The 144,179-nt window shown below is 37.3% G+C and overlaps 1 protein-coding gene across 2 annotated transcripts; it reads right to left on the bottom strand.

The window, feature by feature from the left end:
* Positions 1-66,045: 66,045 nt before the first annotated feature.
* On the bottom strand, positions 66,046-123,708 carry PPP4R2 (protein phosphatase 4 regulatory subunit 2). 2 transcript variants are annotated; one of them, XM_019719690.2, is made up of 9 exons: positions 123,438-123,708; positions 122,365-122,446; positions 84,861-85,031; positions 72,564-72,657; positions 70,909-70,946; positions 70,007-70,081; positions 69,602-69,745; positions 68,615-68,904; positions 66,046-68,365 (listed from the first exon to the last, which is right to left on the bottom strand). In XM_019719690.2, the coding sequence occupies exons 1-9, from the start codon at positions 123,469-123,471 to the stop codon at positions 68,046-68,048; spliced, it is 1,248 nt and encodes a 415-aa protein (XP_019575249.2). In that variant the 5' UTR covers positions 123,472-123,708; the 3' UTR covers positions 66,046-68,045. The 2 variants fall into 2 exon arrangements, with proteins under 2 accessions (XP_019575249.2, XP_074169398.1); XM_074313297.1 differs by lacking the exons at positions 122,365-122,446; positions 123,438-123,708 and adding an exon at positions 112,034-112,113.
* Between the last annotated feature and the right edge of the window lie 20,471 nt (positions 123,709-144,179).

The raw sequence follows: 144,179 nt of genomic DNA, 5'->3' as shown, positions 1-144,179 counted from the left end.
CTTGACCCATCTGCTCTGAGCGGCGACAAGCACAGAACATCGTGACTCACGTGAATTTATTTCAAAACTTGACTAACAAGTCTTCAGCAAGGCATTTAGCAAAATCTTTTCTGATATCCTTTCTTCTCTCTCATGCTCTCTCTCTCTCTCTCTCTCTCTCTCTCTCTCTCTCACACACACACACACACACACACACACACACACGGCAAGAACATAAGTTGGATGAAGGTTCAATCAAGAGGACAAATATATAGTTAATTGTTCACACCCAAAGGGTACAGAATAATGTGTTCTGCATCTGTCTTGAGTTCTGTAGTCAATGCCACACGGCTCTGTCTTCAGCCTTTTCCCGTTCAGCATTTTAATCCCTAATGTGAAAAAAGGTACACATTTTATCACTTTTGCTCACACAGACAAGTCATTGTAAATGCATTGGATAATGGAATCGAAATTCCACAAAAATCTCAGAAGGTTAAAAGAGTATACTATGTACTTCAAGATTAAACTTAAGTAGAAAAATGCAAAGTCCTCCTTACATATAAATAATTAAAATATTTCAAGGTGGAGAGAATGGTTTAATGACAAATGTCATGCAAAAGAGTGAATATTTACATTAAATATACTTCTCTATGTATTTTTGTTTGGTAGATTCACTGTTTTATTTGCCTAGAAGAGATTCCAGTACATAGTAGACATTCAATGAATGCTGTTTGAATGATTGAGTCAGGTGTACGTTACAATTACTAGAAAAAGCCAATAAAAGCTTAGGTTATGTTAATAGAAATGGACAGACAATAGAACAAGAAAGAACACAGGCTTGTTTGTTCTTTCTGTAGCTCCAGCACAGCTGTAGTAGTACTATGTTCAGTTCTGAGCAACATACTTGAGAGAGTGTGTGTAAAGCGGAACTATTCAGAGGAAAGTTGCCAGAATGATAATACTCAAAAGCCAGCAGGAATCTCAGAAAATAAAGGTGAGTCATCAGGGTTACTGTCTTTAAACGTACAAAACACCGTTTGTGTGGGGGAGGGGTTGCCTTAATTCTGGACATTGTCCACGGGAGAACCAAAACAAGTGACAACAAGATTTTTGTCAATATAAAGGAAGACTTTCTATAAAGGAAGGAAGAAAGACCTATCCAAAGATACCAGAAATGTCTTAAGAACTGAGTTCCTGCATTTTGAGGGGTGCAAGATAAGGTGATGGAAGGAGAACTGACTGTGGGTGGTGAGTGCACAACGCAATATACGGATGATGTATTCCTGCTCTCATCATGGATATTCAATTTCTGATATTTTCAACTATAAGTAAAATACCTTTCACTGGTCACTATAAGTCATTTCCTGACCCAAATGAGGTATTGATGTAAGTAATGCCATGGGGTTCCTGCATATTACTTTTAGAAATATGTGGGGTATAAGTCAGTCAGTAGGATGTGGGAGACAAATATTAGTATCCACATTCACAGATAAGAAATGTAAAATTCAGAGACTGAATGACTCAGTGAAGGTCACACAGCCAATAAGGAACAGAAATGAGTCTAGAATTATCTGAATCTTGTGTGTTGCACCAGTCACTGCACCATCTACCTTTCTGTATGTTTTCTATGATGTTTATCTATAGCATAATTTATAACACATAAAATTATTCATACACTAACATAGAATTAGAGTAGGAAATAGTTTAAACATAGAACTCTATAGTTTGTTTTTACCCTCCTGTATACATATTTTAAGTGTCTGAACAAAAGGTCAAGAGCTTGTCCAGTTCTTCCAAGCAACGAAGTTTTTCTTACAATATTGAAAAAAGGAAACTACATTTAATTCAAACTAGCAGGTCATTTTTCTTTTGGGTATAGAATGATAAAAATAGCAGTTTATGCTAAGACTCTTGAGATTGTAAACAGAATAAGAATTATGTGCTTGAATCAAAAATTATGAACTTTGGATGCAAAATGTATTAGCATAGACCTAAAAGCCATTTAAAAGATTGAAAATGAAAAGTTTTCAGTAGCTGTTCAGTTCCTTTCCAGCAGGGAATTGATGAGTCCATTAGAGCCATAATTTATGTCTGCAGAGAGAGTTCAGGCATGATCCAGTCCAACAAAATGTGGCTGATGCCTGGGAAGCAAGAGGCAGGTCCTTGAACTAGAGAACCAGAAAAACTTGATACGTGTAATTTATATACCACCGAATGATCCTGGAAAATCAATTTTTTGTAAGCTCTGAGTCATCTGAGGTGCATTGTAAGTGCACCTACAATGACATATTTTTTTTAATTGCTGTGGTATATTGTGGGATGTCACAAAGTTAATTTGACAGAGACCCACCATCCCCTCGAATTCACTGACATTTCTGTACCAGGTTCCCGTGCAGCTTTAGGGAAAAAGAGGTGAAAAATCTCTCTTTTCCGCCTACTAATTATCTTTCAAATTTAGGGGCACTCTACTCAGTAATGTCAGGGTGACCATCATAGTTTAGCCAAAGATGCTTATTTTGTAACACGCTCAGCTACAATAATGACTCAACCTCTCACCTTCCCAGGCAGAGAAACTCTCCATGTCATCTTCAGTTCTCGCATTTACTTTGCTATAATTTAACACATTCTCCTGCTTCCTGTTCTCAGGAGCTGCATTTTTCTCTCTTTTGCCTTGATTCATACTCCACAACCTGGAAACTTTTCTCCTATAAAATATTCATTAAGTTGTGGCAGAATATCGTCTCTTATGGTTTTATTATCTCAAAAACAACTGAGAGAATCTTCTTCACCTTGGAGGACTAAATCACCTTTCCTCTAGAGATACATAGCTTGGGAATTTCTGGTCAAAATGGCAGAGCAAGTAAACACTGTGCTCACCTTCTCTCAGAATCACATTGTCGTGCGGGAGACCTTGCTCGCTGCGCCATTTGTCGTGCGGGAGACCCTGCTCTCTGCGCCATTTGTCGTGTGGGGCGGCCTGCGGGGTCTCTGGTCCCGCTCCCCACATAAGAACGCAGGATACAGTGAGGCCAACAAGGAACACCCACGGAGCCATAGGTAGGGGAGTCATACCACTATGGTCTCACTGGAGGCTGGGCCCACCGGACGCCGACCTGCCGTCCGCTTTTCCGCCAACCCAAGGACCGACAACTCTTCTCCACTCTCTCCTCTGTTCCTCTCTCTCGGCTCTCCTCTTCCGCTCTCTTCGGCTCTGCTCGGCTCCTCAGCAATCCTCCGTAGTTGCAGCAGTTATACCAGCGGCCCATTAGCTAACCGGCCACAGCCGACGGCCAATCAGCCACAGCCGACGGCCATTCACCGCCCGAGCCAGTACCCCTTCATGTGAGGCCGAGAGCCTATAAACTACTCTCTGGGGCTCTGTCCCCACAACATCAATTACAACTAATCCAAGAACAATATTATTGAGAATCATCTGAAGTCTAGCTGTACCGAAGCCCTGCCACTACAAACATACACAAGAAGCCACCTTGAGACTTCTAGGAGGGGTAGAGACCAGAAACACAGAATGGGCTGTCCCCACACCTGCATATGACCATTAAAAATTGGGAGGTATATCTCAGCAGCAGAGGTTCCCTCCCCAGAGGAGTGAGGTGTCCCAACCTGTCCCCATCCCAGGGCTCCAGTGCTGGAGAGAAGTCCCCATAACTTCTGGCTGTGAAAATGAGGGGAGATGATTACTGAGTGTGACAGAGGGCAGCTGCAGTGCCAGGCGCTCCTTAAGGGGGAACACATACGGACTTACCCACCAATGGAATCTCTGGCTCTGAGCTCCAGCGCTGGGATAGCAGCTCAGAAGGTATAAGGCACATATGGGGAGGAACTGAGTTGTCTGACTACCGAATGAAGGCTGAAGGGGCTGCTTTCTCCTGGACCAAGGAGCAGGTGAAAGCCATTATTTGTTTGTTGTTCCCTCCCGCTCCCTGCATGCAGACACACACAGACGTCCCATCTGAGTCTCATCAAACTGGCTAATGCCATTCATTTGCCTGGTGATTGTGAAACCCCGCCCTACCCAAATTTCAGGCACACCCAAGCCGCTTCCAATTGCTTTTCCATTTAAATGACCTACTTTGACTCATGCTATGGACATTCCTAAAATCTCTCAAAGGTTCACAAAACCCAAACAAGCAACATCTGGCGTCAGCATGACCCTTATCAGTGGCTGAGCGGCCCTAAGCCCGGCATTGGTGGCAGCTGGCCTCAGTTCGGAGCTTGGCCTCTCAAGGCAACTCCAAGTACAGTGCAGGTGGCAGCCATCTGCGGATTAATGGGAGGCTCATGCCCGGTGCCGTCAGGCAGGGCACAGACTGCAGCTGAACTTGGTCTGCAGTGAGGCCTTCCTCAGAAGGCCCTGGGGCTGGCAGGCCCAGTTACCAGCTTTAAAATGAGCCAGAGCTTTACGCAGCCACCTCCAAGGATGACGAATCTAAAGGGCTGATCTGACAGGCAGCTGAACCGCACTAAACTATACTGTGCTCTGTAGGGTCAGCCCCTATGCAACAGCTCCCCCACTGTAGTCACAGCCAGTCCTCACAGCCAGTCAGTCTCTCTCATTGACATGTAAGCAGTGATCAAGTCTCACCTACAAGAGGAGGGTACACACTGCACACAGGGGCACACCTGAAATACCCAGCTCTGGTGACAAGGGAGTCTGCACCACTGGGTCCCACATATATGTATACACACACATTACAAGTCTTATCTACCTTCTGCACATCATGGCACATATAGAGAATAATTGTATTCCTACAGCTCACTGGGGTAACTAGGAAAGGTTACAAATGATCCACTGACAGCTCAGTAGTATGCAATGAATCACCTGATGGATGGGAAGCTCTGATAAGGTCATTCTATTCAAAGTATTGGGAAACAAATTGTATTTTTTGTGTAGGCATTTTGAGGAGGTTTATTTAAAATTTTCAAAAAACTAGTAAAAGAAAATTCCTTCCTCCTCTAAATTCAGTGTTCTGTTATTTAATAGCATCATCTGAATATCTATTAATAACATACCATATATGAATGGCTTGATATCATTTTTTACCATTGTTTTCTCTTATAGCTTGCTGTATTCCATCACAGTCAGGAGCAAGAAAAGAGACCATTTGGGACAATATCAAACTGAAAAGTATTTTCACGGCAAAGTTAATCATCAATAAAACAAAAAGGCATTCTACTGAGTGGGAGAAGATATTTGCCAATGCTACATCTGATAAGGGGTTAACATCCAAAATTTATTTAAAAACTCAACTCAATGCCAAAAAAACAAAATATCCTATCAAAAATGGGCAGAGGACATGAATAAATATTTCTCTAAAGTGGACATGCATGTGGTGAACAGACAGATATAAGAAAACAAGCTCAATGTCACTAATCATTAGAGAAATGCAAATAAAAATCACAATGAGAAACCACCTCAAACCTATCAGAATGGCTATCATCAATAAATCAACAAACAACAAGTGTTGGCAAGGATGTGGAGTAAAGAGAACCCTGTGCATTGTTGATGGGATTGCAGATTGGTGCAGCCACTATGGAAAACAGTATGGAAGAACCTCAAAATTTGAAAATGGAACTCCTTTAGGACCCATCGATTACACTCGAGGGTATCTACACAAAGAAATCCAAAACACTATTTTGAAAAAAATATATGCACTCCTATGTTTCTTGCAGCACTGTTTACATTAGCCAAGATACGGAAACAACCGAATTACCCATCAATGGACAAATGGATAAAGAAACTGTTGTACATTTATGCAATGGAGTATTACTTGGCTATAAAATAGAATGAAATTATTACCATTTGCAATAACATGAATTGACCTTGAAAATATTATGCTAAGTTAAATAAATCAGACTGAGAAAGACAAATACCATATGATCTCAATTAAATGTGGAATCTAAAGAACAGAATAAATGAGCAAACAAAACAGAAATAGACCAAGAGATACAGGGGAAAAAATGTTGGTTGCTCGATGGAGGGGAGGAGGGAATGGGAAGGAGGTGGAGGGATTAGAAACAGCAAATTAGTAGACACAATATAGTCATGAGGATATGAAATACAGTATGAGGAATATAATCAATAATGTTGTAAAGATTATGTAAGGTGCCAGATGGGCACTGGACTTATCAGGGGGATCACTTCATAGACTGTGTATATGACTTACCAATATGCTATACACCTGAAGCTGAAGTAGAATAATATTAGGTGTCAACTATAATTAAATACACACACACAGATGTTGTCACAGAGGGGTAGAGTATAGCGTAAGGAAGATAGTGAATGGTATTGTAACAGCTATATAAGATATCAGAGTGGTACTCGCTTGGGGAAGGGAGGTTATCACTTTGTCAGGGGTGTAACAGTCTAATTGTTACATTGCTTTGTACACCTGAAACTAAAAAATAATAATTTTTGTAAAATAAAAAAGACCACAACATATAAGATCTTCATTTTTCTCCATATTTGATGGAGGATGAAGTAGCAAATCCTTTGCAGTATTAAAATCTTGCATAATAGTAACATACGCTGCAAATCAATCTTGCATCAAAGTTGTAAATCCTGACGATGTAGCCAAAATAAGGATGAACCCAAAACAGTTATAAAATGTTCATTCCAAGAACTTGTGGTAAAAGCTAAGGGAATTAATTTAGTCTGCTCTTATTGCAAGCAAAGTTCCTATCATCTTTACAATTGCTTTAGGAAGTTGGAGAAATTAACCTTCCTTCAAACAAGTTTTCATCCCCACAGAAGTCAATCAACTGACTAATGTACTTATTTCATCTAACACTGTTGACTGATACTTACTTTGTCTTCGTGGCCCCATTTTAAGGAGCTAGCCATTGAGAAAATGTAGAAGGAGGAACTCAGTTATATGAGAGATTGAATGTAAGAATAAAATGAAAATTAAACAGGAAATTCTTGATATTCTAAAATATTCATAACTATTTATATGTACCTATTCCTAAGAAAAATATATTCATAGCAATCTACTCATAAAGGTAAATTCTATTTCATTCTTCATTTCTTCTATTAAGTTCTTAATTTGCAGAAATTCTATTTGGTTCTTTTTTAAAATTTCAATCTCTTTGGTAAAATGTTCATGTTGTTCTTTGTGTTTCTGAGTTCATTAAACTGCCTTTCTGTGTGTTCTTGTATCTCATTGAAGTTTTTCAGAACTGCAATCTTGAATTCCCTGTCATTTAAGTCACATATTTCCATATCTTTAAGTTCCTTTTCTGGAGACTTTTCATTTTCTTTCTGACCTGTCTTGTTGCCTTGGTTGTTCATGGCAATTAATGATTTATTATTTCTCTTCCTAGACATCTACAGGAGTGGGTTCTGCAACAGGTTGATAAGGAGAGGTCTTTCTTTTGCTTACAAGTACGTGTTAGTAGAGTGTTTTATTTTGTCTCCGACTGCAGCCTTTTTTTCTCTCTCACACGGTAGTGCTATGTTTTCTCTGCACTAGTCCAGCTTCTCACACAATGGGGGGATTCCCTTAAAGGCAGGTTTCTCCTCTGTTAACAGTTCACCTGGGTCATAGGGTGCCACGTTCGTGTGGGGATACGGAGAGCTTTTGAAGTACCAAAGCTCTTCCTGCACCAGATTCAGAGCCCGTGTGTTTCAGCAGTTCTGTTTATTCCTGCAGGGATCCACCCAGATAGGTGGGGACAGGGGCGGGGTGAGTTGTGAGAGGTGGCCGAGGGCAATGGTGGCGACCGCTACCACAGCCGGGGCTGCTTCCACACTTCCCTCCCCTTTGCCAGAATTAGTTGAGCTGCGAATCTGTGTCTGCGGACCACAGTTCCCAGAACTGCAAATATTCTGTTCTTTTGATCTGACACTGCTACTGTTCCGCTTCCAGCACCGGACAGGTGGGGGCGGGCAAGCTCTGGGAGGGTGGGGAGGGGGCGGCTAGTCTCAGTGCCTAAGGCTTCCGTTCTCTGTGACAGTGAGGGCTTAAACCACTGTTTCAGCCTTCTTCCCTCAGTCTTTTCTCCGAGGTCTCAGCCGTGAGCTTTGGGTTCAGCTGTGCTATATGCTGTCCACTCAGCCCTGTGGGCCATAGGCAGAGCTCTAGCAGTCCGAGTTCTTCCCTCTCCCGCAGCTTCAGTAGTTCCAGGATGTAGTAAGCTCGGAGCACTGAGCTAGGTCTGTGTCCTGCGCCCGCTCGGCTCCATCTCTGCACTTCTCCCTTCCCTCCTCCCCTGCTCATGCAATTTGCCCACCTTTAGGTGAATTCAGTAGTGAGCCTCTTCATCTTGCCTGTCTGCTGTGCAGGGAGTCCTTTGTGGAGTTATAGTTTTTTGCTTAGTTATAAATTCCAGGGGAGATTTCCAAAGGTTCACCTCATGCTGCCATTCTGATCTATTTCAACTATCATCTACAGAGACAATTTGTGGCAAACAAAACATAAAAAGGGGGAGAGTAAAGGCCTGAACTGGAACATGGGAATAGAGAAAGTAAGCATGCTGAAGAAAATGGAATACTCTAAATATCAAACTTTCTTTTACATAAACTTAATGGTAAACGCTCAAAAGCAAAACAAAACAAAACAAAAAACCAGAACTGAAATATACAGTGTAATTAAAGAAGAAACAGAGGGAAAAATCATAGAATACCACCACACAGAAATAATAGACAGTAACAAAAAGGCAAAGAAACAATGGAGACACAGTCTTACAAGAAAACTAAAGACAGAATGACAGGAAATCCTCACACATCAATAATCACCCTAAATGTAAATGGACTGAACTCACCAATAAAAAGGCACAGAGTAGCAGATTGGATCAAAAACTAAATCCTACCATATGCTGTCTCCAAGAGACATATCTCAGCTACAAGGACAAGCATAGACTCAAAGTGAAAGGGTGGAAATTGACACTCCAAGCAAATGGTATCCAGAGAAAATCAGGTGTAGCCATAATGATATCAGATGAAACAGATTTCAGGGTGAAAAAGGTAACAAGAGACAAAGATGGACATTTCATAATGGTGAAGGGGACTGTACAACAAGAAGACATAACAGTCATCAATATTTATGCCCCCAATCAGGGAGCACCGAAATATACCAAGCAACTACTAACAGAACTAAAGGGAGAAATTGACCAAAACACAATTATACTAGGGGACCTAAATACATCATTGACAGCTATGGATAGATCATCCAAACAGAAAATAAATAATGAAATAGCAGCCGTAAATGACACATTAGATGAAATGGGCATAATTGACATTTATAGAGCACTTCATCCTTAAACATCAGACTATACATTTTTCTTATCGTGTACATGGAACATTCTCAAGGATAGACCATATATTGGGACATAAAACTAGCCTGAGCAAATTCAAGAAGATTGAAATCATACCAAGCATATTCTCTGACCACAAGGCTTTGAAATTGGATATTACCTACAAAAAGAAAGCAGAAAAAAACACAAATAATTGGAGATTAAACAAGATACTCTTAAAGAACAACCGGGTCAAAGAAGAAATTAGAGGAGAGATCAAAAGATACATAGAAACAAATGACAATGAAAATACATCCTACCAAAATTTTTGGGATGCAGCTAAGGCAGTTTTAAGAAGGAAATTTATATCATTAGAAGCCTATCTCAAGAAACAAGAAAACTCCCAAATAAATAACCTCACGTTACACCTTAAAAAACTAGAAAAAAAAGAACAAATGAAACCCAAGGTCAGCAGAAGAAAGGAAATAATAAAAATCAGAGCAGAACTAAATGAAACAGAACAAAAAGACAATAGAAAAAATTAATGTGACAAAGATCTGGTTCTTTGGAAAGATTAACAAAATTGACAAACCCTTGGCTAGACTCACTAAGATAAAAAGAGAGAAGACACTAATTGACAAAATCAGAAATGAGAAAGGGGAAGTTATTTATCATGGACAGCACAGAAATACATAGGATCATCCAAGAATACTATGAAGGACTATATACCACCAAATTCAATAACCTAGAAGAAATGGACAAGTTCTTCGATATAGCCTTCCAAGGCTGAACCATGAAGAACTGGAAAATCTAAACAGACTGATCACCAGTAACGAAATTGTATCAGTCATCCAAAACCTTCCCAAAAGCAAAAGTCCAGGACCAGATGGCTTCACTAGTGAATTCTACCAAACCTTCAAAGAGGATCTAATACCAATCCTGCTCAAACTCTTCCAAAAAATTGAAGAAGAGACAGTACTCCCTAACTCATTTTATGAGGCCAACATCACCCTGATACCAAAACCTGGTAAGGACAACACAAAAAAAGAAAACTACATACCAATATCTGATGAATACAGATGCAAAAATCCTAAACAAAATTCTAGCAAATCGAATACAACAATGCATTAAAAAGATTATTCATCACGATTAAGTGGGGTTCATCCCCGGGGCACAAGGATGGTTCAACATCCGCAAATCCATCAATGTGATACATCACATAAACAAAATAAAGGACAAAAATCATATGATTATATCAATTGATGCAGAAAAAGCATTTGACAAGATACAACATCCATTTATGATTAAAACACTTAATAAAATAGGTATAGAAGGAAAATACCTTAACATAATAAAGGCCATATATGACAAACCCTCAGCTAATCTCATAATTAATGGTGAAAAACTGAAGCCCTTTACTCTACGTTCAGGAACATGACAGGGCTGTCCCCTATCACCTCTGCTTTTCAACATCGTGTTGGACGTCCTCGCCAGAGCAGTCAGGCAAGAGAAAGAAATAAAAGGCATCCAAATTGGGAATGAAGAAGTTAAATTGTCACTCTTAGCAGATAACATGATGCTATGTATCGAAAACCCTAAGGACTCCACCAGAAAGCTATTAGAAACAATCAAAAATTGCAGTAAAGTTGCCGGCTACAAAATCAACGTACAAAAGTCCATAGCATTCCTATATACTAACAATGAAATCTCAGAAAAAGAAATAAAAACCCAATTCCTTTTGCAATTGCAGCAAAAAGAATAAAATACCTAGCAAAAAACTTAAGCAAGGATATGAAAGACCTATATGATGAAAACTATACGACATTTTTAAAAGAAATTGAAGAAGACACAAAGAAATGGAAAGACATTCCACGCTCATGGATTGAAAGAGTCAACATAGTTAAAATGGCTATATTACCCAAAGCAATATACAGATTTAATACAATCCCCATCAAAATCCCAATAACATTTTTTAAAGAAATGGAACAAAAAATCATCAGATTTGTTTGGAAACACAAAAGACCCCGAATAGCCAAAGCAATCTTATGAAAAAAGAACAATAATGGAGGTATCACACTTCCTGACTTTGGCTTGTACTACAGGGCTACAGTAATCAAAACAGCATGGTATTGGCAGAAAAACACACACATAGACCAATGGGATAGAATTGAGAACCCAGATAAAACCACATAAATATGGACAGATAATTTTTGACAAAGAAGCTAAAAACATACAATGGAGGAAAGACAGCCTCTTCAATAAATGGTGCTGGGAGAATTAGATAGTCACATGCAAAAGAATGAAACTGGACTGCTATTTGTCACCATGTACCAAAGTTAATTCAAAATGGATCAAAGACTTAAGCATAAGACCTGACACAATAAACTGCATAGAAGTAGTAAACATAGGTACTAAACTTATGGACCTTGGGTTCAAAGAGCATTTTGTGAATTTGACTCCAAAGGCAATGGAAGTAAAAGCTAAAATAAACGAAAGGGACTATATGAAACTTAAAAGCTTCTGCACAGCAAAAGAAACCATCGACAAAATAAAGAGGCCACCAACTGAATGGGAGATTTTTGCAAATAGTGCCTCCGATAAGGGGCTAGTATCCAGAATATACAAGGAACTCATGCAACTCAACAACAACAAAACAAACAACCCAATTGAAAAATGGGCAGAGGACTTGAAGAGACATTTCTCCAAAGAGGACATACAAATGGCAAGTAGACATATGAAAAAATGCTCAACATCACTAATCATCAGAGAAATGCAAATCAAAACCACAATGAGATATCACCTCACCCCAGTCAGAATGGCTATCATCAACAAGACAAATAGTAACAAGTGTTTGAGAGGCTGTGGAGAAAAAGGAACCCTCATACACTGTTGGTGGGAATGCAGACTGGTGTAGCCATTATGGAAGGCAGTGTGGAGGTTCCTCAAAAAATTACAACTAGAATTGCCAAATGACCCAGCAATCCCTTTCCTGGGTATCTACCCAAAACATCTGAAAACATTTATAGATAAAGACACGTGTGCTCCAATGTTCATTGCAGCTTTGTTTACGGTGGCCAAGACATGAAACAACCAAAATGTCCTTCGATAGATGAATGGATAAAGAAGTTGTGGTATATATACACAATGGAATACTATTCGGCGGTAAGAAAAGATGATATAGGAACATTTGTGACAACATGGATGGATCTTGACAGTGTAATGCTGAGCAAAATAAGTCAGACAGGAAAAGCAGAGAACCATGTGATATCACTGATATGTGGTATATAAACCAAAAACAACAAAAGAACAAGACAAACAAATGAGAAACAGAAACTCATAGACACAGACAATAGTTTAGTGGTTACCAGAGGGCAAGGGGGGTGGGGGGTGGGAGATGAAGGTAAGGGGGATCAAATATATGGTGACGGAAGGAGAACTGACTCTGGGTGGTGAACACACAATGTGATTTATAGATGATATAATACAGAATTGTACATCTTAAATCTATGTAATTTTACTAACAATTGTCACCCCAATAAATTTAAAAAATAAATTTAAAAAAAAAGAAAAGAAATTGTGGTACATTTATACAATGGAGTATTACTCTGCCATAAAAAAAGAATGAAATGCTACCATTTGCAACCATATGGATGAACCTAGAGGACATTATGCTAAGTGAAATAAGTCAGACTGAGAAAAACAAATACCATGTGATCTCACTTATATGTGGAATATAAAGAACAGAATAAATGAGCAAACAAAACAGAAATAGATTTATAGATACAGAGAAAAAACTGATGGTTGCTAGATGGGAGGGGTTTTGTGGTGGGGGAGAAGGTGAAGGGATTAGGAAGTACAAATTTGTAGTCACAAAATGAGGATGTGAAATACTGCATGGGGAATATAATCAATAATGTTGTAAAGACCCTGTAGGGTATCAGATGGGTACTGGACTTATTGGGGAGGTCACTTCATAAATTATATAAATGCCTAACCACTGCACTGTACACCTGAAACTAATATATAGTGATATTGAATGTCAACTACAGCTATATAAATATACAGGGGGAGCCAAAAAAAAGTGTATACACATTTTAAGAAATGAAAAACTGTATTAAAATTGTAATACTCAATATATACCAATAACAAAAGATGAATACAAGTTATGTGTATACTTTTTATTTGCACCCCTGGTATTTAAAATGTGTATACATTTTTTTACTCTCTCTGTATATATTCTTGGGATATAAAGTACAGCATAGGGAATATAGTCAATGGTATTGTAATAGCTATGTACAATGTCAGAGGAGTAGTAGACTTGGGAGGTTATCACTTTGTGAGGGGTGTAAATGTCTAAATATTATGTTGTTTTGTACACCTGATACTAATAAAAAGAAAGAAAATGAAATACAACAAAAAATTATATGCCAACAAATTGGACAATCTGGAAAAAAATGGATAAATTCCTAAAACCATACAATCTTCCAAGACTGAATCAGTAAAAAACATAAAATCTAGTTGGACTGATTATTATTAATGAAATTGAATCAGTAATCAATAAACTCCTAATAAACAAAAGTCTTAGACTGGATGACTTCCGAGGTGAATTTTACCAAACATTCGAAGAAAAAATAACACCTATTCTTCTCAAAGTATTTCAAAAATTCAAAAGGAGGGAAATCACCCAAGTTCATTTTATGAGTCCAACATTACTCTGATTTTAAAAACTGACATAGATATAGCAGAAAAAGAAAATTATAGGCTGATAGCCCAGATGAACATGGATATTAAATTCTTAAACAAAATATTAGCAAACCTAATTCAGCAATACATTAACAAAATCATATGCCATAGTCAAGTGGGCTTTATTCCTGGGTAGCAAGTTTGGTTCAATATCTGCAAATCAATAAATGAGATACACCACATAAACAAAATGAAGGATAAAAATCATATGGTCGTATCAATAGATGCAGAAAAATCATTTGACAAAGTCAGCATCCATTTATGATTAAAAACTCTCAGTGAAGTGTGAATAGGAGAAACATACCTCAACATAATAAAAGCCACATATGAAAAACAGACAGCTAACGTCATACTCAATGGTGAAAAGCTAGAAGCATTTTCCTTAAGATCAGGTACAAGAAAAGTATGTCCACTTTCAGCACTTCCATTCAACATAGTATTGGAAGTTCTCACCACAGTAATCAGACAAGACAAATAAAAATAAAAAAAGCATCCAAATTAGAAAGAAAAAAGTAAAACTGTCATGATTTGCTGATGACATGTTGCTGTATAGACGGAACCCTAGAGTCCACCAAAAAGCTGTTAGAACTGATAAATGAATTTAGTGAAGTAGCATGATACAAAATTAATATTCAGAAATAGGTTGCATTTTATACACCAATAATGAACTACCAGAATAAGAAATTAAGTAAATAATTCCATTTACAATTGCATAAAAAAATAAAATACCCTGGAATAAATATAACTGGGTAGGAAGGAGGTATAAGAACTGTACTCAGAAAATTATAAGACAGTAAAGAAAGAAATTGAAGATACAATTAAATGGAAACATATACCTTATCATGGATAGGAAGAATTAACACAAAAATATGTCTATACTATCCAAAAACAATGTACAGATTCACTGAAATCTCTATCAAAATAGCAATGGCATTTTTCAAAGAACAAGAACAAAGAATCCTAAAATTCATATGGGCCCACAAAAGACTCTGAATAAGCAAAGTAATCTTGAGAAAGAAGAACACAAAGATATCACACTTCTTAATCTCAAACTATACTACAAGGCTATAGTAATAAAAATGGCAGGGTACTGGCATAAAAACAGACACATAGATCAATGGAACAGAATAGAGAGCCCAGAAATAAAGCCATGCCTATATGGTCAATTAATCTATGACAAATTAGGCAAGAATACACAATGGAGTAAAGAGTCTATTCAACAAATGGAAAACTAGACAAATACATGCAAAAAATGAAACTAGACATCTTCTTACACCATATACAATAAATTCAAAATGGATTCAAGACTTAAATATTAGACCCCAAATCATAAAACTCCTAGAAGAAAAGATAGGCAGTAAAGTCTCTGAGATTACTTTTAGTACTATTGCATTTTATTTATGTCCTTGGCTAGGGGAAGCAAAAAGAAAAAACAATAAATGGGACTACATGCAACAAAAATGTTTTTGCACCGCAAAGGAAACCATTAACAAAATTAAAAGGCAACCTACTGATTGGGAGAAGTAATTCACCAATGATGCATCTGATAAGAGGTTAAACCCAAAATTTATAAAATCAAGCTACCTAATTGAGAAAATGGGCAGAGGGCCTCAGTAGAAATTTCTCCCAAGAGGATATACAAATAGCCAACAGACATATGGAAACATGCTCAACATCACTAATCATTGGAGAAATGCAAATTAAAACCGCAAGGGATGAAATATTGGGGAGATGGATGAAAAACATGAAGGGATTAAGAAGTACAAACTGCCAATCATAAAAATAGTCTCAGGGATGTAAAGTACAGCATAGGAAAATAGCCCATAATATTTTAATAACTATGTATGGTGTCAGATGGGTACTAGACTTATCTTGGTGACCACTTTGTAAGTTATATTAATTAATGTCTAAAGACTATGCTGTAAACCTGAAACAAATACAATATTGTATATTGACTATAATTAAAAAAAACACAACACACTGCCCAGGGTTGGGGGCATAGTAAGACCACACTGAGTGGTACTTCTCCTCACCACCATCCCTATGCTATGGTTGATACTAGAACAATGAGGACCCAAATGGCTTTGTGCACATGAGGTTACTGCAAGTATCTGTTGGTTTCCTCAGTACCACAAGGGTTAGAGCTTTCTCATTCATTCAAAACAAAATTTGGTGAGGACCTACTATGTACCAGCAACGAGAAAAACACCTTTTTTGCTCTCTAGAATGATCCAGTCTAGTAAAAGTGAAATACAGTGCAATAAATGCTAAAGGACAATTTATATATTTACTTATTTATACCCATCTTGGTGAAAAGAAAGGATGTAAAAAAGAATATATTTCACTGATTTTCAACAAGGGGTAGGGGGTGAGGGAAAACAAAGATCAGAAACTAAAGTGAGCTACAGTGAGCCCTAGATACACACTGTGAATAGAAATGCCAGTAATGGCAGATGCCACTGTCACTCACAGCACTGTATTCTGAGGAGTCTGGACACAACCTCTCAGAATCCTTCTTAACACGTTTTCTAGTGTTCAGTCCCAGCTATTTACAACTCCTACTTAATTCAGTTACTGAATTTCACGGATATAAGTCTATTTTTCTAGCAGCCCACCTGTAAAAGGGGTGGTGGTAGCAGGCAGCCAGGAAAAAACTTGTGGACAACAGGGAGGAAGCGGGGGTACTGGACTGGGTCTTGAAAAGAGAGGAGAAGGTGGCCAAGTGGGGAGGATGTTCCAGGCAGCAAGTATATTAGCTAAGAGAATGTGATTTTACTTGGAAAGGGAAAATGATTGCACTGGGTCTTTGTTAGTAGAAATACCGAAATTCCTCAGAAGCTGAAAAAAAAGGATTTCTAAGAGACTCACTATATAATACAATGACAGGTGTGGCAGTAATCAACACACTCACTTATCTAACATCCATTAAAAAGACCACTCTAATATAGATTCAGGTGGCTCATTTGCCCACTGAATCATGGATTCAGATGGTCTTTAAATATCTAAAATGTAAGCCAATGGTATGGTTTCTTTCATCCTGTCTTGATGTTATAAAATATGAGACAAAAAAGTAATACATGCCACACTGATAATTCATCAAAGACATAATCAACAAATGAATTAATTGGAATATTTTCAGAAGGATAAACATAAATTTCCTTGACCAAAAAGTAAAATAGAAAAGGCAAAAATAAATTGTTTCAACCAAATTAAATATTTCCTGAATGCAGGAATTTTTATATAACTGTAAGACTGTGTCGTGCGGGAGACCCTGCTCGCTGCGCCATTTTTCAGGTGGGGCGGCCTGCGGGGTCTCTGCTCCCGCTCCCCACACAAGAACGCAGGATATGGTGAGGCCAAAAAGGAACACCCATGGAGCCATAGGTAGGGGAGTCATACCACTATGGTCTCACTGGAGGCTGGGCCCACCGGATGCGCGACCTGCCGTCCGCCTTTCCGCCAACCGACCGACGACTCTCCTCCACTCTCCTCGACTCTGTTCCTCTCCCCTCTTCTGCTCTCTTCGGCTCTGCTCTTCCGCTCTCCTCACCTCTGCTCTTCCACTCTCCTCGGCTCTCCTCGGCTCCTCGGCAATCCTCGGCAGTCCTCGGCTCTCCTCCGTAGCTGCAGCAGTTATACCAGCGGCCAATTGGGTAACCGGCCACAGCCGACGGCCAATCAGCCACAGCCGACAGCCATCCACTACCCGAACCAGCACCTTTCCACGTGAGGTCGAGAGCCTGTAAACTACTTTCTGGGGCTCTGTCCCCACACTCCACCCCTACAGGGTCTCGCCTCACAATCTACGCAACAAGCGTCTTCCGCGAGGGTCCCTGTGCCGTATTAGCCTACTGACACCTACGGACGAAAAGAAATGGTAGTCTTAGGAACCAATAATGGCAAATCCCTTCCATCTGGGAGGATGCATGCTAGCTTTTTGTCCTGGGAAAGGAGGGGCACTGCCACTGGCACCTTTCCCGGTTTGTGGTACCAGACCTTTATGGCAGTACTTGGGGTCCCTTGCATAGTTTCAACATGTAACAGAACAGGGGACCCCATAATAGGCCATAGTGAGAGCACATAGTTTCCTCGCAAAATCATCCTGGTATCGGGACCTCTGTACACCACAGTCACCCGCGGTGGCCACTCAGCCACCACCCCTGGTGTCACCTGCAAATCATGAGCCAAACCGGCCTCCCATGGGGCTATCAGACCCAACCACCGACAGTGGGGGCTTTTGACCTGCCAGGGCCAGGTCCACTACATAGTGATATGTCCCCAGGCGGACAGTCAGACGATCCATTAAATCATGAATTGAAGGCACTGCAGCGTGCAAGGGTGGCGTCACCTTATTTAACTCACTATAGTCCACAGTCATTCGCCAGGTCCCATCTGGCTTCTTGACAGGCCATACTGGGGAGTTAAAGGGACTGTGCGTTGGCCTCACAATATGTGCCTTCTCCAATTCCAATATTGTATGACCAATCTCCTCCTGCCCTACTGGCAGGCGGTACTGTCACACTGTAACCATGTGCCAGGGCTGTGGCAACACTTGAGGAGGGTGGTGAGCATGCCCGCGTGTCACCGCTTTCACCATCTGGATCCAGAGACGGAACTCCCCTACCGACGTCTGTAAGCTGAGGCCATGTAGCACGTCCACCCCTAGAATATACTCCGGAACTGGGGAGACATAGACCTTGTAGGTACGAGGAGGAAGCCTTCCTATACCCAGTGGTAAGGAAACGGCTTTCACAGTCACAGTTTTCCCCCCGTAGCCATCAATACAGATTGCTGGTCCAGGGAACAGTTCTGGGTTCCCATAAACGAGACTACAGTCGGCGCCAGTGTCAACTAGAGCCAAAACCCTCTGTACATTCGAAGGGGACCAATGTATGGACAGTTCCACGTGGGGCCTCCGGTCCCTGCTCGTCCCCTCTGACCGGGTACCTTGGCCCTACCCCTAATCAAGCTGAAAGGAGTCGGCCTCAAGCGGCTGCATGAAGTCTTGGAGGGACAAAGGTCGCGCTTTGCCAGACTCCTCCTTTATGCTTCTCCGGAATTGTTGCTCCGGACGCAACTGTTTCCAAAGTTCAAGCACAAGTACATTCGGTTGTGGGTCTATTTTCTTCTTATCGATCCCTGCTGCCACGAGATCACGCCACATCTGTGCGCGTGTTACTCTCTGAGGCCCGCTACCTCGCCCCTTTACCTTTGGTTTGGGCTTCCAGGTCTCAACTGCGCGGACCTCCTGTCTTAACTTCCTTCGTCTCCGGCTTTCAACATCCCCTAGGGTGGCCATGGCAGTTGTAACTTCATGGATCCGTCGCCCTACATATGGTGTAAGAATAGCAACCAAGGATCCAAAAGCACTCGCAGGTGCAGTGTCCAAAACCAGATCTCTCATGCTGGCAGTAAAAAGCTCGTCATCTGGGCCCTGCATGTTGAGGTTAAAAATAGCATGTCTCATACCCATTTCATGGATTATTTGCGTAAGTTCTGTATATGACTGCCATTGACTCACAGTGTCTGGCAGCTCGCCAGCCTGTCCCCATACTGTGCGTACCGCAGCCGTGAGCCACTGCATTAGAGAATGGTTGCCCTGGTTGTTGGCCAACCTATGGCAGTTTTGTAACCTTTGTCGCAGGGACGGATGCACTGACATGAAGGCTAGCTTTTCCATCTCGCCTGGGGAGCAGAGAATGCTGTCTGCTCCCTTATCCCATAAACGTAATAGCCAAGCCTAGACTGGTTCTCCAGGGTGCTGTCTGTACTGCCTCCCCAGCTCCTGCAACTCAGTGGGAGTGTATGGGGTATAGGTCGTGAACTCAGTCACAGCTGGGTTGCAGGCAGCAATGCCCCAGGGGCCCAAAGGTTGCTCACATTGGTCGGGCTTCAAGATTGGCCGGGCTTGGGGGTTGGGAGCTACATTGTCTCCACTTGCTTCCTCTGCCTCTGCCTCAGAGTCTCCACCTTGGGGCCGCTGTTCTAACAGGCGGACCAGGCCTTCCAGTGCTTCCAACCGGGACACCTCGTTCAGCACTCGGGCCATTTCATTAAGCCCATTTTCCGTGTTGAGACTCAAGGCCGTGAGGAATATCCAGCCCACGCAGCCATCCGTAGCCTTCTCCTCCTCCGGCAACCGCTCAGCCAGAGCCTGCAGGGCCCTCTCCACACTGGCCAGAGAGCCGTCCATGTCCTCCCACCCCTCCTTGGGGGCCCAACTCCTGAGAACAGTGGCCACCGGGCACCACACACTGTGTGGGGGCCACACGTCCTCCTGCCCAGAGTCAGACTCCATTCCTACCTGGTCGGAAAATTGCTCGCTGTGCCAGGTGTCTGAGTGAGTGGAGGCCTCCTTGTAAGATGTCCACCACTCTCGGAGCCTAAGGCCGCAGCAGATCACCAAAATGAAGGCAACGCCTTCCATGGCCAAGAGGGTGATGTGCCAGCTAGAGGCTTGAGTCTCCCAGGCAGACCGTGCCTCCTGTTCCCGGTGTCGCTCCTCATGGGCCTCCCGAAGCTAGGCTCTCACACGCACAAACCGCTCCACCATGCTTTGGTAGGTTTTGGTGGCACCGTACCCTGTTTACGAAACTGAGCTTTTATATGTATAAACTGCTCCAGTACATTCCGGAGAGTTTCGGCCAACACCACACCCTGCTCGCTGCGCCATTTGTCACACAGGGCGGCCTGTGGGCTCTCTGGTCCCGCTCCCCACATAAGAACACAGGATGTGGCTAGGCCAAAAAGGAACACCCACGGAGCCATAGGTAGGGGAGTCATACCACTATAGTCTCACTGGAGGCTGGATTCACATGACGTGCAACCTGCTGTCAGCTTTTCTGCCAACCGACCGACTCCCACTCCCCAGCGCAGCTATGGCAGTTATATCAGTGGCCAATTGGCTAACCGGCTACAGCTGACTGCCATCTACTACCTGAGACAGCACCCCTCCATGTGAGGCCGAGAGCCTGGAAACTGCTCTCTGGGGCTTTGTCCCCACACCCCACATGCCACCCCGCATGACACTCCTATATGCTATTTTTGTTTTATGATGAAATCTATGATGTGTCAAATTCACTCTGAGATAGTTCCCCCGAAATAACTTATTCATGTTTTACCTGTTTTCTAGAGAAAGAGTGGGTGAATAATACTCCTGATATAAACCTTTCAAAAAATAACTTTCAGAATCCGTCAGAGACTTCATGTTATAATGTGGCATCCTGGCCTTTCTTCTCCAAAAGCAGATGAAAGTCAGCCACAATTTCAATCATAATTTGACAATCTAAATCTTAAATATTCTCTATATTCCTTATGCCTCCTCTCACCAAATGCTCCAACACGGGATCTCAGCTCCTACTTCAGGAAGGAGGGAAAGAAGGTAAGAAGGAAGGGGGAAAGGAGGGAGAGACAGGAGAGAGGGAAAAGGGAGAGGGAGGGGAGGACAGAGAGGGTGAGAGGAGTAGGAAAAGAAAGAAATAATTTAGATTATTCAAAAGCAAATAGCACACACTCTTCGAACGAGGATTCCTACTTTTAGGAATTTATCTTACAGATATACTTGTCCACTTGTGAAATAATACTTATACAAGATTATTAATTGAAGGATTCTTTGTAATAACGAAAAAAAGCAAGCAAGAACCTAAAAATGCATTTTAATCAAAATAAATGAATTAAATATATTATGAATTAAATGTATTTATTATGGGTTGAACCCATATGTCGTGCGGGAGACCCTGCTCGCTGCGCCATTTTTCAGGCAGGGCGGCCTGCGGGGTCTCGGCTCCCGCTCCCCACAGAAGAACGCAGGATATGGTGAGGCCAAAAAGGAACACCCACGGAGCCATAGGTATGGGAGTCATACCACTATGGTCTCACTGGAGGCTGGGTTCACCGGACGCGCGACCTGCCGTCCGCCTTTCCGCCAACCGACCGACCAACGACTCTCCTCCACTCTCTCGACTCTGTTCCTCTCCCCTCTTCCGCTCTCCTCGGCTCTGTTCTTCCGCTCTCCTCGGCTCTGCTCGGCTCCTCAGCAGTCCTCGGCTCTCCTCCGTAGCTGCAGCAGTTATACCAGCGGCCAATTGGCTAACTGGCCACAGCCGACGGCCAATCAGCCACAGCCGAGCCAGCCACCTTTCCACATGAGGCCGAGAGCCTGTAAACTACTTTCTGGGGCTCTGTCCCCACACCATACAATACAATACTCTGAGATTGTAAAAAGAATAAAGAAGCTCTTTATAAACTGTTGTGGAATAATCTTCAAAATACACTATTAGGTATTAAACAGCAACAACAAAAAAATCACAGCCCAGAACAATTCTATCAGATGCTGGATGCTTCCATTTTTATAAACAAGAAGGAAATAAAAAGATAGGAGATACATCGTCATGCAGGGTGTCATGCGAGGTCTCAGCTCCCGCTCCCCACCTAAGAATGCAGGACATGGTGAGGCCAGAAAGGAACACCCACAGAGCCATAGATAGGGGAGTCATACCACTATATTCTTGCTGGAAGCTGGGTTGGAGACACAGGAAGCAGGAGCCACACTATCTGCAACCGGCTGTCCATTTCTCTGCCAACCAACCTCACTTGGTAACTTCAATCTGACTCTCTGCAATCCGCAATCCACACTCTGCCACTTGCTAACTCAGCTGCCATCTTCTTGCTAGCCCCCATTTGCTGCTAGCGTAGGCACAGCAGTTATATTAGTGGCCAATGGCTCACTGGTTACAGCTGATGGCCAATTAGCCACAGCTGATGGCCATGCAATCACAGTTGATGGCCATTTACTACCTGAGCCAGCACTTTCCCACATGAGGCCGAGAGCCTGGAAACTGCACTCCTGGCTTTGTCCCCACAGTCATATTTGGGTGTGTGACGTGTTCAGTGTCCCCCATTCCTGCCCCCACCACTTCAGGGTACCCGCTAGCCTTCACAGGCAGCACATGATTTTCTTTACTTGAGACTTTTTCCAGCTGCACCACCAACTCTGCTGCACAGGCAGGTCAGAAGCTCAGGGAGGTAATGTCTCTTTGAAGTAGTTTTTTACCCATGTTGGTGAATAAAAACCCCAGATGCTTTATAACTGTTATATGTGGTCTACACTGTCTCCCAGAGCTCTCAGGGCCACAACTATGGTGAAACAAAAGAGGCACTCCCTCTCAGGGCTCTGCAAAATTTTAAAGTTTAAGAATAACACAGGTTCACAATGAAGTGTTTAAAACTTAACTTTTTTCCCTTACATTTTGAATGGAAATCATACTCTGAGCCTGAGACCCCTATCACACCTGAGAGAAAACAACCTCATCACATTCTAATTTTCTCTATGTGTCATGCAGGGCGGCCTGCAGGGCCTCTGGTCCCGCTCCCCCCATAAGAACGCAGGACATGGTGAGGCCAAAAAGGAACCGCCATGGAGCCATAGGTAGGGGAGTCATACCACTATATTCTCACTGGCGGCCGGGCGAGACACACGCAGTAGTAGCCACACGATCCACAGTCCGCCATTCACTTCTCTGCAACCAACCAACCAATCAACGCAGCCCAGCAGTTATATCAGTAGTGAATTGGCTAACCGGTTACAGCTGATGGCCAACCAATCACAGTCGATGGTCATTCACCACCCGAGTCAGCACCTCCCCATGCGAGGCTGAGAGCCTGGAAACTGCTCTCTGGGACTCTGTCCCCACACCATGATTTCTGGGGTTTTCTCCATCTCTGTCGGTTTAAAATCCAGTCATTCAGATTGTTTCACTGGGGAGCCCTTCTTCCACCTGGGGACTTACCAGCTATCCACCAGAATGCCTCTGTTCAGGGCCCCTAACCCGGTTGGCAGGCCCACTTCCTTTCAATCTCTTCTCTTGAAACTCTAACCTTGTCTTGTGCTCACAGCTTTAAAATTGTACTTTTTGTTCTTCCTCTTTACGATGGCCCCCAACAAGGGGTGCACAATTGTAGCTAGTCAACAGATAAGCCAGAGTGGGGAAAGTACCTCAATTAATCACTATCTATTCTATTATTGCTCAACATCTCACCTAGTTGTCCAGTGGGCACTACGTACTTAACATCTTCAAGACCTAACTCTTAATCTCCTCATCTCAATATATGGCAATTGCTTGGGTCAAAAATCTTGGCATCACCTTGGTTCATTTTTCTCCAACAGTCTGTATCTAACTGGTCAACAAATCTTGTCAGGTTCAAAATATATTCAGAATTTCACCACTTCTTTCATTAAAACCTTTTCTCACCCTCTCTTCCATTTCTTTTCATTGCTCTCAGTTTCTATCTCCTCATCATGCTGTTTTATTGCCTCCACAGTAGTTTTCACTTTCTGAAATGATTTTGTTTCCTTGGTTGTTTGTTTTCTGTCTCTCCACTCTAACTGTAAACTCCATGAAGACAGAGACAGTCTTGTTCATGCCTGGATAGATGAATAAATGAAGGAACCACAGACCTTGTGTTCTTAAAAAACGGTGAGCAAAGTCAGCTTCCAGCACCAGAAAATTGAAAATTGAAGTTCTGATCTGCTTTTTCCTTAATGCTATGCCTCTATTTCTCAGGTGGTTTTTCTTTAGGTTCCTGTCCTAATGTTCATACACATACCCCACTTTTCTTTCAGATCTTATTGTTTGTCCTTAAAAATATTTTTGGCACATTTTACTGCAAAGCTCTGTTGACAAGGCTCCAAATGTGTCTACGTATCTTCTGTTGTGTTTGCTTTGAAGTTTGTTGAATTGTTTTGTTTTGACAGGACTGTCACATCTCAGAACTTGTTGCTGACTAAAACATATACAGGACTTATTTTTTCTTCTCTTTTTCATTTTTATTTTTAAAGAAAAACTCCACCACCATCTTGCAACTAACCACAAGATGGCACCAAGAGCCTATGCTTCTGTTCTGTGTAAAGTGGATGGGAAAACCTAGCGGAGGTGATGCAAAATGCTGGAACCCTTATTCTTTTTTTTCTTTTCTTTTTTTTTTTTAAATTTATTGGGGTGACAATTGTTAGTAAAATTACATAGATTTCAGGTGTACAATTCTGTATTACATCATCTATAAATCCCATTGTGTGTTCACCACCCAGAGTCAGTTCTCCTTCCTAACCCTTATTCTTAATGTCTTTCTTCATTCCAAGATCTGCCTCTCGTGGTGGTAAAACACCCTTTGGGAGCAGGCTTGAAAACTAAATACTATACAATATTAGGAACACTAAGGAGCTGCAGAACTTCTCTCAGTTCATAGGAACTTAACAAAAGTATCACATTTACACAAATAAGCTTCTTTCTAAGTTCTTTTATCATGGTTGAGTGAAAGTACATATGAACAGCAGTAGCATAAATCAAAGAAATCTGAAACTTCTATAAATTACAGCCTTCAGGAAAATTTCCTCTTAGTAGAATCTCTAGACAAGTCTTGATAGAGTAATTGAATGAGGTGAAGAGGATTTAGGTACTCTTATCATAAACCAGGCCATTCATATCCCATCAACATCTTGATGACAACCTCAACTGGAAATATGGGCCTTCAATAATATTATAAATGGGATGGTTTGATGGATTTGGAAGAATCAGGGAGACGGGGAAATAGGAAAAGGTTTTAAACATGCAGTAGTCATAAGTTGCTCTTACATAGTGGTTGAGGCAAAAAGAAAGACTGAGGCTTTGCTATCAGAGAACCTCTTTCAAGATTTAAACAGCTGTCTTTCATTAGAGATATGAATTTACTTCTTTAAGCCACCATTAAAAAAACAATCCCTGCAATAGAGATAATAACAATACCTACGTGTGAGGATTAAGAAAAGTAAATATAAATTACCTGATAAATAACAGATGCCAAAATTGCTACCCTAATGATCATTTGTTTCACATGCCCAGACTGGACGTGTGGCATGAATTGAGAAATGCCACTTCTGGGTGTCATTTTAAAAAGAAATATCACTATTGATTAATAATTGTGTCCTTTTTGAAATTCTTCAAGAAATGCCAGGAAATATTTCAATAGTTTTTAATTTAAATAAATTCATGACAATTATAACCCCTTGATAATTGCCATTTGCTTCAGACATTCCTGCCACAGTGGATCAAGGTGTATTTAAAGACCTACTTTTGGACTTTGTTAACATAAACATCAAGTCAATGGCTGAAAAAAAAGCATCTTCAAAATACTTTTGAAAGCATTTGAATGACACAAATTTCACATAACACACAAAGCTTGCTTAGTGCAATGTGTGGGATCATTATAGGGTAGAAGATGAGAGGACTCAAAAAGCCCACCCCCTGCTTTAGAGTAGTCTCTCTACATAAAAGTAGACAGGAGTTTAAACAACAATGACAACAAACAGATACCTCAAGAATTCACTGGAAGACCACATTAGCAAAATTTAATTTCAGATTTCTAGCAGCCATAAGAGTTTGTGGCCAAGGCTTGTAAGACATTACTGGGCAATTTCATCACTTGATACACCAACGTATGGTTCCCAAACTTTAGGATTTTTATTAACTAGAACATTTTTTATTTCTGCTTGGCCGAGCCCCATGTGTTGGTTTTCACCATCATGCTGGTCTCATCACAGGAGGAAGGTGGCTATTTCTTTTAAGACTTAGTTCTAAGTTACCCAAGAAAAATAATGTAGGAAGAGAAGATCAGGGGAGGAAAGAAAAAGGGTAAGGGCAAAATGTACAGAAGCAAATAACAGGGCACTTTTTTCCTAGGAAGGAAATGTTACCTGTGGACTTCTGCCTTATGTCTTTGGCCAGAGCTGTATGACATGGCTGCTGCTAGAAGACTGGGAGGCAGTGGCCACATTTCCAGCCTTCAAAGTAAAGACAAGCAAGGGGAACATGAATGATAATGGCTCTGGGGCATTAATCAATAATCTGCCAAGGGGCCCAACCAGAGTTTTCATTGTTTTATTTAACAACTAGACACAAAAATGCCACCAACTCTCACCTCCTATCGCCATCATTTCATAAAATGAAGGCGATCTTAACACTGCAAAAATAGGTAAAACAATCTCAGAAAAATGATATGTTCTACATGTTGCATCTATTTAGTTATATGAAAAGTTCTCCAAATTGTCCTTAGTTTCAGCAATTCTTCAAAATTCAGTGGAAACCTCAGCATAGGTCAGCACCAGTCCTGGGACTGGTGTGAGGAATGGCTGCCCTACACGTCTGCAGTGAGACATAGAAATCACTACACTATGGAGCCTATGGCTTTTGGAGATTCATCACAGAAAAATAATGTTTTTCAGATTTTTTTCATACACATGACCATGGAAACTAGGAAAAAAATCCTAGTCTGTTACAAACTTTTACATATTGTCATAAATGAAGATGTGCATTATTAAGCCAAACTAACACATCTATTTCTTCTCTAGATCATGATTAATATTCTTTTAATAGAAACCAGGTTGAGACCTGAGATTCCAACTCCTACATAGAAAGTAGGATCTGATATGGGAGGAGGTAGATGTCTTCAGGAAAGACACCGGAATATCTTGCTATCAATTAAGGCCTTCACAAAGAGAAGAGCAGATTGGGTGAGATTTTCACAGAAAGCAAAGACACAGAGTCAATCCTCCCAGTACGTGAACCCCTGACTGGAAGCATCAGGCTAATGCAAGGATGGATTCATCCACCTCCACTGGGCCAACAACTGACAATGGAAATTGTTGTGGATGGATGCTCCAAGGGGATGTGTTGTCATTTCTCTTTTGTGAGGAGGTCATGGGCTAGGTAGTTTGAATTTTACCCTCCTTTTCCCAAAGAAGATTCTGTAACTGTCACAAGAAATAATCCCATTTAAAGGAAGACAGCAATTTAAATTTTTTGTCAATGGTATTATAGGTTATTTGTGCACTGAATAAATTCTAGGTGTCTGTTACTGGTAGCAGCCCTTCAAAGCTTCTTTTTCTGCTAATTTCTCCTCAACCTTGGTTAGGTTTTGAATTGTCAAATGTAGGACCAGGCTAGTCATGAGTGGTTACAAACTTGTAGGTTGTAAGTATGCATTAGAAATAAAACCACTTAGAATAGAGGTTGACAGACTTTTTCTGTGAAGGGTCAAACAATAAAATAAATATTTTTGTCTTTGTGGACAATATGGTTTTTGTTAAAACTATTTAACTCTGTCCTGGTATCAAGACAGGAGTTATACATAGACACAGACAATACTTTAGTGGTTATCAGAGGGTAAAGGGGGAGGGGGTGGTAGATGAGGGTAAAGGGGATCAAATATATGGTGATGGAAAGAGAACTGACTCTGGGTGGTGAACACACAATGTCATGTAATACAGAATTATACACCTGAAATCTATGTAACTTTACTAACAATTGTCAGTAAATAAATTTACTAACAATTGTCACCCCAATAAACTTTAATTTAAAAAAAAGAAAGCAGCTATAGACAATACATAAAGGAATAGGCAGGCTGTGTTCCAATAAAACTTTATTACAGACACTGAAACTTTAATTTTAAATAATCTTGCATGTGTCGCAAAATATTACTTCTCTTTTGATTTTCTTAACCATTAAAAATGTAAAAGCTACCTTGCGAGCCATATAAAAACAGGCAGTGTACCTGTAGTTTGCCCAACTTTGACTTAGAAAAATAAATTATATAATGCACTAAGGAGCAAACTTAACAATAAAAGCATGCAAAACTACATGAGGAAATTTAAAATTATCTTGAAGTCACAAAATAATTTAGAACAGAGAAATATGCCATGTTTTAGTTATAAAGTTTCAACATCATAAAGATGCCAATTCTTACATAGTTATTTAAAAATGTATTATGATCAAATTAAAGATTAACAAATCACTTTTTCTGGACTCACACAAGCTGATCCTAAAGTTCATATGATATAGCTAATAATACTGTATTATATACTCGAAAGTTGCCAAGATACTAGATGTTTTCATCATAAAAAAGAAGTGGTAATTATGTGACTGGATAAATTGTTAGCTAATGCTATGGTGATAATCATTTTGCAATATATAAATGTATCAAATTAACACTACGTATACCTTAAATTAACACAATGTTATATCTTAATAAAGCTAAGAAAATAAAGTTCATATGAAAAACAAACAAGCAAGATTAGTTCTGAATATCCAGAAGAAGAAGAGCAATAAGGAGGAACTAGCTGCTTTAGAAAGTAAAATACACTGCTAACATGGGCAAGGAAGCCAATGTGCTATCAGCCCATGTATGAACAGACAGAACAACAGAACAAAGTAGAAAGTCAATAAATACACCCAAATGCACACAAGAATTTATTATGTGATAAATGTAGCAAATCAGTGTGGTAAGCTTTTAAATAAATGATGTTTGGCACACTTAAAGACACACTTAAATTCAAACCTCACACTACACCAACTGGATAAACTCTGGGTGGAATGAATATTCCATGTAAGAAAGGAACTCATGTAAGTTGACATGGGGAAAGCCTTTCTAAAAATAATTTAAATCCATAACAATCAAAAGAAAAAACTCATAAATTCAACTACATAAAAATCACTTTTGCTTATGATTTTCTTTTTCATGCAATGACAAAAGGAAAAAAACTAATTGGAAAAAATGAGTATAACTCATATCATAGAGTAAAGCTTAAATTCCATAAAATGCAAAAGATTCCTGGAAATTCTAAGGAAAACAAAGGACATGAATTGAGAGCTCACAGGAAAATACCAATGGCCCTTAATCACTGAGAGGCCCACAACATTAGCATGAGAAACAGGCACCCACCTACACATCTGGTGGGAGGGCAAAATGTCATCAACCCCACGAAAGTGAATTTGCTGGAACTACCCAAATTACTGACACAATGACAATTTGACTAAGCATTCTACTTTTGGGAATCTACACTACAGACCTGGCTGTGCATGAATCAGGTGACATATTTACAAGGATATTCATTGAAGCATTTAGTGTAGAAGCACAAGATTGAAAACAGCTGTATATCACCCTCTGAGATACAATAAAGAAAGATGGATAATCTATATGTTGGGTATGGGGTGAGCTCCAGGATCTATTAAGTGAAAAAAGCAAGGCACACAACAGTGTATTTAGTGTGTTACCTTTGGGTAGGATGGGAAGATAAGAATATATATATATATATATATATATATATATATATATATATATATTAATTTGCTTGTATTTGCATCAGGAAACAATGGAAGAAAAAGCAGAAACTAATAAAAATGGTTACCTATGGAGAATTGGGGAAAATGGGGATGGGGACAAAGGTAGAAGTGAGAGTTTTATGTCATCTTGACATTTTAACTATTAAAAAAAATAATTAAAAAAATGATTTCACAGAGTTCTGGTCATGATGCAGAGTAGGTAACAACTGTGCTTGCCTCCTCCCATGATCACATCAAAATTACAACTAAATTAAAGAACAATCAATCTAGAGAACCATCTGAAGACTAGCTGAATAAAAGTCCTGTAACTAAGGATGTAAAGAAGAGACTGGTAAAAGAGCAGACACATGAAATGGGCTGGTTCCACACCCATGTGTGGCAGTTGAAAATCAGGAGGGATACATCAGCTGCAGAGGTCTCCCCTGAGGATTGAGGGATCCCAGCCCCACACTGGGATCCCTAGCCCAGAGGACCAGTGATGTAAAGGAGCCCCCACAATATCTGGCTGTGAAACTCAGTGGAGATTCAGTCTGCCTGGGTGAGAGAGAAGCCTGATGGAAATCTAGGTGTCCTCTTAAAGGTCCCATGCAAAGACTCTCTCACTCCCAGGCAGTCACCCTGCGCTCCAAGGGAGGGACGGCAAATCAGGAGGTGTCAGAGACATACAGGGAATGAATGTGACTTCAGGATGAGGGCTGTCTCCAGCCACCTTTGTCCCTGTGTTGAGCCCTTTCCCCAAGCAGCCAGCAGGCAGATGCTAGCTTTCCTGTGTTGAGCCCTCCCCTCACACGGCCAAATCTGAATCTGCATTGGCCTGGTGAAATTTTCTTGCTTCACTCTGGTGATGCTCTGAGACCCTGTCCCACCCAATTTGCATACTGCTAGAGGCTAGTTTGGGGATGGGAGGGCAGACACCACACCCTTTCTTAGACAAGGGTTGACCCACACTACCCCCTTTCTTAGACAACTCTCAGGGCTCTGCAGGCCCCAGTCTGGTGGTGGCTGGCCTCAGTGTTCTCTGTGCCTTTTGTAGAGTGGCCCCAGGTTCAGCACTGCTGCCAAATCTGAATCTGCATTAACCTGGTGAAAACCACTTGCCCCACCTGGGTGACTATCTGAACACTACCTCTCCCAGCTTGTGTACATCCCAAGACTCTTTCAGTGGCAGAGACTTATGGGCAGCCTGTAGATGGTGGCAAACCTAGGGGTGCCCTGAACATTTGCTGAGCTTTCCCAGACCAAGTACTTGTGGCAGCAGGCCTCAGTTTGCAGCGTGGCCTTTCCCATGAGTCTCTGGGTCCGGGAGAGACAGCAATCAATGGAGATTTACTTTGTAGCTCCTAATAGATAGCCCAGGCAGTGGCTGACCTTGACCAGCAGAGAAGCACCTCAAAAGAAACCCCAGAACCAACAGACCTGGTGACTGGCTTCAGATCACAACACAGCACCACCCAATTAGCCCCACAAGCAGCACACTGAAAGGGTGGTTGTGGCAGGCACCAGAGCCCACTGGGGTGAATGCTGCTTTGTGGGGTGAGACCCTGCACAGCAGATTATACACTGCGGTCATGGCCAATACAAACAGCCAGTCAACCTGAGAGACAATCCCACCCACCGACATGTCAACAGCAATCAAGGCCCAGGTATAATGGGAGGGTACATACAGCCCACATAAAAGAACACACCTGGAACACTTGGCTCAGGTGACCAGGGAGACTGTGCCACTGGTCCCCGAAGCGCACCTAGTACATAAGTTCACTCTACTAAAACTAGGAGACATACTAACATGACCTAATACATAAAAAAACAAACACAAGGAGGCAGCCAAAATGGGGAGATAAAGAAACACAAATAAATTTTTTTTTAAAAAAGAAAAAAGTCCCAGAAAAAGAACTAAAAAAAGTAGAAACAATCTACCAGATGCAGAGTTCAAATCACTTGTTATAAAGATACTCAGTGATCTCAGGGAGAACTTCAACAAAGAGAAAGAAAACATAAAAATGGAGGTAGAAAATGTAAAAAAAAACTGGTCAGAAATTAAGAATATAATAACTGATATAAAGAATACATTAAAGGTGTTACAATTCCATTGACTATTCCCTATGTTGTATTTCACATCCTGTGGTTATTTAGATGTATTAAATTATAGTTGACAGTCAGTATCATTCAGCTTCAGCTTCAGGTGTACACTGCAGTGGTCAGTCATCTACACCATCCATGAAGTGGTCTCCCTAATAAGACAAGTGCCCATCTGACACCCTACTCTTTGGAACATTATTGATTATATTCCCCAAACTGTCTTTCATATCCCTGTGACAATATTGTGGTTACAAATTTGTGCTTTCTAATCCCCTCACCTTCTCCCTCATCCCCACCCCCCTCCCATCTAGAAATCCTCAGTTTTTTCTCTATGTCTCTGAGACTGTTTCTGATTAGTTTTCTCATTTATTCTGTTCTTTAGGTTCCACATATAAGTGAGATTATATGGTATGTGTCGTTTTCCGTCTGACTTATTTCACTCAGCATAATATTCTCTAGGTCCATCCATATCATTGCAAACGGTAAGATTTCAATGAAATAAAACTCATTTGAAAAAATAATGACTGAAAACTTCCCTAACCAAGCAAAGTAAATAGACATACAAGCTTAGGGAGTGCAGAGAGTCCCAAATAAGATGAAACCAAAGAGGCCCACATCAAGACACATCATAATTAAAATGCAAAGGTTGAAGACAAAGAGAGACTCTTAAAAACAGCAAGAGAAGAATAGCTAGTAAGAGCTCCCATAAGACTATCAGCTGATTTCTCAACAGAAAGTTTACAGGACAGAAGAGATTGGCACAAAATACTCAAAGCAATGAAAAGCAGGGACTTACAACCAAGATCACTCTACTCAGCAAAGCTATCATTTAGAATTGAAGGAGAGATAAAGAGCTTCCCAGGCAATAAATCTAAAAAAGTTCATCACCAAACCAGTATTGCAAAACATGTTAAAGGGACTTCTTTCAGAAGAAGATGGGGGAAAAATAAGAACATAATCATAATAAAATGGCAATAACTACATACTTATAAATAATCATTTTAAATGTAAATGGATTAAAAGCGCCAATCAAAATACATAAGGTAGGGCCAACATGGTGGCTCAGGCGGTTAGCGCTCCATGCTCATAACTCCGAAGGGTGCCGGTTTGATTCCCACATGGGCCAGTGGGCTCTCAACCACAACGTTATCATTTCAATTCTTCAAGTCCCGCAAGGGATGGTGGGCAGCGCTCCCTGCAACTAAGATTGAACACGGCACCTTGAGCTGAGCTGCCTCCCAGATGGCTCAGTTGGTTGGAGTGCGGGCTCTCAACCACAGGTTGCCAGTTCAATTCCTCAAGTCCCGCAAGGGATGGTGGGCTGCGCCCCCTGCAACTAGCAATGGCAACTGGACCTGGAGCTGAGCTGCACCCCCCACAACTAAGACTGAAAGGACAGCAAGTTGACTTAGAAAAAGTCCTGGAAGTACACACTGTTCCCCAATAAAGTCGTGTTCCCCTTCCCCAATAAAATCTTAAAAAAAAAAAAAAAATACATAGGGTAACTGAATGGGGGAAAAAAGACCCATACAAAAGTTGTTTACAAGAGACCCACTACGGATCGAAAGACACACACAGACTGAAAGTAAATGGTCAGGAAAGATATTTTATGCAAATAAAATTGAACAAAAGCTGGGGTAGCGATAGTTAGATCAGACAAAATAGATTTTAAAACAAAGACTATAATAAGAGATGAAGGACATTTCATAACGATAAAAGGATCAATCCAACAAGAGGATGTAACCCTTGTAAATCTTTATGCACTCAACAGGAAAGCACCTACATATATAAAACAAACATAAACTGGCATAAAGGGAGAGATCAACAGTAATACAGTCATACAAAACCCCATTGACATCAATCGATAAATCTTCCAAAGAGAAAATCAACAAGGAAACTTCAGCCTTAAATGATACATTAGACCAGATAGATTTAATGGGTATTTTTAGAGAATTTCAGCCCAAAGGAATAGAATGTACATTCTTTTCAAGTGCACACGGAATATTTTTCAGTGTAGACTACATGTTAAGTCACAAAACAAGTCTCAATAAGTTTAAGAAGCTTAAAACCATACCAAGTGCTTTCTCTCAACACGGTGGTATGAAAAATGAAATCAATTACAAGAAGAAAAACTGGAAGACACACAAACACATGGAGGCTAAATAACATGCTACTAACAATAAATGGACTAACAATGAAGTCAAGGAAGAATACAAATGATACCTTGAGACAAGTAAAATAAAAACACAATGATTCAAAAGCTATCGGAAACAGTGAAATCAGTCCCAAGAAAGAAATTCATAGCAATAAAAGCCTACTTGAAAAAAGAAGAAAAATCTCAAATAAAGAATATAATATTACTCCTAAAGGTACTAGAAAAAAAGCAAAACAGCAAACAAAGCCCTAAGTGAGTAGAAGGAAGGAACGAATAAAGGTAAGAGTGGAATTTTTAAAAAGAATAGATTCTAGAAAAACAAAAACAAATGATCAATAAAACCAAGAACTAGTTCTTTGAAAATTAAGCAAATTGAGAAACCTTTAACCAGACTCATCAAGAAGAAAAGAGAGGAGACCCTAACAAATACATCAATTTCTCCTTCTGATTGTTTGTTATTGGTGTATACAAATACAACTCATTTCTGAATATTAATTTTGTATCCTGCTACTTTACTAAATTCATTTATGAGTTCTAATAGTTTTTTGGTAGGGTCTTTGGGATTTTCTATATATAGTATCACATCATCTGCATATAACGACTATTTTACTTCCTCCTTTCCAATTTGGATGCCTTTTATTTCTTTTTCTTGTGGGATTGCTGTGGCTAGAACTCCCTGAACTATGTTGAATAAAAGTGGTGAAAGTGGGCAACCTTGCCTTGTTCCTGATCTTTTTTTAAAGGGAGTGGCTTTTAGCTTTTCCCAATTGAGTATAATATTAGCTGTGGGTTTATCATGTATGACCTTTATTATGTTGAGATATGATCCCTCTATACCCACTTTACACAGAGTTTTTATAATAAATGGATGCTGGATTTTGTTAAATGCTTTTTCTGCATCTACTGATATGACCATATGATTTTTATTTTTCATTGTGTTAATGTGGTGTATCATGTTCATTGATTTGCGGATAGTGAATCAACCTTTCATACCAGGAATGAATTCTACTTGGTCGGTGGTGTATTATCTTTTTAATGTATTGCTGAATTTGGTTTGCTAAAATTTTGTGGAGGATTTTTGTGTCTATGTTCATTAAGGATATTGGCCTAAAATAAAAGAGAAGACGTGACAACTGACATAAAAAAATTAGCAAACCAAATTCAGCAATATATTAAAAAGATCACACATCATGATCAAGTGGGATTTATTCCAAGGATGCAAGATTTGTTCAATACCCACAAATCAATTAACATGATACACACATAAACAAAATGAAGGATAAATATCATATGGTCATACTTATAGATGCAGAAAAATCATTTGACAAGTTAGCATCCATTTATGATAAAAACTCTTAGTGAAGTGGGAATGGAGGGAACATACCTCAAAATAAAAAAGGCCTTATATGAAAAACCCATGGTTAACATCATACTCATAGGTAAAAAGTGAAAAACATTTTCCTTAAGGTCAAGAAGAAGACAAGGTTGTCCACTTTCACCACTTTTATTCAACACAGTATTGGAAGTCTAACCACAGCAATCAGACAAAAAAATTAAACGCATAAAAATTAGAAAGAAAGACATAAAATTGTCATAATTTGCACATGACATGATACCATATACGGAACCCTAAAGAATACATAAAAAAACCCTATTAGAACTGATAAACGAATTTAGTAAAGTAGCACAATGAAAAATCAATATTCAGAAATAGGTTGCATTTTTATATACCAATAAAAAACTATCAGAATGAGAAATTAAGAAAACAATCTTATTTATAATTGCATCAAAAAAAAAAAAAAAAAAAAAAAACAACACCTAGGAATAAATTTAACCAAGGAGGTAAAAGACACGTACTCAGAAAATTATAAGACATTAAAAAAAGAAATTGAATAAGAAACAAATAAATGGAAGCATATACCATGCTCATGGATAGGAAGATTTAACACCATTAAAATGGCCATACTACCCCAAACAATCTGTAAATTATTGCAGTCTTTATCAAAATATCAGTGGCGGTTTTCAAAGAATGAGAACATGTAATCCTAAAATTTATATGGAACCAAAAAATACTCAGAATAGGCAAAGTAATCTTGAGAAAGAAGAACAAAATTGGAGATATCACACTCCCTAATCTCAAACTGTATTGCAATTCTATAGTAATCAAAACGACATGTAACTGACATAAAAACAGAGACATAGATCAATGGTACAGAACAGAGAGTCCAGTAACAAACCCACACCTATATTCAGTTAATCTATGACAAAGGAGGCAAGAATATGCAGTTGGGTAAAGAAAGATAGGCTATTCAGTAAATGCTGTTGGGAAAACTGGACAGATCCACAAAAAAAAAAAAAAAAAAGAAACAAAAAGAAAGAAAAGAAAAGAAACTAGAATACCTTCCTACACCACAAAAATAATAAACTCCAAATGGATTAAAGACTTAAATGTAATGCCCAAAACTATGTAACTCCTAGAAGCAAACATAGGAGGTAAACTCTCTGACATTAGTCTTAGTAATATTCTTTTTCTAATATATCTCTTTGGGCAAAAGAAATAAAAGAAATAAATGGGACTACATCACACTGAAAAGTTTTGCACAGCAAAGGAAACCATCAGTAAAACAAACAAAAACCCACAGAATGGGAGAAGATATTTGCCAATTATACATTCGATGTTTGCCAATGATATATCCAAAATTTATAAAGAACTCATACAGCTCAACACGAGAAAACCCCAAACAATCCAATTAACAAATGGGCAGCGGACCTGAATAGACATTTCTCCAGAGGACATACATACAGCCAATAGACATATGAAACGATGCTCAATGCCACAAATCATCAGAGAAATGCAAATTAAAACCAAAATGAGATAACACCTCACACCTCATCAATAAATCAATAAACAAGTGTTGGAGAAGATGTGGAAAAAAGGTAATTCTCCTGCACTGCTGGGGGGATTGTGAATTCGTGTAGCCATTATGGAAAACAGTATGGAGGTTCCTCAAAAAATTAGAAATAGAAAAACCTATGACCCAGCAATTCAACTTCTGGGTATTTATCCAAAGATATCCAAAACATTAATTCGAAAGGATATATGCACCCCTATGTTCACTGCAGTGTTATTTACAATAGCCAGATATAGAAGCAACCTATATACCCAACAATAGACGACTGGATAAAGAAGAGGTGATACATACACACAATGGAATATTACATTAATCGATAAGTATGGGACATCGTTCAATAAAGATCTTTTTTTAAATGACCAAATGAAATCATTTTTCTTGCATTCAATATTACTTTATATTAGTTTCAGGTGTACAGCATAATGGTTATACATTTATATAATTTATGCATTGATCCATTCAGTTAGTCTAGTACACACCTGACACTATACATGTTGCTACAACATTCTTCACTATATTCTCTGCTGTACTTTACATCCCCATGACTATTTTGTAACTATTAATTTGTATTTCTAAATCCCTTCACCTTTTTCACCCAGTTCCCCAAACCTCCTCACCTCTGGCAACCATCAGTTTGTTACTTCTTATCTACAAGTCTGTTTCTGTTTTGTTTGTTCATTTATTCTGTTCTTTACATTCTACATATAAGTGAGATCATATCATATTTGTCTTTCTCAGTCTGACTTGTTTCACTTAGCATAATATACTCTAGTTTCACCCATGTTGTTGCAAATGGTCATTCTTTTTAATGGCCGATTAATATTCCATTATATGTATGTACCACAATTTCTTTATTCAATCATCTATTGATGGGCACTTGTGTTCTTGTGTTGTTTCTATATCTTGGCCATTACACAAAAGGAGCTGCAGCGAACATAGGGGTGCATATATCTTCTCAAATTAGCATTTCGAATTTCTTTGGATAAATACCCAACAGTGGAATTCCTGGGTTGCAAGGTAGTGCTAATTTTAATTTTGGAGGGACCACAGAACCATATTCTATGATGACTGCATCAGTTTGCAATCCCACCAGCAGTGCGTGAGAGTTCCCTTTTCTCCACATCCTCACCAGCACATGTTGGTTGATTTATGGATAAGAGCCATTCTGACAGAAATGAGATGGTATATCATTGTGGTTTTTATTTGCATTTCTGATGATTAGTAACGTTGAGCATGTTTTCATATGTCTATTGGCCATCTGTATGTACTCTTTGGAGAAATGTCTATTCATGTTCTCTGCCTATTTTATAACTAGATTGTCTTTCAGTGTTGAGTTGTATGAATTTTTAACCAAATTTTGGATGTTAACTCCCTAGCAAATATTTCTCCCATTCAGTAGTATGTCATTTTTTTTGTTGATGGTGAAAAAACTTTTTAGTTTGATGTAGTCCAATTTGTTTATGTTTTCTTTTGTTTCTCTTGTTCAAAGAGATATATCAGTAAAAATACTACTTCCTATATGTTCTTCAAGGAGTTTAATGGTTTCTGGTTTTACACTTAAGTCTTTAATCTATTTTGAGTTTATTCTTGTTTGTGGCATAAGAAGGTGTTCAAGTTTCCTTTTTTTTTTTTTTTGTATGTATCTGTCCAGTTTTCCCATCACAATTTCTAAAACTTACCCCAGTGTAAATTCTTGCTTCCTTTCTTATAGATTAAATGACCATATAGGCATGGATTTATTTCTGGGATGTCTATTTGGTTCCATTGATCTATGTTTCTGTTTTTATGTCAATACTATGCTGTTTTGATTACTATAGCCTTGTAGTATAATTTGATATCAGGTAGCTTGACACCTCCAGCATTGTTCTTATTTCAAAACATTGCTGTGGCTATGCGGAGTTTTTTATGGTTCCATATACAATTTAGGATTATTTGTTCTGGTTCTGTGAAAACTTACATTCATATTTTCATAGAGATTGCATTGAACATATAGATTGATTTCTGTAGTACGGACATTTAAACTATATTAATTCTTTATACCCATGTGCATGGTATATGTTTCCATTTATCTTTTAAATTTTTTCTCTTAAATGTCTTATACTTTTCTGAAACAGGTCTTTTACTTCCTTGGTTAAATTTATTCCAGATTATGTCATAGAAATAGCGGTGTGAGGTGAGCCTCTTGAAAGCTCCCCTGGAATTTACAACAAATTGAACAGCTATAATTCCACAAAGGACTCCTTGAGCAGCAGATAGGCAAGAATAAGAGACATGCTATTGAAATCATTTAAAGGTGGACAAATTGGGCAAGAGAGGGAGGAGGGAATGGAGAAGTGTGGAAACGGGGGCCATGCAAGCCACAGGAAGCAGCCTGGAGCTCTGAACTCCCTGCATTCCAGAACTACATTAGTCATGGGAGAGGAAAGATTTCGGACTATTAGCGCTCCCCTTATGGCCCACAGTCCTACCTGAGGGATCAGCATAAAATATGACTGAACCCAACGCTCAAGCAGAGACCTTGGAGCAAACAATGAGGGAAGAATAGTGGAAACAATGGTTTAAGCCCTCACTGCCAAGCAGAGGATGGAAGCTCCCCTCCCTACCCTTCCAGAGCTCACCTCAGTCTAGTGCTAGAAGCAGAACAGTAGCAGTGTCAGATTAAAAAAAAAAAAACCAGAATATTTGCGGTTCTGAGAACTGTGGCCCACAGCCATGGACTCATGGCCCAACTAGTTCCAGCAAAGGGAAAGGAGCCTTGGGTGCAAGACTTGTTGTGCTGGGGATCATAGCCATTGATCAGAGCCACCTCTCACAACACACTCTACCTCCACCTCTACCTATTTGGGCAGGTCCCTGTAGGGGTAAACTGGGCTGGAACACACAGGCCCTGAAACTGGTGCATGAAGAGCTTGGGAACTTCAGAAGCTCTCCAATCCCTACACGGAGGCAGTGCCCTGACCCAGGTGACCTGCTCACAGAGAAGAAGGCCAACTTCCAGGGAACACCCGACCCCATTGTGTGAGAAGCTGGAACAGTGCAGAGAAAATATAACACTATAGTATGAGAAAGAATAAGAGTCTGCAACAGGAGAGAAAATAAAACATTCGACAAACACCTACTGGAAGGCAAAAGAAAGACATCTTCCATTCCACCTATTGCAGAACCCACTCCTATAGATGCCTAGAGAGACAAATAATAATTCATTAATTGCCATGAATAACCAAGGTAACAAGACAGCTCAGAAAAAAAATTGAAAAGTCTCCAGAAAATGAAATTAAAGACATGGAAATATCTTTGGGACATAATGTCAGAGAATTCAAGATTACAGTTCTGAAAAAATTTAATGAGATGCAAGAAAACAAAGGCAGGCAGATTAATGAACTTGGAAACACAATCAAAGAACAAAATGAACATTTTACCAAAAAGATTGAAATTTAAAAAACGAACCAAATAGAATTTCTGGAGATTAAGAACTCAATAAAAGAAATGAAGAATGAAAATAGCTAGCTGAGGCAATAAAGCTGACCAAATTGTCCATGAGGACTTCCCAAACTTGTGGAAAGAACTGGATCCTAGAATCCAAGAAGTAAATAGAACACATAATTACCTCAATCACAACAGGCCTTCTCCAATTGTATTGAAGCTGTCAAAAATTAATGACAAAGAAAGAATTCTCAAGGCAACCAGGGAAAAGAAGACGGTAACCTACAAAGGAAAGCCCATTAGATTATTATCAGATTCTTCAGCAAAAACTCTACAAGCCAGGAGGGAGTGGAATGAAATATTCAAACTGTTGAAACAGACAAAGTAAGAGCCAAGAATCATATATTCAGCAAAGATATTCTTTACAGGAAAAAAGACTTTTGCAGACATACAGAAGCTGAAGAAATTTTCTAACCTGCACTGCAAGAAATACTGAAGGAGGCTATCAGACATGAAACAAAAAAGCAAAAGAATATAAACAATGAGTAGTATTATGAGCAGACAGACTGAGCAGAAAATGGCAACACTTACACCAAATAGAGCACTATTCACTTAAACATAACATACAGGGTAAAAAGAAAAAAATGAGAGAGAGGAAAAAGACAACTTGCTACTGCAGCACAGAAATCAACTCACAGCATAAAAAGGGATAATTTGTGACAACAAAAACATAAGAGAGAGAGTAAAGGTCTGAACTGGCAAAGGGGAATGGAGAAAAGAAGCATTCTGAAGAAAATGGAATACTCTAAATATGAAACTTTATTTTACATATACTTAATGATAACTACTTTGAAAATATCCAGAACTGAAACATATAACATAAAAAAGAAGAAATAGAAGGAAAAATCCACACAATTCCATCATACTGAAGTAATAGACAGCAACAAAAAGGCAAAAAACAATGAAAACACAGTCCTACCAGAAAAAAAGAGATAGAATGATAGGAAATTCTCATATATTAGGATATTAATAATCACCCTAAATATAAATGGACTGAACTCACCAATAAACAGGCACAGAATAGCAGACTGGATCAAAAAACTAATCCTTACCATATGCTGCCTCCAAGACACACATCTCAGCTACAAGGACAAATAAAGACTCAAAGTGAATGGGTAGAAATTGACACTCAAAGAAAATGGTATTCAGAGAAAAGCAGGTGTAGCTATGTTAATATCAGATGAACAGACTTCTGGATAAAAGAGGTAGCAAGAGACAAAGATAGATATTTCATAATGGTAAAGGGGACTATACCACAAGAAGACATAACAGTCATCAATATTTATGCCCCCGATAAAGAAGCACCGAAATATACCAAGCAGCTACTTACAGAACTAAAGGGAGACATTGACCAAAACACAATTATACTAGAGGACCTAAATACATCATTGACAGCTATGGATAGATCATCCAAACAGAAAATAAATAAAGAAATGACAACCCTAAATGACACATTAGATGAAATGGACATAATTGACATTTATAGCACACTTCATCCTAAAATATCAGACTATACATTTTTTTCTAGTGTACATGGAACATTCTCAAGGATAGACCATATATTGGGACATAAAACTAGCCTCAGCAAATTTAAGAAGGTTGAAATCATACCAAGCATATTCTCTGATGACAGGGCTTTGAAATTGGATATCAACTGCAAAAGGAAAGCAGGAAAAAACCCACAAATATGTGGAGATTAAACAACATACTTTTAAAGAATGACCGAGTCAAAGAAGAAATTAGAGGAGAAATCAAAAGATACATACAAACAAATGAGAATGCAAATACATCCTACCAAAATTTTTGGGATACGGCGAAAGCAGTTTTAAGAGGAAAATTTATATTTTTACAGGCCTAACTTAAGAAACAAGAAAAATCCCAAATAAATAACTTCACATTACACCTTAAAGAACTAGAAAAAGAAGAACAAATGAAACCCAAGGTCAGCAGAAGAAAGGAAATAATAAAAATCAGAGCGGAACTAAATGAAATAGAGAACAAAAAGACAATAGAAAAAATTAATGTGACAAAGAGCTGGTTCTTTGAAAAGATTAACAAAATTGACAAACCCTTGGCTAGACTCACTAAGATACAAAGAGAGAAGACACTAATAGACAAAATCAAAAATGAAAAAGGGGAAGTTATCACGATGCCACCGAAATACAAAACATCATCCAAGAATACTATGAAGGACTATATGACACCAAATTCAATAACCAAAAAAAATAAATGGACAAGTTCTCAGAAACATATAGACTTCCTAGGTTGAACCATGAAGAATTGGAAAATCTAAATAGACCGATCACCAGTAACGAAATTGAATCAGTTATCCAACACTGAATAGCCTTTCTACGCTGAATCACAAAGAACTGAAAAATCTAACTAGATCAATCCAAAGTAAAAAAATGGAATCATTCATCCGAAACCTTCCCAAAAGCAAAAGTCCAGAACCAGATGGCTTCACTACTGAATTCCACCAAACAAAGAGGATCTAATACCTGTCCTACTCAAACTCTTCCAAAAAATTGAAGAGGTGACAATACTCCTTAACTCATCTTATGAGGCTAATGTTACTCTGATACCAAAACCTAATAAGGATAACACAAAAAAAGAAAACTACAGACCAATATCTCTAATGAATACAGATGCAAAAATCCTAAACAAAATTCTAGCAAATCAAATGCAACAATGCATTTAAAAGAGTATTTCATCCCAGGGGCACAAGAATGGTTCAGCATATACAAATCCATCAATGTGATACACCACATAAACAAAATAAAGGACAAAAATCATATGATTGAATGAATAAATGCAAAAAAGGCATTTGACAAGATACAACATCCATTTATGATTAAAACAATTAATAAAATGGGTATAAAAAAGTACCCTGATACAAATTTGGTATAAAATCCAATTATGACAAACCCTCAACTAATATCATAATTAATGGTGAAAAACTGAAGCCCTTTGCTCTATGTTCAGGAACATGACACATTATCTCCTATCACCTCTGCTTTTCAACATAGTACTGGAAGTCCTCACCAGAGCCATCAGGCAAGAGAAAGAAATAAAAGGCATCCAAATTGGGAATGAAGAAGTTAAATTGTCACTAATTGCAGATGACATGATGCTATATATAGAAAACCCTAAAGACTCCACCAAAAAGCTATTAGAAACAATCAACAAATACAGTAAAGTTGCCAGCTGCAAAATCAACGTACAAAAGTCCATTGCATTCCTATATACTAACAATGAAATCTCAGAAAGAGAAATAAAAAATCCAATTCCTTTTGCAATTGCAACAAAAGAAATTAAGTACCTAGGAATAAACTTAACCAAGGATGTGAATGACCTATACACTGAAAACTATAAGACATTTTAAAAGAAATTGAAGAAGACACAAAGAAATAGAAAGACATCCCATGTTCATGGATTGGAAGAATCAAGATAGTTAAAACATATTACCCAAAGCAATATACAGATTTAATACAATCATCATCAAAATCCCCATGGCATTTTTAAAGAAATGGAGTTTTAAAATAACCAGATTTGTATGGAACCACAAAAGACCCCGAATAGCCAAAACAATCCTAAGAAAAAAGAACAATGCTGGAGGTATCACCCTCCGTGAGTTCAGCTTGTACTATAGAGCAACAATAATCAAAACAGGGTGGTATTGGCAGAAAAAAAGACCCACCGACCAATGGAATAGAATTGAAAACCCAGAAATAAACCCACATGAATATGAACAGATATTTTGGACAAAGGAGCTAACAACATATGATGTAGAAAAGACAGCCTCCTCAATAAATGGTGCTGGGAGAATTGGAAAGCCACGTGCAAAAGAATGAAACTAGACTGCTATCTGTTACCGGGTACCAAAATTAACTCAAAATGGATCAAAGATCTAAACATAAGACCAGAAACAATAAACTGCATAGAAGAAAACATAGGTACTAAACTTATGGATGTTGTGTTCAAAGAGGATTTCATAAATTTGACTTCAAAAGCAGAGGAAAGGGACTATATAAAAATCTTCTGCACAGCAAAAGAAATCATCAACAAAATAAAGAGGCAACCAACAAAATGGGAAAAGACTTTTGCAAACAATGCTTCCCATAAGGGGCTAATATCCAAAATATATAAGGAACTCATACAACTCAACAACAAAAAAACAAATAATCCAATTAAAAATGGTCAGAGGACCTGAATAGACATTTCTCCAAATAAGACATACAAAAGGCCAACAGACATATGAAAAAATATTCAACATCACTAATCATCAGAGAAATGCAAATAAAACACACAATGAGATATCACCTCACACCAGTTGGAATAGCAATCATCAACAAGACAAATAACAAGTGTTGGAGAGGCTGTGGAGAAAAAGGAACCCTCATACACTGTTGATGGGAATGCAGACTGGTGCAGCTGTTATGGAAGGCCATTGTTCAGAAAATTACACATAGACCATATGTGTACCATATGACCCAGCAATCCCTCTCCTGGGTATCTACCCAAAAAAATCTGAAAACATTTATCTGTAAAGATATATGTGCTCCAATGTTCATTACAGCTTTATTTACGGTGGCCAAGACATGGAAACAACCAAAGTGTCCTTCTATAGATGATTGGATAAAGAAGATGTGGTATATATACACAATGGAATACTATTATGCCATAAAGAAAAGATGAAATAGTACCATTTGCAACAACATGGACGGATCTTGACATTATTATGCTAAGCGAAATAAGTCAGACAGAAAAAGTAGAGAACCATATGATTTCACTGATATGTCGTATAAAACTGAAAACAACAAAAGAACAAGACAAAAAATAAAGAAAGAACATTTCATAGACACAGAGAATAGTTTAGTGTTTACCAAAGGGTAAGGGGAAAGGGGGCTATAGATGAGGGTAAAGAGAATCAAATATGTGGTGATGGAAGGAGAACTGACTCTGGGTTGTGAAAACACAGTGCGATATATAGATGATGTATTACACCTGATATCTATGCAACTTTACTAACAATTGTCACCCCAATAAAGTTTAATTTAAAAAAATTATTCCTAAGTATTTTACTTTGTTGATGCAACTGCAAATGGGATTGTTTTCTTAATTTGTTATTCTGATTCTTTGTTACTGGTTTATAAAAATACAACCAATCTCTGTATATAAATTTTGTATCCTGCTACTTTACTAAATTCATTTATCAGCTCTAAAAGTTTTTGGGTGGAATCTTTGAGGTCCTCTATATACACTATCAAGTTACCTGCAAATAATGACAATTTTACTTCTCCCTTTCCCTTTTGGATAAATTTTATTTCTTTTCTTGTCTGATTTCTGGTGCTAGAACTTCCAGTACTATGTTGAATAAAAGTGTTGCAAGTAGGCATCCTTGTTTTGTTCCTGATCTTAAGGAAAACAATTTGCTTTTTTCTGTTGAGTATGATGTTAGCTGTGGGTTTGTCATATATGGCCTTTATTATGTTGAGATATGTTCCCTCTATTCCCATGTTGCTGATGTTTTTATCATAAAACAGTGCCGGATTTTGTCAAATGCTTTTTCTACATCCATTGATATGACCACATAATTTTAATTTTTATTTTTTTTATGTGGTGCACCATATTTATTGATTTGCAGATATTGACTTGTATACCAGGAATGATTCCCCCTTGATTGTGGTGTATGATATTCTTAATGTATTGTTGACTTCAATTTGCTAATTTTTTGTTGACGATTTTTGCATCTATGTTCATTAAGGATATCAGCCTATAGTTTTCTTTTTTTCTTTTTTTGTAACGTGTTTTTCAGGTTTTGGAATTCAGGTGATGGTGGCCTTGCAAAATGAGCTTGTGAACCTTTCCTCCTCTTGGATTTTTTGGAATAGTTTGAGGAAAATGGGTGTGAAATTTTTTGAATGTATGGTCAAATTCACTTGGTCCAGGACTTTTGTTTGTTGAGAGTTTGTTGATTACTGATTCGATTTCATTGGTAATAATTCGTTGTTCAGATTTTCTGTTTCTTCTTGATTCAGCCTTGGAAGATTGTATGCTTCTAGGAATTTATACGTTTCTTCCTGATTTTCCAATTTGTTCATGTATAGTGCTCATAGTATTTTCTTAAATTTTTTTTTTTTTTTTGTATTTTTGTGGTGTCAGTTTTCACTTCTCCTCTTTCATTTCTGATTTTATTTATTTGGGTCCCCTCTCTTTTTTTCATAATGAGCTTGATTACAGGTTTGTCAATTTTGTTTCTCTTTTCAAAGAACCAGCTTTTGGTTTCATTCATCTTTTGTAATTTTTTTCTCTTCATTTATTTCTGCTCTGATCTTTACCGTTTCCTTTCTTTTACTCATTTTGGGCTATATTTCTAGTTCCATTAGTGTAAAGACAGACTGTTGATTTGAGATTGTTCTTGTTTCTTGAGGTTGGTCTGCATTGCTATAAATTTCCCTCTTAGGACTGCATTTGCTGTGTCACATAGATTTATTTTACATACTCATGACTATTTTTTAACTACCAACTTGTACTCTTAATCCCTTCCCCCTTTTCAGCTCCCCACTCCCTTTCTATCTGGCAATCATCCAAATGTTTTGTTGTGTTTATGAGTATGTTTCTGTTTTGTGTATTTCTTTATCTTGTTCTTTAGATTCCACATATAAGCAAAATCACATTGCATCTGTCTTTCTCTGTCTGACATACTCCACTCAGCGGAATACTCCCCAGGTCCATCCATGCCACCACATATGGCAAGAACCCATTCCCTTCCATGGTCAAGTTATCTTTCATTGTATATATGTACCACCTACTCTTTATCCATTCACACATCGAAGGACACCTATGCTGCCTCCATATCTTGACCATTGTAAACAATGCTGCATGAATATATGGATGCACATGGCCCCTCAATGTAGCATTTTGGGCATATTTGGATAAATACCCAGAAGTGGGTCCTTCTTTGTCTCCTGTTATAGCCTTTGTTTTAAAGTTCATTTTTTTTCTGGTGTAAGTATTGTGACTGCAGCATTTTTGTCTGTTTTTATAAACTATCTTTTCCCCATCCTTTTATGTTCAGTCTGTCAGTGTTTGATCTGTCTCTTGTACACAGCATTTATAAGGGTCTTGTTTTCTTTCTTTTTTATTTTTAATTAAAATTTATTGGGGTGACAATGGATAGTAAAATTACACAAGTTTCAAGTGTACAGTTCTGTAATACATCATCTATATAGCACATTGTGTGTTCACCACCCAGAGTCAGTTCTCCTTCCATCACCATATTTTTGATCCCATATATTCTTATCTATGACCTCCTCCCCCTTTACCCTCTGGTAACCACTAAACTGTTGCCTGTGTCTATGAGGTTTTGTTTCTTTATTTGTTTGTCTTGTTTCTTTGTTGCTTTCAGTTTTATATCTCACATATCAGTGAAATCATATGGTTCTTGACTTTTTGTGTGTGACTTATTTGTTTAGTATAATAATCCCATGATCCATCCATGTTGTCATAAATGGCACTTTTCCATCTTTTCTCATGGCACAGTCGTATTCCATTGTGTATATATACCACATCTTTATCCAATCATCTATCAAAGATAGACACCCAGAAGATGGACTGCTGGGTCATATGGTAATTATATTCTTAATTTTTTGAGGAACCTCCACACTGCCTTCCATAGTGGCTGCACCAGTCTGTATTCCCAGCAACAGTGAATGAGAGTTCCTTTTTCTCCACACCCTCTCCAACACTTGTTATTATTTGTCTTATTGATGACCGCCATTCTAACAGGTGTGAGGTGATATGTCATTGTAGTTTTTATTTGCATTTCTCTGATGATTAGTGATGTAGAGCATCTTTTCATATGTCTGCTTGCCATTTGTATGTCCTCTTTGGAGAAATGTCTATTCAGGTTCTCTGCCCATTTTTTAATTGGATTGTTTGTTTTTTTGTTCTTTACTTGTATGAACTCCTTACATATTTTGGATATTAGTTCCTTATCGAAGGTGTTGTTTACAAATATCTTCTCCATTCTTTATGTGGCCTCTTTATTTTGTTGATGGTTTCTTTTGCTGGACAGAAGCTTTTTAATTTGATATAGTCCCTTTCATTTATTTTAGCTTTTCCTTCCCTTGACTTTGAGATCAAATAACATGGAGTCAGAAAGTTCTCGTAAAGTTCTTTCATTTCTTTTAACTCTCAAGTCCCTCTCTTCTTCCATCTGTGTCATTTCCAGATTTTTATCTTCATCTGGCCAGCTCTATTACTTAAGCTGGCTATTTCATTCTTCATTTCTTTTATTGAATTCTTAATCTGCAGAAATTGTATTTGGTTCATTTTAAAAATTTTGATCTTTTTGGTTAAATGTTCATTTTGTTCTTTGATTGTGTTTCTGAATTCATTGAACTTCGTCTCTGTGTTTTGTTGTATCTCATTGAATTGTTTAAGAACTGCAATCTTGAATTCTCTGTCATTTAAGTCACATATTTCCATGTCTTTAAGTTCATTTTCTGGAGACTTTCATTTTCTTTCTGAGCTGCCTTGTTACATTGGTTATTCATGGCAATTAATGAATTACTATTTCCTTCCTAGGCATCCACTGGAGTGGGTTCTGCAACAAGTGGATAGGAACACATCTTTCTTTTGACTTCCAGTAGGTTTTGGTGGAATGTTTTATTTTCTCTCCTGCTGCAGCTTTTTATTCTCTCTCACACTCTAGCATTTTATTTTTTCTTGCACTGTTCTAGCTTCTCACTTGATACAGGGGTTCCCTGGAAGGTGGGAGTCTCCTCTGTGAGCAAGTAGCCTGGGTCTCAAGGCACTGCCTCAGTGGTGAAATGTGGAGAGCTTCTGAAGTCCTAAAGTTCTTCCTGCCACCCAATTCAGAGCCTGTGTGTCTCAGTGGCTCTGGTTACCCCTAAAGGGATTACCCAGATAGGTGGTGGTTGGGGTGGGGTGAGTTGTTAGAGATGGCTCTGAGCAATGACGAATACCAGCTCACAGTAGTCTTGCCCCTACACTTCCTTCCCTGTTGCTGGAATTAGTTGCACTGTGAGTGTGTTGCTGTGGGGTTGCAGTTCTCAGAGTTGTAAATATTCTGTTCTTTTGATCTGACACTGCTACCATTTCTTCTGGAGTCCACTTCTAGAACTGGGAGGGTGGAGGTGGGACAAGCTTGGAAGAGTAGGGAGAGGTCGGCCAGGTTCCATGTCTATGTCTTCCATCCTCTCCTTTGTAGGGAGGGCTTAAACTACCATTCTCACCCTTCTTCCCCTCAGTCTTTACTCTGAGGTCTCTGCTGTGACCGTTTGTTTCAGCCTTGTTATATCCTCAGGCAGGACCGTGGACCATAGGGGGTGCACTTCCTTCTTCCATGAATGTGGTAGCTGCAGATTACAGGGAGCTTGCATCCTGTGGCCCTAGTTTGCATCCTGTGGCCCACGGCCTGCATCTCTGCACTTCCTCCATCCTTCCTTCCCCACTCGCCCAATTTGCCCATCTTTAGATGATTCCATTTGCGGGTCTCTCAGGCATGCTTGTGTGTTGTACAGAGAGTCCTTTGTTGAATTATAGCTGTTCAATTTGGTGTTCAACTCCAGGGGAGATTTCAAGAAGCAGTCATCACACTGCCATTTCTGTGACATAATCCTTAGGGGTCTTGTTTTCTTATCCATTCAACCACCGTATCTTTTGATTGGAACGTTTAATCCATTTGCATTTAAAGTAAATGTTGATAGATACTATGTAGTTATTGCCATTTTATAAGTCATATTGGTGTTTGTGTGTGTGTGTGTGTGTGTGAGTGTGTGTGCATGTGTGTGTCTTAAAGAAGTCCCTCTATGATTCCCTGTAATTCTGGTTTGGTGGGGATGAACACCTTTAGCTTTCGCTTGTCTGGGAAGCTCTTTGTCCTTTGATTCTAAATGATAGCTTTGCTGGGTAGAGTAGTCTTGGTCATATTTCCTTGCTTTACATCACTTTGAATATTTCCTGCCAATTCCCTTTGGCCTGTAAATTTTCTGTTGAGAAATCAGCTGACAGTATTATGGCAGTTCCCTTTTAGATAACTAAGTGCTTTCTCTTCTGCTTTTATAATCCTTTCTTTGTTTTTAACCTTTAGCAGTTTAATTATAATGTATCTTGGCGTGAGCAACTTTGCTTTTCTTTTGTTTGGGGCTCTGTGCTTTCTTTTCTTTTATTTTCTTTGCCAGGTTAGGGAAATTTGCAGTCATTATCTCTTCAAATAGGTTTTCAATAACTTTCTCCCTCTCTTCTCCTTCTGTTACCCCTGGGAAGCAAGTGTTGGTATGCTTGATGTTGTCCCCCCTTAAACTATCCTAATGTTTTTTAATTCTTTTTTTCTTTTTGCTGTTCCATTTGGGGATTTTGTTCTACCTTATCTTCTAAATCACTTATTCGATCATCTGCTTCATCTAGTTGACTGATTCTTTATATTTGACTTGTTCTTTTTTATGTTTTCTATCTTCATTTTAATGTTTCCTATCTCTTTGTTGAAGTTCTCCATGAGATCACTGAGCTTCCTTGTAGCCCTTGAACTCTGTATCTAGTAGATTTTTTTTGTCTCCATTTTTTCTTAGTTTTTTTTTTTTTTTCCTGGAGGCGTGTTCTCTTTTTTTATTTGGGACATGTTTCTTTGTCTCCCCATTTTGGCTGCCTCCCTGTGTTTATTTGTATATATTAGGTAGAGTTTCTATGTCTCCTGGTCTTAGTAGAGTGGCCTTATGTAGTAGGTGTGCTGTGGGGCACAGTGGTGCAGTCTTCCTGATCAATTGAGGTGGGTATTCCAGGTGTGTCCCTTGTGTGGGTTGTGTGTGCCCTCCTGTCATAGTTGAGCCTTGATTGCTGGTGTCACATCAATGGCAGGGTTTACCCTCAGGCTGTTTGTGTGAGGACTGGCTGTGACTACAGTTGAGAGGCTGTTGTGCAGGGGCTGACCCTACAAAGCATGATTTACTTTAGCAGGGCTCTGGTGCCTACCCAGTTTGCCCTTTTGGTGTGGTCCCCAGATGCGGCTAAGTGAATGCTCCACTTGCATCTGAATCTGGCCTCCAGGCATACCAGTCCTGGGGCATCCTGGGAGGGGTCCCACCACAGACCAAGTTCAGCTGCAACTTGTGCCCTTTCCAGGGCCACTTGTCATGAGCCACAAAGAAATCCATAGATGGCACTGCCCACATTGGGCTTGGAGGTGCCTTGAGCAGCCAAGCTATGAACCTAGGCCAGCTCTCACTATTGCCAGGCTCAGGGATGCTCAGCAAGATGTACTGGACATACCAAAGCCAGATGCTCTTTGTTTGGTTTTGTAAACCTTTGAGAGATTTTAGGAAAGTTGACAGCATGAGCCAAGACGAATCATTTATACAGAAAAGCCACTGGAATTGGCTTGGTTGGCCCTGAGAGTTGAGTGGGGCGGCATCTCAGGGAATCACAAGGACAATCAAATGGTGTTAGACAGGTTGATGGAGACTCAGACATGGCTGCTGCCTGTGTCTGCTCACTGGGAAGGGGGAGGGCTCAACAAAGAAACAATGGCTTCTGCCAGCTCCTCTACCTGGGAGAAAGCTGCCCCTCTAGCCTTTGCTCTGAAGCCAGACAACTCAGTTCCTCCCCATATGTCCCCGTCACCTTTCGAGCTGCTGCCCTAGAACTAGAGTTCAGAATGAGTGAATCCATCAGCGAGTAACTCCATGCACTGGCCCCTTAAGAAAAGCGCCTGGGACTCCAGCTGCCCTTGTTTCACCCAGCCACAATCTCAGCTGTTTCTCGCAGCCAGAAGTTATCATGACTTCTCTTATAGGCACTGGAACTCTGGGCTGGGGAGCCTTGTGTGGGGCTGGGAGTCCTTGCTCCTCCGGGGGTGAACCTCCACAGCTGAATTTTCCCTCCTGATTTTTAATGGTAACATGCAGGCATGGGACCAGCCCCTTCTGCATCTCTGCCTCTCCTGCTAGTCTTGAGGTGGCTCCTTCTGCATGTCCTTAGTTGTAGGGCTTTGGTTCAACTAGACTTTAGGTGATTCTCAATGATAGTTGTTCTGTAGTTCAGTTGTAATTCTGATATGGTCCTGAGAGGAGATCTTGACATGAAGTCCTCCAAAAACTTTTTAGTTTGATGTATTCCCATTTATTTATTTTTCTTTGTTTCCCTTGCCTGAAGACATAGATCAGAAAAAAAAAAAAAATGTAACTAAGAGCATTGTCAGAAAGTTTACTGTTTATGTTTTCTTCTATGAATTTTATGGTTTCAGGTTTTACATTTAAGGTTTTAGTCCATCAAGTTTATTCTTGTATATGGTTTACGAAGGTGATCTAGTTTCATTTTATTGCATGTGTCTCTCCATTTTTTTCAACACCATTTATTGACTAGACTGTCTTTACCCGTGTATATTCTCACTTCTTTTGTAATAAATTAAATGACCACATAGGTGTGGATTTATTTCTGTGCTGTCTATTCTGTTCCATTGACCTATGTGTCTGTTTTTATGCCAGTACCATGCTGTTTTGATTACTATTGTCTTCTAGAATAGTTTGATATCAGGTAGCTTGATACCTCCAATTTTGTTCTTCTTTCCCAAGATTTCTGTGGCTATTTAGGGTGTTTTGTGATTCCATATAAATTTTAACGTTATTTATTCTAGTTCTGTGAAATATGCCCTTGGTATTTTGATAGAGATTGCCTTGAATCCATTGATTGCTTTGGGTGGTATGGATATTTTAATGATGTTAAGTCTTCCTATCCATGAGCACAGTATATGCTTCCATTTATTTGTATCTTTTCCAGTCTCTTTCTTCAGTGTCTTATAGTTTTCTGAGTACATGTCTTTTACCTCCTTGGTTAAATGTATTCCTCATTATTTCAGTTATTTTTAGTTATTTAAATGGGGTTATTTTCTGAATTTCTCTTTCTGACAGTTCATTATTGGTGTATAAAAATGCAAACAAATTCTGAATATTCAATTTTTATCCTGCTAGTTCACTGAATTCAATAATCAGTTCTAATAGTTTCTTGGTGGAATTTCTTGGTTTTCTATATATAGTATCATGTCATCTGCGCATAATGACATTTTTACATTTTCCTTTCCAATTTGGATACATAAAAAAATTTTTTTTTTCTGATCTTTGTGGCTAGGACTTCCAATACTATGTTGAATAAAAGTAGTGAAAGTGGGTATCTTTGTCTTGTTCCTGATCTTAAGGAAAATGCTTTTTTCTTTTCCCCACTGAGTATGATGTTAGCTGTGAGTTTGTTGTATATGGTCTTTATTATGTTGAGGTATGTTTCCTCTAGTCCCACTTTGCTTAGAGTTTTTATCCATAAATGGATGCTGGATTTTGTCAAACGCTTTTTCTGGATGTATTGATGTGATCATATGATTTTTATCTTTCATTTTTTAATGCAGTGTAACACTCTAATTGATTTGCACATAGTGAACCAATCTCGCATCTCAGGAATAAATCCCACTTGATCATGGTGTATGATATTTTTAACGTATTGTTGAATTCAGTTTGCTAATATTGTTTTTAAATGATTTTTGCATCTCTGTTCATCAGGGATATCAGCTTATAGTTGTTGTTTTTTTGTAACAACTTTGGTATGAGGGTAATGCTGGGTTTGTAAAATGAGCTTCGGTGCCTTCCCTCCTGTTGAATTTTTTGAAACAGTTTGAGAGGGATATGTATTAATTCTGCTTTGAAAGTTTGGTAAATTTCACCTGTGAAGCCATCTGGTCCTGGACTTTTGTTTGTTGGGAGTTTTTTGATTACTGATGTGATTTTATTCATAGTAATCCATCAGTTCAGATTTTGTTTCTTTTTTATTCAGTCTTGGAAGATTTTATACTTCTGTGTTTATCCATTTCTTTCAGATAGTCCAATTCATTGGCATATAATTGTTCATAGTATTTTTTTTTATATAACCCTTTTTATTTCAGTGGTGTCGGCTGTAACTTCTTCTCTTTCATTTCTGATTTATGTTCTCTCTTTTTTTCCCTTGAGTCTGGTTAAAGGTTTTTAAATTTTATTTTTTTTAAAGAAGCAGCTCTTGGTTTCATTGACCCTTTGTATTTTTTTTGCAGAATCTAGTTTGTTTATTTCTGCTCTGATCTTTGTTTTTTTTTTTTTTTGGCAGTTACATCTGATTTCATTTCTTTCTCTTCTTTCTTTCTTTCTTTCTTTCTTTCTTTCTTTCTTTCTTTCTTTCTTTCTTTCAGCCATTTTTTAAAAAAGTTTATTGGGGGTGACAATTGTTAGTAAAGGTACATAAATTTCAGGTGTACAATTCTGTATTACATCATCTATAAATCACATTGTGTGTTCACCACCGAGAGTCAGTTCTCCTTCCATCACCATATACTTGATCCCCTTTACCCTCATCGACCACCCCCCCCCCACTTTACCCTCTGGTAACCACTATTGTCTATGTCTCATTTGTTTGTCTTTTTGTTGTTTTGGGTTTATATAGCACATGTCAGTGAAATCATATGGTTCTCTGCTTTTTTTGTCTGACTTATTTTACTTAGCATATACTCTCAAGATCCATCCATGTTTTCACAAATGGTCCTATTTGGTCTTTTCTTACCACCGAATAATATTCCATTGTGTATATATACCACAACTTCTTTATCCATTCATCTATTGAAGGGCATTTTGGTTGTTTCCATGTCTTGGCCACTGTAAATTAAGCTGCAATGAACATTGGAGCGCACTTGTGTTTATGTATAAATGTTTTCAGATTTTTGGGGTAGATATCCAGGAGATGGTACCCAGGAGAGGGATTGCTGGTTGATATGGTAATTCTATTCATAATTTTTTGAGGAACCTCCACACTGCCTTCCATAGCGGCTGCACCAGTCTGCATTCCCACCAACAGTGTATGAAGGTTCCTTTTTCTCCACAGCCTCTCCAACACTTGTTACTATTTGTCTTGTTGATGATAGCCATTCTGACTGGGGTGAGGTGATATCTCATTGTGGTTTTTATTTGCATTTTTCTGATGATTAGTGATGTTGACATTTTTTTCATATGTCTATTTGCCATTTGTATGTCCTCTTTGAAGAAATGTCTCTTCAAGTTCTCTGCCCATTTTTCAATTGGGTTGTTTGTTTTTTTGTTGTTGAGTTGCATGAGTTCCTTGTATATTTTGGATATCAGACCCTTATCGGAGGCACTCTTTGCAAAAATCTTCTTCCATCCAGTTTGTTGCCTCTTTATTTTGTCGATGGTTTCTTTTGCTGTGCAGAAGCTTTTAAGTTTCATATAGTCCCATTCATTTATTTTAGCTTTTACTTCCCTTGTCTTTGGAGTCAAATTCATAAAATGCTCTTTGAACCCAAGGTCTGTAAGTTTAGTACCTATGTTTTCTTCTATGCAGTTTGCTGTTTCAGGTCTCATGCTTAAGTCTTTGATCATTTTGAATTAATTTTGGTACATGGTGACAGATAGCAGTCTAGTTTCATTCTTTTGCACATGGCTTTCCAATTCTCCCAGCACCATTTATTGAAGAGGCTGTCTTTTCTCCATTATATGTTTTTGCTTCTTTGTCAAAAATTATCTGTCCATATTTATATGGTTTCATTTCTGGGTTCTCAATTCTATTCCATTGGTCTATGTGTCTGTTTTTCTGCCAATACCATGCTGTTTTGATTATTGTTGGCCTGTAGTACAAGCTAAAGTTAGGGAGTGTGATACCTCCAGCATTTTTCTTTTTTCTTAAGATTGCTTTGGCTATTTGGCGTCTTTTGTGGTTCCAAACAAATCTGATGATTTTTGGTTCTATTTCTTTAAAAAATGCCACTGGGATTTTGATGGGGATAGCATTAAATCTGTATATTGCTTTCGGTAATATGGCCATTTTAACTATGCTGATTCTTCCAATGCATGAGCACAGAATATCTTTCCATTTCTTTGTGTCTTCTTCAATTTCTTTTAAAAATGTCTTATAGTTTTCAGCATATAGGTCTTTCCCATCCTTGGTTAAGTTTATTCCTAGGTATTTTATTCTTTTTGCTGCAATTGCAAAAGGAATTGGATTATTCTTTTAAATTTCTTTTTCTGAGATTTCATTGTTAGTATGTAGGAATGCAATGGACTTTTATACGTTGATTTTGTAGCTGGCAACTTTATTCTATTCGTTGATTGTTTCTAATAGCTTTTTGGTGGAGTCTTTAGGGTTCTCTATATATATGGCATCATGTCATCTGCAAAGAGTGACAATTTAACTTCTTCATTCCCAATTTGGATGCCTTTTATTTCTTTCTCTTGCCTGATTTCTCTGGCGAGGACCTCCAACACTATGTTGAAAAGCAGAGGTGATAGGGTACAGCCCTGTCTTGTTCCTGATTGTAGAGCAAAGGGCTTCAGTTTGTCACCATTAATTATGAGATTAGCTGAGGGTTTGTCAGCTTTATTTATGGTCTTTATTATGTTAAGGTATTTTCCTTCTATACCTATCTTATTGTTTTAAACATAAATGGATGTTGTATCTTGTCAAATACCTTTTCTGCATCAATTGATATAATCATATGATTTTTGTCCTTTATTTTATGTGATGTATCACATTGATGGATTTGTGTATGTTGAACCATCCTTGTGCTCTGGGATGAACCCCACTTGGTCGTGATGAATAATCTTTTTAATGCATTGTTGCATTCAATTTGCTAGAATTTTGTTTAGGATTTTTGCATCTGTATCCATCAGAGATATTGGTCTGTAGCTTTCTTTTTTTGTGTTGTCCTTACCAGGTTTTGGTATCAGGGTAATGCTGGTCTCATAAAATGAGTTAGGGAGTACTGTCTCTTCTTCAGTTTTTTTGGAAGAGTTTGAGCAGGATTGGTATTAGATCCTCTTTGAAGGTTTGGTAGAATTCACCAGTGAAATGGCCATCTAAGATTCTTTGTCTTTAACCTTTGACATTTTAATTATGATGCGTCTTGATGTGGGTCTCTTTGGGTTCATCTTTTTTGGTACTCTGTTCTTCCTGGATTGTATGCCTATTTTCTCTGCCAGGTTAAGTAAGTTTTCAGTCATTATTTCTTCAAATATAGTCTGAATTTTTTGCTTTCTCACTTCTATTTCTGTTACCCCTATGATGCAAAGATTGTTACACTTGATGTTCTCCCAGAGGTCTCTTAAACTATCCTCATTTTTTAAATTCTTCTTTCCTTTGTTGTTTCCATTAGGTGTTTTTTGCTACATTCTCTTCCAAATCGCTGATGTGATATCTGCTTAACGTAGCCTGTTGGTGATTTCTTCTAGTGCATTCTTCATCTTAATTATTGTCTTCATTTCTGAGTGGTTCTTTTTTATGTTTTCTATCTCTTTGCTGAAGTTCTCACTGAGTTCATCTATTCTTCCCTTAACTTCACTGAGCATTCTTATAACTACTGTTTCGAACTCTGCATCTGGTAGGTTGCTTGCCTCCACTTATTTTTTTTTCCCAGGGTTTTCTCCTGTTCTTTCATTGGGATGTAATTCCTTGTTTCCTCATTTTGGCTGCCTCTCTGTTGTTGTTTCTATGTATTAGGTAGATGTGCTACATCTCCTAGTCATGGCTGGGTGGACTTATCTAGTAGGTGCCCTCTGGGGCCCAGTGGCACAATCTCCCTGATCACCTTCAATAGGTGCTCCAGGATTGTCCCATATGTGGGCTGTGTGTGCCTTCCTGTTATAGTTGAGCCTTGATTGCTATTGGTATGTCAGTGGTTAGGATTTACCCTCACATTGACTGGCTGTGGGGTTTGGCCACGTCCACAGTTGAAGGGCTTTTGTGGGGGGAGCTTACCCCTCGGAGCAGAATTTGCCCTGGCAGACTCTGGTGCCTGTTGAGATTGCTCTTTAGGTGTGCCTCTAGAGGGGCTAATTGGGTGGTGCTCTGCTGTGATTTGAGGCTGATTTCCAAGTATTTTGGTTTGGGACCTCTTGGGAGTGACTCTGGTGCAGGCCCAGGTCACTCCCCTGCCTGTAACTAGCTGGGGACTATCTGGTAAGAGCTACAAAGTGATACGCACCTGGTCAGGGTCTGTGCTAATCCAGGTGTGTGGAAGAGGCCATGCTGTGAACCGAGGATGACTACCACCAGTACCAAGCCTGAAATAGCTCCACAAAATGCTCTGGACACCCTGAGGTTGCTGCTGCCCACCAGATCCCATTCAGCTCAGCCACTGATAAAGCCATGTGCTTACATGAGTTGGTGAGGTGGGGGTCTCAGGGAGTGACCAGGGTGGGACGAGAGGTTTCACCAGGTTAACATAGATTCTGGTTTGGTGCCAGTCCTGAGGCTGAAGCTACTTATCAAAAGTCTTAGATCACACCAAGGCCAGCCACCAGCTGCCTGGAGCCATCAGACCCTGGATAGCTGTCCCATGAAAAGTGCTATGTGAGTGGGACTGTCTGCTCACTGAGAAATTGCCTCTGGCATTGTGCAAGTTGGGTGAGGTGGGGTCACTGAGAGTCACCAGGATGGAGCCAGCGGAGCTCACTAGGCCAATTCAGATTCTGATTTGGCCATGTGGGGGAGGGTTCAACACAGAAATTATGGTGCCTACTTCCTAGCTGCATGGGAGGATTCTACACAAGAAAAAATGGTGACTGTCTCTCCAGTTCTTGCCCTGCAGCCACAAAACTCTCTCCCCATGTCTCTTACACTTCCTGAATCACTGTCCCTCTGTTGTAGTCCAGGCTGAGTGCCTGTGAACAAACGAGTCTATTTGCAGGTCCATTAAGAGGGCATCAGTGTTTCTTGTAGCCTTCTATCCCACCCAGACTGTTGGAATCCCCAGTTTTTCACAGCCAGCTGTTGTGGGAGCTCTTCTCCCCAGCACCAGTACTCCAAGCTGGGGACCCTCTTTCTCTGGGGGTGGTACCTCCACGGCAAAGATAATCCTCCCAATTCTCAAACACCACATGGATGTGTGGGGCCAGCCTGTCCCTCATTTCCACCCCCTCCTATCAGTCTTGACATGGCCACCTCTTTATATTCCCAGTTATAAAACTTCTGTTCAGCTAGACCTCAGATGGTTCTCCAGGTTGTTCTATAATTTGGTTGTAATTTTAATGTGGTCACTGGAGGGGGCAAACACAGCATTTACTCCTCCATCTTGGATCTTGCTGTTAAATTTTTTTTTTTTTAAGAATATTTTCAACCCAAGGTTGTCTGAATCCATGCATGCAGACCTGCAGATACAGAAGGCTGACAGTACCCATCAAGAGGTGGAACTGTTTTATTAGGTTGGTGCAAAAGTAATTGCAGTTTTTGCAATTTTTAACCTTTTAAACTTCAATTACTTTTGCACCAACATAATTGCAGAATCACAAGCCAAAGTTCAGACAGTGGAGAATTTGCAAAATTAGAAGAGATAAAAAATGTGAAGCCAGATTTTTGTGACTGGCCCTGTCACAGGAATATGACTAAGCTTCTGTCATATTTCAATAGGTCACTTATTTCTTTACTTTGCATACAATAATGGTATATCTTACAATTTTAGATGGCTTGAAATACAGTATGGGGTTTACCTGGTAGATAATTCCACATCCTCCCCTGGGGAAAGGGTGTCTATTTCATACATTACTTAATTCTATAAGGAATAAAGTTCAATGGCTTGTTTAGTTGTTTTTTTTTTCCCCCAGTGGGGAGGCTCATTTTAAGTGTCAGTGTCAAACTGCTGGAACTAGGCAAACAATAGCCACAAGTCAAAATATCACCTGTCTACTTAAAGGGAGCCGGTTAAATAAATTATGGTTCACCTATACACTGAAATACTATGCAGCTGTTAAAAAGACTAGGGCAGCTTTCTAGGTACTGATGCAGAAATACCACAAAAACATAATAGTGAAGGATAAAAAGGCAAGGTGGATTTCAATGCGTGTAATGTGGTTTCACTATCGAAAGGGAAGTCAAAGGACAGGGAGTGACGTGAAGAACACTTTGTGCTTGCAACGGAATAAGGCTATCTGGAGAGATACAGTAAATTTTTTAAAATGCAAATTTTTAACTCATATGCATGTAGTGCTTGCTATATGCCAGCACTTTTCTAATGGTTAATTTTTAAACCATTTTTCTAATGGTTAATTCTACTAACAGCTCTATGAAGTAAATATCTTAGACACAGAAATCATGCAGCCAACAAAGGGCAAAGCTGGGATTTAAATCCAGAAGTTTGGCCTCGGAATCCTTGCTCTCAAACACTATGCCCGCTGGTAAGAGTACTTGCCTGGTGGTTGAGGGAAAAGATGTTAACTGAGGGATCTGAAAGCAAGGGTAGTAGGACAGAAACAGTCTGGTATATACTATTTTGCTCTTCGATTTTTGGTCAAGTGTAGAATATCTACTTTTTAAAATAAATTTAAAAAGTAGGTAATGTACACAAACGTTTAGCTGGGAAAACATGGTTGATACAAAAAATAAGGTGTAGCTAGATGGTGAAGTACATGGAGAATGAAACCGAGAGCTTAGGTTTCTGATTGACGAAACTTTCTGATGTACCTGAATGAGTGCAAGTCTAAATGCTTGGAGAACGTTCAGATTCCTGGAATAGCTTCCTTTCTGCTGCCCTTGCCCTAATTCTACGTCATCCAAGACTAGACAGTACCTAAGCATAATGGATAAAAACCACTGGGCTTTTGATTCTCATTCTGAACTTCCACTTTCAGAGTGCCAAGGCGAGTTGTCTTTCTTCACCTCAAATATCTCATCTATAATCACATATTATAGATATTAATCACATAGGGTTGATGGGAAGGTTAAATGAGGTAATGCATGACAAGTGCTAAGAAAAATGTGGAGCATAAAGTAGGTACTCAATTAGTGCTTGCTATTACCATGCTGGTAATTGACTAGGATTGAAACAACTTCGACTTTGATTCCAGTAAAACTACTGCCTTCCCCAGGAACAATACACATTTTCCCCTGTTTTGTTAAAAGAAATGTCAGGTCCTGGACTAGAACTAGCTTTGTACCCATAACTATTTTGAATGCTCTCAACAATCCTACCAGGTAGATACTATTGTTTTCCCCATTTATAAATGAGGAAAACAAAGCTGAGATACTGTAACTTACCCAAGGTGTGTCAGCTGAGGATAGTGAAGCTATGACTCAACCCCTATTGTTGCAACTCCCATGTGTCTCTGCCCATTAAATCATGCTACCTCCCCGTCATGCTCATCTCTCAAGACCAAGCAGAATCCCACATCTGAGAAGCCTTTCCAGACTGTCAGAAGTGCACTGTTTCTCTTGTGCATCTCTTCAAGTCACAGGCCACCATTAAAAACCTGCATTGCATATTGTTCCCTAAGAGTGACTGAATTCTTCAAAGGTCATAAATCTACTCTTTTAGTAGATTTATGTCAGACCATAAATAAAGCCGACAAACCCTCAGCTAATCTCATAATTAACGGTGACAAACTGAAGCCCTTTGCTCTACAATCAGGAACAAGACAGGGCTGTACCCTATCACCTCTGCTGTACCCAATACATAGCTACTCAATACAAGTTACCACCTAATAAGAAACAAATATTTTTTTTTCATCTGTTGTGTTATGAGTACCTCTCCCTTCTCCATTTGTTGCAATAAGTGAAATTTGATAACCATAAATGCATTACATAGAATCCAAACTGAACCCTCAAACATCTGGAATTTTCTGTGCTCTATTCATTTTTAGAGGGAACTACAGAATTTTCTGTGCTCTATTCACTTTTAGAAGGAACTACAGAATATATTGGGAACTTATCTCCACCTCCTAAATACTTCTAATATTCAATACAAAAACATCATTAATGACAAGGCACTGAGAATTCTATTGCATTCTGAATCACCAAATATTAAGATATATTTAGTAGTTTGTGCTACATCAATAACCTGAGTCTAAAATAACTGACATATTTGGCAAGCTGCTAAATCCTTCCTGACACACCTCAGTCTATGGAGTTCTCACTTGCATGACCACACTGTGGAAGAGGCATTTTGACAAACCCACATTAGGAACTGCTCCACATTTTCCAATAGAAACATTATAAATGCTTAACTACTAAATCACTCATTAGGACAAAATAGGTTCGTGTATAATGGCCTGAAAGTTAGCTGCATTTCTAATAATTTATACAAGAAACTGTATACTGAATCCCAACCAACAAACTTAATTTTAGGTACAAAGTCAGGATGAAAGTGGGAGATTGCATGCATTTCTAAATGCACATAGGAATTGTTAGTCACCATCATCATTCTGTAACATTACAATCAATGAAAACAATCACCTGATATGAAGACAGCCTAATACCACATATTTATCCTTCAAATTCTCAGCAACTATAAACTGCATTAAAAGACTTGGAGGCCTACTCAACCACAAAGGTTTCTTGATGCAAACATTATTGACCAAATTATCAAGTAAGCAGATCTTGGCAACTTTCAAGACACAACTTCCCACCTATAGAAACATCTGTTCCCTATTAGGTGAGGGGGTGTTGTCCCTTTCTACTTTCTATAGGTCAGGGGTAACTGTTCTTATAGTCAGTTTTGTTATTGGGATGCACATTTTCTGGCGATTCTGCCTAACTGCACATGGAACTCCTGTCAAGGACATTCAATAGGGTGTGTACTGCTCCCAACTCCATAAACCTAGCAACAAAGAAAGGCTACAGGGATGAATTCAGCACCCTTGAAGTGGGCAGAAAGTAGCTGCACGATCGGTAAAACTAGGAATCCAAAGTGGACTGTATGGACAGTATCCACAAAGACCACTTGATTTCGACTGTTAACACTTGCCAAGCACAGGACTACTCGTGAGGCTATAAAAATGAATAAACCAGTGGTTTGCAGACTAGGACACCGGGAATTGCTGACGTGTGTTTGTACTTATTTTTAAGAAATTGCCTTTGGGAAGAAAAACCTTGAAAGTTTACAAATAAATCCAAAGACCAGAAACTCTAATGCTTAATTTTAAACTAGAAAGTCTGTTTTAAAACTGTCAGAACATAAGGGAACCATATACTCTTCATTCTACACAGGCAAGTAGCCAGACTGCACACCTCACGCCTAGTCTGTGAAAGAATCAATCTTCCTATCATTAACCCAAACCTCTGTACTAGCTATACTATTTAGTAAACTGGGGATGTTAGAGATTAAATATGATACATTGAAATTCAAAAATATTTTAATTCACAAACATGATTAGTACTATCTTCTGATTTAAGAGCCAAAGACGTTACACTATCTACTATCACCCACTCTCCAATTATGTATAAAGAAACGAGAATCCAGAATTGAAAACAGAATCCATCCTGTCAACTTTGGGCAATTCTACACTTCATAGCATGTAGTTGTCTGTAGATCTGTGCCAACAGACTAGTGCCAAATTACGCCAAGAGAAATTTTTACATGGTATGCATTTTGTCAGATATTAGGTCTGAGTTGCACAGCAAAGAACAATCATCCATTCAACTCAGATGTACCCTCTCTGCAAAAATACTGCTATCACTTAAGAAACAGAGCTGTAATAAAATAATGCATTAACCTTTCCTCCCTATAGATCAGAAAATGCTTGCAGATCCTGAACTACCTGAAGTGAGTGGGGTGGGTGGTGAAGTGGTGTGTGCGAACTATTATAGCAAATAAAATAATTCCACACATAAAGATATTCTTCTAATTTTTATTTTATTGCATTATGAAAATAATACATTTATTTTGCAAAGCAATCTAGGCTTCAAGTTGAAATAAAAGAATACTCTGAAAGAAGTGTACTGATTTTTTAATGTGAAATATTAGATGTATTCTAACCAATACATCCTAGTATTCTTATTAGGCTAATAATCCAGTAGCCCTAATTATAATAATGGCAAAAGAAATTACAAAGTGTTTTTTTGCATTCATTCATTTTATGATTAGCACAAATCTCAAAAGAGAACTGGGCTTCATTTAATCAAAACCAATGCATTTAAGAAACTCCTGTTCAGAAGACAATTTGAAACACTCCTCCAATTTTTTTCCTTTGGTTCTACAAGTTGCATTTTCATCCTTACCACGTTACATTTCTCATAATCAAACACTGTAGCAGCTTTAGATTCTGCTCAAGTATCTTTGTAAGTAAACTAGTATGTTACATTTACATTACTTGAAAAATTCCTGATTTTACAAATGTAAAAATACATAAATACATGCCTGTCTACACTGGCAAAACAAAATACTCAAACCTCCATGTTTTAACAGGTCACACCTTCTGGCCCAGGATTTCAGGAATGCCTTTCCAAGTCAAAGAGTTATAGCACTCTGACAGGAAATTCCACTGCTCTGTCCATATTTTAGACAGGTGTAGTTAGAATAAACCCTGACCGGATTAAATTTATCTAATAGCCAACATTTAAGACATGATATTTCCCAATACTTTCTGTTCTGCTACATTTCCAGAACTGAAAACACACAATGTGATATATAGGTGATGTATTACAGAACTGTACACCTGAAACCTATGTAACTTTACTAACAACTGTCACCCCAAAAATTTTAATTAAAAAGAAATTAAAAAACGTTATAGGATAATGGTTTTACTTTTTAAAAGGGAAAGTGCTAAAAAATGTATTACATATATATTGCCACCTTCCTGACCAGCATTTCAAACTCTTTTTTCGTGTGTTGGGTTCAGAGTCTAGAATCTAACAGGTAATCAATCTGCTCAAGGCCAAAAAAGAAAATATTTTTAATCGTTGAGAAAGTTTTACTATGACTTTCCTGATGTGTTTAGAAACTGTGCCTAAAATTAGCCTTTTAAAAATTCACATCTGAATCAATTACTATTAGAACTGACATTTTCATGAAGCAAAGTTGGTGTAATACGTGAGTATGCACTTGCGGAAATTTACTTCCAAATGGGCATCAGTATCTTAAACCAGCCGAACAAGGTTCCCGTTTAACTACAGAAGTATTCCACCTATCTTAAGATATTCCATGAGCTTTCTACAATTATCTGTATAAACAGCAACAAGTTTGATCTATAATTGACATATGAATATCTAATAAATATTATAACTATTAAACTATTGATTAAAATGCAGATCTCTCATAGAGTTAAGTGATAGCATTTTGGTACATTCACCATTATTGTACTTTATTTAATAAAGATATACATTTGCCCTTGCAAAAATAACAATTGCAAGTTTACAAATAAAACCACAGACCTCAAAGTCATGATGCTTTAAAACTTCAACTTATGAGCAACAAAAGTAAATCTACTTCTCTACAAAATGGTCCATGGCACAATTAAAATAAAAATATCAAAAGGTCAGAGGATCTTAAAAGAACAGGTTTATTGACAATAACTTCATAAATATTCTAAAGAAAATTTCAAGATTTCTTAACTTAAAATGTTTACAATCTGTTCTCACTGGCAAAATATCCCTCAACAAAATAAAGTAACAGGTCACTAAAAATGAATGTCACATTTAAAATTTGCTTCATTTTAACAATTTTGCAAAAATTTAAAAAAATTTTACAACGTGTGATTTTTCTCTCCTCTTGGGTAGAGTAAATCAATGTTTTTATTTCAACTAGTAGACATATTCATAAATATATCATCTAGCTGCTGTGGACCTGACGGTCAAGTCAGTCAGTAGTATATTACCCTGCAAACAAACAGAGCCAAATCATTTTGGTATTTTTAGCCATAGCAATTTAAGTAGTCAAAATGCAAAACTTGTGGTTGCCACCCAAATCACCCAAAAGCATATGATACAGTGTCAGAAACTGTTTGCATCAGTTTTATAAGTTCATCTGTGTACTTCAGGTATCTGAAACTAAAAAAGGGATTCTTTAATATTTTGATAAAAATGTACTCAAATATTTCATAACATTAGTATTTATTGCTTTATATGAATACTGTATTGAAAGCCCAAGCATTCAGTTTACACACAGAAATTACACAGTTATATATCGCGTCACAAAGGCAGTGAACACATTACATTCTACAAAATCTACTTTACAGAAATTTAAAAATTCTAAATATCAAAAGGTACAGCCGAAGAAACAGGTATAAATTTGGCAGCCAGTAATTATGACAGGGAAGTTGCAGCTTGCATGACTTTATATATGTGAATTTGAAAATATTGAATTTAGAGTAATCATTGTGCTTTGTGTTGATCTGAAAAATATAACACTGGCTGTCGAAGAAGCATGTTCAAAAATATTTAATTCACTTCAAAATGTCATACAAATTATGGTGGTTTCTATGCACCCCTAAAGTTTCAGTCATTTAGCTCCAGTACATTACTAAAGTAATATATTAATTCTTCCAGTACAGTGGTGTTTCATATCATTGACATTTGCATACTCTAGAATAATTTAGAAAGAAATGTGTAATATTCACAATGTTCAAAAAGCAAGCAAAAGGTTAAGGAACCTACCGGGTTCTTCTGAGATGGTCTCATGTCAGCTTTATAAGCATTCATTCTACAAAACAGCAAGCTAATGTTTGAACACAATTTCCAAGAAAAAGCACATTTGCTCATAAATAATGAAGTCTTTTTCTCAGGCACCTCAGGAGTATACAAAAGAATTTTAGTTGAAACAGATCTCTCGGAATGTATTTAACCTGGTATTTTAACAGACAAGATTTTCAGGGTTTCACAAGGGCCAGATTTTATTTGAATTACTCAAAAGAGAAAGAAACTGTTTGCTGAAAGAGGTGAACTTAATGAGGTGAACTTAATCATGACCAATAGAAAAAGTATCCACTGTATTCATCTCTTATAGAAACAGAAAAATATAACATTTCCCCTTAGAATAATGTGTGTGTGTGTGTGTGTGTGTGTATGACTTAAAGTTCCATTGTACATAGTCAAATAATAAAATCTGGAAATCAGCATGAAACCCTAAAATGCATGTTAAAATGTTGAAACTATGACCAAAATGTGAAAACTGCTAGAGCTGTCAGAAAGAGACAAGACAAAATGCTTTCTTGCATATACATAAACTAAATAATCTCCAAAAGGTTTTCAAAATTATAATTATTACTTTCCAGTTTAAAAACTTTAATTCTAAATTAAAAAAAAGAAAATCTATACACAAACCACTGATTTGACCAAACCAAAAAAAGTCAGCGGTAAGCAGGACCCAGTGGAGCTGATACTCGCAGTTCTAACATGTATAACTCTTTCAGGATTTATCCCACTAAGTACTTTATTTTACAACCTGCTTCTCTTGTAAAACTAAAGGTCCACTTTATTACATATAAGTTTTATACAGTGTAAAACCAGAACTGTATGTAAAATACCCATCTAAATGTTTCTAAATAGTTAGTCTTGTTCCATTGGTTCATCTGTGACTTCTGGGGCTTTGTGGTCATTTTCCATGGGGGATTCTGAGAGAATCTCTCCAGTTTTACTGGAATTGGATCCTACTATTTCTTCTGTCTCACGGCAATCAGAACCACTACTTACAGGGCCTAGATTTTCACTATCTTCAGAATGTAAATCTTTTTCTGCTTGAGTCAGATCAGATTCCTCCATTTGACTATTTTCCTCAGAAGTCTCTTCATTCACAGTCAAGGCATCATTAGATTCTTTTTCTTGATTTTTTCTTTCTGGGATAATTTCTCTTGATGTCACAAAAGACTCTAAAAATAAGAAATGTTGTTGTAGTTAAATTTTATTTTCAAAATACCTTCACAGTTAAAGTTTCATGAATTGTGATATTCTACAGTTCAAATTATCTCCCCTGAAACTCAGCAGCAATTACACAAACGTGGGAGAAAAGCCCAACATCAGTATTATAAGGAGCTCCATTACGTTAAATTCTTTCATGCAAAAATGAAAGAAAATTTGAGCATCTCCTCACTCCACCCTGTTAGATGGTCTCTAAATACCTTCTTCCTCCTCTTCCTCCTCTTCTTCCTCCTCTTCTGAACAGTGCTGCCTGGTACAACTACTTTCTTTGTCTTTATCCCGAGATGAAGACGATGCTTCTGTTTCTTCTACCATAACTGAAGAAATTTCACTGGAAGATGTCTGACTGGCTGTCTCCCTGACTTCACTTTCTTTGTCAAACCGAAGTCTTTTTACCTCACGCCCTTCAGTTTCCACAGCATCTTCACCTGGATGTTTATTTTTTATAGGGCTCACTGAGGAACCTTCCGATTCAGGTGTTGGGGAGTCACTGTAAATGTTTTTTTAAAGTGTCATTAATAAGATTGTTTTCTTCATCTTCTACATTCTCATTTTTAAGATCTAATAATTTTTTAATTGTATTTCAGTGTCAAAGTTAAATTATAACATTTGGGCAAAGAAAACACAACAGAAAAATTTCAAAGGAACCTAAACTGTTTAATGACTATTTCCCACTAAGAATTAGTCAACAAGTTATATGACCTTTGTATTCAATTCTCCAGTAAGTTAAATGTCCTCCTGGAATAAAACTACCAGTCTACCTTACACATGGACATAACTTTAAATCCTTTCACTCCTTTGGTCTTCTTTCCCTTAATGTGATGCAGAACATTTAAGATGGAATACAAATTTTTTTTTATGATCTACAGTAAGAAATTATTCACAAAATTTCAACTCATTTACAAATATCTTTTCTAGTAACTCTGAAAAACGAAATAAAATGCATCATGACCACTTTGCTTTCTTAAGACTCTAAAAGACGACCTCCCCAAATTAGCAGTTTTAAGCCTTTTCTGTAACCATACTCAACATGTGCTAATGCTGCAAACAGAAGCATAACCACATTAAACCTGTTCTATCCCTCAAAATAATAGTAAATTGTAAATAGTAAACGCTGAGTGCTGAAAACCATCAATGACTATTGTTTCATAAAATTTTTTATTTTTAAATATAAATCACATACAAACCTGTGATTTTTGTCCTCACTTTGCTGTGAGTTTGACTCTTTGCCATCTGTACTCTCAGGCAAGCCATTTGTTGTCATGGGGACTGACAAAGAAACCTTTGGTCGATTAAGTGGCCTAGGTGTTCCGGGCCCATTTATATTAGACCTATGGTAAGATACATGAGCATCACTTTCCCATTTTAAAAAAAGTTATCCCTCCCAAGGTTTGTGTAAAGGAACATATCACAGAAAAATCTGCTGTAATTTTGACTTTCAGATCCAAAGGTTACCAAATTAACTAATTCTGTTTAGTATACCCTTTTAGCCTCCATAAATAAAATGCCCAATTTTTAAAAAAGTGTACTGAACCTGCTACCTAAATTAGGAAAATGTAAACTCTTTGAATATTAAAAATCAAGAATCTTACCTCTCAGTATAATTTGGTGAACTTCCAGGAAACATAACACCATTCATTCGATTTAAACTATTAGAATTGTTTTTTCTATGAGGAAAAAAAAAAAAAAAACAACAGGGAGGGCTCAGTTCTTTAATTTTGACAAGAATCATAGGTCTGTAAGATCTTTTGTAAGATCTTACTGTCAAATGAAAAGACTTCTGTGAGAAATAACAACTATGGGATAATCTTACTGTCTTAATTAACAAACAATATAGGTATATTCTTGAAAAAATTCTTTTAAAACATTCAGTTTTTGTCTCTGAAATCCTAAATATTTTAACCTTAAACCAATGTTTCTCTAATGGGGGCAACATTCTCCTTACAACCCCCCACCCTACCCCCATAACCCTGTATTCCAGGACACATCTGGCAATATCTGAAGACATTTTGGGGGGAAAAGGGGACACCATGGAAGCTAGTGGGTAGAAGACATGGTCCCAAGGACTGTGCCCTTAACTGACATCTTAATTTGCTATATAAATCTTGACAACTGGAGATAGTTTTCCATCATGAAGAGGAATGTCATCAAGTAGCTATTCCAAACCTAGGAGTTATGCCCTAGAGATGCCCTGGAAAGATATCTAGGATGGCATCTCAGGACCCTGAATGCCATGACAGTACATAAACACGACAATGTTAAAATTATAGTAAATCACGAATTCCTTTAATCCGAAATCCCTTTACTGGAAAAACATACAAGTAATGTTACTGGTTATGTTCTATTTTGGAAACTGGGTGGTAGATTCCCAAGTATTTATAAATGTTATCATGCATAATTACACATAAAACAAATGCAACCTATTTTAAGACTAATATATTAGAAATATAATAATTAGAATATACTGGAAACAGAAAAATATCTCTATACTCACTCTGAAGAAGGATAAACACAGCTAACAACCATCACATTCTGCAATAACAAAAATTGGTATTTGAGAAAAGTACTACAATGTAAAATTTAATGTTTTTAATTTCTCAAATTCATCCTGATAGGTTAAATTTCCATTTATTCTGATTTTACTAATCAAAGAAATGTTTAAAAATACTTATGATCAAACAACAAAAATTAAAACAGTAACAAAAGACCAAAATCTAATATCCTAATGCATTTATTTTTTGCCAGTCTTATTTTTTTTTACTCTATTTTAGTTAGTTTGGGGCCCTAACATTATATATTGTATGTAATAGAATAGAACCGCGCTCTCCTTATTCTAGGTAGAATCACCCCAAGATTTTAGACAGAATCACTCCAAGGTATGTAGATATTGAAGCATTCAGCCTAAGTATAAGGAACTTCCTTATAAAGCAATGCCAATCCAAAGCCTGATGTGCAGTATCATATACCCTAAGGAAAGAAACTTGTATTTTTATCTAAATCTTCTTGGTAATAATTTTATTAATATTAATAGTCAATATTCATTGAAAATTTACTATGTACCAGAGTAAGTACTTTACAGTTAATCCTCCTCACTGCCTTAATATTATACACATTTTACAGACGAGGAAACTGAGACTTACAGTAAGTAACCAGTCCAGGGTTACAAAACTTACTGTAAGCCCTGATTTTAAGGCAGGGCAACCCCTGCCTGGTATGACTACTGTAACGTTGTCTCTTCTCCAAAGGTTGCCAAGATGTAATTATTAAAAGTCCCTGAGCTGAAAAGTAATATTGATGAACGATCTCAATTTCCTCCCCTTCAGGAATTTTATTAAACTGAGGGCATGCAAACTCAACACAACGTATTAATTCAGTAAGGACCTATGATCTATTGTAAGTCACAAAGTAATGATTTTGGCTCCCTGCTCCAAGGGCAAAATAAATTGAATTATAACCTTAAAATAAACACTGGACTATATTTTAGCATAAATCACCAAGTGAGGAAATTAGCATCCCACTGGTCCAATCTTGGTTCCCACAGGGCTCCTTCATTCGTTCTTCACAGTAGACATGCCAATTTTTTACTTTGCCTTCCCTCAAACACCTTGATGTCTTTGTTCATCATATTGTTTCCTTTGTCCAAAATGCCTTTCCCTTATTACTAACAGCCCCTCACTCACAGAAACCAAATTTCATTCTTAAATCTGTCCTTTATCAGTATCTAATTTAAATGCTTTGTATCAGTGTTTTCCCAAAGTTGTGCACCTCAGAATTTCAGAACTGAAATAAATGAATTCCATGGGTTAACAAGTTTGCAAAACACTCTATTAAAGTTAAAATATCAATTATAGAACTTCGCAGAACATTTAATATGTTGGTGTATATACTATGAATATCCAAGAGATAATAGTAAACTGCTTTCCCCAAACTTAGTCAATCACACAAGCCCTTCCCCTGCCCCCTCTATTAAATCTCTCCCTGAAACTTTGACCAGAATTCAGAAAACAATTCTGGAAAATTGTTCTGGGAAAAACTTCAGGTAGGCTGAGAAACTTATTTCAAGAAAAGGTGCCGAAAACAGATCTTACTCAGTATCTTCTCTGAAATCTACAATGCTAATTAATATAAGTCCAATAATAAAATAAATACCTTCTCTACTCCTCTAAGAAATTTGTCTGTTCCTGTATAGTTTCTCCTTGGATCTGTTAGCAATTCACATAGTCGCTGAATAGTAAAAGGGATACTGCAAAAGAATATAATTTCATAGTTTGAAGTCATTAATTATCAAGAGAATTAAGAGAATTAGGAACATTATTACTCTAAACATTTAAAGATTTACCTAGTCACCCATGTGTTAAGCTACAAAAAAAAAATAAATGCTGTAATAGGGGAATGAATGGATGAGTCTCTTAAAAACAGGCAAGACAATAGACACACCTGTCTTTTTATTTAACAAGAAAACAATTTTCCCTTTCTTGCAGTAAAAAAGAACATCCAAAATGAACAGAAAGCTTCAAAACTGGGAAAAATTTTAACATTATGAATTCTGATAATTCAATTTAAGTTTACAAGAGAAGTGACGCAAATAATAATCAAGTTAGTTTATTTTAATACAGAAACTTTTCCTCAAGCATTCTTTTGCACAAAAATTTCTTTGAAGTGTTCAAATAAAACTACAAATACTGTTATCAGGTAGAATAAGACAAATGATTCAAATGAAAAACTACTATAGATATGGTTCTGCTCCATAATTACAATTTCACATCATACAATGTACATGTTTCATCAAACTTAAAGGAGATACAAACATACTCAATATTTTGGTAAATGCCTTACTGTTAACTTCACCAAACACCTCAACCATAAGTAAATTTTTACTTGATCAAAACAAATTACAAAACTGACATAAGCTGGAACTATAATTGTTTGATAAAGTTTTGATCTGACATACTATTAATATTCCTCAGACTTACAATCTGAACAGCAAATATGAGCATTAGATATGACAAATGCAGCTAAGAAATACAAAAGACTTCATTATCTGCCATACAAATCTATTTATTCTTCTTATAAAGAAAATTACAAAGCCTCAAATTAACATTCCAACAGTTCTTTATTTTTAATAAGCAGTTTGACACAATACTCTCTCCCCACTGCCCCAAGGTAAAGCAGTTAGTGAGTAATAGTGCCAGGATTCAGACCCAGTTTCTGTAACTTTAAATCCCATGCCCTACTTCCCACTATATCACACATACAGTACTTAAAATTGTAAGTTTATTTTCTGATTAGACAAAATACATTTAGTTCTCAGATTGTTAGCATCAATATTACTATTCTTACATTCTTGTAAAGTCAGTATAAGATTTACAACAAATTTTGAAAATGTATGTTATTCATATGAAAAGAAACATTTTAGCTATTTGAAGGGGCAAGAATCAATCTTTTCTCAAGTAGCATCAAACCTAGAGTCAGAAAACTACCATTCTGCCAAAAAACTGGGCACTAATTAACTAAAAAATGAAATGTTCCTGGTATAACAAATATTCAGAAGCAGCCAGAAATACAAACCTTCTTTGGTATTCATCACAACTGCTATAGGCAATTCCTTAGGGTTCCTGAAAAAGAAGACTCTTTTCCTTGCTTTTGAAACTCTATTCAGCATGAAATACACTGTTAAAACTAAGACTCTTTAAAATGGAAAAAAAGCACAAAGCATACCAACATTACGATTAATCAAACAGTAAGTTATACATCTGTTCTGTTCATTCTTATAAAGACAACACATAATCGAAAACCTATAGTTAATACACAAAACTGTAACTCCATTAAAAAATTTTTTAAGCATTTCCCGAAGCTATATATATATATATATATATAAAACAAACAGTATCGTGCTCCCTTCGGCAGCACATACAATACACAAACAGTATCAGTTTCCAAATGGCCTTTTCTCATAATCGAAAGCTTCTAAAGGGCAGGATTTCTTCACATAAGTTATGCTCAATACATAATTTATTCATATACATATGTATCTTAAGTGCATGATTTCAGAATGGTATACCTGAACCGTAGCCCCTCTTTTAGTTCACTATTCTGCAAACCTTAAACACACACACACACACACAGAGTTATTTCCTCATTGATTATCTCATAGTGATACTGTCACTAAGTTTATATATTCAAAACAAAATAGCACCAGTGTTAAAAAGATTCAAAAAGTACTTAACTGACAAATACTTAAACAGATGTCTAGTTATATCTTTTCCTCCAACTAAATTTCTTTCACACACCAAAAGCCAGTATTTTCTTCTAAATTAAAATAAGCTTTAAAATATCAGTATCTTTAAACTTCCTGTTTAACAATGCTTACATTAATACTTGGCTAATTTTCTTTAGGAAGGTAAGAAAAACTGTAGTCAAATATTAACAATTTATGGTTTGGTGAATATCAATACCGCTTTTAGAGGGAAAATGCATTATGTTTCTATAGCAATGTTAGCAATAACAGCTTATGATAAAATGAGTTTACATTCTAAGACACTTTAAGAAGCTTTAGAAGTCATTTTACCAAGTGTCCAACAGATGGCATTTAAATGTCCTAACACTTACCTTCCTCACTTGAACAGGCTAAACTATTTACTTGTAAATAACAGTATGCACTGGAAATTTCAATATTATCATTTTGAAAATTGCACTGAAAGGTCTCTTTACATACAGTTAATACTTTCAAATAAATATGAAGGCTTACTGTAGACTAGAAAAACCCAATAGTCAAGTAGATAGACATATAAATAATTACAATAAATGGTACTAAAATTATGTTCACAGTGTTATGAGGATAGAATTAAATGTATGCTAGGGAAACAAGCATGAACCTGGGAACACTTAGTTTGAGGTAGGTCTTTAAAAGGAGGCATAAGAATCAACTAGATAAATCCAAAATGAATGTGTCACAACTATATGAAAGGTTTGCTTTGTGTTCCTCTTCCATTAGACATAGTGCACAAACTGTTTATTCTATCTCCTGAAAATATTAAGGCTCTTCCCAATAAAAATCACTAGTTAAACCAAGACACATTTAATTTAAGAAGAAAAAAGTGCTAAGAAGAAAAAAAGTAAAAAAGGAGACTACTCAATGAAAAATACAAACCAGAATCCCTAAATTTTGGGTAATGGGGGAAGGATGTTCATCAGCAAAGGTATATTGTAAAATAAATAACTCAGTAGAAAAATATTTTGGGTTAAATAAAATGCATTCAGTTTGATCTGCAGTATGTAACCTTTTCTTGCCCATATTGTAAGATAAAAAACTAAGATTACTTAAGGAACAGAAAAAAATATTTTTAAAAGGACATTGACTAACTTTTTAAATTAAAAAAAATATATACCTACAAAATCCAATAAAACTTATTCCCCCACCCCAACACAGTAAAGGATCCAAAAGTAACAGGTCCTTTCCACAAGTATTACACAGGAAACTGTTGACCAGTCCTCTTTTAATGTACAAATTATAAGGTAGTGTGGGTCTAAGAAAAACATACTGACTGGCTAGTCCACTGAAAGACCTTGAATTCACTGGTCTTAAATCTTCATGTCCTTATTATCTGGAAAACAGATTCTGAAAATGCACTTCTCACATGATTATCATGAGGACAAAACATGACATAGTATACATAAATCACTTAACAGGCCTGAAGTATTTTTATTAAGTAGTCAATATCATCATCCTGATCCCATCTACCATTTAATGCAGCTTGTAAGGCACAAAGTTCCAAAAACCAACTACAGAGGAACAAAACCAAAACTACATCTGTTTTTTAAAAATATCCTTTTAATTCCAAGGAAAGCAATTAATCCTGATTAAATAGGATCACACACATTTTGTATTAGCTACAGCATATCTTAATTTGACTGCAATCGTCTCTATGTACTAGCTAAAAAAAAATAAAAAAAAAATATAAAAAAAAATCAAGTTTTGTATACCTAAAAGCTATGGTAATTCAAATAAGAAAAGCTACTGAACATCGGAGGAAGACATCTAAGCATAAATTAGCAATTCGATGCTATTTTTTAAAAGTAAAAATTGTAAACTATAAGGCCAAGCTCTAAAGAAATAATTTCCAATCTTATATTTTAACCTGAGATTACAGTTTGATTAAAATTTTTCTTAATCTGTTTAAATGCTTGATCATTAACATGTATAAATATTCTGAATATATACCAAGGCAGATGGAAAGAAGACATTCAATGGAAAAAAATGCATACTTCATTCAGATCTAAGATAAAAAAATCAGATAATTGACTACCTTACCTTTATATTATATAAACAACTTTCCTCATGAAAAAGATAAAATATAACAGAGGCTATTAGAGTAAAAAGCTAGACAGATAATCATAAAATCAGACACCCTAAGAAAAACGCTAAAATAGCCAATTAACTTTTGTGCTATGCATTAAGGTGTGGTTTTTACTATGTCTTTATTTTCTGACTATTAATGGCCACATTTATACAGTGCTTTAGTTAACAGAATTACTTATGAGTATGTCAGACCTATTTAGGTAGAAACTAACTCGTAAATACCTCTCAGCTATCAAAGGCTGAATGAATGAGTTCACTTTTGTTTCCTCTTAAGTCCTACAAAAGTCAGAAATACCACTAGAATACTGTGATATTATTACCTTTATGTAAAACAATATGCTCTTTCTATATTCAGGCTTTAACATGTGGGTAAATATACACATACATAAATATTCACATGCATATATTTTATACTTCAATTCAAATACCAGAAATTCTGAGATGTACTGAAAATGTCATCATGAAATGACAAATAATAAAAAATTAAGAAAATGAAGAATATGCCTTTTCAATAATGGTAAATAACTTTAAAGTAATATCTGCACCATTCCCTACTGCAAATAAATCTATAGCAACTGTCAATAATTTTAATCAAGTTAGTCATCTTTTATAGAGCCTGCAGTAGTCTGAATTGTTATTTTACTTGCATCAAATAAAAATGTGAAGAAAAAATTCATTAGATTTTTGCTAGCTCCTAGCTTTCAATTTAAAATATATTCCTATGCTCAACAATGACACAAATAATTAACAAAAACTCTATTTTTCCCAACCAACCTAGGAGGAGAAAATTGAGCAAGCACTAAATAGGGCAAGGAAGAGAACAAAGTAACAAAAAAGCTTAGAACCCATTCTTTCATTCCGGAATAATCTTGAACTGTAAAGCAAACCACACAAAATCAAAAAAGGAGTATGTGTTTTATATCTACCATCCAGATTTAGGAGTATAAAAATCTCATATACGACCTTTAAAAGAATAGGAAAAGGCACACTTTCAGGTGCAGAAACTCTACAGAAATATCTGTGTTTGTGCACACACACAAATCAAACAATCATGTGAAAATTTTCAGGACTAGGCAAAATCTGGTTAATCATGTATTGAAAGAACTTGAGAGAAGAAATTCAACAGTCAGAAAGACTGTCATGCCAAAAGATGATAAGCACTCCTCAGTGTTGACAATTACTGCCTTAGAAATGATGTAACAACGGTTTTTAGGTATCACGTGGTTGTATACTTTTTCCAGAGCTCTCAAATACAGAGCCACGCTATTTTAGTCAACTACCCAAAAGAAGTGAAACTTCCTGCTTATTTCAGAGAAGTTTCAGGTCTATCACCATTGTCAAAGGGGGGACAAGACTTAAGTAATTAACTTATTTGTATATTCATTAATTCTTTTATTCGCAATAATTTAGAGAATATAAAATACTCTTTTTAAAACTTCTAGGAATGTTAAGCAACATTTTCATTACTTCCCAAAATCCCTCTTTGTGTACCATTATAAGAATGTACTACTAACTACTAGCATTTTCTAAATTATATTCGTGGTGTCTATGACAGGCGAGGATTTTAAAAAATGGCCCTGGTTTGAGTAATGAACAATGTGCCCTTGTTCATTATAATCCCAAACAGAGGACATAAAATAGCAATAAATATATTTTAATTGACCTTTCCATGCAAGTTTCTTAAATTTTTAAATTTTAGTTTGTGGTATTTCCTCACCAAAGAAAATGTAACTTCAGTTCTGGAGAATAGCTATAATCTATCTTCTCTTATAAAAATTTTAAAGTTCAAAAGTAACTTTAAAAGGACAAGAAAATATGGTAAATTAAAAAAAAAAAAGGACTTGAGCTCATCAATGTAATTCTACGTACTATGTATGGCACATTAAACCAAATATAGATACAGAATTGTTCATTCATTCAATACTTGTTTGAGAACCTACTGTGTTTCCCCGAAAATAAGACCTAATCTGAAAATAAGCCCTAGCATGATTTTTCAGGATGACATCCCCTGAACATGTAAGCCCTAATGTGTTTTTTGAAGCAAAAAATTAATATAAGACCTGGTCTTATTTTCTGGGAAACACGGTACTATGTTTAGGCATTCATGTTCCAGGTCTTTACAAAAGACGTTACCCCTACTCTCCAGAATCTTAACAGTTCAGGAAATCAAGCAAACAAGTGAACTGACAATTTCCACTTCAAAGAGGGAAAATTTGTATGACAGTATACTAAAATAATTTTTAGAAAAGAGATAATCTTTTTCATGTCAAAACACTATATAGTACTTAATATAGTTTTTACTAATTAAAAACAGAAACAAAACTTAACCAAAATGAAGATACTGACTAGAAAATCACCAAAAGAAAAGAAAAAACAAAAAAGAATATGAAACTATAATTCATAAAAGAATTGCTAAGGACATAAAATGTTGTTCAATTTCACCTGCAATCAGAGAAACAAATACATACAAAACTAATGAAGAATTAATTACACTATCTGTACTTACACATGCACAGAAACACAAATGAACACATGTTCTAAGGTCAACTTGGCAGTATCAATAAAAATGTTAAGTATGTGTGTATACTCTGACCTAGCAATTCCAATTCAACAAATTAAAAGGAAAGCAACAATAAATCTATACATATAATCAATACATGACATTCATCAACACAAGAAGGTATGTACAGGATGCTCACTGAAAGCACTACTTGTAACAGACGAAAAACAAACATCCACCAATGGGAACAGGGCAAATGAACTAAAACCTGTTCACATAACAAAAAATACAGCCATTTCAAAGAAATAGGCAAAAAAAAAAGACAGCTGTAAATGTTATTGATATGAGAAGATTTCAAAGTTCTTCTAAAAGGAAAATACAACTAGCATATAACAGTTATGAGCCCACTTTGATTCTCTTCTTTGTGTACTCCTATGATATTTGGGGATCTTTTAAAAATTATGAACATATACCACTTTTGTAACTTAAAATACAATCTATTACAAACAGCAGTAGTAGTATACTAAAAAGGACAAACTCCCAAACTGGTTGAAAAAGAACAAATGCTGCCTCTACCCACCATTCTTAGCAAACTTTTTTTTTTTAAAGAACAAAGTTATGTTCAAAACAGAAAACTAAAATAGAAAAGGATTATAGACGTGTTTCAATGTACCAATATATGTTACAATATACATAAAAAAGAGTAAATTAAAAAATAAAAAACATTAATACATCACTGATAAAGACTGGATTATACTTGATTAGGAAAAATGCTTAATAAACCGCCATTAAATTTAAAAAATGTAAGTTCAAAATACTTATGGTTCAAAGATGAAAAATGTTTTTAAAGCAATTACGTTTAAGTATGCTTAGTAGGCAGTTAACGACTATTCAAGTCGTTTTAAAAAATAGGTCAATTACCTGTTTTATAGGTTAAAAAATTACAAATATTTAGATTTATTTAATAAACTACATTATCTGTGTCTAGTTCAACTTAATTTGAAAGAATTGAAAGTGGTATTACTAATTCAGAATCACAAATCAGCTTAACATTCACAAAACTGTTACGATCTGACCCTGTTTCATCTTACTCTGTTTAAATGGTAGCCATAATTTACTTGAACATTCAGTTCGACAGTAAATCTTATGCAACATACTTAAAAAACACAGCATGTGGCTTCTTCTGGGTATGTGCATAACAAAATTAACTAGTTATCATAAAGGAAAATACGCATATGATTAAATAACTTTCAACAGTACAACAGAGTACACAGTGAAATTAAGTCCCCTTCCCATCCCAAATCTCTAGCGGCAAAAACTATAAATGACAGACTTCAAAGATAAAGCTGTAATCCCTCCCCCACAACAAAACATTTAAGTAACAGACCTGCAATCAAAGCATAAGGATTTGGTATTTTAAGCAAAACTCCTAAACTTAAAAACAAGGGGAATGTGACATATAACAAAGGGTTAACTAAATTGCACTCTTGTTGGAAATCCCATGTGATTAAATACCTGAAGAAAAGAATGAGACTATGATACTTCAATACTCACAAGTGAAACCCCTTCAAATAAAATCTGTTCCTAAATATGAATACATGGTTAACATATCAATAATTCATTAAGTTTGGTATTGTCGTCCCACACTCCAAATTGTCAATTGTATATAGAACAATTCAACTTCACAAACACTACTCTCCTTCAATAAAGGAAACCCTATAATACAAAGTCCTAAAAAAAAAAAAAGGGTATTTAAAATGACACAGACTATGAGACACAGAAGCATTTTTTAAAAGATCAGTTTTATTATAGTGCGAAATATCTTTTCAAGTGCAATGTTTCACAAAGGGCTAAAAATGGGTACTTGTTGCGGAGAGGAGGAGAAATACAAAAAGAAATTTAAACTAAAAAGCAGAATTCTTACATAAATTGTTATAGTTAATTTTCATTTTAAATGAAATGTGACTTTTCTCAATGATATATAGGTTCTATACAAATATAAAGATTTATGACACCAAATATAAAATGGAAAGAAAATAACATTAACATATTTCCTGATAAATGAATGTTTCCAATGTCATACCCATTTAACGTGTGAATGCCACTGAAACCTGTAAAAGCAATTCAAGTCTTCTTAAAAGAAGCTGTGAGACCATTTGAGATCTTGCTCCCCGGCATATGCTGTCAATTTGGCTCAAATGACATTTCTTACGTCAATATTTACTTGGCATAATATGGCAGGATTCTGAAGAAGCCCACCCAGGACCACCCTGCAGACCTGGACCCAGTGCTAGGTACCAGCAGGGGCCCACTGTGCCCCACTGGCTCCCTGTTTCACATCGGGTGCACTTGGGTGTCTTCTCTTGGAATTCTGAGTCTCCTTGCTTTAAGAAGCAGACCATGACTTTATTTGAGCTGTTCTTAGAAAATCCTCACAGTGGATAAGGGCTGAGATAACTGAGGGAAAGGGGGAACAAAATGGGTTGCTGCTTTTAATTTTTCATTTTAACTGAATTGCTTACTGAGAGTCTGAAAAATATCTTTGCTGAACTCTCTTTTAGCTCTGAAAGAGAAAGGACACTTGCTTCCTCAACTTGAATAGATAATGGGATGACAACAGTACAGATCCCCAAAACAAGAGTGGCAGAGATGGGCACGAGGAGACATCCAGTGAGGTAGTGCAGCTGTTTTCACAGAAGCTGGCGGCAACCCTGGGGAGAAGGGGAGGGAGCCCTAGAATGAGTTCACCCTGAGAGAGGCCCGAGAGAGGGGCCTATGCCTTGGAAAGCATTGCGATTCTGGCGGCATCCAGTCAACTCTTGCTTGCCCTTGCTGGGATATTCCTAGGTGACAAAGAATCTTTGTGGGGCTGTCTGAGGAATAATCTCTTCTAGGGCATAAAGCGGTCCTATAAGGATATCCACCACATCTGGTTCATGGAGACGCGTGTAAGGGCTAGTTTTCCCTAGAAGTTTGTTCAGACTCTACAGATCTCAAAATTAACACAGAAATCATGCCTTCCAGGCCAACAAGGACTGGGACAGTCAGCCCCCCATTAATACTACGATGGCCAGATGAGGATACTTTGATACTTCTAAAATAATTTTTGTGTGCACAATTAGAAAAAGCCAGCTACAAAATTAGGCAGAAAGAATGGAAAGCATATTTAACTGGTCTCTAGAAGCTTCAAAAAGAGGATTCAGATAAATAGACCAACCTATGATGTTGTTTAGGTGTCAACTCAATTCTCAGAGGTATTAAAAATGGCTGTCCTTATTTTAAAGGTGGAAGGTCATTTGGAACTTGACTTGTCAAGGACAGATATAAACTCTAAATTCCTCCAAAACAAAATTTGGATCCAACTGTTTGCTGTTTGTGACTGTGTATGTCTACGTAGGTATGTTGTAAATGAGATAATTTTCTACATCCAGATAGTATTATTAAAATTAATTTAAAGGCAAGCACTTGTAAGGATTGAGTATTCTAAAATTCCAGAAATATAGAAACTCAAATGCTTTTCAAGTTCATGTGATCTGAAATTAATCCTTAGTAAATAGTAAATAAAAGCTAGCTTAAATTTGTTGGTTTAAGTAAAACAGACATGTCTTTATTTTACCTGGATTTTTACAAAAAAGTCCATGCCAGTAATTGACTCTGATGTCTATGAAATGTTTCTAGAGGTTATAAAATATATTCATAAATCTGCCAAACTAAAGAATATTAATTGCTTACATCTTAATTTTCATTAGAAATTGAGGTATTAAGGGTCAAATCTCAATATATGCAGGAATAACTTTGTGGTGTTCCAGAAGGGCTCCCGGAACACCTCAAAGAATTTGTCATTTATTTTAGATTACATGGGAAAATAAGTGATTAAAAAAACCAAACATCTGGGGCTATGGGAAACCCAAGACGGCTACTTGGCTCCTCCCTGGCTCCCCGTTTTTCAGTTTTTCATTCCTTTATACACCACAGTTCATTTAAGCTGGACCTACATGAAGGCACTCATGACTTCACATTACTAAAAAGAGACATCTTACACTATTGCCAATGTTTGGTAGAGTCACTTCAGGAAAACGCGAAGTTGGTAACCACTTCCTTTCAGAGTGAGCTCCCAGAAGACAGACTTTAGATAATGTTTTTTTGGAAAGGACATCAAATAAAAGATACTCTCCAACCTCAATGGAAGGGAACCTTATCAGGCGCCTAATCCTGAATAGACATTTACCCGTCAACGAAACTTGCCTCTACTTACAATAGACATTAAAGACTCCTTGAGGACGAGAAGCTGCCGACACCAGAGGTAGACAGCTATCCCAAGGACTGTGTAACTACGGATTGATACTGAACCCAGAATCTATTCTGTCTGATTGCGTTTACTGATATCAGTCTTAAAATAGTTATACTTGTTCTTTGGGGTTTTTTTGTATAGTCCAACTATCTGTAATTACTAAACATGTGTAACTGTTAATATTTTTTTCATGGCTTACATAAATGTTACACTAGATGCCAGATACAGAAAAATGAGACAGTGGGAAAAACTCAGATCATGATAGTCAGAGAACGATGATCCAGAGTGTTTTGTTCTGTTTTGTTTTTCTTTTCACAATGAAGGCCATAAGACTTGACTGCCTTCCATTTATTTACTTGCCCTTTCCTTTTGGGGAAAATTCGGCCTCAACTCAGATCCCAGGGTTACGGTGTTGCCCCATCCCCCATAGTCAACGAGACAATTTCAATACTGAGACTTCCCAGGAACAAGCCTTCCTAGTGCTGTGAGACTACACCCTCCAATCAAAAGGTTGGTCATCAATGCCTCCTTCAGATTAATGTATGAAGAAAGGAGTTCTATGGAAAGTAACCTTCCAGGGTGATCTGATCATAAATTCTTAACTGGCCAGGTCATGGTAGGTAGCCACACTCCAGGCTTACACTTCTTTACTAAAAAGCATATCTTTGCCTTAAGCAAGCTCTTTCCATAGTTTCTTTGCATGTAGGTCAAGACACCTTTGAAATGCCTCTTTTCAGACCCCTCCTACCAAACGGTAACCCCACTCAAGAGAGAAAATAATCTTAGCTATCCTGTAATTCAATCCCCACCTTGCTTTCGCCCTCCCACCTTCATGTAATTTTCCTCACCTCCCCTCCTTAATTTCAAATGCATGAAAGAAACTACAAAACTGTAATTCTGCGGAGCATTTGAGATCTTGCTCCCAGGCATATGTAAGTCATCAGTTAGGCTCAAATAAATTGTTATAAAAATTAAAAGAAAAAAAAAAAGCTGTAAATATTTTAAATACTTTTAAGCTGAAAATCAGTAACTACTATATACAGAGGGTGACAAAAAATGTATAAACATTTTAAGAAAGGAAGAACTATTAAAACTGTAATAATACATACCGATAACAAAAGATGAATACAAGTCATGTGCATATATTTTTTTTTGGGCACCCCTGATATGTCACTAGAAACACAGAACTTATTCTAATGGATAACCAGTTATCAAACAACCAAACACATCAAAACTTCAAGAAAAATCTATACTTCTGATAAAAAGAAAATCTTTAAAATAGTATTAAGTGCATACCCATTAAATCCAGTGACAATTTTCAGTATTCTTTCCTTCATTTCATCAAAGGGAATATATTCGACATTAGGGTTGGGTGGACCTCTTGGTTCAGGAGCTGACGTTCTGAAATCATCCATCACTTTCTCCAGTTTGAAAATAAAATAGCCTTTAAATTGGGACCACTGAATCCTATAAGCAAAAAATTTAAAAAATATATAATACCATGTAGCTTTACAATTCTTGAACACAAAGCACAAATACAGAATTTACCATCAGTGATGCTAACAAAATTAAGATCTGAGTAAGTAGTAGAAAGAATGTCTTTGTTCAGTAGAATGCATCATGCGTGATCAATCTGACAGGTTTCATCCAACCTGATTTAATCCGTTTCTCCCAACTCCTTCCTGACCCAAACAAAATCCAAATCTCTGATAAAAACCTAAAAATGAACTACCTCTGGCTGAAAGTCTATTTTATGCTAAGTCCTACTCTTAGCATTTTTAAAGCTAAAACATTTTGTTTTGATTCTATGCCCCATAACAAAACTAACCAGGGAAGTGTTACTTCCCCTTTTTAAATAGGTTATTGGAAATTGGCCCAAGTTCACGTTTATAGTTTTAAGTGTGCAAGTCAGAATGACATCATACTCTAAGCATTTAACATCCAAGCTATAAGGCTTATATAGACTAGTAAAGTCTTATACTTGTAAAAAAGCAAAATAAACTTCAATTTCTCCTTTTTTTTTTGCTTTCACCTATTATTGTCACTATCTTTTGTCAATAGAAAGGTATATCATAGGTTCTATCCAACATGTATCTGCAAATAAAAATACATAATTTCCTTATATACGTTTCACATCTACTCATTTATGAAATTAATATAAACATCGTTTCATTTTACCACTAACATAAGGAAATTTTATGTTACCTGTCTAAAGAGCCAAGACACAAGAGTTAGGAAAGCCAACCATTTCCCCACACACAGTACAACCATTAGTGGCAGCAGACAGACTTCTTACACAGGTGACTAGTTAAACAAAATAAGCAGAGTGCTAATCTGCAATCACTCTTTCATCCCACCCAGTAACCCTATAAACTAGGGCAGCAGTTCTCTCAGTGTGGTCCAAGAAGTAAAAGCTGTTTTCATAAGAATTGACTTTTTCTGTGTTGACATTTGCACTGTTGGTGCAAAAGCAGCAGTAGGTAAAACTGATGACACTAGCACAAATCAAGGCAGCAGTATCAAACTGAACTAGCAGTAGTCATTACTTTCTTGACCACCACAAATTCACAGTAAAAACAAAAAGAAAACTGTTTCATTTAAAGTTGAATAAAACAAGTTACTAACTTTATTAACTTTCAACCTTTGAATCTATATCTTTCTAATTCTGTGTAACAAAATGAGAAGTATACATAAATGACTTCTGGTATGTATTAAAATACTAGGGACATCTCAAGGAAAAACAGTTGAATACTGTTGCCAGCTGAACCAGCTATTTTTCACAGAAAGCCATTTTTACTTGACAGGACTGTCAAACAAATAATACTTATTCAGATCAGGAGACATTTGGTAGACAGTTTCTCAAAAATGAATCAAGTAAGTCTATCACTTCAAGATAAACAAATGAAATATTTGTGGCCAATGATAAAATTGAAGCAAAGGTCTCGAAAATGTTTATTCATCACTGTGAGCTTGGAAGATTCCTGATACATTCCCAAGACATTTCAAAAATCAATCAGTGTTGATATAAAAGATATTGTGTGACACAAAAAAAAGGAAAAAAAAAACAGAAAGAAAAGCACATGCCACAAAAGAAATAAACTGAACCTACATCAAAATAAAAAACTTTTGTATATCAAAGGACACTATCAACAAGAGTGAAAATGCAACCCACAGAATTGGGAGAAAATACTTGCAAATCATGTATTTGATAAAGTGTTAATATCCAGGGTATATAAACAACTACTATTCAACAACAAAAACAAACAACCGGATAAAAAAATGATCAAAATACTTGAATAAACATTTCTCCAAGACATACGAATAGCCAATAATCACATGGAAAGATGCTCAACATCACTAACCATTAGGGAAATGTATCAAAACCACAACTAGATAGAACCTACATCCACTAGGTTGGCTGTTACCCAAAAACAGAAAATAAGTATTGGCTGGCAAGGATGTAAAGAAATTGGAACCCTTGTACATTGCTGGTGGGAATGTAAAATGGTATGGCCTCGGGGCCGGCCCAGTGGCTAAGGCAGTTGGAGCTCTATGCTCCTAACTCCGAAGGTTGCCGGTTCGAATCCCACATCGGCCAGTGGGCTCTCAACCACAAGGTTGCCAGTTCAACTACTCGAGTCCCACAAGGGATAGTGGGCTCCATCCCCTGCAACTAAGATTGAACACGGCACCTTGAGCTGAGCTGCCTCCCGGATGGCTCAGTTGGTTGGAGCACGTTCTCTCAACCACAAGGTTGCCAGTACGACTCCCGCAAAAGATGGCAGGCTGCACCCCCTGCAACTAGAAACAGCAACTGGATCTGGAGCTGAGCTGCGCCCTTCACAACTAAGAAGGAAAGGACAACAACTTGATCCTGAACGGCACCCTCCACAACTGGGATTGAGGGGACAACTTGACTTGGAAAAAAGGCCTGGAAGTACACACTGTTCCCCAATAAAGTCCTGTCCCCCTTCCCCAATTAAAAAAAAAAAAATAAGTTAGACAACCTGAACTTTAAAAAAAAAAAAAAAAAAAAAATGGTATGGCCTCTGGGGAAAACAGTATAGTGGTTCCTCCAAAAAAAAAAAAAAAAAAGAAAGAAAGAAATCAAAGAAAGTATTACCATATGATCTAGTGATCTAGCAATTCGATCACATACATGTATGCCAATGTACACAGCAGTATGATTCACAACAGCCGAAAGGTGAAAACTACCCAAATGTTCATCAACAGATAAATGGATAAACCAAATGTGGTATATACACATACAATGGGATAGTATTCATCCTTGTAATGGAAGGAAATTATGACACGTGATGCAATATGGATTAATCTTGAAGACATACGCTAAGTGAAATAGCCAGACACAAAATAACAAATATTTCATGATTTCACTTATATGAGGTAGCAAGAATAGTCAAATTCAAAGAGACAGCGAGCAGAAAGGTGTTTGCCAGGGGCTGGGAGAAGAGAAGGGTGAAGCGTTACTATTTAATTGGTACAGAGTTTCAGTTTGGGAAGATGAAAAAGGTATGGAGGTGAATGGTAGTGGTGGCTGCGGCATAGGACTGTGAATGTACTTAATGCCACTGAATTGCACATTTAAAATGGTAAAGTTTACGTTATATTTTACCCCAATGAAAAGTTTTGAAAAATGAGCAAAACATTTAAATAGGCATTTCTCTAAAGACAGAGAAATGGCTAATAAGCACATGAAAAGATGCTTAACATTATTATCCATTAAGGGAATACAAATCAAAACCACAATGAGCTACCATTTCATACCCACTAGCATGGCTATAACCAAAAAGATGGACAGTAACAAGTGTTGAGGAGGATGTAGGGAAACTGGAAAGCAATACATTGCTGGGGGAATGCAAAATGGTGTGGCCATTTTGGGAAATAGTTTGGCAGTTCCTCAACAAGTGAAGCACAAAGTTGACATATGACCTGACAATTCCAGTCTCTTAAATGAGTAAATTTTATTACTATTATAAAAAGATTTGGTGAGGGTAACTATTAAAAGCTATTTGCATGATTACTTTTTCCCTCTTTTCCTTGTCTATTTTGGGAGGGGAAATTTGAAGTTTAACGAGCAGAGACAGCACATTATAACTTCTGACATGCCTAACATTGATTTCTGATTAATATAAAACTGGCAGGAGTTACTAAAACTTATGTTTAAATTTCACTCGACTCCCCACAGGCATTTAACTAATACTTAAACACACCAGGGAAAGTTACTTAAACAGGAGTCATGTGTTTTTCATTTCTTAAGAATTCTTCGTGCAGTTTTAATAATCACCCACTAAGTTATAATCTGTTTTATGAATTAGGATTTCCATACACACAGGGTTTTTAAATTACCCCATCTTTCCATTAACCACTTGCCAACCCACCAATGACATCTTCTCCCAAAAAAGACACACACCCCTACTCCACCCTCTCCCCCCTCCCCCATCTAATGGAAATAGCCAGACAAGAAGTAATGAAGCCCAGGTAAAGCAAACTATGGGGAGCTTCAAAAAACTCTGCAACATTAACTTATCAGACAGGAATTAAGTCACATAAACTAAAACGAACTATGAACACACTGTATTTTGTTTCAAATATATCTAGCAGTTATTCTAAATTAAATCCAAGAGATGCAATTCAAGAGTTACTATGTTATGTACAGATGAAAACACTCTTATAAAATGTGAAAGATACAGCTTTTTGTTGCAACACAATTTGATTAAAAACAAAAACAAAAAAACACTTCCCTGAAAATTATTTACACACAAGAACAGGTCATAAACAAATGAAGTAAAAATTTGACAACAAAAATAATTTTCTTATGCATGTACTTATTGGATGAGTGGAAACTAGAAAACAACCAAAAAAAAAACCTTATTTTTTCAACATGAAAATAAAATTATTGTAAACAGAGAGAATGCTCATGAAACATTTTCAATTTCAGAATTCCTCCCCATAAAAATTTTCCAAAAAACACCCAGAAGTTAAATCCACATTGCTAAAATGAACTCAAGAATTTACTGAAATTCACTACCCATTAATTTTTTTTTTTTTTAAGTAACCTCACCTCCCTTCACTTCCTTTTCTTCTCTTTCCCTTCCATTTTGCCCTTTATGAAGTTTCTCCTCTAGGAAGGCAAAAGAACTCATATCACTAATGAATATATCCTATTACCAAACACCACACACTGGTCTTTTTTTCTCAATAGGAACTCACAAGTCTATATTAAAACAAACATGTTTCCCTCACAATTCTCAGAGGCTTAGGGCAGAAAATCCATCTCTAACGTTCCCAGATAGTTCTAGAATACTTTAGTGGCCAGTAGCACCATCTTAACTTGCTGCCTCCTACAGTTCCAAATACTAGTAAGATCACTCTCTACTTAGCTTCACTGCTTTCCACACAAAATCTGTGTGGAAACTTAATTTGTAAGTGGGCATTTTCCCGCCAAATTGCGTCGTAACGCGGGGCTTTTTTGACATTTTCTCGCCAAAATTAGACTTTCCGTAAAATATTCGTATCTTTCAATCTATTTGATATTTTTCTATGAAACTTTCAGTGTTTTAGTTTAAAAAGAGGTCTCTATTTATTTACTTTGCAAAATTTTTGCTAGTTCCAACTAGAGGCGATATGACGAGTTTACTCGTTTCCCACAAACAATGTGTTAATACAAGAAAGTATAACATAGGACAGTCCTACCACCTCCAAGGAATAGCAAATACTGCACATTTGTAAACATCAAAGGGAAAATGGGAAGAATAAAAACAAAAATGAATTTAATGGGGCTGCTCATTTATGCAAGGTAACAGGCTTATAAAAACACCAACCCTTTAAAAGGCAGTTAAGTGAATCAAGATACTTAAAGTGTCACAGAATTCAGTCTTATGTGATAGGAATAAACAAAAACAAGTAAATTTAATATGAATACTGAATTAAGTGAGTGAAAGACTGGTGAAAATAGAGTTCACTGTGAACTGCTTACACAAAATCATGACGTTAAGAACTAATTTTAAAATACAAATTACTAGTCTAGAAAACATCTGTAAGTGGGGTCCAAACAAGAGAACATTCTTTTTGCATTATTATATCATATCATGTTATATTTTATCAATTGAGCAAATATTAAAATATATCAGCGGAACAGAGGGCCCAGAAACAAACCCATATATAAATGGAAACTTGTATATGGGAAAGCACAGGCCTATTCAGTTGGAATACCACAAAATTATATTAGTTTAAAAATAAAAAGAGATGTCTGTTTTTCCTTTTCTGATATATCACAATAGTCATTATAAAAATTAGGAAATACAGATAGAAACAATATTGTTCATAATCTGCCCAGTGATCATCACTAATGTACATTTAGTGTATTTTTCACTAATTTTCATTCTTATTCTTTTTAGCTATTTAAATTTTGTGTCCCGGTTTAGTATCTCTTTGTTTCTTCACCTTATACATGGAACAAATCATCTTTGAAAGAAGAACTTTTAATTTGTATCATATGTGGCCACCATTAAAAAAAACTTACGTTTACTTCCAGCTCATTACAATAAAAAATATTCAGTGGTTAATATCCTAATAAATTTTGTAGGTATTTTTTATTACCTTAGGATAGATTCCTTTAAGTGGAATTATTGAGTCACAAGATTGAAGTATAAATATCAAAACTTTTGATACATACTTTCAAAAGCCCCTTAGAAATGCTGTACCACTTTTATAGAAATAAGTGTTTCATTCGAGTATCACAGTCTTTCAAAATTACTGTCAATTTGATAGTAGAAAAACCCTGCATTTCATTCACTGCTAGTGAAACTGGAATTTTTAACCTATGTTTATTGTCCGCAAGACATATCTTCTGTGTGTGAATAGATCTTTTGCAATCCGTCATCTGAGGTTCCTCAACTTTGACACCAATGACATTGGGAGCTGAATAATTCTTTGTCAAAGGGGGTTAGACCTGTGTATTGTAGGATATTAAGCAGCATCCTGGCCTCTACCCAGCAGAAGTAACACATCCAACCCCCACTCCCCCCTCCTCAAAGTTGTGAAAACCATAAATAAATGTCTCCAATAATTGCCAAAGTTCCCTGGGAGACAAAAATTGTCCCCAGTTAAGGATTACTGTCCCACTCCCACCCATTTACAATTGTCTTTCTTACTCTCATGGTAGTATGGAAAAAATAAATTATCACGTGACACAAGTATGAACATAACTTTTGGATTCTCAGTTTGTACTGACTGCTTCAAAAATAATAAAAGTTTTTATGTAAATGTTGAAATGATGCTAAAATAGTTGTCTAAGTTTTCCTATTATGAAATTACCTTTGAAATGTTACGTATCTTCCTGCTCAGAAGCTCCTATCTGAAAATGGCATGGTACCTACTCCAAAGGAACAAACTTCTGACACAAAAGAGAACGTATTTGCCATTTAAAGTGAAGTTTTGAAATTAGAGTGCTAAATATTTAATGATGGTTGTACACAGAAAAGATCAGATCAGATGGAAAAGGAAGCCTCAACAGGTAAAACAAACGTTCAGGTACTCAGTGTCAACTTGGGTTTCTTTTTTGGCAACCTGAATATTCATGATAAGGATTCTCTCAATTTAAAGATTCAAATTACTTTCCTCTACTCATCCACCTCTCTCTTCCAATTAAAACAAGAAGTTCTGCAAATGGTGTGTTCTGGTTAAGTTGATTTATGCTTTTAACTACTGACTAACCTTTGACCCCTTATTGAAAAATTTTCTAAAATTTATTATTCATTGGTACTTAGAAGTTTGTCCCAAAGTTACATGCTACTTTAAAATTGCTAATTAAAGACATAATTATTTCAAAAGCATTTTTCTATAGCCACATACTCCTGAGACGAAAAAAAATACCATTAAAAAAGCACAGCATCTACTGAAATAATCATTTATTTGTAGTCTGGTCCAAGAATTGTCTGAACAAGTGGAAAATGAACACATCAATACTGCAATGGGTAACCCTTCCTGGGAATCTCCATCTACATATAAAAATAAGAAAATACACTGAAAAATAACTGGAAACATTTTTAGAACAATGAAACTGACAAGCTCACAGTTAACATCATACTCAGTGAAAGGCTGAAAGGCTTAAGTTCTTTTCTCTAAAATCAAGAACAAGACAAGAATGAACACTTTCGCCACTTTTATTAAACATAGTACTGGTAGTCCTAGCCAGAGTTAGGCAAGAGAAAGAAACAACCAAGAGGCAACCAAGTCAGAAAGGAAGAGTAAAACTATCTCTATTTACAGATAACATTATTACATATAGGAAACCCGAGAATCCACCAAAAAACTTTTAGAATATATGAATTAAGTTGCAAGATACAAAATCAAGGTACAAAACTCAATTGTGTTTTTATACACTAATTACAAACTATCAGAAAGAGAAATTAATAAAACACCCTATTTACAAAAGCGTCAACAAGAATAATATACTTAAGAATCAATTTAACCAAGGAGGTGAAAGATTTAGGTACACTAAAAACTATAAAACGATGAAAGAAATTAAAGATACAAATAAATGTACAGATATTCATGCTCATGGACTGGGAGAATAAGTATTTTCAAAATGGCCATACTACCCAAAGAAAAAGATTCAAAGCAACCCATATCAAAATTCCAATGGCGTTTTCCACAAAATAGAAGAAACAATCCTAAATTTGTATAGAACCACAAAAGACACCGAATAGCCAAAGCAATTGTGAGAAAGAACAACAAAGCTGGAGGTATCATGCTCCTGGATTTCAAAGTATCTAACAAGGCTATAATAATCAAAACAGCACGGCACTGACATAAAAACAGATACGTAGATCCATGGAACAGAACAGAGCACCCGGAAATAAACCCATGCATAAACAGTCAATTAACTTTTGACAAAAGAGCCCACAGTATACAAAGGAGAAAAGCACAGTCTGTTCAATAAATTGTGCTGGGAAAACTGGACAGCCACATGCTAAATAATGAAACGACCACTACCTTATACCATATACAAAATCAACTTAAAATGAATAAAACATTTGAACGTAAGACCTAAAACTAAAACTTCTAGAAGAAAACATAGGAAGCTCCTTACGTCTTGGCAATGAATTTTTGGATTTGACACCAAAAGCAAAAATAAACAAGTGGGACCACATAAAACTAAAAAGCTTCTGTTCAGCAAAAGAAATCAACAAAATGAAAAGGCAGCCTACGGAGTGGGAGAAAATATTTGCAAACCACATATATATTGACACTATGTTCAAATCAGGAGAGCTCACAAGGGTTGTTCAAAGTGGCCACATCAGAGTAAAACTACATAATTCTGGAATCAAGGAGAATATCCTACAAAATTCCAGCGATATAAAAACAGGTCACATACAAAGAGGGCTTCGGATTTATTAACAGTAACACTGTAGTAAGAACCAATGGAAAAATACCTTCAAAATTCAAAGAGACAATACTTTCAACCTAGAATTTTATATCTAACTATCCATTTAAGTGAGAATAAACACATTACGGATGCTCAAAGTACCAAAAAAACAACACCAACAGTATTTGCAACCGTGTTTCCCCGAAAATAAGACCAGGTTTTATATTAAGGTTTGCTCCAAAAGATGCATTAGGGCTTATGTTCAGGGGATGTCCTCCTGAAAAATCATGCTAGGGCTTATTTTCCGGTTAGGTCTTATTTTGGGGGAAACACGGTATTATGCTTTCTCTCACTCCATCAAAACAATGAAGTAAACCAATAAAAAAACACGACATGGTATCTAGGAAACTGAAGACCCAAGACAAGAAAGCGAATTTCAGGCAGATCCCAAGAAGGTAGGATGATTAAGGCACGTCTAAAGAGCAACCCGTCCAGAATAGAGCAGTTAAGAAGGTTCCATAAGAGTGTTTTTAAAACATGAAATTGGTAGACGACCTAATACAGCTAAACATCGTAATGAGATATAAACAACTAATGCTTGGGGCTGCATTAGGCATATAAGTACGTAAAAAATTAAATGAAAAAATAGCACTCACAAAGACAATGTATATAACGAATGTTGAACTTACCAAAATATCAATATAATTATACTGAAGAAATTGGGCAATGGAAGTGGGAGTAAGGAGGAGAAGATAAAAGAAACTAAGTCTTCACTGTCATTAGTAAGAAATCAATAAATTATAAAATTTTAAAGAAAATAGTAACATTATAAGACTAACATAGATATAGGTAATAATTATTTTAAAGTGGTTGTCTCTGGGGAGTAGGAAATAGAGGAAACCACACAGAACACTTTTTTTGTCACCTGTGTTGTATTACTAAACTCACTAAATCGTGTGGATGTAAAACTTTGATGAAAGTAAAAACAAAAAGTTGAAAAAGAAAACCTATTTTTAAAGTATTGGGTGGTGGCAAAGTGTGGAAGCCTGATTGAGTTCAAATTTCAGATTAAGTCGCTTTTTCATTTGTATGACCCAGAACAGGTAACTCTAGCCTCCCTTTGTTTCCGCACCTGTAAAATGGGGATAACAGTATCTACTTCACAGAACTAATGTAAGGATTAACATTAGTGTAAACAGAGTGCTTTAGCAAAGTGGCTGACACCTAATAAGTACTCAGTGATTGTTTTTCCTCAAGAAAAGTCAGGGTGAGAAGAAACACTTGAGTAATGTAGTAGCTACGCACAGAACTTTCCAAATGAGAGCACCTTGAGATGGCATTAGTAAGAAAGAATTGGAACAGTGAGAAAGACCTGTTAGACCATTATAAAATGGTTGGGCATATCTACTGTCACTTAAAGGACATATAACAACTTGAGACAATCTCTCTGGACTAAGAAGAATATTTCTAGACTCTTTACTCCCTTCTATTACAGAGAAAATTCTTTACCCAATATTCCTTCTCCACCCATGCACAAAACTATTCCTTTTTTAAAAAATGAACTATTTCAGCTACCAGACAAGAGCAGAGAATGGGAGGGGCGCTGTACATCATTTAGCTTGTCAAAGCCTACCAGTTATATTTTTTTATGGTTCTTGACAAGCTGGAATACATTTACATATACTGCAGTTACTTCAAATATTCTTGGATTCTACCAGGATTTTCAGTCCATTGATCCTATCACCTTTTTACTGTCCCTCACCTCCTTTCACATCCTCTCCCTTCAGTATCCAGCTTAAATTATAATTAATAATTATAATCACCCCTTGCATACAATTGATTCTCTAGTCCTTCTCACAGTACTCAAAAAAATCAACTTCACTGGTTAAATGCTGTATCTCTCCACCAATCTGCCTACACAGCAGTGCACATGCGGACAAATGCAAGGTTATTATGCCTGTGGTCTCAAGTACACTATTAATGCTGTCAGATAATACTGTATTTCCCTAGTTTACTCACTCTCATATACTTCTAGCTAACTATTTCCTATCTCCTCTCCTCAAACGCTCAATGAATTCTTCCTCACTCACTAAATGATCTTGCTTCCTGTTTCACTTATAAAACAAGCAAGAGGGAATTTCCAGTCTCCCACTTCCCCATCTACAAGCATGCTTATGCACACATTCTGAATCCCCACCTATTACCAAAGATGAACTATCTATGCTTTAATTTATATACCCAATTCTCCATTTGTGTACCTACTCAAGAGCATAGCATCACTCGTGTAATTCTTTCCTTTCTATCAACTACATCTATAGCAACCTTTTTTTTAATCTCTAATGGATCAGTTTCACAGCAATATAAATAAGCTGATTATTGCTCCCATCTCAAAAAGGTTTTTCTTTCTTCCACTTACCCTCCCAGCTCCCACATCATTTATTTGCTCTCCTTTGCAGAAAAATTCCTTGAAAGAGTTGTCTTCTTCCCACTCTCTCTCAAACTTACTCCAATCAAGCTTTCAGCCCCATCACTAAAACTAGTCTGCTCTTCTCAAGGTCATCAATGACCTCCATATTGCTAAATCCGACAGTTAATTCTCATATCTCATTTCAATTGGCTTATAAAGAGCATTTCACACAGCTGATAATTCTTCATTAATTATTTTCTTGGGTTTTATTTTACCTCACTGGTTTTTCCTGATCATTTTCCTTTTCTTGTTTTCCAAAAAGCTTCAAGTCAGAGCTATCCGAGGCTCATCCTCTTTTCTCTTACTTGGTGATCTTATCCAGTCTGGAGATTTTAAATACAATCTATATGCCAATTATAGCTCTTGATCCCCACATTCATTCATCCAAACCACCTGCTCCACATTAATATAACATTTAGCATGTCCATAACTGAACTCTTGATCTTTCCCACAAATTGCTCCTCCAACAGCTTTTCCCATTTTAGGTGTAATAAAATCCCACAGGGTTTGCTTAGGCAAACCCGAGTCAATTCTTGCCAATGGTAGTTTAATAGGGATTGCAACGAATCTGTATATTGCTTACGGTAGTAAGGACATTTTAATAACATTAATTCTTCCAATCCACAAGCAAGATATAGTTGCCCATTTATTTGTGTCTTCAATTTCTTTCTTCAATGTCTTATAGTTTCCAGAATATAGGCCTCACCAATTTGGTTAAATTAATTCCTAGTTATTTTATACTTTTTGATGCGCTTGCAAGTAAGATTATTTTCTTTCTCTGTCTGATCCTTTGCAATTGGTGTGTAGAAATGCAACAGATTTCTGTATATTGATTTTGTATCCTGAAACTTTACTGATTTATTAGTTCTAACAGATTTCGGTGGAGTATATTTAGGGTTTTTTTCTATATATAGAATCATGTCATCTGCAAATACTGACAGTTTTACTTCTTCCTTACCAATTTGGATGTCTTTTATTCCTCTTTCTCATCTGATTGCTGTGGCTAGAACTTCCAATACTCTGTTGAATAGAATAGTAGTGGGCATCCTTGTCTTGTTCCTGATCTTAGAGAAAAAGCTTTCAGTTTTCACCACTGAGTACATTAGCTGTGGTTTTAAACCCGAGTCATTCTTGACTCCATTCTTTCTCACATACCACACCCTGTCAGGAAATCCTGTCAGACATGCATTCAAAATACATAGATAAAGAATGTACCTTATTCTTACCACCTCCTGCTACCACTAATGTGAGCCACCACCATCTCTTTAATAATCTCTGCTTCTAGCTTACTTTATCTAAAGATATTTTCAGCACAGCCATTCATGAACAATCCTCCTTTAAGTCTGATGTCACTTCTCTGCTCAGAATGGCTCCCAATTTCATTTAAAAGTGAAGGCTAAAGTCCTTACAATGGTCCACATTGCTTTGCATGATCCGACCCCAATTCCTTTTACATCTCTGACCTGGTCAACCTGTCAGTCTACTCTACTCCTTGCAATCTGTGACCTCCTTATTGGTCTGTGAAAAAGTGGGCCACACTCCTACTAAGAGCCTTTGCAGTGGAAGATCCCTCTGCCTGGATTACTCTTCTATATGTTGCATAGCTAATTTCCTGTCTTGCTCAAATGCCTCCTTCTAAAAGAGGCTTACTCTGACCACCTTATTTAAAATTACAACTACCTCTCTACCCTTAACTCTCATTTTCCTTACCCTTTTTATTATTTTTCCATTGCCCTCATGATCTAGTAACATAATATGTAACTTATTATATTTATTATCTCGTTGCCCACACATTTATTCACCAATATACATCATATATCACAAGTACTAAGAATATGTATAGCAAATAATAAGTGCTCAATAATTATTTGGGAATAATATTCACAACCTACCTACTGTGGAAAAAAGAAATCAGGAAGAAAAACGTCACTTTTCAATCAGATTTGGGAAGTATTATATGTGCAACTGTTTTAGCAGTAGGGGTATAAATGCAAACAATGTGTAATAGTAATAGCAACAAAAACTTTGAACAGATTAACACAATCCTCATAACAACCCTATGAGTTAGGTAGTAGTATTTCACCCACCTTATTATCAATAAGGCAAGTAAGAAACAAACAGATTAATCTGCCCACAATTATATAGCTAGTACACGGCAAAGCCAGGATTTCAATCCAAGCGTTTTAGCTTCAGAATCCATATTTTTAGTAAGTCATAACATCTAGTTCTAGGAAAAGTATATGCAAAGAAAAAAAAGTCAATGCAAATATGCATCTCTAAGTTCTTCTGTAGTAGAAAAAGATACTGAAAAAAAAAAAAAAAAAAAAGCCTAGTTGCCTTCAGGGAATTCACAATCTAAACAGAAAACAACAGCATAGCAAAATATACATATGATAATGGAAGTAATCATAAAGTCCTATAAATAAGCTAAGATACACCTAACCCAGGGTCAAGGAATATTTTCCAGATCCTTAGTATATGTCTTAAAAAATAAGCACAAAGGAAAAAAAAAGGTCTGTTCCCAGGGAGAGGGAACATTATGTGAAAAGGCACTGAGATGAGGAAGCATGATCTACTAGAGAACTGAATAGTTTAGGACAGCAGAAAAACAAAGGGAGCAAACTGGGGGATAGCTAGGTAGAGATTCAATCATATACATCTTCAAATGTCACGATAAGGACCTTAAATTTTAACTTGAGCAAGGAGAAGGGTGCTTAAGATTTTTATCATGGAAATAACATAATATTTAACACTGTTGCACTGCCACTACTATGATCATAGATTAGAGACTGTAAAGGGCAAGCAAAACTGCAATTAGAAAACCATTTAGAAAGCCTGTACAGAACCTCGGGCAAGACGAGAATGATGGATAGATAAATGTCTACAGAACCAGAACCTGATGTTGTCTGTGAGTCTTCATGTACATCCCCAGTAACACTGCTATACTTCAAATTCTTGTTTCCTCTAGCTTAAACTCCCGTAATAGCCTCTTGAATGATTTCTCTGCCTTGCCTGAATTAGACACAAGTTCCCCAGGGCAAAGCTCTAATTTATCTCTCTCCTGCTCAACAACCTTCAAAACTTGTACGGTCTTTCTAAATTCAAAATTCTATGTATTAACCAAACACTCTCTGATCTACCCCAAATCTACCTTCATAGTCCTTCATTTTTTCCTGACTATTCTTTGCTCACTATTCCCTTTTCCTAGACTGAGTAACAATGCTTCTTGTACCATGAAACTTTTCCTAACTCTCCTTGCCTGAAATCATGTTACTCTACTGCTCCCAATGTACTTTGAACTCCCTTAAAGCAAGTATTATAATCTGTCCCCACTGTTCCCCTGCCCACCCCACCAGCTCCCTTACAAAAAGTGGATTAATCCTCAAGTAGTCCAATTGGATTTTTCTCCCCAGAAATGTGATATGTGGAGAGACCAGAGACTGGAAGTCGCTGGAGCTAAATCACCCGTTAGCAGCAACCAAAAGAAAAGGTCTAGCAACTTCTGCTGAGGTACCTGAGGTGCCCCACCCTCAGTAACTAGGCTTGGTGGTGGTATACCTCAGCCTTTGCTTCTGAGTGCTACCTCAATATCTTTCCAATAAATTTTTCATTCCCTTCTTTTCTTGTTTTCTTTTGGGCTTACGTGAACCAAAATCAGTTTGTGCTGCTTGCAAGCAAAAAAGTTTTAAATTAATTTGCTGCTTTCAAAAAGCCAAATATTCTTTTGAGATTAAATCTCTAATGCTCTAGCTTTAAGCAGAAATCTGAGCTGTGAAAAAAAACCTCTTCTGAATTTTCAAATTAGAATTTCAAGCTTATGTTTTACATTTTAATGCTTAAAATTCTGTGACACTAGTAAATTAATTTCAAGTCTGAGTAGACAGTCCCCAAAATGAGCCATTTGAACATTCAGTCTAGCAGACTACTAACCACAGTATTCAGAGAATTTGGGTTTTAGTTTAGTTCTTTGCCTGTCACTCTCCAGAATGTTATACACACTGACAATCTCTTTATGACACATCACTGCCAATAAAGCAACTTTACTGCTATTTTCTTATTAGAACTTTATCCCTTGATTATAGTTTGGTGAATTTTATATTTTTCCAATATAAACATCCTTGGTCTTCAAAATATATGAATCATCCTGCATCAACCCTAAAGTTTGATTTTCCGTCATTAGAAATTAGATCTAAATTTATAAATGTATTCATTTATGAATTCAAAAGTCTCAAGCAGGTTGTATTTCAGCCAATCATATCTATAGTTTTTAATGAGAGCTTGTTACCTTTTAAAAGTATTAAAAGATAACTGCTTCATGTCATTATAGAGAAAAATTAAGCTATTAATGGTAAATTTTGTAATTAAAAAATAAAAACATTCAAACTGAATACTAAAAAACGAAGTTTATTGAAATATATCTTTAAAGGGCTACTGGCATTTCTTTTTCAAGTATATCTGAAAAACTTGAATTTAAGTCCTTAGAACACAAACTAAAGTGTCCAAAGACACTTTAGTTTTCCCAGAGGACTTTTTTTCCTAAAGCTACTAACTAAATTCTCATTTCCATTTGTATTTTACTGAGTACATATAAATATTAAGTATATTTTGGGGCACAGAAATGGAGGGGCTGTTATTTCTTCCTTTATGAAATACTGAATATTCAAATTGTTTTTAATAAGGTATCCTTTTATAATAAATTTTAAATGCCCCTTATTAATACCAAATTCACTAATTAAAAAAATAGCACATTTAGAAAACATCATTCTGTTAACGTAATTCTATAAAGATTTTGTACTGTTCAAGTACCTATTCTTAAAAAACCAAAATTTCAGTCACAAATAAGGATACAATTTTATCCACAAATCCTCATACCAACCTGACTTTTGAAGACTATCGACTAAATATAAATGTACTAAAAAAAATTTCTTAAAACCTATCCTTACTTGAAACATGCTAATACTTAAATCAACCTACTCATACTGAATACTCAGAAACCTTTCTTAAAAGAGTGAGTCTTCCAAACTACCATGTTTCCCTGAAAGTAAGCCCTAGCCGGACAATCAGCTCTAATGCGTCTTTTGGAGCAAACATTAATATAAGACCCGGTCTTATTTTACTATCAAACTGGGTCTTATGTAATATAATCTAAGACCGGGTCTTATATTAATTTTTGCTCCAAAAGACGCATTAGAGCTGATTGTCCGGCTAGGGCTTATTTTTGGGGAAACACGGTATCAGTGCTAGCTATTCAATACATTTAAATACGTGCTTTTCCTAAACCTTCACAGAGCTAATCATATTGTACTAATCAAATCTAAGTCAGGATCACCTGTAACACTCCGCATTAAGAATTCTAGGACACTATGATGCTTCAAAAACATTTAATTTCAGACACTAAAATGTGGGGAAAAAACACTGAGGAGGAATATTTACTGACCTTTTAATTTTAAATGTCTTTTTCAGGTAGCAAAGAGATTCTAATGTTAAACCTTTAATAAAATTTCTAATTCTATGAAATTTTTCAGGAATACTATAATTTATATGTATGTATAGCAGAACAAATTCAAAAAGCAAAAATTTAAAGCAATTTAATTTTATTCCCATCTTAAGTTCTCTTTATTGGCCTCATATATTATGAGGCTAGTATCACTTGACACTAAAGCTTTTACCTCCCCAAAGTTTTAAAATAGAAATGTATAACAAACACAATTACTAGTATTGGTTGACCCCTTTCTATACCTGATTATTCTTATACTCATAGCATATGAAATTTGACAATTAAGTCCGCGACCTTGCCACCGTGTGCTTACATTGGCAGCACAGTACAAACAGCTCAGTAAGGTTTCGTAACCTTGATCTATCAGTGTCTCACAGCTGTGTTCGTGTCGATGTGTGGCGGTGTCTTGCTGAGTGGCATTCACTACTGTTGTTGCGTGTTTTTGTGTGCTGTCACGAGAATGTCTTGAGCTTGAATTAGAGAAATGAACAAACATTAAGTTTCCTGTTAAACTTGGAAAGACTGGAAGTGAAATCAGGGACGTTAGTCCAAGTTTATGGGGATAATGCCATGAAGAAAAGAGCAGCGTACAAGTGGATTAAACGTTTTTCTGAAGGGAGAGAACATGTCACTGATGAAGAGAGGTCAGGGCAGCCAGTAACAAGCAGAACTGATGAAAACATTGCAAAAATTCTGTGAACTGTGTGTCAAAATTGTCGGCTGACTGTGAGAAGCATAGCTAAGTAAACATCGATAGAGAAACAATTAAAATCTTAACTGAAAACCTTGGCATGAGAAAGGTGTGTACACAAATGGTCCCGAAGGAGCTCACCGATGAACAAAAGCAAAGGTGAGTCGAAGTTTGCCAAGACCTTTTGGAGAGGCAAGATGATGTTTTGGGCCGTGTTATCACTGGTGATGAAACAAGGCTGTGCCAATACCACCCTGAAACAAAGTGTCAAAGTACACATTGGAAGTCAGCCAATTCTCCATGACCAAAAAATTCTGTCAGTCCAAATCAAGTGTCAAAATGATGTTGCTAACCTTTTTTGATATCAGAGGAATTATTCATTATGAATTTGTACCAACTGGGCAAACAGTTAACCAAGTTTACTATTTGGAAGTGCTGGAAAGGCTGCATAAAAAAGTTAGACGAAAATGACCTAAACTTTTCGCCAACAATTCATGTCTCTTGCATCATGACAACGAACACACCAGCTCACACGGCACTGTCTGTGAGGGAGTTTTTAGCTAGTAAACAGATAACTGTATTGGAACACCCTCCCTACTCATCTGATCTGGTCCCCAATGACTTTTCTTCACCCGAAGATAAAGGAAATACTAAAGGAAGACATTTTGATGACATTCAGGACATCAAGGGTACATACGACGATAGCTCTGATGGCCATTCCAGAAAAAGAGTTTCAAAATTACTTTGAAGGGTGGACTAGGTGCTGGCGTCGGTGCATAACTTACCGAGGGGAGTACTTAGAAGGTGACCATAGTGATATTCGGCAATGAGGTATGTAGCTAGGATGAGTTTGCAAACTTAATTGTCAGATTTCATATGCTGATTTAAAAGTCAACTGAAAAAAATTACTCTCAAGGAACTACATTTACAAAAGTTTCCCCCAGTTTTAATTTTTAAAATAAAGCAAACATATGTGTTACAGACGAATGCTGATAAAAACAGTGAGGAAAATATTAAATGAAATAAAATACTGTTAATACTATAAGGGACTGTGGGTTATTTGCTCACCACTGCATCCCCTGCACCCAATACAATACTAAATGAAATATTTTATTGGCAAAATAATAAGTACTGTAACAGACTGGTTTGTTTGCTCACCACTGCATACCTAGCTCCTAGCAAGGCCCTGGCACAGAACATATGCGTAATAAGTAAATACTTGTTGACTTAATTGACATCTCAATAAAGGTTTGAAGGAACTTTAGGAAACAATGCACAATCAGAAATTACACAAAAACTAAGTGGTGAATAGTATATAACAAAAGGAATTCCCATATTCAGAAAACCTCATACCAGCATTTTGTGTGTGTACACACGTGCCCGCGTGTGTACACACACACATACATACATATATATTCACCATCACACCATATACCGTTCAATAAATCCCAGCCCCTTCCCCTTCCTACGTTCTTTAAACAGGAAAATAGGATTTACATTAAAATACTCAAAACATGGAGTAGAAAGGAGTAAAATGAAAAATTTAAAAAGGTCATTACTATCTTGTTTGAAAATCTGGGAAAGCTTAGGCACAAGAAATGCTGACGAAGGATAAATAGTATCTGGATATAGGAAAATTGTAAGGGAAGAGAGAAGGCAAGTTTATTTCAGAATATTCACACACACACACACACACACACACACACACACACACACACAGCTCAAGGTTGATACCAATAAGGTTTTCCATTATTTTCTAAAGTTAGAAATAATTTCTTTAACAGATAAAGACAAGATTTTAGTTTTTCTTCCATTTATATATTTAACTCAGCTCCTACTTTGTGACATGTTTTGAGCAAGGCAACTTCAGCCCCCTCAAAGCTTACAGAACAAGTAGAAATAGTCTAATAAGCAAACAGCTACAACAGAAAATGTGATTGATGCATGTCAGAAATATGAGTTTCTACTGAGAAAACAGGATCCAAGAAAGCTTTTCAGTAGACAAGATTAAGATATCTCTTGAGGAACAACATCAGAAGAAATGTACAGAAAGATATTATTAGAATTTAACACTAGCAAAATAAAGAACTGCATATCTAGCGAACTGCAAGTAATGTGGGAAAGGTACAAATGGTGGCAAGAGATAAAACTGGAAAGGTAAACAACTGAGATCAAAAAAGAACTTTAGAAGAGTAAGGCAGGAGCTCGAAAATGGCAGAGGTCTAAAATGGTGGGGCACAGGAGGTCACTGAACTCGCCTCCTCCCATGAGCACACTGAAATGTTCACCTATACATACAGGAATTTCTCTTGAGAAACAACTGAGGGTTGAATGAACAGCTTCTGCACAACAAGAGAGTGTATAGAGGAGATGGTGGGGGAATCGTGGAAGCTCTCTGGGATCTAAGACAATATTCCACAATTGGAGGTGTCTGTAAGCGTCCGCCTCACCTAAGAGAGCTGGCAGAAGCTCTACCCAGGTGCTCTGGCCTACCTGCAAGGTCACTGCAGAGCATGCCTGGCCATACCACCTGGAGCCTGGCTCCAGCTCCAAATAAAGTTAGCAAGTGGAATCAACAAGGCGTAACCACAAGTGCCTGGCCTCCCTGCCTGGAGTCACTGTAGCTCAGCAAGTCATCACCTCAAGCCATGACAAACATCCACTAGGCTCCAACCTGCCTATCAAATCCACCCAGCACACAGAGGTCACTTCTATACGAAGGTTGGGAAAGAGAGAGCTATTTTGTCTAACTCATATAAATACACATAGAAAGTCAAATAAAATGAGGACACATAGGACTATGTTTCATATGAAGCAAGAAAAATTTCCAGAAAAAAACACTGTAATGAAATAGAAGTAAATAATTTACTTTATAAAATTCCAAGAAACAGTCACACGGATCCTCACCAAACCTGACAGCAGAATAGAGGAACTCAGGGAGAACTTCAACACCGACTTAGAAAGTATAATAACCAGAGCTGAAATTCACAATTGAAATGAAAAAAATACAGAAGGAGTAAATGACAAATTAACTAACACAGAAGAACGGATCAGCGACCCAAAGTCAGATTAGTGGAAATCAACCAATCAGAACAACAAAGAAAAACTAATTTTAAATAATGAAGATAGCTTAAGGATCCTCTAGGACAACATCAAGCGCACATTCACATTCACCGGGATCCCAGGAGGACAAAGAGAGAAAGGAACAGAAACTTTATTTGGAGAAATAATGCCTGAAAACTTTCCAAACCTGGGAAATGAAAAACAGAGGTCTAGGAAACACAGAGGGCTAAACAAGATGAATCTAAAGAGACACACTCCATGACATACTGTAATTGAAATGGCAAAAAGTTAACACGTTGCGTACTGCGGGGTTTAAATCCCTCGTGAAGATTCTCGTGATCCGTAAGCAACATGTTAAAGAGAGAATCTTGAAGGCAGCAAGAGGAAAACAACTAGTCACATACAAGGGCAACTACACAAGGCTATCAGCTGATTTTTCAGCAGTAACTTTGCAGGCCAGAGGGAGTGGAAGGGCATAAAGTGCTGAAAGGAACCTACAACCTAGAATACTCTACCTGACAAGGTTGTTCAGATTGAAAGACATAAAACGTTTCCCAAACAAACAAACACTGAAGGAGTCCATCACCACTAAACCAGCTTCATAAGAAATATTAAAATGCCTTACTTAAGCAGTAAAGGCCATAACCACCGATAATATGTGAAAGGAAACAATATCACAGGTAAAAGCAAATATTTAATAAACACAGAAAATCGCACATTTAAGACAGAAGTTGCAAACTGAACTATAACCACAATAAGTAGTTAAGAGATACACGAAACAACAAAAAAATCTTAAATATGAAGTCAAAAACATAAAGCACGAAGAGGGGAATAAAAATGTAGTTCTTTTAGAATACATTCAGACTTAAATACCTATCAGCTTAAAATGGACTGTTCTAGATATAGAATGATACACACAAACCTGATGGTAACCACAAACCAAAAATCTGCAAAAGACACACTACACACACACACACACACACACACACACAAAACAACAAACTAGCAAACCACAGCAAAGATATCAAAAGAAAGGAACAGATAAGAACTACAAAAACAACTAAAATACAATTAACAAAATGGAAATAAGTACATACTTATCAATGATTACTTTAAATGTAAATAGACTAAATGCTACAATTAGGAGATACACAATGACTGAATGGATTAGGAAACATCCATATGCTGCATACAAAAAACTCTCTTCATATCAAAACATATACAGACTGAAAGTGAAGGGATGGAAAAAGATATTCCATACAAACAGAAATGAATAGAAAGCAGGGTAGCAATACTCATATCAGACACAATAGACTTTAGAACAAAGAATGTAAAAAAATGACAAAGACATTACAAAATGATAACGGGATCAATCTAAAAAGAGGATATAACAATAGTAAATATCTATGCACCAAAATATATAAAGCAAACATTAGCAGACATAAAGCAAGAAATTTACAGTAATAGCAGGGGAAGTTAATAGCCTACTTTTATCAGTGGACAGATCATCCAGACAGAAAATCAATAAGGAAATAATGGCCTTAAATGTCACATTACAGCAATTCAATTTAATAGACATTTATAGAACATTTCATCCTCAAACTGCAAAATACACATTTTTTTCCAAGTGCATATGGAACAGTCTCCACAAGAGATCAAATATTAAGCTACAAAACAAGTCTCAATAAATTCAAGAAGGCTGAAATCATATAAAGCATTTTTTCCAATCACAACAGTATGAAGCCAGAAATTGACTATAGGGAGAAAATTGGAAAAAACAAACACGTGGAGACTAAGCAACATGCCAATAAACAACTAATGGATCGAAGAAATCCAACAGGAAATCAAAACCTTCATTGAGATAAATGAAAACATAACTTTCCAAAGTTTATGGGATGCAGCAAAAGCAGTTCTAAAAGGGAAGTTTATAGCAAAGCTGTCTTACCTCAAGAATCAAGAAAATTTCCAAACAATCTAACTTTACACCTGGAAGAACTAGAAAGAAAACAAAACTCAAAGTAAACAGAAGAAAGGAAATAATAAAGAACAGAAGTAAGCAAAATAGAGACTATAAAAAATAGAAAAGATCAGTGAAACTAAGCTGGTTCTTTGAAAAGATAAAATTGACAAACCTTTAGCCAGACTCACAGAAAAATAAAAAAGTGTAAATGAAAGAGAAATTACAACCTACACCACAGAAATACTACAAAAATTATATACTAACAAATTGGACAACCTAGAAGAAATAAACTTCTACCAACATACAACCTTCCAAGACTAAGCCAGGGAGGAATAGAATTTCTAAACAGATCGATCACTAACACTGAAATAGAAGCAGTAATCAAACAACTGCCAAGAAACAAAACTCCAGAAACAGATGGCTTCACAGGTGAGAAAAAGATTAGTTATTTACGCCATCTTGCATATTTAACAGCACGCTGAAGTGAAGACTCTGGACCCTATTCATTATATATACATCGCACAATCTGAAAAGATCATAGCAGAAGTTGGAAGTAAAAAGTGGAGAGGTCTACGAAACGAGCACATTTTAAAGCAGCTATTAATAACACTTCATTAAATATGGAAATGGTAACTGGGTAAAACACCAGGTGTATACATGTAGGTCCCTTCAGGACCTCGCCCTATGTATCTCTTCATTTGGCTGTTGATTGGTATCTTTAATATTCTGTTTGACAAACTGGTAATCTAGCAAGTAAACTGTTTTCCTGAGTTCTGTGAGCCATTCTAACAAATTAATGGAACCCAAAAGAGGGGTACCAGCAATCTCCCATTTTCAGTGTGCTGTCAGAAGCACAGGTAACAACTTGGACTTGTGACTGGAGGCTGAAGGGGGGGGGGGGGGGAGTCTTGTGGGACTAAGCACTTAAACTCTGAGATCTGATGCTAACTCCAGGTACATAGTATCAGAATTGAAATGAATTGTAGGACTCTCAGCTGGAGTCACAGAATTGCTTGGTATGGGGGGAAAAAACCCACCTCTAGTGTCAGCTTATTGTGTGAGAGTAATTAAAAGAGAAAAAGTTTCCTAGATGATATATGATTAGATGAAGGGCAAAATATCTGGCACTTTCATCATTCCTGAAAATCAGGAAAGAGAATACTTACAATTAAACAATGAATCTTTGACAAGCAGTATTTATTTCCCAAAAATTATTCTTTTCTAAAGAAAGTTTTTCACAGAGTTCTGAGAGGTGAAAATCAAAGCCATGGTTAAAGACCTTCATGGTCTTATCCTACTCATTGTTTTTATTTCACAGGTCACAGAACAGAACTGTAAGACTTTTTAAAGTTGAATGTATGCTTTCCCATATGGAGCAGAATCTTTCAACCTCTGCACACTATTGACATTTTGGGCTTGATAATCCTTCACTGTTGGGGGTTGTCCTGTGTTACGTATGTAGGATATTTAGCAGCATCCCCAACCACTACCCTTAGATGCCACTTGTAACAACCAAAAGTGTCTCCAAACATTGTCACCCCTGATTGAGAACCATTGCTATGAAATATTGAAAAGGAAAGTGAACACAAGTATTGCAAAATAAATTATAAAAATGCAAATTTGAAGAAAAACCTTAATCTCAAAAACTCACACATCTTCAATTATTTTTAATTCCACTTTATTGCCAACGCTTATTAGCTTAAGTAGACACCATCGATCAAATTAAATAATTTACCTACATTTAAATAAAAGATGTGTTTATTCAAAACTAATTTTAAGATAGAAGACCACAATCTTAAAATAATGTTCGTTTTCATGGGTATTTTCATTCCTGTTGCTGTAGTACTTTATGACATTTGAGGCTTCAGAGTGCTCTCAGTACTCAGTTAACCTAAGAACAGTGTTTTTTTGTTGTTGTTTTGGCCTATTTACAAATAAATAGGCCAAAACCACATTGCAGGGGGTGGAGGGATTACAAGGACAAATTTTCAAATAATAAAAATTAAAGGCATTGCTCATACTTTGTATTTCAAGTCTTTTTTAACTGATCAATACAACTACTTGTCTTTGAAATGTGATTAACGAGAGAGACATATGCCAGAAAAACAGCTCAATCCACCGATCATTACAAAAACTATCCTTTGCTACACAGTTGTTGACCTTTTTAAACAACATGCTGCTTGGGACTGTTTTAAACTCAAATTATTCCTAATACAATAAAAGTATAATTTATTTAGAACTCGATCAGGCTACTTTGTTGTTGTTTTTTTTAATCAATAAAACTATAGCAAAAAACTGAAAAAAGAACAAACTACAGTTTACTAAATGAGGAAGACAGAAATCTACAAATAGCAGTAAACTCATGGAAAGATGCTGGCACAAAATAAAAATAAAGCAAATTAAAATGAGATACCATCTATCAGATTTTCACATTTAAAAGCCTAGAATGCTCGGTGCTGACATCAGGACAGAGATAACTTTCATACACTGCTGGTATAAGCATAAGCTAAAAAAAAATTTTTGAAAGGTCAATGGCAGTATCTGTCAAGATAATAATATACATAAACTTCAACCCATAAATCCCATTCCTGAATCTGTGCCAATGTAAATATGCTCCCTTAAATGTTGCTTGAATTGTCTGCAACTGTACATAACCTAAAGGACCCCAAAGAGGACAGATCCAGTAAATCAGGGTGTACCCAAAACAAAGGAATACCATGCAACCCATAAAAACGATGTAAACTTTTGTGTTTTGATCAAGATACCCAAATACAGCGAGTAACAAAAGGCAAACTGCAGAAGTCTGATACTATGCGTATTTTTCAAAAAGTATTAACATACATACTTATATATGCACAGAAAAATTCTGTTAAGAATATACAATAGGTTAACAGTATAGTTAGATTTTTCTTTTTCCTTGTGAGCTTTATAATACTGTTTTAAATGAGACAGGCTTATCTAAAGTAGTACTAATTCCATAATTTTTGTATATGAGTCTTTTCACATTATGTACACAGCAATATTTATTTAATTCATGTGATCCATTAAACTCAAAATGCAAAGAGTGGGAAAAGGGGGTATTGGAGAAAGGCTGTCAAAAGGTACAAACTTGCAATTGTTAAGATAAAGGTACTAAGGACGTAATGTACAACATGATGATTATACTTAGCAGTGTTGCTGTACGATATATAGGAAAATTAAGAGTGGATCCCAAGAGTTCTCATCACAAGACATTTCTTTTTTTATTGTATCTATATGAGATGAAAGATGTTAACTAAACCTGCTGTGGCTGTCATGTCACAATATATGTAAATCAAACCACCATGCTGTATACATCAATAATTGAGGTACATCAATTATTTCTGAATAAAACTGGGAAAAAATACTTTTGAGAGACAAGGATCCAAAAATACTCAAAGTTTTCTCACCAAACTTCTCCTTAACCAAAACTGAGATGTAAACAGAAAAGGCATGTATGTGATATTCTCCATATTTAAGATACTTAAAACTATAAAGACCGAAAGTTTTAAAACAAATTTTTAAAATTTACCATTTGTCCATCTACTCCCCTAACAATTTATCATATACATTTTTTTCATATTCATTTTTTTCATATACATTTTTTAAAGTGGCCATATCGTGGCTGTGGCATTGATTTCTGTCATACCCTAGAACAACTAAGATAGCAAAATCAAATGCCAAGGACAATATTTACAAGAACACTGGGTGACAAGGTATCAGCCTTACAAACTCTAATATGAACATGTTAGGACAAGTATAGATGGGTATCAATATCTACACAGGGGGGAAAGGAAGACAACTTATCTCACAATAGCTTATAAAACATGAAAACCCTGAATTCACCAAGAATACTCATTGGGAGAAAAAAAAGTAGGTCACTTTCTACCCACATTTAAGATTACTCCTTGCAGAAAAACTCTAGTGTGCAAAGGTCCCAGAAAAGGTAGACCAGTCTCTAGTAAAAAGAACTACTTTGAGATAAAAACAGCTCCAATCTCAAGTTACCCCAAAGACATCATGGGTAATATCCCTAAAATAAGACTTGATTAAAACAATCTCCAAAAATACCAAATTTACTTTAGAACATACAATTTTGAATACAAATATTTTGTTAACAAAAAAACTACCTCAACCTCCCTCCCAGAGATACACACTACTAGTGCAAAAATTACAAATGCCATTTGTAAGACCTCTCAACACTCAAATTTCAAATCTTTTTATAGCATGTATTTTCTCCCATTTCATCACCTATAAATGGGAATATTACCACCAACCTCTCAATATTGTGAGGATTAAGATTTTTGGTTGACTGAGAACAAATCCAAAACGCATATATTAAAGAGAAACTTAGGTTCACATACTTCCAGCTAAAATACATACGTCAGTTTCATCAACTGTATGCTTCAAATTTATGCCTCTGCAAAATTTCAATTACTAAAAGTTTTCAGCCTTTGAGGTCACTGGAAAATAAGAGAAAATTATAAACATTAAAGGTACACCAAATCACCTACCTATTGACTCTTTCAGTAAATACCTCCTAACATAGTTTTTCTTAAATCACAAACCACCACACCCAATTTACTTATACTTGCCCTTCCCCCAGGAAACTATGGTATCAGTGCTCAGAAGATTATATTATGATGTCCCACAAAGGAGGGCTAAACAGGTACATAAGATAGGTCTTAGGTAAGCAGCATGAAAGTCTCAGAAATTACAGAAAAAAACAGTGATAATAGATTCCTACCAAACGCACAGCTTTAAATTCTAATAGTTTTGAAAGGATTCTGGGCTGCTACAGTAAAGAGGAAAGATGTGAGAAGACAACAGAACAAGGCACAAGCAGTATAATGTACAGATTATGAGAGGATCTGAAATCAGAATACCTGAGTTTAAATCCGTTTTGTCACTAGCTGCACTATCTTGAGCAAATTACAAGTTCTGTAAGCCTCAGTAGCCTGACTTTTAAAAATAAGAGATCCCTACTTCAGAGAGTAAACAAAAAAACTACCTCAACCTCCCTCCCAGAGATACATACTACTAGTGCAAAAATTACAAATGCCATTTGTAAGACCTAATTAGGATAGGCGAAGGAATAGAGTCTAGCACAAAGAAAAAGGTCATTAAGTGTCCGCCTTTTAGAAAAAAAGGAATGTTTAATCCCAAACAGAAGTGCCTGTGTGAAAAGAAAACACTAGTCCCTTAAAGATCAGTCACAATTTCAGGTTCACCATTTTAAAACTAACCAAAGATTCTAGCTAGGTAGGGGTACTACATACAAAAAATAACATTAGAAGAAGAAAATTTCAAAAGGGTCAAAATACTCAAGAGGCCCAAGCCCCTGTACGGGGCCTAGACAAATTGTAAGGAGATGGAAGAGAAAATACAATCTAGTGCATGTCTGAGAGAGTCTAAGATCTGGTTACAGGAAAAGAAAAAGAATAAGGTGAAGCAAGTTTTGGCAAGAAAAATGAATTGCTAGCTCAGTCTTAAGTATTATAAGGCTTGATGAGACTTAGGGAAGTACTGGGCCTAGACAGAGATCACTGTAACTAAGCAATGTTTTCATTCTTGGAATTTCATTTTGGTAAGCTGTAAAACTTTTAAGTATCAAAATTAGCATTAAATGTGACTTTTACTACTACTACTACTTCTTATTTTTCATATCCCAGTACATAAACAAAATAAAGAATCTAAAATTTGTTGAATGCCTGCTGTTTCACAAAAACTCTGTGAAATAAGTGTTATTCACATTTTCAGCCAAGGAACTAAAAAAAGAGAAGGCTTAGGTAGCTAATAATCAGAAGACTGATTATTTCTTTACTGTCTCCAAACCATTCACGGATGCAATACATTCCCAACAGTTAACACCTTTCATTTGAATTAACATCAACCATTATCACCAACTCCCATTATCCACCCTTAACCATTATTGCTGCAAATTCCACCTCCAGGCTAACTATGGCTGCAACACAGAGACTCCTATAAGCTTTCAAACTAAAAGGAACCTTGGAGAACATCTATTACAAGCCCCTCATTCAGTATTTGAGGAAACTGTGGCCCATAGTAACTTAAGTGATTTAAACAACGGAGACAAAAATAATTAGATACACACAGTAGCTTCCATGGGGGATGGGGTTGGGAGTGCACTCACATGTGTCAGTCACTGTGTTAAGCACTTAGTAAGTGTAAACTCATCAAATCCCCACATCTCTTGAGATATTCTTTATTTTCCGTTGTTTTCACAGATGAGGAAAATTAAGGCACAGAAAAGTCAACCACAGTTACATGGTAACAGAGTGGTACAGCTGGGAATTCAAACAGGTCTGCCTGGTGCTCTCCTGACTCTCAACTCAGAGCTCTTTCCATAAGATTAAGTGCCTCAGACTTGTTTCTTGAGCCAAATTCATTCTATTTATGCCCAATTCTAATTTTTACTCCCTCCCAAATTTTACTATCTGTAGCTATATACTTTCATTTATTAAAGTCCTCACAATAGCTGAGGCACCTATATGGTATAAACCCCATTTTTCAAGTGAGGGAACAAACACAAATAATTTGCCCAAATTCACACATAGAAGTTGTAATGCTAAATTCAGAACTCAAGCCAAGGTCCTTCCAAGAATGACATTACCACATGCTAACTCCATGAAATTAGGGGACTACTCAACTACTAGTACTGAACGTGGAAAATGTAAGCTCATTCGGGCACACCAAAGTGATTGAAGATTTGAAATTAACTCCAGTCAGTAAACAAAGTTGGCATGTCTAGTTTTCAGTGCATCATTCAATAGATTCTGTGCAGTGTACATAACACGTCAGGTTTACAGCATTATGTGATGTAAAGAATGAAAATAACTATAGTTTTCTTCAGGTTCATATCTTAATCAGTACAGTTACTAGAATATTTAGACCCCAAAGGACATCCATTTTACTCATATTTACGGAGAGTCTGTGCTTTCTCTGTGTACCATTTTGATGATGGTACATGAGAGGACTTTCGGTGGCCCATGGGTAATTTATATTACATATTTTAGTATTTATAGATTTTAAAGTTACTTAGGAAGATACAACTAATGGAACAAACTAAGACCTATTTTCAGGTCTTATTTCTCACAAGAGTAAGGGGAAATACTTAAAAGTGATTATACCTCTGTGGAAGAGTAAAATTAGGGCTTGACCTCGATTTATAATATTTTCCCCAATTTTAAATAATTTGAAGAAAAAAGGCCAATGTAAAGAAAATTAAATAATTACACAATTATACAGATGTTACAAGGATGTGTCAAAAATCATGAATATATGAGACTAACATTTTAAAAACAATGTTCAATAAATACTATGTTAGACAAAATTCCCTTCCTTTCGAAAACCATACAAAAAGAATCTAACAAACTTATGGGCTTAAGAAGATTTTATTTATAATAATGTAGATGTCACCTGTTGATTACTTTTAAGTAAGCTAACTTTTACTTTCTTATGAATATGTCAAAATTGGTGAACATGAAGAACTTTAAACTGCAAGGAGAAAAAAAAGGAGACCCAATATAATCATTACCAACACAATAACAACTACTATCTACTAAGCATTTACTCTGCTTAGGGAGCATTTGCTAAGTTTTCCATTAGGTACTTTTTGTAGATGAGGAAACTAACAACAGAGACTGACTGACTTAAGGAGTTTTCCTAAAAAGTGTAATTCTTAAAAGATGGCAGTGGTGCTATACTTTTGTCTCTCTCCATAACCCCGTATGTCAGAGATAACTACACAGCAAAGCCAAAAACCGATGAACAAAAAAATTTACAACAAAACTAGCTGATAAGGTGGTCTCACAAACCCCAAAAAATAAATGGGTGAGGAAAAACTGATAGACACTTCACAACAACGAGAACTCTATGAATTTAGAAAAGATTCTCTGAACCACGCGTCTTCCTCAAAGTTCAGGGAAACTAATTTTATGTAAAAACACAAAACAAAACAAAAATACCAAGGTCAAATCCAATATGAAATCATAAGAAAAAAAGAGAATAAGGAGCAGAACAAATATCCCTACAAAAGGAAGCTAGAAAGACTTGTTCAAAATCAGATCACAACTGTATACTATTTCAAAATGAGCTAGACACCAAGAAAAAAGATACAAGTCAGAATTAGAGAAACTCAGAAAATGAAGCAATAATACTCAGCAAGGAATTAGAAATAAAAAATATTAGGAAATAAAAACTAAACTAGAAACACAACAGATAATGCAGTAAGATTCCTTCAAAGAAGAAATTTTAAAAAATCAAAATGGAAATTAAAATTTTCACTTTGAAAAACACTGTTGAGAATGAAAAGCAAGCCACGGCATCATGTATTTGCAAATCACATGTAAGATAAACGACTGGTATCTGTAACATAAAGAACTCTAAAACCCAGTAAGAAAACAACCCAGTTTTAAAATGGGCTAAGGCTTGAACAATTTACCAACGAAGATATACAAATAAGAAATAAAGCACAGGAAAAGATGTGTACCATCATTAGTCGATAGGGAAATACAAAATAAAACTACTATGCAATATGCCCCTATTTGAACGGCTAAAGTGAAAACAATTAACCATACTAAGTGTTGGAAAGAATGTGGAGAAACTGAGAAACTGAACTCAACTCCCATAATGCTGGTGGGAGTACAAACTGGTACAATCACTCTGGAAGAGCTTGGCAGTTTAACAAAACATACGAGGTCAGACAATTAAGTTCACGAACTCATCCTACAAAAACGTGCTACAGGAGGTGGCAGGATGGCTCAGTTGGTTAGAATACAAGCTCTGAAGAGCAGGGTTGCCGGTTTGATTCCCACATGGGCCAGCGAGCTGCGCCCTTCACAACTAGACTGAAGGACAACGACTTGGAGGCAATGGGCCCTGAAAAAACACTGTTCCCCTATATTCCCCAATAAAAAAAAAAGGAAAAAAAAGGGAAGTCAGAGAGCCGGGTTAAATAGTAAAAAAAAAAAAAAGAATTTATGAAAAAAAAGTGCTACATACCTCATTGCTGAATATCACTACGGTCACCTTCAAAGTACTCCTCTTGGGAAGCTATGCACTGATGCCAGTGCTTAGTCCACCCTTCAAAGCAAGTCTGGAACTCTTTTTCTGGAATGGCCATCAGAGCTATAGTCGTATTACTCTTGATGTCCTGAATGTCATCAAAATGTCCTTTCAATATTCCCTTTATCTTTGGGTAAAGAAAGACGTCATTGGGGACTAGATCAGGTGAGTAGGGAGGGTGTTCCAATACAGTTATTTGTTTACTGGCTAAAAACTCCCTCACAGACAGTGCTGTGTGAGCTGGTGCATTGTCGTGATGTAAGAGCCATGAATTGTTGGCAGAAAGTTCAGGTCATTTTCATCTAACTTTTTCACGCGGCCTTTCCAGCACTTCCAGATAGCAAACAAGGTTAACTGTTTGTCCAGTTGGTACATATTCATAATGAATAATCCCTCTGATATCAAAAAAGGTTAGCAACATCGTTGCAACAAGTTCCACCTACCATATAATCCAACCATTCCACTCCTAGACTTTTTATTACAAAAGAATGTGTATGTTTATACAAAGATTTGCACACAAATGTTCATGGCAGTTTTTTTATAATATAAAAAACTGGAAATAACCCATTTGTCCATCAACAGGTGAATATATTTAAAAAAACAAACTAGGATTTTCACATAACATATACAAAAATAAAATACGAATGAACTATTGACATCTGCAACAACATGGATCAATCTCAAAATAATTATGTTGAGTAAAAGAAGCTAAAGAACACATATTGTATAATTTCATTTATATAAAATTCTAGATGATGTAATCTACAGTGATAAAAAGCAAACCGTCAGTTGCTTCTGGAGGGGAGTACACAAGGGAGGGAGGATTACAAAGGGGCCATGAGGAAACTTTTGAAAATAGGTATGTTCACAATCTTGAGTGTGGTGACAATTCTGTGAATGCAGATAGATATTAGAACTTAACAAATTATACATAGTCAATAAATGAAGTTTACTGTATTGTATGTAAATCATACTTCAATAAAACTGTGTTTTTAAAAATAGGAAGGAAGAGGGCCAGCCCGGTGGCTCAGGCAGTTGGAGCTCCGTGCTCCTAACTCCGAAGGCTGCCGGTTCGATTCCCACATGGGCCAGTGGGCTCTCAACTGGCCCATGTGGGAAGGTTGCCGGTTTAACTCCTCGAGTCCCACAAGGCATGGTGGGCTCCACCCCCTGCAACTAGGTTAGAACAGGGCACCTTGAGCTGAGCTGCCTCCCGGATGGCTCAGTTGGTTGGAGGGTGGGCTCTCAACCAAAACGTTGCCAGTTCAATTCCTTGAGTCCCGCAAGGGATGGTGGGCAGTGCCCCCTGTAACTAAAGATCGAACATGGCACCTTGAACTGAGCTGCCACTGAGCTCCCGGATGGCTCAGTTGGTTTTAGCGTGTCCTCTCAACCACAAGGTTGCAGGTTCGACTCCCACAAGGGATGGTGGGCTGCACCCCCTGCAACTAGCAACGGCAACTGGACCTGGAGCTGAGCTGCGCCCTCCACAACTAAGATTGAAAGGACAACAACTTGACTTGGGAAAAAAAGAAAAAATCTTGGAAGTACACACTATTCCCCAATAAAGTCCTGTTTCCCTCCCCCCCCAAAATAATTATAAAGAAAGTGATTTAAAAAAAAAAAAAAGACATGAATTCCTTTATTTAAAAAAAAAATGGGAAGGAAGAAAAAGAATTCAGGACAAATTACAAATACTGAAGATATGCAAAGATGATTCAATATAGGAAAACAAGAGTCCCTCGAAAGGAAAAACCAAAGGAAATAATTCAAGAATCACTTTCCTGAAATTAAAAATACCTGAAAAACTTGAAAATATATATTGAAAGAGCTCATCACATACATCAATATACTAACCCAAAATCCCAAACACTAAGACCTGGTTTACAAAAGTTACTATAGTTTAAAGAAAAAGAAAAAAATCCTTTGGGAATCTGGGTAACAAGAGTAGGTGATTTAGAAAATAAAGAAAATCAGATGATCATCAGATTTTGACAATAACTCTTTAAGTTGGGGGAAACAATGGAACTAACATAATCTACTCAAGGACGAAAAATGTGAAACAAAGATTTTATTTTCAGACAAACTGACCTTCAAGTATACAGGACACAATATGTTAACAACATACGAGAACTCAGGAAATATTGTTCTCATTACCCCTGCCTAAAGACATGAGCCTCACACAACCAAATTGACTAGAGACCTTGACATAGGATCAGTGGTGAACATTAGATATACTCATATAGCTACTGTAAAATTAAAAGTAAATGATGGTTAAAAGGGAGAGCTATGTAACAGCTACATGCTCAGATAAAAACATACAACTATGTTTTTAAAAATGGAGACTAGAAATTGAGAGAGTACATGCAAAAAAATATTTAACATCCTAACTCATTATGAGATATCCTAACTCTTCTATGCCCTTAAAAACCAGGATTTTTGGTGTGGAAGTAGAAAACTCTGTAGTCCTGATTTTGAATTGAAGTATCAGTATGAATCATGAAGTATTTTATTTAGTTCTGTTCACTGAAGAGGCTAAACACATGACCAACTCAGTAACAATCACCTCTAGCACCCAGATTGTAGTCTTTAAGCTCCACTTCCCACCAAAATATTGAAAAATAGCAGATTCCAGGTCTGGGGCAGGAAATCAACTTAGAATATATTCTCATACCACAGGGTAAGGACGCTATCAAAGACTCTTAGGGTCAAGTCAAAAGAACTCTGGAATCAACATGAAGAGGTTCCCACTGGCCAAAGACAACACAATTTGACCATCAAAAAGAATAATTGCAACTAAAAACCCTCAAATTATTTAAATCCATGACTGAAACCTACCACGTTTGCTTATTCAGCATATAATATATACTTGGCATTAAATTAGAAAACTGTTACCTTTGGAAAAGCGTTCTCAAGAAATGTCCCATTTTCAGGAAAAAGTAACCTTTTCAACATAATTTTTTTGAAGTGGCCAAAAAACAATTAATTTGGGGGTTGTTATATCGTGTTTCTCCGAAAATAAGACCGGATCTTATATTAAGGTTTACTCCAAAAGATGCATTAGAGCATGCTCAGGGGATGTCACCCTGAAAAATCATGCTAGGGCTTATTTTCCGGTGAGGTCTTATTTTCGGGGAAACATGGTAGATACCGACAAGACAGATGGATAAAAAGGTGTGTCCCTCTTCGTAACAGTTCAGTACCCACATCTTCCCCAACTCCCTACAATAGATGTTTACAGATAGTTTTTAATAGACTAGGAAGAAAAATGTTCCAATGCTCTTCAATTTTCCTACACCTTCCTCCTCAGTAAGAACCTATGCCTATAGTTCTAACATCTCTCTAAAGATGATAACACAAGCGTCAAATCAATTGGTTTTAAATGAAGAATAACCAAGGCTTGTCACTGATTTTCATCCATAAACAAAGTTTCATACGTTTCTTTTGTTGATTTCTTGCTATAACGTACCTATGAAAATAAAAACAGAACTACGGACTTCTTAAACTCATCCATCCTAAAACAAAGAGATCTGACTTGCTGTTCTTCAGGTTTTCATTCTCGTTATAATCTTAAATGTTAAATAAAGTTCAGTTTAGCCATAAATGGATGAGAGAAACTCTGCAAATTTCAGTATCAAATGTTAAGGCCTGCATATGTTAATTAAAAAACAACAACAACAAAGGCTAAATAAAGCTAAAAGTAGCAACATCAACTGCTTGAATAAATTTTAAAATATTTTCCAAACTCAATAGACAGTCTAACACTACCAATCATTTTAATACAAAATTCTCTTAGTGGAAGTACAAACATCTGATGGGGGTGGCGAAGACACCTTGTTGAAGTCCTCTATAAGCACAAAATAATTGCCCAGAAACATCAGGTTAAATTTCCCCAACCACTCAGTGATCCACTCAGACAGGATACTAAAAAGCTTTCTCTTAGAACCTTCAACTATTTATGCCTTTACAGTCATTGTACTTTATCAAAAAGGGAAGAAAATTTGTACAGATTTGGTAAGCTGAATAAGAGGTTTTAAGTATTTATTTCCAAATAGTTTGATATAATTTTGTGTATCAAAACTCTGAAAGTAAATGCTTTTTCTCCTTATAATGTAGAGAGTGATAAGTTTAGACCAACCAGCAATTTGAAAGAAACAGTGGCAATCTAATTTAGGGATTAATTTACTTTTGAAAATCGACGTCTAGTCATTCTTAAGCTTATCTATATAAATACCAGTTAGTTATTTTGCATCAATTTTTTGAAATCAAGTGTTCTAAGAGACAAAAAATGAGTTTTTCCCCTAAAGGGTTCCATTTTTTAAATGCAATAAATAGAAATAAGACTGAATACAGTCATATTCCTCAGTTGACTGGTAATTTTAATAAAGGACTAAGGAGATTCAGTTTGTCTATATGACCATTAAAGCAAAGAGGGTTTTTTTCTTTCTAAAATTAGGCTAGTTATTAGAAGGCCTCATTACAACCACAAGCAAACACACATTTGCTAATAAAGCCAAAGAAAGTATACATCATTTGTTAAAGCTTACATTCTTACATTAGGCCTCAAAAAGAAATTTTAAAATACTCAAGAAGTAGGGGAGCCCAGAGAAAGCCTACTTATTAACACTACACCCAAAGAAACCTTTCCCCTTCCTGTTCCCCCCACTCCCTACCTAAAGACAAGACTACAGAAAGTCACCAAATCTGCATTGTTCTCTACAAATTAACTTAGCCAGAGTGTGCAAACAACTCCTGCTACTCAAACTAACCACAAAACAATGCAATGAAATGTTTCTTTGAAACAGTCCTAACTTTATAATTTAAGTTTCAGATTCATGACATTTAGAAATAAACCTAATAAAATGCTGAGCATACGTAACAAGTTAGCTATCCTAGAAAGTGTACAGGATAGTCAAAACTATAGCAACCTGGAATTTGTCACATAATCTCTGAGTTCTTAAGAGAATAAACAGAAGTGACACCTATATACATAAATATGACAACAAAAGGTTGGATATAGGACAATATGAGAAAATATTACCAACAAAAGAATCTGAAACAGAATCAAAGCCACAAATCCCTGGAAATAAGCCTGTTATGGCCAAAAAGGGGTCATAATGGAATAGTCATTCCTCCTTTTTTTGGTTCTTTCAGACGAGTAAATTCTAATCGTACCCAAGCATAGATATAAAAAAAGTTTAAAAAATTTTTTAAAATTAATCACAGAGTATGCATATAGAGGGTGTCAAAAACAATGTATACACATTTTAAGAAAGAAAAAAACTGTATTTGTAATAATATATACCAACAACAAAAGATGAATACAAGTCACATTTGACTTCAGCAATTATAAGAGGTGCGCAAAGTGGTTACCATCAGCATCCAGACACTTCTGATTACAGCAAACTACTGCTTGAGGAACGTTGACCAGTGTCCACTCATACACATTTTTTTGGCACCGGGGTACATGCACTTAATAAGTGCTTTAAATGCCTGGCACTTCACTTGCTTGTATGTTTTACACAGATGAATTATTCAAATCTTCTGAAATACACTTTTTTTCCCTTTTTCAAGCAATTATGAATGATACATAAGTCTACAACAACAAATACATGTTTTCAACTCACATTGTTTCTCCAGTCTTGGCTACATGACAAAGAAACTGATCCAGGATCGGACAAACTTCCTTTTTCCCCCTCTTTTCAAAATCTGGAAACAGGAAGAAAAAAAGTTATCAATATCACTCATAAGTCCATCAACTATTTCCAGTCTCCTCTAAAAGGCAAACTTTCCTCCCAGTCCTTCCTCATATAGTAAGAAGAAAAAAAAATTAGCCTCTCAATCAATTATCCACCTCAACTCGCCTAGATTTACTTTCACATGTCACCCTCTGCACAGGGAACAAATATCTCCCTAAAGAGGGCACTCAGCTTCACCAACTATCCTAACGCAGTATATAGTGTAGCCGAGAGGAACACCCGATCAGCTTCATCTGAAAACCCAGTTAAAATTAATATCCCAGGCCTCATTCCCCACAAATTGTTTAACTATGTTAAGTTCACAAATCTGTTTTAAGAAACACTAGTAATCTCATGTAACCATGTCCAAGATTCTGAATTTCAAAGCACAATTCTCAAAAGGCTAAATAAATCACACCATTCTAAGTTTGAAAACCACTGCTCTCAAGCCTGTTGCTTGGAAGACGAACATTAAGAACAGTGAAATCGACCACCTTAGAATAGGGCGCGTGGAATGATGACTCCAGAAGCCGTGAAAAAGGCTTCCTGAGACACAAATTTAAAGTTGCTTCGCCACCCTTCCCCCTACCCAAACCTTACTTTTTACTCTAACCCGACGCCAGTCGTGCGGGGGCCTGACGGGAGAAGAGAGCCTGCCTAGGAGGCGGCTGCGGGCCCACGACCAGCCCCCGGAGGGTGTGACGGGCTGGGGCCCATGTGAGAGATTCCACGGCTCCCCTCCCCCAGCCTAGACGCCGGCGGCGGACACAAAGCCCAGAGCCGGCGGGAGGGACCTGCCCACAGGGCTCCCGCCCCTAGGGAGGCGGGAGGGGGATGGGAACCGGGTGAGCGCACCTTCCCACCTACGCCCGGCCCCGACCCTCGGAGCCACCCGACCTGAAGGGAGAGGAGAGAGAGTCGGGAAGGGTGAGGAGGAAGGGAGAGGGTGCAGCTACCCCCACCTTTCAGCGCCTCCTGCAGCCTCTCGATGTCCATGGCTTCCCGGCGTCCCTCGCAGCCTCCGCCTCCCTCCGCGGGTCTCTGGAGACCCGAACGCCTCCCCCCCACCCCCCGACGCCCACCCCCTCCCTCGCACACACTCCCGCACGCAGGCGACGGGAGGGGGGCACCGAAGGGAGCCGGGGGAAGCGAGTGAGAGAGCGAGACCGAGAGAATGAACGCCTCCCCGAGCCGCTACCACCAGCCCTCCAACATGGCGCCCGGCACGTCACCGCGCGCACGCAGCTCGCCGCCGTCCTCGTGCCCGCCGCGCGCTCCTAGCCAGAGCCCGAGAACGCGTGCGCGACGGAAGCGTGCCGCCTGGGCGGTCCGGAGCCGGAACAGGCGGCAGCCGGCCAGCCGCTGGGTATGTCTGGTGGTGGCCCTGATGTCCCTGCACCGTTCTGAAGGAAGAATGGTCAAAGCAGGGGTTGGAGACATACCCCTTGGCTTTGAGCCCCTGCCTCTTGCTAGACGTTTGACTTTCATTAGTTTACTGAACCTCACTTTCCCTTATGTGTAATGAGGGCTCTAGTATCGACCACTCTATATACTGATACTGTGAGAATTTAGCAAGAGTGTGTCAGAATAGCAGGTAAACTAACACTCGGAATTACTAATAATTGCAACAAGAATCCCTCCTGGCCTGAACCTAACACCGACCCACCCTTGAAGAGAAGCAATGTATACAGCAAAGTAATTAATTAAAAGCTTAGGGGTTGTAACCAGCTGGTTTCAAAGCCCAACTAAACTATTTATTCCTGGTGTGACCTCGGACTAGTTACTTAAACTCACAGAGCGGACCCGCGGTTTCCTCATCTGAAAATGGTGATTTGTAAAACAGCGTGAGGCTGTAGCAAAATGGTGAATATGAAGCGTTTAGCACAGGGCCTGAACTTGTCTGCTGTTTCTATCATTGTGATTTTGATTATATAAGTGCCCAGGAAGTTAATGGAGGGGACCTCAGAAGTCCAATCCAGCCCTGACATTTTACAAACAGGGTAACTGAGGTATAGAGAACTAGTCTGCCAAAACAGCACCAAAACCCAGAACATCTTGCTCCCAGTATGTGGATATTTTTATGATACTGAATTATTACACCTTTTCACCTGTCAACTAACAATTGTTGGCACCAATTCAATGCCAATAGAAATCTCCAATTCCAGGGTGCAGTGAAGAAGGAAACTACTCAGTGCAACCAGCTCAATTGTAATACAGCAAGGCTGTGAGAAAAGCAGGGCTGCAAGGTGACCCTTGGGCAATGCCCTTCCCAGGCTAGACAGCTCTGATTTGCTCTGGTCAGCTCTGCTGTGGTTCATGTAGAACTAAAGCCTCACCTTTGGAAGGAAAGAGAAACTGTGTTCCCTGAGACAAGGGGGAGAACTGGCTTATACAAAGAGAAGTCCCCGCCCCTGGTCCCTGATTGGTCCATCCTTATGCAAATAAGGACTCCAAATTGTCATGGTTTGATTGGCCCCAAAAGCACTGTCCTGATTGATCAGAATGTAGTTGCTCTGATTGGTCAGTGAAGATGCTAATGAGGATATAGCTGCCAGTTCCTATTGGACAGGGAAAGTCTTAGTCCTATTGGTTGAAATACAATTCCAAGACCTCTTTTTTATAAGGTTTGGCTCAGACAGCAGAAACTCAGTACAGGCAGGCAGTTCAATGCAAGCTTCTCCCAAGCATGGTTTGCAGTGGTTTATGTGAGAGGTCCCTGTTTAGAAATGGTTGCTAGGCTCTGCTTTTAAATTTGAGTCCAGTTTGCCACAGGAGCCTTTCTTGGTAGACATCTTAAGTCTCAGAACCAACACTTCTCAAAGCCTGCCACAAAGCAATGAAAGGAAAGTGGGGCGGAGAGGAGGGAGAAAAGGCTATTTCTTGACTTATGTTAAAAGGTGCAAATTTGGAAACAGCCATTACAACTATTGACTCTCCTAAAATATAGTGGTTCTGACCCTGACTCTATATGGCAGATGTGGCAAAAGCTGCCCCCCTCCACTCCAAAAAAACAATCTCTTAATATTGCCATCAGAGAACCAGTCACTGTGTCTGTAGACCCTTTCATTGTCCAGACATCTAGTTCAATTACAAATAACCTTGCGAAGGGGAGGAGGGCAGATTTTAATCATACTTGACCAGCACTTACCATGCATTGGGTTTAGTTTATCATGGTCTTTTGAGTATGAAGGGGCCTGCCTACTCTCCATGTAGCAAAGCTTAGCCTCTATGTCTCTCCATTACCTTGTACTCTATTCGGGCAGGTCTCTTCCTATAAGATCTGTGTTGGACAACAGCCACTAGCAGGTTTTCCCAAAAATAAGACCTAGCCAGACAATCAGCTCTAATGCATCTTTTGGAGCAAAAATTAATATAAGACCCGATATTATATTATATTATATTATACTATACCCGGTGTTATAGTAAAATAAGACAGGTCTTATATTAATTTTTGCTCCAAAGGACGCATTAGAGCTGATTGTCTGGCTAAGTCTTAAATTCAGTCTGATGTAAGCTGAGAGTGCATAGGGAGAAGAGGTAAGAAATGAAACTGCAGAATTATTTCCTTTGGTTAATTTCTTCCTTCTTCCTTGGAATTTTTCTCTAGCCAATGTGAATCCTAGTGTCAGCAATTGCTAAAGCATCCTACTGGTACTAATTCTCTTGGCGGAAAAGAGAATACAAATATGACAGCCAGCCTCCAGGATTGCCCCCAATGATCTCCACCTCATTCATGCACTAGTGTAGTCTCCTACCCTCAGTCAGAGTTCATCTGTATGACCAGTAAGAGTATAGCAGAAAGGATGGTGTTTGACTTTTGAGGTAGGTCATAAAAGGCACTGTAACTTCTGTCTTAGGCTCTTGGATTACTCACACTAGAGGAAGCCAGGTGCCATGTCATGAGAACATTAGAGCAGCCCTCTGGAAAGGCGCAAATGGAGAAGGACTGAGGCCTTTGATGTAGGTCCTTCAGCCCCAGGAAGTCCTTCAGATGACTGCAGCTGGCATCTGGACCACAATCTTACGAGGGATCCCAAACCAGAACCACCCATGTAAGACTCTCCTCAGTTTTTGATCCACAGGAACTATGAAAGATGACAAATGTTTGTAACTGTTCTAAGCTTCTAAATTCTAAGATAATTACACAGCAATGGATAACTAAATTCTGAATTCTAAGATAGTTACACAGCAATGGGTAACTAATGCAACAAATGAGAAAATAGTAATAGCTAACATTTATTAAGTATTTTCTATATGTCTAGCATTCTTCTAAGCAGTTTACAAAAATGTATTTAATCCTTGCAAAAATCCTGTGAGAGAGGTGATATTATTATCTTTACTTAACAGAAAAGAAAACTGAGGTATAAATAGGTGACCTAACTTACCCAAGGTCACACACAACTACACAGGCAAGTGACTTACCCATGATTCAAACCGAGACTGACTTCAAAGCTCCCAAACAGTTTCTTGTCTTCAAGAAGGTTGCAAACTATCAGAAAAGGTAAGATGTGAACATAGACTCCAATGTAAAGTAGAAGGCAAGTACCTGAATCCCGTGGTCAGAGGCCTGTGATCTCTTCCAGGCAGGGAGGACAGTTGCTCTTTAGAAGGGCCTCACTTAATGACTAGGAAAGATTTGCACCTACAGAGAAGAGTCCTCCAGGCAGAGGGAATGGTATTAACCAGGCAAACAGTCCATGAGGGCCTCCTACCGTGTTTTCCCCAAAATAAGACCTAGCCGGACAGTCAGCTCTAATGCATCTTTTGGAGCAAAAATTAATATAAGACGTGGTCTTATTTTACTATAATATAAGACCGGGTATAATATAGTATAATATAATAATAATATAATATAATATAATATAATATAATATAATATAATATAATATAATATAATACTGGGTCTTATTTCACTATAAGACCGGGTGTCATATCATATCATATCATATCATATCATATATCATATCATATCATACCAGGTCTTATTTTAATTTTTGCTCCAAAAGATACTTTAGAGCTGATTGTCCAGCTAGGTCTTATTTTTGGGAAAACATGGTGGGTACTGGGGAGATGATGTGCATTCAATCTCTTCTCCACTACGGAACTCATGGTCTAATGGGAAAGATGAACCTTAAATAAACCTGAACATGCAGGAAGAGAAGCCCACTGCTTGGGGTATATGCAGAAAAAGCCTGTAGTTGAGAAAACTTGGAGTAGGAGGTGGAAGATAGAAACAGAAAGAGAAGTGGGAGAAGGAAAACAGCTGGACTGTGTCACAGAAAATGTGCAAGGATCTATTCATAATTCCAGAGAGAATTACTGGAGTTTGGCCATCCTTCTGACATATAGGAAGGGATAAAAAGAGGGAATTGAGGGAAAGTCTAGAAAAACCCACACCCTAGTGGGGGCTGGAGGACAGGGAATAGGCAGGCTAAAATACCACTATAGAGAGTTTTGGAGGCCCTTCAATTTTCATGGCCTTATTTTCATGCCTTTTAGTCCTTATTTGTATATCATAATAGGCACCAGGATGAAACCAAGGTGGGAAGATGGCAAATTAAAATGAATACATTTTCTACACAAGTAAGAGGGTAGCTTCACATATCATCAGGGTTAACTTTTTTTCCAGAGACTTTTGAAACTAGAGGTTTTTTTAATTGAAAATTAGGGTAAGCAAGGGTCTGTGCTGTAAAACCCTGGGTTGTGGCACCACAATGGGCATGATTGCTGTGGGCAGCAATGTTGAATTGAAGAACAGTGATACAAGAGGAGGCTGGCAAAATGTAGTTAAGTACTGCCTAGGTGAATGACTTAATTAAGTTAGACTCCAATTATGGGAGTTTGTTTCAAAATATGTGCAATAAAATGGGAATTTATTAGGAGAGTAGGATACCATGGGATCCAGTAGCCATTCTCTTCTTCAGCTGTTCATATTTCTCTTTCTCTGAATCAATGTTTACTGCTCACAAATCGATAGCCTCATTTTCAATGATTTGCTAAGACAACTGACTAGCATCTCTCAGACACAACCAAAGTGTCTAATCCAACTTGGGCCAGTGTCCACTCAACTGAGGTGGGAAAACAAACAAATTAAATGAATACAATATTCTAAACAAGCAAGAGGGTAGCTTAACATGTCACAGGGTCTTCACATAGCACGGGGTCTCCAAGTGTAAACCTGGATGCTGTGGCCATGAATGTTGGGGCAGTAAGGCCAGACAATAGGGAATTACCAGAGAAGTAGGGGTAATGGTGGCCAGAGACCCCCAAAGATGACTACATCAAAGGGCCTGATTGACCCTAACCAAACTAATACAGGAGGCAGGATGGTGCCGTGGGGAGCCCAAGTAAATGAGCAATCTGAAAGAAAGTTCATCCTGACTTTGAATGTCATTTACAAACACAATCCCATCTGCATGTGAGAGTACCACCCCTCCAGTGTGTGCAAAAAATGACACTCTCTCCCTCAGGCTCTCAGGCCTGGGCTGGACAGATACTAATAAACTCTTGCTATCAAATGTCCACTTTTTAGCCTAGTCTCTCTCTCTCTTTCTCTCCCTCTCTCTCTTTCTCTCACTATATGCATGTGTACTCACATGCCCAAACACACACACACACACACACACACACACACACAAATACACACACAATTTACTCTTGAACAATGCAGGAGTTAGGGATGCCACTCCCCTGAGCAGTTGAAAATTCACATATAACTTTTGACTTTCCCAAATCTTAACTACTAATAGCCTACTGTTGACAGGAACCTTACCCATAACATAAATAGTTGATCAATATATATTTTGTGTTATATGTAGGATATACTATATTCTTACAATAAAGCTAGAAGAAAGAAAATGTTATTAAGAAAATCATAAGGAAAATACATTTACAGTATTTATTTAAAAAATCCATGTATTAGTGATCCCACACATTTCCAACCCCTATTGTTCAATGGTCAACTGTAATATATACTGTGATGGTTAATTTTATGTGTGAACTTGACTGGGCCACAAATGCCCAAATAGGTAGTCAAATATTATTCTGGGTGTTTTTGTGAAAGTGTTTTTGGATGAGATTAACAATTTAAATCAGTAGACTAAGTAAAGCACATTGCCCTCCCTGACATGGGTGGGCTTCATCTGGTCAGTTGAAAACCTGAATAGAACAAAAGGTCTACCACCACCATCACCACCATCACCACCACCACCACCACCACCACTCAAGAGAAAATTCTCCCTGCATGATGGTTTTCAAACTGAGACATTGGCTTTTTCCTTATTTTTGGACTCAAACTAAAACATTGACTCTTCCTGGGTGGGAAATCTGCTGACCCTTGGACTAGAACAACACCATTCATTGGTTTTCCTGGGTCTTCAGACTCAGACTGGGTCTCCAGCTTGCAGACTGACCCTGTAGATCTTGGGGCTTGCCAGCCTCCATAATTACCAATTATTATTAACCAATTCCTTATAACACACACACACACACACACACACACACACACACACACTATTGGTCCTGTTTCTCTGGAGAACCCTGGAGAACACTGACTAATACACATATACTATACTAATACACATAATACACATCCACATCCACACAATACTCAATCATTGAATATAATAAAGTTGAATTACATACTGGTTAAGTGAAAAATGTTTAAAATCAGACAAATTTGGGTTTAATTCCTGGCTTATCACTTCCTATCTATGTAAACTCTGATAAACAATATCAAGATGCCTGTTTACTCATCCACAAATTGGAGTCAATAGTGGTACCTCATTCATAGGTTTGCTGTGAGAATTAAGCCTGTGATCTGACTCAATTAAATTTAGCTATTGTTATTTACTTAGATTAAAAATTGCAAAAATAATCTTTGTGATGTTTTGCTTTGTTCTTTTGAAATAATTTCAAACTCACAAAAAAGGTTGGAAGTACAGTGGAAAGGACATTTTTTTTTTCTCTAAACCATTTGAGAGTAGTTGCTAAACAGATACCCTCTAGCTCCTGAAAACTTTAATATGTAATTCCTACAAGGACATTCTACTACATAATCATACTACTATCAAGATCAAGAAATAGTATTGATATATTACCTCCTTCTGATACTCAGACCGTATTTAAGTTACATCAATTGACGCGGTAGTAATGTCCTTTATAGGAGAAGGACACAGTCCAAGATCAAATGTTGCATTCAGTTATTATGTCTCTTTTGTCTGCTTCAGGCTGAGAGAGTTCCTCAGTCTACCCTTGATTTTCATTCCCTTGATACTGTTGAAGATTACAATAGTAGACTGTCCCTCATTTTGGGCTTGTGTAACATTTCTCCATTATAGATTCCGGTGATGATGCATCGCTGGCCAGAATGTCATAGAAGAGGTGCTATGTTCTTCTCATTCCATCCTCGTGGGTGGCCTACAATTTTAGTTTGTCTCATTACTGATGATATTTACTTTGATCACATGATTAAGGTAGTGAGTCCCAGATTCTCCTCTGTAGGATTGTTTTTCCCTCTTTGTAATTGTATTATTTTCCTGTGCCTGCTATGACAAGTTACTACAATCTGGGTGGCTTAAAATAACAGAAATGTATTCTGGAGGCCAAGAGTCTGAGACCAAGTTGTCAGGAGGGCGGTACTCCCTCTAGAGCAGGGGCGTACAAACTGCGGCCCACGATCCATTTTTTATTGGCCCGCAGCAAATTCCAAAAATATACTTAGTTTACTTAAATAAACCAGGTGAGGCAATATGTACTTCACCTCGAGTGAGTGGCCCGGCTGTTTGTGTATTTTACTGCATATGGCCCTTGATGAAAAACGTTGAAAAAAGTTTGGACACCCCTGCTCTAGAGGCTTTAGGGAAGAATTCCATTCTTTGCCTTTCCCAGCTTCCACTGACTGTTGGCATTCCTTGACTTACGGATGCATCACTCCAATCTCTGTCTCTGTGGTCATGTTGCCTCTTCTGTCTGTCAAATCTCCCTTGACTTTATTCTTAAAAATACACTAGTTTTTGGATTTAGGGTTCACCTAGATAATCCAGGATGATCTCCTCAGCTCAAGATTTTAAAATTTAAATCACACCTAAAAAGATCCTTTTTCCCAATAAGGTAACAATCATAGGTTCCAGGGATTAGGATGTGGACATATCATTTTGGGGGATACCATTCAGCCCACTATATAATTAAAACTGTTTTGTAGGGAGGTGTTTTGAAACGACGTAAATATCCCATTTCTCATCAAACTTTTACTCTAGAGTTTTCTCATCCATTGATGTTAATTGGCTGAACTAATTACTACTATATGGTTGCCAAATGGTGGTTTTCTAATTCCATCATTCCTTTTACATGCGTTAGCTGCCACGCTAACATTAGAAAAGCATCATCTTCTCTCATTTATTCATTTTCTTAAATGTATATTAGTTTGAACTCATGGAGTCCTATTTTACTCAGTGTGTTATGATTCATTACTATCATTTATTCTGATACCTAAATTTTCCTAGACTTTCCCCATGGGACCTTCTTCAATTTGGCTTCTGTATCTTTTTTGATGTGTTCCCATCATTGTTGGAACACTTTTTTACTTTCTGGCACAAAAACCTATTCCAGGTTCATCTTGCATTTTCCCTGCCCCAAACCTGGAAGTAGCCATTTTTCCAAGAAGCTTTGATTCCTTTTAATGGAGAATGCTCTTTAGGAACCTAGATGAGGCTGTTAGGGTGTTCATTGAATTGAGATGTCATTGCTCTCATGCCCTATCGGCAGACAGAGCCAGAGAATATATACTTGTATTCATACACATGCACACATCCTCTTATGCATTCATTTTATGTCTATCTATATAAATATGTATGTTGAAAACAGTGAGCTCACAGTTTCCAATTCCAATCCAACACTGGAAGATTCATTCTAGTTTTCTCCCTTTCCATATGAACAGCTCTCCAACAGTAAAGAACCTGGCCACCCTTATGCTCTATATATTTACTTATTGGATCAGTCTCCCTAGCATGCAGCTGATCTCCTGTTACCACCGCCAGTCCCTTTCATAGTTGCCCTTTTTACCTCTCTTGGGCTCTGACACCCTGCACCAGGCTACCTTCCCTCACCCCCTTGCAGATTCCTAGTTTTTTTGGCCATAGCTGACTGGTTTTAGACTGAATTATTCTGGAAGGAAAGGAAAAATTATTAGTATTAATAATAATATTAGTAACTTTTATTTCCTCAAATAACTGATAAATAATTTTCCAAACAGCAACTCAAATACAGGGCAAAAAAAAGTCCCTTTTGACCTCTCCCCACCCAGTATGCTCCATATATGGAGTGTGATGTTTGCTGTATTTCCAAATGTTGTTAGCTGTCTACAGGTCTCTCCTATATTATTACAATAGCCTCAACAGTTCTCCTGCCTTCTGTGTTTGCTTTCCTGCAATTTCTTTTTAACATAGCAACCAGGGTCCTTTTAACAAGAAGATCAGATCATGTCGTATCTCTGTTCAAAACCCTGCAGCTTGCTCATTTCACTCAGCGTAAAAGCCACAGTCCTTACAGTGGATCATACTTTGACCCTAGGAGTATAATTTGCTGTTCCCCTGCCCCTCTAACTTTATCTCCATGGCCCTTCTTCAAACTGCTCTAGCCTTTCTGGCCTTCATGATGTACACTTAACCTGTGGGTACACTCCCAGCTTAAGATGGTGTCCTGGCTCTTCCTTCTGCCTGGATCGCTTTTCCCTGGGACATCCATGTGGACCCCTCACCTCCTCCAGTAGATCTTCTCAATGAAGCCTAACCCGACCACACTGACATGATGTCCTTCACTCTCCCCTGCACTCCTGACCCCTTATTCCCTACTCTATTTATTTCTTTTGCTCATAGCCCTTTTCATCTAACATATTATGTAATTTCCTTTTAAATTATGTTTATTGTATGTCTCTACATTGCTAGAACATAACACCCCCAAGAACAGGAAACTATGTTTTGTTCACTGGTTTTCTTAAGTGTCTTGAAGATTTATAATGTCTGTACACCATAGGGCTCAATAAATATGTGTTGCATAAATATATATTGAAGTAGTTATTCATGGCTTAATTTCTCTCTGTGTCTCTAAATAGTAGGATATACTTCTGCAATTTGATATTTTTCACTTAATATATCTTTCCATTTTGTTTTATAAGTACTAATTTAAATCTCATTTTGCTTAGTACTTTGGCGTATAGATGTAATTTATACATCTATATCCTTTTGAATTATATATAAGACTACCTAATATTTCTCTATTATAAATAAAATCTTGGATAATTCAAGTCTCAGTGTCCTCTTTTATAAAACAGAGATACTTTTTAGCTCCTAAAAGACTGAGGTTTTAAGAGATCCTAAGGGGGGCGGACGCGTGGCTCCGTTGTTTAGAGTGCAAGCTCTGGGCTACGGGGCTGTTGGTTCAATTCCCACATGTGCCAGCAAGCTGTGCCCTCCGCAACTAGAATGAAGTCGATGAGCTGCCACTCAGCTCCTGGGTGGCCAGATGTCTCAGTTGGTTGGAGTGTGGGCTCTCAACCACAAGATTGTCGGTTGGACTCCTCAACTCCCACAAGGGATGATGGGCTGTGCCCCCATGCAATTGACAATGGCAACTGGACCTGGAGCTGAGCTGCGGCCTCCATAACTAAGATTGAAAGGACAACAACTTGACTTGGAAAAAGTCTTGGAAGTGCACACTGTTCCCCAACAAAGTCTGTTCCCCTTCCCCAACAAAATCTTGAAAAAATAAAATAAAATAAAATAAAATAAAATAAAATAAAATAAAATAAAATAAAGAGATCCTAAGGTAGTACCTGGAAAATATTTTATTATGTTTTTATATTATTATTGTTATTATTATTATTACCACATGTGGTGCTGCTGTTACAAGCCCCTTTGTGACTATGTAATACCATTTCTCTAATAGAGCAATTGCTGGATAGGCTTATTTTAAACTAACACTGCCAATTGACTCTCTCAAACAGTGCTTTCACCTTCCCAAAGTATGTAAATACAGACATACTTGTGACTCAGTAATTTTTGTCAAACTGATGGATGAAAAAAATAATACCTATGTGTTGTTTTGATTTTTACTTCCAATATTTATCAGTCAGTAGGAACATTTTTTTCTGGTGTTTTTGGTTTGTTTGTTTGTTTTTGCCAAGTATGTAGTTTCACCTTTCATTGCATTTTACTCCCTAAAGACTGTCCTGACAATCCACAATCACACTGATTGGATTTGACTATCTTCTGGGTTGTCACAAGGTATGTCACTTTTGCAGTTGCCTAATTGCACATGGATTTTGTTAATTTAAAGTGTTGAGTAGGTAGGGTGAGGAAGGAATCAGCTTCTATCAGCAAAGTTACAGGCTTGGAACATAAAGTTGACCCATGGAAATTCTCAGAGATTAATACTACCTGAGTGTGTTCTTTATGCCACACAGGATACTTGCCCTCATGGATCTTACAGTGTAGTGGGACAGACAAACATAAAGGAAACAGACAATTACATAAAAGCCTGTGCATTATAGATTGTAGTAAGTGCTTTGAAGGAAATAAATAAGATAATATATATGAGGCCACTTTGGATGGGGTGATCAGAAAAGATCTCTGTGAAGAGATGACATTTTAGTTGAGACCTGAAAATGAGCGATGTCTGGGAAGAACTTAGAAACAAAAAATGCAAAGGCTTTGAGACAGGAAAGGGCATGACGTGTTCAAAGAAAATGGAAGAGCGTTGGAATATAGTGGGTGAGGAGAGAGCAGAAAGGATAAGGAAGGCAGAAGCTGGGCGCTGTGGGTCCTTCTAAGCTATGCTAAGGAGTTTGGCTCTCATTTTGAGGATGATAGACTATAGAATATTTTAAGCAAGGAAATGGCATGATCTAATTCATACCAAAATCACTATGGTGTCTTGTCCAGTCTTCTTTTCTAGGAGTCCTTAATGGCGTACTCCTCTTTTAGTGGTTTCCAGGTCCTGTCATTTCCTCTAGCATCCTAAAATCTACAACTGGTGACACATCCCCTAAATCTGTTATTCTAAAACTTTAGAGTGAGTTAGAATTACTTGGGAAGCTTGATAAAAATGGTGATTCTAGGTACAGACCCCAGATTTCTGAATTAGTAGGCTTGGGGTAGGAGTTATGAACCTCCATTTTACCAAACTCCTAGGTCAGTGGTTCTCAAACTTCAGTCTGCATCAGAATTACCTGAAAGGGTTATTAAAATACAGATTACTGGACCCCACTTCTAAAGTTTCTGATTCTGAATGTCTGGGATGGGGCCTAAGAATCTTCATTTCTCATAGTTCCCAGGTAATACTCATGCTACTGGTTCAGGAACGACACTTTCAGAATTACTGCCTAGGATGAGTCTAATAAAGGTGATACTTGGGACGACACTTTGAGAAACATAGGCCCAGGCACCTAAAGGTTATCTTACCAGTATGTCATAAACAGGCTTTGTAGTATTTCCCCAGCTTATCATTCTGGCTTCATCTTATTCCACCCACTCTGTGCCCTAGGCCATCCCCTAGCACTCTTTGCCCTTGGCACCAAAACTTTTCACCATTCCTTGTTGTGACTATGTATACTTCCAGGCTTTTGTACATGGTGTTCCTTCTCCTTGCAAGACCCTTTCCCCAAACATTCCCTTAAGACTCTGCCAAAATGTTATCCCTTTTTTGTTGAGTTCCCCTAACTCTCTGCTAGATGTTTGTTGCTCCTTTCATTGAATTACTTAACACTTTGTATATATCTCAAATGTAGGGGGGACTTGAAAACTTTTTTGACTAAGACCTATAGTAAATGATTCATTTTATATTGCAACCCAATAAACATATATTGATATATTATAGAAAATTAAAATATGGTTTTATAAAATAATATTTATCTTAATATGTGCTCTGATATTCTGTTTCATATTTTTAAAACTTTGCCTGTGACTTTAACAATTGACTATGGTATGAAACACACAGTTCTAATACACTTTCCTCATGTCACGTTATAATTATTTTTATATTTATCTCCCCATTTAAAGTGTGATCTCTTTCAAGGTTAAGGCTGTATCTTATTTATCATGTGCCTCCAAAGCCTACTAGTGACATTAGCACTTAGTAGATAATACATATTTATTGAATGAATAAATGAATACAAATGCCCATTTCATTTGATTGTCCTTATCCAGTATTGATCCAAACATTAATGTCTAACTAAACACAAGTCAGTTGGATCAATTGTTGAACCAACTGGATAACTATATGGAATCAATGAATGTCAATTTTTATCTCTTTCCATACATAAAAATGAACCCAAAATGGATCATGTATACTCACATGGCTGAGAGAGAAATCCTTGTATTTCTTTTCATAAGGCATTAATCCACCCTTATAGCCTAATTACTTTCCAAAAGACCCACTTCCTAATGCCATCCCATTGGGAGTTAAGATTTCAATAAATTAATTTTGGGGATCACAGACATTCAATATAAAACCTAAAACTGCAAAATTTCTGGAAAAAGACACAGGAGAAAATCTTTACAACTTGGGACAGGCAAGTATTTTTTAAAACACAAAGCAAAAACACAAAAAAGGAAAAGTTGATAATTGGACTTTATCAATGTAAGCTTCTGCTCTTGGAAAGACACTGTTAAGAAAATGAAAAAGTAAGCACAGACTAAGAAAAAATCTTTGCAACACATATATTGGACTTGTATCCAGAATATGTAAAGACCCCCAAAACCCAATAACAAGAGATGAACAAACCAATTTTTGAAAAATGGGCAAACGATTTGAATGGATATTTTACCAGTGAAGAAATATGAGACTTCCAGTTAAGATGGCAATGTAAGTAAACTTTATGCTCACCTTTTACGACCACATAAGAATTGCAACTAAATTATAGAACAACCATTATTGAGAATCACCTGAAGACTAGCTGAACAGAATTCCTATAGATAAAGATATAAAGAAGAAGCCATGACAAGACTGGTAGGAAGGGCAGAGACACAGAAAGGGCAGGTGTGGTGACTAACAATCTAGAGAAATATCTTAAGGGGCCCACATACTGATTTGCTCACTCACAAACTCACTTGCTCTAAGCTTGGAGGGACAGCAGCTCAAAAATCACCAGGGACATACAGAGAAGAAATGAATCGACTAGCCTCAGGGTGAGGACTGGAGGGGCAGGTGTCAGGGTAACTTTCTACAAAGACAAAAGCCCTGGCCGGCACCATTGCTTCTTTGTTGAGCCCTTCAACCATCCAGGTGGCAGGTGCAGGCATGTGCCAAACCTGAAGCACCCATTAACTAACACGATTCACCCCACCCTAGTGATTGCCTGAGACCCTGCCCCACCCAACTTGAGTGCCTGGCCTGAGCCACGTCCAGTGGCTTTTCCCCAGAAGCAACCTGACTTAGCTAATGCTGTGGACTTTTCTAAATACTCTCAAAGATCCACAAACCCCAAAGAAGCAGTGGTTGGCCTCAACAAGCCCTAAACTTGCTAAGCAGTCTCAAGCCTGGCACAGGCAGTGACAGGTCTCAATTTGTAATTCCCGTTATGTAGCCCCAAACCTGGCATAAGCTGCAGTCAGTGTTGGCTTGGAATGTACATTCAACTAAGTGGCTGCAAGGCTTGTACAAATGGTGGCTGATCTTAGCTCATAGTATGGTGCTCACCACAAGGTCCCAAGCCTGCCACTAGTGGCAGCCAGATTTAGTTCTCAGAGTAGTCTCTCCCAAGCACTTCCAATAACAGCACAAGTGGCAACCAACTGCAGATAAATTTGTAGATCCCACCTGGCAACCCCAAATGGGGCACAAATGGGGGCTGAACTTGGCCTGCATCAGAGTCCCTCCTGCAAGCCCCAGAACAAACATATTCAGTGGCCAGCTTCTCACACCAGAGAACCATGTAACCAGCTCCATAAATGACACACCCAAAAGATGGATGCAGCTGACACCAGAGCTGTACTAAAGAGACTCCTGATCTGTGGGATCAGCCCCAGCACAACAGCTCATCTGTTGCAGTCATGGGCATGTTTCACAGCTAGTCAATCTAAGAGTTCATCCCACCTACTGATGTGCCAACAGCAATCAAATCTCAACTACAACAGGAGGGCACACACAGCCTACAAAAGGGACAACCCTGGAGCATCCAGCTCAGATGACCAGGGAGACTGTGCCCCTAGGCCCCACAGAACACCTACTACAAAAGACCACTCTGTCCAAATTGGGAGATATAGCAGATCTACCTAATATATAGCAACAAACACAGGGAATCAGCAAAAATGAGGAGACGAAGAAATGTGTCTCAAATGAAAGAACAGGACAAAACTCAAAAAACAAAACAAAACAAACAAACAAAAAAACTAAATGAAGTATAGACACACAATCTACCAGACACATACAGGAAACCCCTATATAACATGGCACTTCTATAACACGGTTTTGCTCTAACACGGATCAAGAATTGGGGAAAAACCATCGCACAACACGGCATCCTAGAACACGGTTTCACTCTAACACGGTTTGAGAATTAGAGAAATCCCCGAACAACATGGAGTATAATAAGAGCTTTTAAGAGCAAAAAATATCTCATTTGAAATTAGGGAAATCCCTGAACAACACGGGACGTAATAAGAGCTTTTAAGAGCAAAACATATCTCATTCGAAATTAGGGAAATCCTCGAACAACATGGAATGTAATAAAAGCTTAGTAGTGATGATGAAGAAAACATTATTTAATACATATTAATTGCTTTAATAAAGATATTTCCTTTAATTATAAAACTGTAATAGTATGTTTTTTAAATTTTTGGAACCTAACCCCCTTTTTTCATACTAGCTCTTTGGTTCATATAACATGGATTTGTATAACATGGCATTTTTAGGAACCTAACAACCATGTTATATGGGGGTTACCTGTACTTGAAAACACTGGTTATAAGGATGCTCAATGAACTTAAGGAAAGAATAGATGAACTCAGTAAGAACTTCAACAAAGAGATAGAAATTATAAAAAAAGAAGCAGTCAGAAATGAAGACTACCACAAGTGAAATGAAGAATATAGTACAGGGAATCAACAGCACATTTGGTGAAGCAGAGGATCGAATTAGTGATCTGGAAGACATGGTAGTGGAAAACACTCAATAAGAACAGAAAAAAAAAATCCCCAAATAAATGAGGATAGTTTAAGGGACCTCTGGGGCAAAATCAAGCATACCAACATTCACACCATAGGAATACCAGAAGGAAAAGAGAAAGCAAAGGATTGAAAATTGATCAGAAGAAATAATAACTGAAATTGTTCTTTTATTTTTTATTTTTATTTTATTAAATTTATTGGGGTGACAATTGTTAGTAAAATTACATAGATTTCAGGTGTACAATTCTGTATTACATCATCTATAAATCCCATTGTGTGTTCATCACCCAGAGTCAGTTCTCCTTCCATCACCATATATTCGATCCCCCTTACCCTCATCTCCCACCCACCACCCCCACCCCTTACCCTCTGGCAACCACTAAACTATTGTCTGTGTCTATGAGTTTCTGTTTCTCATTTGTTTGTCTTGTTCTTTTGTTGTTTTTGGTTTATATACCACATATCAGTGAAATCACATGGTTCTCTGCTTTTTCTGTCTGACTTATTTCGCTCAGCATTACACTCTCAAGATCCATCCATGTTGTCACAAATGTTCCTATATCATCTTTTCTTACTGCCGAATAGTATTCCATTGTGTATATATACCACAACTTCTTTATCCATTCATCTATCGAAGGACATTTTGGTTGTTTCCATGTCTTGGCCACCGTAAACAAAGCTGCAATGAACATTGGAGCACACGTGTCTTTATCTATAAATGTTTTCAGATGTTTTGGGTAGATACCCAGGAGAGGGATTGCTGGGTCATATGGCAATTCTATTCGTAATTCTTTGAGGAACCTCCACACTGCCTTCCATAACGGCTACACCAGTCTGCATTCCCACCAACAGTGTATGAGGGTTCCTTTTTCTCCACAGCCTCTCCAACACTTGTTACTATTTGTCTTGTTGATGATAGCCATTCTGACTGGGGTGAGGTGATATCTCATGGTGGTTTTGATTTGCATTGCTCTGATGATTAGTGATGTTGAGCATTTTTTCATATGTCTATTTGCCATTTGTATGTCCTCTTTGGAGAAATGTCTCTTCAAGTCCTCTGCCCATTTTTCAATTGTTTTTTTGTTGTTTTTTTGTTGTTGAGTTGCATGAGTTCCTTGTATATTCTGGATATTAGCCCCTTATCGGAGGCACTATTTGCAAAAATCTTCTCCCATTCAGTTGGTGGCCTCTTTATTTTGTCAATGGTTTCTTTTGCTGTGCAGAAGCTTTTAAGTTTCATATAGTCCCATTCATTTATTTTAGCTTTTACTTCCATTGCCTTTGGAGTCAAGTTCATAAAATGCTCTTTGAACCCAAGGTCCATAAGTTTAGTACCTATGTTTTCTTCTATGCAGTTTATTGTGTCAGGTCTTATGCTTAAGTCTTTGATCCATTTTGAATTAACTTTGGTACATGGTGACAAATAGCAGTCCAGTTTCATTCTTTTGCACGTGGCTATCCAATTCTCCCAGCACCATTTATTGAAGAGGCTGTCTTTGCTCCATTGTATGTTTTAGCTTCTTTGTCAAAAATTATCTGTCCATATTTATGTGGTTTTATTTCTGGGTTCTCAATTCTATTCCATTGGTCTATGTGTCTGTTTTTCTGCCAATACCATGCTGTTTTGATTATTGTAGCCCTGTAGTACAAGCCAAAGTCAGGAAGTGTGATACCTCCATTATTGTTCTTTTTTCTTAAGATTGCTTTGGCTATTTGGGGTCTTTTGTGGTTCCAAACAAATCTGATGACTTTTTGTTCTATTTCTTTAAAATATGCCATTGGGGTTTTGATGGGGATTGCATTGAATCTGTATATTGCTTTGGGTAATATGGCCATTTTAACTATGTTGATTCTTCCAATCCATGAGCATGGAATGTCTTTCCATTTCTTTGTGTCTTCTTCAATTTCTTTCAAAAATGTCTTATAGTTTTCAGCATATAGGTCTTTCAAGTCCTTGGTTAAGTTTATTCCTAGGTATTTTATTCTTTTTGCTGCAATTGCAAAAGGTATTGTTTTTTGTATTTCTTTTTCTGAGATTTCATTGTTAGTATATAGGAAGGCAATGGACTTTTGTGCGTTGATTTTGTAGCCAGAAACTTTACTGTATTCGTTGATTGTTTCTAATAGCTTTTTGGTGGAGTCTTTAGGGTTTTCTATATATATAGCATCATGTCATCTGCAGAGTGATAATTTAACTTCTTCATTCCCAATTTGGATGCCTTTTATTTCTTTCTCTTGCCTGATTGCTCTGGCAAGGACTTCCAACACTATGTTGAAAAGCAGAGGTGATAGGGGACATCCCTGTCGTGTTCCTGAACGTAGAGCAAAGGGCTTCAGTTTTTCTCCATTAATTATGAGATTAGCAGAGGGCTTGTCATATATGGCCTTTATTATGTTAAGGTATTTTCCTTCTATACCTATTTTATTAAGTGTTTTAATCATAAATGAATGTTCCATCTTGTCAAATGCTTTTTCTGCGTCAATTGATATAATTATATGATTTTTGTCCTTTATTTTGTTTATATGATGTATCACATTGATGGATTTGTGTATGTTGAACCATCCTTGTGCCCCAGGGATGAACGCCACTTGGTCGTGATGAATAATCTTTTTAATGCATTGTTGTATTCGATTTGCTAGAATTTTATTTAGGATTTTTGCATCGGTATTCATTAGAGATATTGGTCTGTAGTTTTCTTTTTTTGTGCTGTCCTTACCAGGTTTTGGTATCAGGGTAATGTTGGCCTCATAAAATGAGTTAGGGAGTACTGTCTCTTCTTCAATTTTTTGGAAGAGTTTGTGCAGGATTGGTATTAGATCCTCTTTGAAGGTTTGGTAGAATTCACTAGTGAAGCCATCTGGTCCCGGACTTTTGCTTTTGGGAAGGTTTTGGATGACTGATTCAATTTTGTTACTGGTGATCGGTCTGTTTAGATTTTCCAGTTCTTCATGGTTCAGCCTTGGAAGGCTATATGTTTCTAAGAACTTGTCCATTTCTTCTAGGTTGTTGAATTTGGTGGCATATAGTCCTTCATAGTATTCTTGGATGATCCTTTGTATTTCTGTGGTGTCCGTGATAACTTCCCTTTTTCATTTCTGATTTTGTTAATCAGTGTCTTCTCTCTTTTATCTTAGTAAGTCTAGCCAAGGGTTTGTCAATTTTGTTAATCTTTTCAAAGAACCAGCTCTTTGTCACATTAATTTTTTCTATTGTCTTTTGTTCTCTATTTCATTTAGTTCTGCTCTAATTTTTGTTATTTCCTTTCTTCTGCTGACCTTGGGTTTTACTTGTTCTTCTTTTCTAGTTCTTTAAGGTGTAACATGAGGTTATTTATTTGGGAGTTTTCTTGTTTCTTGAGATAGGCCTGTAATGAGATAAATTTCCCTCTTAAAACTGCTTTCGCTGCATCCCAAAACTTTTAGTAGGATGTATTTTCATTGTCATTTGTTTCTGTTTATCTTTTGATCTCTCCTCTAATTTCTTCTTTGACCCAGTCCTTCTTTAAAGTATGTTATTTAATCTCCATGTATTTGTGTTTTTTCTGCTTTCTTTTTACAGTTGATATCCAATTTCAAAGCCTTGTGATCAGAGAATATGCATGGTATGATTTCAATCTTCTTAAATTTGTTGAGACTGATTTTATGTCCCAATATATGGTCTATCCTTGAGAATGTTCCATGTACACTAGAAAAGAATGTATAGTCTGATGTTTTAGGATGAAGTGCTCTATAAATGTCAATTATGTCCATTTCATCTAATGTGTCATTTAGGGCTACTATTTCGTTATTTATTTTCTGTTTGGATGATCTATCCATAGCTGTCAATGATGTATTTAAGTCCCCTAGTATAATTGTGTTTTGGTCAATTTCTCCCTTTAGTTCTGTTAGTAGTTGCTTGGTATATTTCGGTGCTCCCTGATTGGGGCATAAATATTGATGACTGTTATGTCTTCTTGTTGTACAGTCCCTTCACCATTATGAAATGTCCATCTTTGTCTCTTGTTATCTTTTTCACCTTGAAGTCTGTTTCATCTGATATCATTATGGCTACACCTGATTTTCTCTGGGTACCATTTGCTTGGAGTGTCAATTTCCACCCTTTCACTTTGAGTCTATGCTTGTCCTTGTAGCTGAGATGTGTCTCTTGGAGACAGCATATGGTTGGGTTTAGTTTTTGATCCAATCTGCTACTCTGTGCCTTTTTATTGGTGAGTTCAGTCCATTTACATTTAGGGTGATTATTGATATGTGAGGATTTCCTGTCATTCTATCTTTAGTTTTCTGGTAAGGCTGTGTCTCCATTGTTTCTTTGCCTTTTGTTGTTGTCTATTATTTCTGTGTGGTGGTATTCTATGATGTTTCCTCTGTTTCTTCTTTTATTAGAGTATATATTTCAGTTCTGGATTTTTTTTTGAGTGGTTACCCTTAAGTTTATGTAAAAGAAAGTTTGATAATTAGAGTATTCCATTTTCTTCAGCACGCTTACTTTCTCCATTCCCATATTCCGGTTCAGGCCTTTACTCTTCCCCCTTTTTGAGTTTT

The sequence above is a fragment of the Rhinolophus sinicus genome, linkage group LG10 (assembly GCF_036562045.2).
Source record: "Rhinolophus sinicus isolate RSC01 linkage group LG10, ASM3656204v1, whole genome shotgun sequence".
Classification (NCBI taxonomy): domain Eukaryota; kingdom Metazoa; phylum Chordata; class Mammalia; order Chiroptera; family Rhinolophidae; genus Rhinolophus; species Rhinolophus sinicus.
This window is presented reverse-complemented; position numbering and strand designations above follow the sequence as displayed.

Bases quoted from the DNA above. Each gene is read 5' to 3' on its own strand.
- PPP4R2 (XM_019719690.2), bottom strand. From the start codon at position 123,471: ATGGACATCGAGAGGCTGCAGGAGGCGCTGAAAG. The intron at 85,032-122,364 runs GTGAGTTGAAAA...TTTTGCTTATAG, and splicing joins GCCAAGACTGGAGAAACAAT to GATTCAGTGGTCCCAATTTA. The intron at 68,366-68,614 runs GTATTTAGAGAC...TCTTATTTTTAG, and splicing joins GGAGGAAGAGGAGGAAGAAG to AGTCTTTTGTGACATCAAGA.